Raw genomic sequence first — 138313 nt, forward strand, 5'->3', positions numbered from 1 at the left:
ATGAGAGATGACATGTCATCTCTTGTATTTGATCCTTTTGGTCGTGGAATGGTTTATGTCTAATAAAGTTAATTCATTCCCCTATAAAAAAAAAATTAAATTGATATTTCGTGATATGTAACTAACACGGAAACTACGTTAACTTCCGTGGCAATTCCTAAGGAAAGGTGAATTGCACAACGAGGTTCCACACATGCACGCGGTGGAGCACGACCAATGTTCTAAATATCCCGATATATCCTCGATACATTCCCGATATTAAGAAATGATACGTTGTTTATCGGTCTATTATATCGGTCAACCCGAAAAATCAAGTCAAAGGGCGATATATTGGGTCAAACTCGGTTTGACCCGATATATCGCCCTTTGACTTGATTTTTCGGGTTGAAAACTCGGTTTGACCCGATATATCAGTGTTTTTTTTTGTTTTTTTAAACTACGTCGTTTTGAAAAAATAATGTAAAGAAAATGAAAGTTTCGTCGATAGTATTCGATGACAAGAGAGTTTATGATGAATGATCACCTCTATTTTTATTAATTAATACTATTTATGTATTTAATTGTCAAAATAATCAATTTTTTATAAAGTTTATTTAGTACATTTACTTCTATAAGTTTTAATTTTTCAAGTTTATTTGGTATATTTTGATGTATATATTTATAAATATATTAAATTTGATTAAAAATTAGCAAAAACTATAAATCCGATATAATCCGATATATCTCGATAGATCCCCGTTATATCTTTATTTTACAAAACCGATACGATACCGATAATCACTATTTAGACTATTGAGCCCGACTGATCTCATGTCGATCAGCTGGACCACTGGGGTGTCTACTATATATGACGATTTGCCCTAGTTGTACAGAAATAAGAAACAGTATTATGATGAACTTAAACGGGTTATTTAACTAAATTCTAAGAGGCCATTTAGGTTGGGTGGAATTTCCTGCCGCGTCAACAACACGCTATTATTTGCATTATTTTTGTTGTTTGTATCTTACCTTCCAACTCGTAGTATCTCTTCTTCTTCTTCTTCAGTTAAGATTCGAAATATGAATTAGACGTGAAAACGAGCAAACTAATATTATGATGAATTCCTTGACCGTTGTTGCTTAATTCTCCCTGCGAAGCGGACAATGACCCATCATTCCAGGTCAAACCACGTGATCGTATCACGCATTCAACTCTCTAATACTAAAATTGCATGCTATTCTCGATCATCAATCTTCTTTATAATTCCTATTAGTGAATTGTTGGTCATCTCTTTCAAGATTCAAAAGTTAATCCAGTGCTGGGCTAGCAGGTTATGCGACGTGTAAGTATACTTATATTACGTTTAACGTTATTTTTCAGTTAAATTCTCCTTGACTAACAATGGCAATGACTTTAGTTGCTTATTTAGCAGTTGGAGTGAAGGTTAGGCATTTTGTGTCTCGAGTTAGCTCTGAACTTCATTGGATTTTGTAAGAGCTTGCATATGATGAAGCAAGAAGCCAAGAACCATAATCCCTTGATTCATTTGAAATCAACCAGGCTCGAAGAAGAATATCGTGACATTATATTAGTTCATGTAAATATGCAAGAGTGTAATATGCAAAGTATGAATTACACCTTGTATTAAACATACACAGATATGTACCTACCTGCATTCTTTCTTCTAGAACACATAATTTTCAGAATTATTGTAGGAACTACCTTTCAAACTTCACAAATCCAGTACTACAAGTGAGTATCACAGTCACAAAAATAGTGACGATCCATAGAATCAAACAATCGGTGAATAGATGTTAAGAAATTCAAAAACTCAAAACCAGATCGAAGAGAACTGATGGACGGAAGAAATTGAATATTGAATGGGTCAAAAGTAAGCTTTACAACTCTTTAATTTAGGAATGTGATTGTTGTTCATCAAATCAAAGAAGATTCTTTTCATGCTTATTTCTTTCTGTTTTGGATGTAATACTAAATTATATTTGGCCAAATCATACACCCAACTAGGGCAACAGGTATTGTTTGGAAGCTCTCGACCAATAATGAGATACATCACTACTAGTTGAGCCGCTAGGATGTAAATTAGTGATAGTGGAACTACTAGAAGTCTATAAGTTGCTTTTGTTGACCACATAATCAGTACCCACCAATTCCCATTGGTCCTACTATACCCTGTGTGCCACATAACTCCTCGCATTGGTTGATATCGCGCTCAAAGTCTTCCTCAATCGTACTCGTTTGAGTAGATAAGGAACTCGATCTTTTTTTTGGTCAAAATAAGGAACTCGATCTGTTATTTACTCCAGTGTGTTGTTTGCCCTAGCTAGCTGGCTTACCCACATTTCCACCAAATGGGTGTCTCTCATAGCTAGGGTTTCATAATAGTACACTACTAGGGTTTTAAGTATTATGCTCCTTCTAGACAGTGTACATCAAGTATGTTGAACTTGACCCACTTATTGAATTTGTGTAATATGTATGGGGTCTCGTTAATTTGACTTGATCGATCAGATAATTGAGTGTCTTCTACTCTATCAATTTTCTCTCTTCAAAAGCTGGCCTCTTTGGTGCGCAACTACGTACTAAATGTTGCATGCTTTGTTTCACGTCATATGGTTTACTTTGACTCTTCAAAATCTTCATCACATATATATCAGATCCAAGACTTGAGAGATGAAATCCGGGTATACATTTATTTTGAACCGTTTTAATTTGTATGGAAACTGTAGCAATATATTCGATCTGCATCCCGAAAAATGCAATTTAGTTCAGGAAAAATCGGAACCACATGCATGGAATCCAAAAATGATACTAACAAGCGGGTGCTTATGATTGAAGAAAGGAATTGTAAACTAGATTTTCATGTTTTTGGAAAATTGTTCGTGTTAATAACTATGAAGTTATGTTGCCGACATGGCACGCATATCATATATATGCCACTTGGGTGTTCTAGTTGGCTAGCATTTCCAAATAGGACCTAACTTAGAATGTCCCAATGAATTGATTTGTGAATTTGTTTGCTTATGTTGCAGATAAGCATTTAGCTATCTAACTCAAAACCCACGTCATTCCCCATGCCATTGCCAACTAGCTACCTTCACCAGTTAATTAGCAAAATTAACAAATTCACACTTAGTAAATTATGTGGTCGAGGTCATATTAGTGAAAAATAGTCCATCATGCAAGAATAACAGAACACGAGGTCAACCAGGTCAACAATAATATTTATGTGAATACTTAGTTTAGCAACTTAGTAACAATTCAAGCATGCATCAACTAATTAGAGGAGACTAATAAACTATCAGCACGTTAGTTAGGGGGGAATAATCAACTATGTTGCATGAGGTATTAGCTATGTGCATGGTGACAACTGGTATTAGATTATGGGTTTAATTTTCAATTACATGATTAATTAACAATATGTATGAGCTTTAATAGTCAACATGCAAGTAACACAGCTTTTGATTATAAAATAATTAGAGGAGGAGGAGGCTTATGAGCGTCTGAGGGGTCAATAACTGGGAAGTGGAGACGGGTAATATATGTATGACAGTATGAGTAAGTTGGAAAATAACACTAATCTAATATACTACACTAACCCAGGGGTTTCAGTTGTGTTTTCTTACCTCGTGGTACATAAAATTTCGCGGTCATTTCATGGTGTTTTCATTTTAGAATCCTATGATAAAACGTTAACCAATGAAACGGGGAATGCAGCAAACCTAATCACCCGATAAAGAAGAGCGGGGCTGGATTCAAATGGTGATCGAGATACTTAGTCGAACGGAAAGAACTCTGTGACTATTTGCCCTTATAATTTGTTAGATTAAAGTCAGACTCGACCGCTTCATTACTAGACCTTCAAATTCCCAACAAGAAGCTAGTCTGTAGGGCTTGATTGATTTCAGATTCTAGATCGCAATCTATTAAAAGTTTAAAACGGGTTGAAGTTTCTCTCATTCATAACAATTTGGTATTCGGTAGTACCTACGTAAATTGAAAGAACACACGTACAATACATGAAACTTAGATGGACGTCTAACTTAGATGCTTCATTTTCGTTGGATTAGTGGTACATATCCTTCATCAGGGTGCGTTTACTTTTGTTTTCTTATGTAAATGAATCCAAAGTCCAAATTCATAGTCAGAAATCAAAAGAGCATATTGATCCAGAGAGTCTGACTCTTCTGCAGAATAGTGGTTGGATGTGGAAATATCACTCCCTAACGATCTTATTAAAGTTTAGAGGAGCAAAGTCTTATCAGTACAATTTGTTGTTTGTATTAAGCAAATTGTCAACTAGGGTTTCACGTCTCATTCCTAGTCCAAAATCTAAAGCCTCGATGTTATTATACTCACTTGTGACCTGTGAGCCACACATATCGGCAATGTTAGGTTTAATTCATCCTTCCAGTTGACGAAGTCAGAAGGTGGAGAACTACATGCAGTTTGTTCATATCAAGTGTAATCAAGAAGCTAATCACAATGAAATGTACTAATTTGATCTCCAATGCCACGAATGATCAGAAACAGAGAATCCTCAGAAAGCTAAAGAGACTGACTGAAAGTCTGAAAGAGACAGGTGCTGTACGATGGTTATTCGTATATGCATGACAACGTGAGATTAATTTGTCACTAATATTGACCTAATTAGCAGACTGCGAGCGTTTTTTTTTTGCTAATTATTTAATCATAGTCGTAATCATGGATCTCATTCAAAGAATTAAAGGGTCACAGACTCACAAGAGATTATGCAGTTAACTAATATAGTTTTTGACAATTAGTCACAAGTCATGTGGGAAACCATGAGAGATTCCTTTCGTTCAAAATTATCGATCATTGCTGATTAGGAATTGCTGCAGAAAATCGTAAAATATCGCTGCAATTTGCAACGTGATAGGGAAGGTGAGCTGTAGAGATGAGATCGTGTGGTTTGCTAGACAAGGAATTTGGAATTATTAATGGTCTTCCTAATTGTTTCACAGCGACCGGGTCTGGTTTTCTTATGATTCAAACAAATAGTATGATCACTGTTATGTGCTCCCTTTTCACACCGACTTTTGCAATTTTGTCAAAGTTCTTAACTATTGCAGTAAGCATGGCAGCTAATCTCAAACCTTGGGAACTCATTCTGTTTTTCTATGACTTCTATCTGAGCTGTCACTAATTATACAATACAACTGTGGGTTATGACGGGGGTTTAGTCGGATTGTCCTCTAATTTTTTTACCGTCAGAACGAAAAATCTCTACCACATTAAGCAAACAATGGAAGGGCAGAAGTTTCTTCACGTAATACGAAGAGATATTTGTCGACAAATAAAGTTTCTTCCCACAAGTGGGGTTCTACAAACTAAAATTCGGAGTATATGTTGAGATAAAGTCACGATAGCTCTACTTTAGATGGCCAAAATATTGTGGAGGTAAATGTATCTTAAAATTTTTTATGACGTTCATAATGTCTCAGTTTTCTTATTTTTAATGATTTTGCCAGCATAAAATCTGGAAGTTTTGTGTTCGTAAACCTCACAATGTTCAGAATTAGACTTTGTTCAGGTGATATAAAATATCAGGTGACAATTTTTAGTACAGCTAAATGTTGTTCATAAAACATTGTTCACAAAACATTGTTCATGTTTTACTGTTTTACTAAACATTGTTCCAATGTATTGTTTTACTGAAACACTGGTCACAGTTACTGTTTTATTGAATACTGTTTACCATAACTATTCATGTGGCGCCACTATTCACCAACAGCCACCAATGACCACCACAATCTAAATGACATTCCTAACAACTTCCTAGTTCACCACAAAGTCTAATTCAGTGTCGTGAAAGTTGCACGCATGAAATAAGGTGAGTAAACCTCACAATGATCATCATGATCGAAGTAATATTATAAATGTATTTGGGTAAACAGAGGGGTTTTCCGATTTCATGAGCACGCATATTTTTAGATATTATTGGACAACCAAATGGGTCGTCCAATGACTCATGAGTACATTTATAATTAAATGTTTTAAGTATTTTCTTCTTTGGGTAACATATGAGTTACCGGCTTATGAGTACCCATATTTGTTGATATTGGGTAGCAAGTAGTTGCCCAATGTCTCGCGGCGTACTACATGAGGGGTAACAGATGACTCATTAGTGCTCATGAGTACATGTATTATAAATGTATTTGGGTAAACAGAGGGTTGCCTGATTTCTCATGAGCACACATATTTTCAGATATTATTAGACAACCAGATTGGTCGTCCAATGACTCATGAGTACATTTATAATTAAATGTTTTCAGTATTTTCGTCTGTGTTTATATACGAGTTGTATTATTGATTTACTCATACGAGCTGCAAAGCTTATCGAGTTTGTGTTTACAATCCCAGTGCACCTATTCGATGGTGTGGATTAGCAGAATTAGAGGGCTTTCGCTAAAGATTTCATTCTGTTGTTTTTGGTGAGGATAAAATGAATTTTACATTTCCATTGGTTGTGTATTATTCGAGTTGACTAAATCATGATGTGGACTCAGCTTCGATACACTGTTATGATAAGATGATTTCAATATATTTAAGATTTTTTTTTTGAGTTTTCATGGATTCGAATTCGAATTTTTATCATTAGAAAATCGAGGTCTTGACATACGGTTTTACTCCTGCGATTCTAGAAAGTAGAAACTAATCGATGCTCAGGAGGTTTTTTATCAATTGTGCATGGGTTAAGAGTTCCTAACACTTCTCTGTTGAGAAAAATCTGTAAGAAAATTGCTCAACAAAGAGATTGGATGCTGAAATATATAACCAAACAAGAAGGTTTCTTATAATTCGTTGGCGCTTACGTTGGCTGCGTATGCTTTCTCTCTTGAGGAGGAGGAGTTTCCTTTTCAGTTCCTTCTATCAGTTCTATCTATACTTCAAGCTTCAACTACTGCCTATGTAATTTGATTCTTTTAGTAAAAGTTTACGCTGTTGTTCTGTTTCAAAGAAAAAAATATACAATGCTGGAAGAACAATCCCCCTACACGAAGTTCATTCAAGTGAGACATATACATAGTTAGGAATACAATTCGTTTCATGAAAGGAATTTTGAACGTAATCCGTGGACAATATGCTTCCATTCATATACATTTTATCTTGTGGCTCATTGGGTTAGTGGCTGTAGCAAGCTAGGCATGATCGTTGGGACTTTGAAGTCATGCATGATGTATTCCATGAGACCAGTAGTGAACTTCCTCAATTTGGATGTCAATTCGGCCTCGAATCCTGTTTGCAGGTCGTCTTTGCTCTTTTAGTTCCAACCTTGCAAGACTTTGATTGCAATCAAGCTCTCCTTTGTATCACTCTTTTGCATAAGGTTTCTGCTTTAATTGCTTAGTGCCTTAGTTTGCACAGGTTGCTCCTGTTTTTATTGCACTATGAGCTTTGCCCCAGCAGTCCAGCACCCGGAATTAACTTCATTCTTTTACTGGAAAAAAATAGAAAGAACCAAATAACCACGAGACGGTCATTGCATATAGGCTGGAATATAGTAACTTGTAAATCGTAATAGCACGGTATACCAAATGTTAGTAAAGAAAACAAATAAGATTCTCTACATATTCTGTAGAAATATAGAATGTTAGGTTTAAAACAAAGCCAAGAAAAATGGACTACAAGAAGACAGATTTCAGGCGAATACCAATCCAGGATCAAGATCGATCAAATGAATAATGTGGAGGAAAATTTTGGACAATGATTCATTGAAACAATGCTGGTATCAACAATTCGACTATAAATTTACATCAGTATATGCATCACAGCCTGCAAAACTACTGGTATAATATGACTGGAGCCTTATGCATTTCTTTTGTCAGTATAAAAGAATTCAGCGCCATTGTCTTATGCAGATTACATCCTTCAGAGGACCTCGTACTTGAACACATTGTTTAAAAACTGCAAAAACCACGAGTCCAACAAGTTCAGGAGCTCAAGGTGTCGTCGTTTATCTTGATTGACAGATTTGTACAAAGACAATCAAGCTCGCCATTGTATGTATTCTTGGTATGTGGAATGAATGTGAACATACTCGATCACTAGCCTCGGGGAGTTCGTAAAGGTTGTAGATCAGCCTTGGCATGTTGGCTCTCCATTTCAAGAACAGCTATGGACTTCTGTCTGTGATACCTGTTTGTCTTGGCACCAAGTGCTGCAACAAGAGCAGAAGAACCATTATTTCAAAAGCAAAAAAATATCTGTTATTTGGAAAAGAAGTACATAATATCCATATAATTACACAAATAAAATGCCATGACAATTATCTGATTAGCTCACTTCTCTAATAAGCTACTGCCTACTGATATGGGTTAAAGTCCATAACAACTAGAACTTTGAAGAAAACTGATTGTCCCCGTGTCTCTTTTTGGAAATGACTATGGGAAAAAGTTCAACCAAAATGAATAGGCACATAAATTCACATTTCAATTAATCATCCCGGAATTCATAAAATACTAATTACAAAGATGGCTAGAACATAAAAACTGTTTCTGCTGATGTGTGAAGAACTTTACAGAAACTAGAATTATAACTAGTGACAAAAATTTAACCAAATTGATCAGGCTGCTACAGTGCTATGTTGAGTAGTAAATTCGCAAATATGCAAATATACTAAATATATGCATCAATGAGACATCTTGAGAAATAATTTACAAGGCACTGAATTTTTCTTTTGTCTTTAAGCTGCTTGCAGTTATCATCTGGAAGTCACCAAAAGCAAATAATAGATTCTCAACTTAGAACAAACAAATGGCCAGAAATAGTAATTGAGAAAAATGGAAATGAGCAATGAAAGAGGGAATATAACTTCAGAAAGGTCTTCATTCCGAAAATAATACAGATAATGTCAACAGTAAGATAAGTATATAGGCAAATTTTGCCCACTGCCAGATATTACTTACGTATTAAGTCATGAGGAAAACCGAAGTCATAATCATTCCTACGCCTTCGGACATAGATTATGTACAACACCAACAGCATCAAACAGAGGATAACACCACAAGATATGCCTATTCCAATTTTGCCCTTCACAGATAAGCCTCCATTTTCCCAAAACAAAGGACAATCCGGCAACGATGGAACACCACATAAACCTTTGTTTCCATAGAGACTGTCAAAGAGAGAGTTAAACAAGATATATATCTCTAGCAAGGGACAGGCAATATATAACTAGCAAGGGAAAGACATGCAATCATCTTGTAACTTCTACACCAAGGGTTGCAGACTTGCAGACCAGTGGTCACACCAAAGTGACCAAACCTCTTTCAACGAAGAGTGAGGTGTTCATCTCCTACAGTGTAGGCCTCCCAAAGCCATAGAGAACATCACCATATACAACCAAGTTGCAACAACCCACAGCTTAATCAAGATTACAACAAGTTCTAGTGCAACAAAGAAGATAAAAAATGAATTATGACATACTCAATTGCACCGCCGTGCACTCCAATTGAATACAGCTGCTCTGGCACTCGGCCTTCCAATAAGTTGTTGTTCAATAACCTGATACAAATAAAATCAACAATAAACCAATGAACCACATGGGAGGCAGAAGGACAATACAGAGAGATTCCTTCACACTGTTTTGAGTATTTTCTATCTCTATGCAGAGGGATAGGGGAAGAAAGCCAGTGTCTCCAAGTCATATGATGCCTGAACAACTAGCTAACAAATAGAAACTTCTTGTATAACATTTGCAATGTGACGAAACCGATAAAAGGAAATACTACAGCATGTAATATAATTTATTTATTTTCAGGGTAAAATGAGCTATACTAAATTCTACAACATGGGAAGATTAGATGAAAACAAGTTTTAAACCAGCTATGAATTGTCAAAAAGTTTCAATGTGTGCCATACAGTAAAGACAGAATGGTGACAGGGCCTCAGTCAAGTGAGTCAACAACAAAATCTATATAAATAGATGCCAAGGAACTTCAGAATACAGATCCGAGGAATTTGACTTACACAAGCTGGAGATTTGAAGAAGTTAAGCTTTCTGGTATTGAACCAGTTAACTGATTGTCAGACAGATCCCTGCAAAAATGATGATGTAGAAACTACGTAATAGAACTAAACTATGAAATCAAGCAGAAGTATGAAAAAGAAATATGTGGACAATTCTTCACAAAAGAAAACAAATCAATAATCCTGATTATTTGACCCATATATTGTAGTTATATAAGACAGACTTACAGCCTTTGTAGAGTTTTTTGGCCCAGCCCTATTGGTATTTTGCCCTCCAGTGAATTAGAACTTAAATTCCTGTGATAATTTGTTTCCATATAAAAAAACAAACAATATAACTTTTCAGAAACACTTCAAATATACAGAGAACAGTAACTAACTACATATAAATTTTGCACTTACAAGCTTAGCAAGTCCAACAATAGGTTGATCTGATCACTGATAAACCCTTTCAAGCCTTGGCTTCCAAGATCACTGGAATACATGATACAATTCATTGAATGTCAGATATTGCACATGAAAAATGACACTAAAGATCTGAAATGCTGAGGGGAGGATTATGCATGAGTACTGCTAAAAGAAGTGGACAACTACTGGGCTAATATAGTTGTCTAACTATTGGATACAAGGCCAAGACTACAAAATCCGTATAAAAGACCACCATAGTTTCAGAAAACTATTGCAAATCACAAACACTGTTCATACATGATTGCTACAATGGTTTTGCCAAACACAGGAATTCGGTCGAGCAGCAGTTTCATCAGATGGATTCATAGAATACTCTACAGATGGTTTTGTAGTAAGGACACACAATTAGATGTATTGTAGTTCTTAAAGAAAACAGAAGGAATTCTTACATTTGAGATATCACAAGAGCAGTTTCATTTTTATTGTGGTGGCACGTAACACCCTCCCAAGCATCCCAATTAGTAGGAGCACAAGGGTCGCCGTTCCACCCCATCCTATCAGGAACACGCAACGAATCCTTCAAAGCTCTCATTGCAACAACTGGAAACAAATAAGCCCCAATTCAGTAACCCCTCACAACAGAAAATCATATACATTGTCAATAAAACAGTTCAACAACACTAATGCTTTTATTGAAAAACAAACACATGCATTCTGAATCAATGAGCAACAAGTAGACACATTACCTTGTTCCGGCAGCGTGGCCACATCCGCCGGAACCATAGCATAGTTCTCTAGCCCACTGATAATCGGAGAACCAGCCGCGGCCTTAAGCGTCACATTTAAGTGCACACTGCTCAAATTCTTCACAGTATAATGCCAAGTATAGGCCCTGAAACTCCCCACCTCCTTGTAAATGTCGACTCGAGTCACATTCTTGTCATTGATGATGATATCAAACACTCTATCCCCTACTTTGTTCATTTTCGGATCGATTTCGGCGAAATGAAACCACAGCAAGTAATCAAGCTTAGCATCCACATTCAAATTGTAAGTCAAGACTCCATCGCCGTCGGCCGTGATCGCCGATTGGTAAAGCTTCATCGGAAAGTAATTGGGGGCGTCTCCGGTGTGTGAAATTGAGTTCGTCGTGGAAATGGTTCTGACCGGCGAGCTCTTCTCGGTGTCAGGTGACCGGAGCTGAGCGTCGGACTGCCACGAGCGGCTGAACTTGTCGGTGTCGTTAGTGAAGCCTGGACCGAACTGACGTGAGCCGCAGCTCAGCCTTCCGTAATTGACGAGAATGTAGTCCTTGCCGACGAAGCCGCCGTCGTACGACGCCGGATCGACCTGCACAATCTGCAGCGATCCGACGACGGGAGAGTCGGTGGCGATACTGTAGAAGCAGACATCGGCCTCGCCGTCGGTGACGAATACAAAGAGATCGGAGTAAGCGCCGGACTGCGTGAGCTCCTCCGGCCACGGCGAGCGCCAGCTGAAGACGAGAGTCCCCTCGACGGAGGCGTCGAACGACGGCGGGTGCGACTTGCCGTCGTAATTGTCATAAACGGTGAATGTGCGCACCAGGTACCTGCCGGAGGGCAAATCGGGAACAACGTAGCAGTTCTTTTTGCCGGCGGAGGGCGGGAAGTAGCGGAGGGTCTTCTCCTGGGGGTGGTCGAAGTGGAGAGGCTCGGAGACGACGGAGGTGGCGCCGCCGGTGAAGAACCTGTCGGAGATCCACGTGGTGTTGAAGGGGTCGACGGAGTCAGTGAGGCTGCCGCAATCTATGTTAAACGAGGCTCCTGCAGTAGTAGTAAACAACACTACACAGTCAGTAAAATAACAGAACCAGAGGGTTAGAGGTCGCAGTAAAAAAAGAGTTACCGTATAAGGGGGAGGAGGAGTGGACGGAGGCGGCGAGGTGGAGGAGGAGGAGGAAGAAGGAGAGGGGCGACATTTGGGTGGGGGTGTCTGAGTTAGGACACAACTGGGGGAGACCTCAATTTTCATGAAGCGAGGAAAATTAGGGGAAGAAGAGAAGGCGAGATTACAGGGGAGGGAAGTAAATGGTGGGGTCAGATTTTGGACTTTGCTTTCTTAATGTGTGTGACTGAATAAATAAACGATAATTGATTTTGGTTAGTTAGTGGGTGACCATGAGTTTAAAAACTATAAATGAAAATGACGTCCGTGACTTAATAGAAGGGGGGGCACGTGAGCTGTGTATCTGTACTCTCGTTAACAGAATTTCAACCGGAAAAGCTCGAACCACACCGGGGAATGAGGAGGGAAGGGCGTCATGGTGACCTGGGGATTGGTGCTTTTTGGCGGTAATGCATGTGTAATGTCTATCAAGAACCTAAGAACGCCCAAAACTACCATTCACTCATGCATACTAGCTCATAGTTACCTAGGTATCAAGCACAATGCAAGTATTACAAATTTACAATTACGTAAATGAACACAGAGCCAACCAGATCGAAATTGAAGATCCACACAAGGAAAGAGTATAGTTCTACAACTCTGATAATACTCTAATAAAGGTTTTAACATCGCATTACCAACCCTGGTAAGTCTCATTCATTTCATATTGGTAACAGTAATTATGACCTTGTTATTTTGTTTTACGTACGTGTGCTCGTTCCTCAAGTAATTGTTCACCTGATGCATGTGCGCATCAGAGGGTTACACTGAGCCACTAAAACATTCAACTTTGGCATGGCCTTGTAGAGTTGTCTTAAAATGCACACAAAACTACTAGAGTTGGCTACTGCATTCTGCCCCCAAACTCAACTAGTATCAAGAGATGATACGATCAAAGTTGCCTAGTTAGTAACATTTATTACCAGAAAATTTGATCTCGTAAATTATGTCTGACCATATATTGCATCATTTTTTGTTCTTGATGATTGATACCTTTTTATATCATCTCCTCTATCATTGGATTATTATTTGGTTCTCAAATTGATCCAGCGTTTGATTTTCAATTTATGTTCAGATAGAGATCTAGTACCCCCCCCCCATACGAGTATTATTATGACTTAAGCCTAAAAAGTGTTAATTTAGGATGGTACTAATTAGGGTTTAAACTTCGTGCGTCATTGTAGTTACTAGCCACGCCCTCTGTTCGAAATATCGGCGATATCGCCGATATATCGCTGATATTTCGAATCCGATACGATAAGAGCATATCAGTCAAAATTTATCGGTCAACGCAAGAATGATGGTCAACGGTCAAATATCAGTCAAACTTTGAATTTTTTTTATTATTCATTTTTTGTTTACTTTTTTTTTAATATTTATTTCCTCTTTTTAAAAAAAACTTATTTTTTTATTTTTTCATATATATTTTTAATTTATATAAATTTTAAATATATATGATGAATTTCAAGTCTAAATAATCATTCTTAAATACCTATTTTTATTATTAGATGTCTTTCGTGTATTTTAATTGTCATTAAATCAAGTATTTATTTTCTTTAGTTTACTTAGTACCGTTTTTTAGTTTATTTGGTACATATTGAAGTATAATTTTATAAATTTTATTGAAAATAAGCAAATCCGATAAAACCGATATATCCCCAATAAAACCGATATATCCCCTAATATATCGTTATACCCCTCGACCGATACGATATCAAAAACGATATTTAAACCATTGGTCACACCTACTATGAGACTACGAGTAATTGAACTTAAAACGTGTTAATTTAGGATGGTTACCCATTAATTATACTTTAAACCTGCCAAACAGTCTGATATGCAGTGAATGTTGCCACCTGCTACCCTAAATTAAGTGTTTATTTATTCCATAAGAAACCATAAGACGCTTGTACGTTTTGGTTGGAGGCTTGTAGGGTATTTGTTCAATTCTCACCCGTGATAGTTAATTGTTTTTATCTACTTTCTTTTAGTTATCTATCTAACGACATGGACGTCACTATTATGTCTGTTAGTGTTAGCTCTAGAGACAATCAAGAAAACGATATAGAGATTCTTAGATTCCAAAATATTCAAGTTTTTTATTAAACAAATCATTAATCGGGGGAAAGTGATAATATTCATCTAGAAAATCATTGCCTATTCAAACTAATTTTGTGATCACAAAACAGTACAATAATTGGTATGAGTGTCTTATTACAGTTCGGTATGAGTAACAGTTGTAATGGAGTTTAAATTTCTCTTAAACTATCAGAACTTTTGTGATTCTTGCCCGACTTGGTTTGATAGAATATGAATGAATCAAAGATGCGCAGCTGCATACTAAAGATAAAAATAATAACAAGATTATGATCCATATTGAATGATATTAAAATTTCCAAATAGCCTACAAAATGAGTCCTGCAATAGAGGTTTCTATCCTCAAACTTGGCTTTGATAATTACTGGATGGTAATGGGTAGGGTAGGGTCAAGGAATCGAAATATCATACTCATATTTAATTTTAATTACATTCTTATACCCACCCCAATTTCTGTTAGAAAGTAATAGGTATTCCCCGTCCATATACCCGCTCGGATCCGTTTCTCATACATGCCCAAATACTCGTTAATGATATTTTGTTATAGTATATAAAAATTCACATGAAGTATAGAAAAACGTAAAAATCTAAAATAAAAACTAAATATTATGATGAAATTAGTTTTTTTTTCTACATTAATCCAACTTAAACCGATACAAGTCTATTTCAAAATAAAATAATAACTATAAAAAAGTTTTTATTTACTTAAATATTAAAACATATATAATATATATTTTATTCTTATTGGGTGGGGATGGGGATGGGGATCAAAATACCATCCCCGCCTGTTAGCCGTTTTCATATTTTGAATATAGGAGATTTTCATACCCGTTCCCCGTTTGTACCCATTACATAGTCCTATTAGGATCAAATACCCGTGAATATCCTACCTAATGGGTAATATTGTCATCCCTGTTGATAATGCTTGCGAGTTGCAACTATTAGTCCAGCAGATGGAGATAACCGGTCCAGATATTTATGAGATTGCTAATAACTTGCAGTTAATTATGGACTCAGAGCATCTCTAACAGCTGATCTAAAACCCAAATAATATATATTATAGAGGAAAAACATTAATTTGTAGCTCCAACAGCTCATATAAACCGTCATCTATAATATAGAAGGTGAGAAGAGAGAGAAACAAAATCTCTAGATTTGTATAATTTTGAAAATCTATATAATTTTCAAAACAATCTCTAAATTTTAGTTCTTACCAAAACAAATTCACTCTTTATCCTAAAAAATAAAATAAAAAAGAATGATTTATCATTCATTTTCTAGTATTGGTATAAATTATGACATCATAAGATTCAATTTGATCTTTATTTAATTATACCCATTTGTATTTAATTTTATATAATAAAATAAAGGATATGTCGGAGTTGAGGTTTTTTTTATAAAAAAATTTAGGTATTTTTATCATTTATAATATAAATTTTTAAGATAAGTTGTTGGAGATATTCTTATAGCTCGTTGCTTCTATGAAGCTAGCTTTAGAAGTCATGACAAAATGTCTACTGAATATGCGGTTTGGTTTTCAGTCCATATCTTGGTATTTGCTTACATAAACAACACTCTTCCACAATATATAGAAAGATTGATAACTTGATTGTGATTAGTTAATAGTGTAACATTGATTGATTTATGAAAATCAATTAAAATGTTTTCCAAATAACTCATAACTGATATGTAAGTTTTCATCTAATACGCCAATGACAGGTATACAGATTACTCCACATACTATTGGAAATAGAATCGTTACCGTACTTGTTGAATTATGGTAATTAAACAAGTTATCATATTGGCCTATTGGGTAAAGATTATAAAGTATACTGTGTAAATTTCCATTTTTAACTAAAGGTAAGAGCCAAGAAGGGAACTATTTAACCACAGTAAAGCATTCTGCACGACTTGTCGTCCGTGATACCTCTCGCGTTTACGTTCACGACGTGGATCACGGTCGTAACCGCCGCGGCGCCGCAACCACCACCGCAAGACATTAACTCGGTCCCAGTCTCCCAAACTCCACTTTTAAAAAGAAAATATCAAAAAATTCTCCACAGACAAAAACGGACGCGTCTTTCCAGCCTGGATTTTGCCCCTCATTCCATTCATACCCGCTAGAAACCAAAGCATCGTCTCCACTGCACTCTACCCCCCCCTCCGGGGTCCCCTCTGAAAAGACGCAACTACCCCCCAATTGAAGAGTGAAAACCCATCGTCTCTCTATTCTCTCCTCTCCACCAGAGTAACAGCAGAGGAACAAATGCCACTGCCAGATCATCACCGCCGCCTCTCCACATTCATCCTCCTCGTCATCGCCGCCGCGTTACAATCCGCCGCCGTAGAGCTCCCAAAGTTCCGAGAAGCTCCGGCATTCCGGAATGGCCGCGGCTGCCCCCGGACGGCGTGGTCCCCACTCGACGCCCGGTCGCACAACCCCTCGATCATCCACATCGCCATGACCTTGGACTCCACCTACCTCCGCGGCTCCATCGCCGGCGTCTTCTCCGTCCTCCAGCACGCCACCTGTCCCGAGAACATCGTCTTCCACTTCATCGCCACGCGCCACCGCCGCGACGACCTCCGCCGCGTCATCACCGCCACCTTCCCCTACCTCCGGTTCCGCCTCTACCACTTCGACTGCAACCTCGTGAGGAACAAGATCTCCTACTCCGTCCGGCGCGCCCTCGACCAGCCGCTCAACTACGCGCGCATCTACCTCGCCGACCTCCTCCCCTCGGGCGTCCGCCGCATCATCTACTTCGACTCCGACCTCATCGTCGTCGACGACGTCGCCAAGCTCTGGCGCATCGACCTCGGCGCGCGAGTCCTCGGAGCGCCGGAGTACTGCCACGCCAACTTCACCAACTACTTCACCCCTAAATTCTGGTCAAACGCGGTGCTGGCGGCGGCGTTCTCGGGGCGGAGCGCGTGCTACTTCAACACGGGAGTGATGGTGATCGATCTGTTGAAGTGGAGGAAGGGGAGGTACACGGAGAAGCTGGAGCACTGGATGAGCGTCCAAAAACGGCACCGTATTTACGAGCTGGGATCGTTGCCGCCGTTTTTGTTGGTATTCGCGGGTGACGTGGAGGGAGTGGAGCACAGGTGGAACCAGCACGGACTGGGCGGTGACAACCTGGAAGGGCTGTGTAGAGACCTCCACCCTGGCCCGGTGAGCCTCCTCCATTGGAGCGGTAAGGGCAAGCCGTGGCTCCGATTGGACTCCAAGAGGCCCTGCCCCTTGGATAGCCTCTGGGCCCCCTATGACCTCTTCCGCCACTCCTCCCTGTTTGCTGATAGCTGATGACGACACTCGGCGGCGGTTAATTCGGAAAAGGGTGAAAACGTTGGGGTGGAAATTTTGATGATCCAGGTCAGTGAAGTAAGAGCAACACATCTTGTTTTTACCGTCTTTTTTGGGTTTTGATTTTAGGGAAGGGTATAGATAGTGGAATGGTTACTAGTCACTACTGGGCTACACTTGATTAACTCGATCAGTCATTAGTCATTGGTTGAAGCTTCATCTCCACCTATGTGTAGCGGTCCTGTATAATGTGTATACAATTTAGTAACGTTGCTTTGATTTATTTTACTGATAAAGGAAATCTTGTATTTTCGAATAGTAAGGATAGAATTGAGTTTCTATATACCATAAACTTGAGGAATTAAAGCAACAATGTACGTTGACAATAATCTCGAGGACAACTCCTGTAGTGTTATTACAGGAGAAAGCACATAAGCTCTGTGAATATGTTGATTATATAAACGTTTGCCCTCAATTATTGCGATAGGTATGGGCTTAGGCAAATTGAAAAATGAAGGTCCGATCGGCCTTGATGGACTGCGCGACCCACTTTTAAGTTTTAACAGAGGAGAAAGGAACTAAAATAAAAATACGAGTTTCCTCTCAATGTTCCTGTGCACAGCTTCAGCGAGCTGAATCTTCAGGTCTATCAGCCACCTGCCTCGCCACGTGTCTCACCAGTGATCGGGACTCGCCGGACCCTGTTGTTTTAGCATCGAAAAGCTTTGCTTAAGCATATCATCAGTTTTCTTTAATCAAGAGTTTAGAAAATTAAGTATTTCGTGGAACAGTGACGAGGAGGAGGAGGAGGATGTGAGGGTGGAGACGTGTCTGAGGGGAAAAGTTGTGCTTCATGAGGACGTGCCACTCAGAAATGCGTCGGTGACTGTCGGACAGGGTAGGGAAAAGACAAGTTTGCCGCTACGTGTTCTTTAAAATATAACAACCTACAGACCTGGTGCCGTGTAGCTAGCAGAGAGGAGATCACCAACTCACAGCTATGGGTAATCAAGCTTCAACCTCTTAAGTTATGATCGTGTTAATCGATTAACATTGTGTATGTGTTTATGAACCTGTGGATTGATTGATTGTGGTTTTGGTTATTAGGATCAGACATGCCGCGGTGGCCGGCGAAGCTCGTCCGTGATCACACTTTTATTAAATTCTTTGAAAGAGAAGAAGCACGTACAACGCACAGTACTGGGAGCATAATGATCTCGAAGATGTCGGGAAAGACACCTACCATCATACCTTCTTCGAGATGCTTGGGCATTGGTCCTTAATTTGGGGACTATTTCAAGAGTGAAGCCATTGAATGAGCTCGAGAGCTTCTCACTCAGGCAAGAAAATTAGAGCTTTGTGGTTATTGGTAATGGTTGCGACGCTGATGGTTTACTGTGATTGTTATGCAGGTTTATAAGCTGCCAGGAGATAGATTTTGGTGGTGATGAGAAGCTGGGTCTTGCTCCTGATACTTTTATGGCCCAAGTTTCTTCCACCTGGACGTGTACTACCTTTTGCCTGCAAGGTTAGTTACTTCAGTTTCACTTGGCAAACATTATCACAACGTACAACATTTTTTTGGTCATTCATTTTATAAATGATGATTACGGATTACCTATTGGGTTTAGGGTTGAAATGGCTCATCGTCTGATCGGTTTTATTGGTGCTTTATTTTTTACTTAAACTAGGATAACTTCTGGGAGATGGGCGATACTGGCCCTTGCAGTGAGATTCATTATGATAGAGTTGGTAAATTCTATCATAATGAATCTGGAACCTTGCATTTATTCGGGTGTGCTCCTAGAGTTTGGTAAATTCTGCTTTGAATTGGCATTTGATTGGGATGGACTATAATATTCTCTACGTACTAAAATTATTTAGGTATTGGTTTGTTTTTCTTTTATGAATTCTGTGGTTATATGTTAATATTGACACTGGGATGGGATTTGCAAGATGACTTCTGTACTTCAGAACAAGATGAGCAATTATGCATGTTCACGCCTATATTTGATGCTATTCAGCTGGTAAGTTGACAATTCCGTTGTGGATCTCTCAAAGCAATATTGCTGGCCTGTTACTTCAATTCAATATCCATCCAAGCTCTTATATTTTGTTTTCCAATCCATCATTCAGATTGCTTTTGCAATCCCATATTCTGGGAAAGTTGGAGAGGATGATGTAAGACAAAGTTGACATGGCCCTGTATTTGCAGATCATATATAAGAACGCTTTCATTTGCCATTGCTGATGCTTGTTATATCCAGGTAAGTACATGGTCACTTTCGCCACCTTTTTCTCTGTTCAAATTGTTGTCAGGTGGTAATGAGAGATGCTTGAATATCTTTACGGAGTCATAACATCCTAAATGGTGTTTGATTTTCTTCACGGATTTGTAACATCCGAAATTGTATCTGTTAGGCAATTAATGATGGTCGTGAATATGTTCTGAGACGTATCCTTGGTCGAGCCGTCCGATATGGAAGAGAATTCCTAAAAGCACAAGGGTCACTACTGGGCTACACCCAATTAACTCGATCAGTCATTAGTCATTGGTTGAAGTCCTGTATAATGTCTATACAATCTAGTATCGCTGCTCTAATTTTTTATTTTACCGATCAGAGAAATCTTGTATTTTCGAATTGTATGGGTAGAATTGAATTTTTGTATACCATCAAGTCAAGCAAGTGAACAACAATGTACGTTGTCCGCGTGATGTGTCCGATATGCACAATAATTTGTCATGGCAAAATTATTGTGTAGAAGCTTTCACATCCGTCTTGTACGGCTACAAGGATCATTCAAATGCGATGACATGAATTACTTTGGAGTTATTTTCCGGCCAGAAGAACTCGTTGAGGTTGTGATGTGTAAGCTGGTGACAATAATCTCGATCAATCGATGGCGACTACTGTAGTTTTGGACGGAAATAGCAGCTAGGAATCTGTGATTATATAGACATGGGCTGAACTTCAAGATCCGATCGGCCTTAACGGACTGCGCGGCCCAATTTTAATAGAGAGGAGAAAAGAACTAAAAAGGTTACGTGTCCTTTGTGGTGAATATTAGCCACCAATCCTATAGAGTCATTTCCCTCCACAAATATACCTGTAATAACTAACCGTCACAACTAAGATACTCTCTCTTGCTTCTGAGTGATGCTTTGCTTTAGATTATCAAACTGTTTACTACTTAGAATTGAGAGATTGGAATTCCCCAAATTCAATATAACCTCTGAACCCGCTCGCGGCCATGGTCGCTACCGTCGCAGCCGGAGGAGTTAGTATCGGAGTCACCAAACTCCACCCTCACCAATCAAAGCCCACCTCCCAGTTTCTCGGGAACAAGCTCAGAATAATCAAGCCCTCTCGTTCAGTCAAAACCAGCTCAAACACTAGAACAGTGGTGGTTTTCGCTTCGGGCGGGGAGCTGATCCACGCGGTTCACGACCTGTTTTTGGGCGTTGGGGTGGGGCTGCCCTGCACCGTGATGGAGTGCGGTGATATGATCTACAGAAGCACTCTCCCCAAATCTAATGCCTTGACGCTTACGGTTCCTGGTGCCATTTTGGCTATGGGGACTCTTTCTTATCTGTGGGCCACTCCCGGTGTCGCTCCCGGGTTCTTTGACATGTTTGTGCTTGCTTTTGTTGAGAGGTTTTTCAGACCCACTTACAAGAAGGTTCCGATTTTAAGGTTTTTTAGGTAACTGTTTTGTAAGGTTTAGTTCCAGTCTGATGGTTTTTTTTTTTGGTGCAGGATGACTTTGTGTTGGGGAAGAAGTTGGGTGAAGGAGCTTTTGGGGTGGTGTACAAAGTTTCATTAGCTAACAAGAAGGCCAAGGTATGAAGTAAATTGTCTGATTTAGGATGTATCACTTTATCTTATTAGCATCATGAGGAGTTGAAATTAAGATTTGGGTTGTGTTTGTGTTGTGGGGAGGATGTGATATGCTGATGTGTGGTTTTTTGGGTTGTCAACAGAAAGAGGAGGCATTGGTGCTGAAAAAGGCTACTGAATATGGTGCGGTGGAGATTTGGATGAACGAGAGGGTGCGAAGGGCGTGTGCGAACAGCTGTGCTGATTTTAAGTACGGCTTCCTTGAGGTGTTGCTCTATGATGCTTGCTAGTACTCTATGATTTAAAGGGTATCATTATCTTGATGGATTCTGGATCATTATCGTTGTTACATTGTAGATGATAAGAAATGTATGTTTGAATGTGGATGCAGAGTTCTTCAAAGCAAGGAGCTGAGTATTGGCTTATATGGCGGTTTGAAGGGGAAGCCACACTTTATGATTTGATGCAAAGCAAAGACTTTCCCTACAATGTTGGTACTCTCTCGTCGGTCTTTAGATGTTTAATAATCAACTTTAATACCCAAATGTATGGATTCTTTCACTGAGTTTTTTTAAAAGCTATGATTATATGATTGCTTCTGATGTCTATTACAGCAAGTCCTGGTTTCATTTAACCATTTAGCTGTCAATTTCACATCACTCATGATCACATAAATTGTCAGGTCGAAACCATGATAATTGGAGAAGTCCAGGACTTGCCAAAGGGTCTGGAAAGGGAAAATAGAATCATTCAAACTATAATGAGACAGCTCTTATTTGCATTGGACGGTCTTCACTCTACAGGGATTGTGCACAGGGATATAAAGCCTCAGAATATTATTTTCTCTGAAGGTAATGGTACTTACAAGTGTCATGATGTACATTTTCAATCAAGAAATCTCCATCCTCCAATTTAACTTGTATCTTCTTAATTCCAATTTTTATATGAGCAGGGTCTCGTACGTTCAAGATCATTGATCTTGGAGCTGCAGCAGATTTGAGAGTTGGCATCAACTACATTCCCAAGGAATTTCTTTTGGATCCAAGGTATCTTCTGTGAAACCACATCCTACATTCCTACCTGATGCAATTTATTAAAAATATCTTCTTCTTTTTCATGTTGTGTAAGTAGTAGATTTTTGTAAATTTCTGTCGAAGGCAAGGTGAACTATTTGGTAATGGCAGGAGGAACAACTAACAAATGATTTTCATTAATCATTTAAGACTACTGGGATCACAAATACGCCCTAACAAGTTTGATTAAATATTCTACTGGTTTTATACCCAGATACTATAGGAATGCACTGATATTGCTAGAACATTACCAGCTTACTGTTAAAATTCATCATCTACTTAAATATGCTGACAGAAGAACTAAATCAAAATTAAATCTCAATCAGGGAAGCCAACAGTTGATTTTTATATGAAATAGTTATCTGGATCTAGGCCATGTCTTGAGCATAAGAAGTTCTAGCAAATGAGCCTGCATTTTGTGTAGTGTATTATACACACCGTACATGAGAAGTAGATGCTGATGAAACATTTATACTTGATTATGAAGGCATGCTTACTGAAATGAACTGTATGAAGAGCATCTTCCTAGTATGTAATTTTATATCTTCCATTCAGTACTTTCTTTCAGTATTCTAAGAGTGTCTGACTTTGGTGTAATCTGTTCATATTAGTAGGCATTGACATTCAATTTTTCCCTATTTCAGATATGCTGCACCAGAGCAATACATCATGAGCACACAAACACCATCTGCACCGTCTGCTCCAGTGGCAACAGCACTTTCTCCAGTTCTATGGCAGGTGGAATAACTGTGAAACTATCTCAGCTTAAATGGAACTAGATTATTTCTCAATTGCTTTAATGGGTTTAATAATGTGATCTTAAACAGATGAACTTGCCCGATAGATTCGATATCTACAGTACCGGGCTCATTTTTCTACAAATGGTAAGTAACAAATTTGTTGGTAAGATGACCAATGTTAACAAGCCGTGATTAACTGTTGATATTCATACAGGCATTCCCAGGATTACGTACTGACAGCGGCCTGATTCAATTCAACCGCCAGCTTAAAAGATGTGATTATGACTTGGTTGCATGGAGGAATACAGTTGAGCCTCGAGCTGGCTCTGACCTACGAAAAGGTTTTGAGTTGTTGGATTTAGATGGTGGAATTGGATGGGAACTTCTGACATCAATGGTTCGATACAAACCAAGACAAAGAATCAGTGCAAAAACGGCTTTAGCATGTCCCTACTTTGACAAGGAAGGCCTGTTGGCACTGTCTGTCATGCAGAGTCTGAGGCTGCAACTCTTCCGGTACACACAACAAGACTATGGGGGGGCTGCCAGATGGGTTACTCGGCTAATGGCAAGATCCGGAACCAAGCAGGATGGTGGCTTCACTGAAGCTCAGCTCCAGGAGCTTATGGTTTGTACCTGAACACCACAAGGCAATTAGTTATCCATGTTTTCCTTCACAGTGATCTAATTATCCTATACTTTGCAGGAAACGGCGCCTAAGAAGAAGTCTAGTCCTCGAAGAAATGTTCTTGCTTCAGCTCTCTGGCTCCAGAGGAAGATTGTGAGAACATTGAATGAGAGCATGAATGAGCTTAACAACCAAAGGAAGAGTCTCTGGTGGAGCAAGTGGATTCCCAAAGAGGAGTGAAGCTTGCAAAGACAAACACATACATATTTTCTTTTTCATCATGTAAATGTTGTGTAGCAATATCAATTGACCAGCTTGGTGACATAGAATTATGTCTAAACTACATATGAAACGAAGTAGCTCGAACCTAAAGAATACATACCTTGAATGTAGTGATCAAGCAATTTGTATATTTTGTGCACACGTGCAATGGCTTCTACTGGATTATATATATATATATATATATATGTACTTATATGGCACGGTAATGGATAATCTGAAGCTACAGTTTCCTTCAACCCTCGACATCTTTTCCCATGAGCTTCTTAAAAATTGAAAAAATGCAAAACCCCAGTTGGCCTTGGTTGGCTCATGCAGTGACAAGTGAACAAAACAATGCCAATTGCAAATGACATAGCTAGCTTCTACATATATATATCTGTAGTCACTGAGCCTCCACGCAATAATCCATTGATTAATGTCGCTAATGTTACGGCAATTAAGAGCTGTAAAGCCTGTTATGAACTCATAATTCAAGAACATGTTAGCTAAATCATATTCAAAGCTTCCCTCTTAAGCAAAAAGCCTGCAGCAAAACTCAGAGATAGTGAACTGGAGCTGCTACTCAAATCCGTACAATCCACCGGGGTTTTCACATGCTTCAAGTTCCATATCTGGTAAGGAAGCATCACCATATATCAAAATACTCAAAGACAACAAGAACAAGTATGCATGCTCTGATTAAACTAATAGAGTTAGAGATGTGTCATCTCTCTAACGGGAGCTTATTCAAGGCACCAACGTCCACTTGCACCGCCCATGTGCAAATCACATGACCTAACAGATCTGGTTAACATCGTTAATGATAAAAACAATTATAAGACGGTAAAAACTACTGGGCCTCCATCTTCCCCGAAGGCCGACACCAACCTTCGAACCCTCCCAGGTCGTTGAAGGTTGCAAGCGCGTCACCGGATGCGAGGTCCCCGCCGACACCGCCGTCGCATAATCCAAACTTTCTCTTTCTTCCTCTCTCACTGATTTCTTCCCCAGTTCCCTCACTTTCAAATCCGATTATTACAATCTAGAAGCCCACATGATCCATGGATCAAAGAAGGTCTAGAAGGAAACGACGCCGAAGGAAAGATTGATGTCTTCAACAACTCGTCAATCAATAACTGGAATTTAAATTTCCAGATTTGCTTTTTGTTTGATTGAGCTTTTTTACTGATCTTCAACATCGTTGGTGGTTTCCAGATACAAGCCCTCAACTCCTCTAAAGCTGCATTGCCAATTACCCAATTGTATAAAGGAAGAAAACGAATCCACCATTTTTGTTTCTGGTTCGTTCGGCCATCAATGATCAATCCATTATCCATGTATGGGGTTTTGATAATTAATCAATAATTCTAGATTTTGTTTATAGGAACCCAGAAATTTTGAAATGATCTTCCTCCTTTTCAACCTTAATTTTCAGTAATGGGGTTTCCAATTGCTTCTCTGATCTTTCATTTTCCGGCTGGAGTGAAATGATGGCCAGGCGGCGCCGCTCAACTTCCAGATTTTACCATGAATTAACGATTCAATTTAATAATTTATTACCATATTAACTGTTTTTTTTAGTTTTACTACTTAACAGTGTTAGTATTCAAGTTAATGCCTTGGAAACAGCAAGATTAAATAGATAGTTGAGATTGCATAATAACAATCGGTTCAAGTTAACCTCGGTGCCTGGAATAAGTTCCGATATCTAATAATTGAGAAGTGTATGAGGGGCAACACCATTGTTAACCACGAGAACTTCACGTGCGACTCTGACCTTCATGTTCAGTACAACCAGACCATTTTTTTTTGTATGAAGTGTATAAATGGGGACATCAATTAACAAACACAGCATGGGACACACGATGAGCTACAATTCTCGACCTGGGATGGAATCAACTCACTGATCACAGCGCTGTTTGAATTCCCGAAGCTTAGTTTAGTATCTCATGCAAGTATAAAACGTAACTGGGTGTTTACAGCTTAGGTTTGAACAAAGATAGAATAGAAAATGGAAGCTGGGTATTGGAAATTGGTCTGTCTTTAGAAAATGGGAGGAGCACAAGATGAGGCAAGTGGTTTTGCTTTGCTTATGCCATCGAGTGTGCTTGAAGTTATATATCTAAGTAAGCACTTGGATTATATACCTAAAGGTAGTGATTATCATAGTTTATATGGAATCTTTGGTCATAGCTTTGAAATGCTGATCTGAGTTTTCAGCCTTTTTTGATCATATGTTGGGAAAATGGCTTCAGCCCTTTTCATATATTCTTAATGTCTCAACTTAGCACAGAGACAATTGTGTCTGTCACATTGTCCCTATAAGGTTTTTAGTGTAAAGAAGCATTTGCAGAGAAAATCTTCTTAGTAGACATTCAGTATTAGTTTTTCTCCATAGATGCAATATTCTAACAAAATCTTAGCTCTGCTCCCCGGTGTAGTTTTGTTCGTTTTATACAACCAAGTGGTTCATCTAGCATTACTCGATCTTTTGTTCCCTTGTAACCTTACCAATTCAATCAACGTACATAACATGTGATATTCTTTGAGGTTTACAAATCTCACTGCCTTCTTATATGACCTGGTGCATACTTCATAGTCCACAAAATGCTATCATCCTGATTCAGCAAATTCAACTTCTACCGAGGAAAAATATCTCTAAAGAGAACAAGCCAAGCAGAAAACGCGTACTCCATTCTGTGAAAGTCAGGTCTCAACAAAGTAATAGCATCATCCTAGATAGTGGAATCATATGCAGCCAAAATGACCATTAAACTTTGATACCCTTATAGTTACTGTCATCATACATCATCTCCATTTTCTTGTATGGGTCAATGACTCATTGGTCACCTAAAATATGCACTAATTACCGGACTGTTGTTGGAAAAGTAAATTTTTAATCATTCTTTAACCCTGGCCAAACCCAGATTTCGCTATCAAGGATCACGTCCCTATAACAATCCAGGTTATATGGTAAAGTCTATATGATGGTGATGAAGTGATGATGGTGATTAAGATGATGAAGTCATTATCGTCTTCAAACAAATGTGATTAAAGTTAATATGCGTTCTTATGTAGAATTCAACTATTCTTCTCCTATTGCATGTGTACACACATCCAACAGAAAAGTTCAAAAACAAACAAAAAATAAAAGAGGAGCTAGTCCTTTTTTCCCCAAAGAGAAGAAGAGGGCAAACTGGTGAGCCCTGCAGATGATGAATTATCACCTCATCATTTGCAGAAATGTCGAATGCAGCTCATGAACTACTAGAACACTTGCTTGCTCCTTGGACCTTTTGGTTAGTAGTGGCCGACCCATTATCCAGGTTGGTAATGACTATACAAACATATGATGTATAGTCCTTACTTGCTTCTCCATTTTCGTTTCTAGATCTTCACTTACATCTAGTGAGTTTATCATGTAATTCAGTCATGAATTTGCTTATCTCTTTAAGTCTCTCAGTAAAAATTATTTTCACTAATAGCTTGCTTAAATTGAGAATTGCTTAACTATATATGTACTATCATTGATTTTCAGTTTTACTTGACATATATACTAGATCTATAAACTTCTCATTCAATGCTGAATTATACAGAAATATATAAGTTTCACGGTAAGTTAATACTTAAAATGACTGTCGTTGCATTCAAAACCAGATATCATATAATATAAACGAATTTTCCTACTATATTATGTCCATAAACATGTTCTACACTTCTATATATCATTATTTTACATGTGAGAGGCATGGCTTGTATGGATTCATTTATCATTTTCCCTCATATATAGGTTGATATGAGTATGGATTCCAAAGCGGGAAATGTAGGTCCCTTATTAGGGTTTTGTCTGGTGGGTTTGGGAGCACTGCACGCCCTTTCCTGCCCCATCCTTGGCTCTTTTGTAGACCAATTGGAACCATGACCATACTCTTCAACTCTCTATATAACCAACCCCATTTCCCTTCTCCATATTCAAACCCAATTCCCACATTCCCAAAGAGCTCAAAGCTTTTTAGTCATCACTCCCAAATCACATAAAGCTCAACTCATACTTTCATCACTACCAGTCAAATCTAAGCTAGATATGAAGATGATGAGCAGCAGTGGCAGTAAGAGAAGGCTATCATCATCATCATCAAGCAGAGGGCTTGGAGGTGTTCTCAAAGAGCAAAGAGCCAGGCTTTACATCATAAGGAGGTGTGTGGTCATGCTTCTATGCTGGCATGATTGATCTCACTTTGAAGAATTTGAAGTCCTAGCTTAGCTTACTAGCTATACCAATTGCAAGGGGCAAATGGCTTAACGAAGATTTTCGGTTTTTTCTGTTTTTTCACTCTTTTCTATCTTCTTGTTGGTGGAGTACTACTGTAAATACTGAAGCTGAGAATGTGATCGGAAAATTAGCTGAAACCAATTTTGTATGGAATGGCCTCTCATGGGCTAGATATGTATATCGGATAGGATTAATATAAGAAACTTTGATAACTAGCTATGTTACTCTTCCTCTTTTCTTTTTCTTTTTCTGGTTTTTTTTTGTTTAATATACACACTTGTTTCAATTGTGAACTCAATTCGGATTCCATCATTAGCATGGCTCATGCACAAGGATAATTTGCATTAATGTAAAGTTTTGATAATCTAAATTCACCAGAAGGAGATTTCCAAATTATAGGGGAAGTAGTTCTGTGAGGGCTCTGCCTCAGAAAGTCAAACCCCAAACCTGGATTTATTTCACTCTTCTTCTCTAGTATTTAATTCCTCCAAACAAGTCATTGTGGAGTCTGGAAATGTCCAACTTGTTTATACAATCAGTTGCGTTACCACTTGGCAAATACATAGATTAAGATATACATATATATACTCCCAAAGATGCTTGTCTTGCTACCTTGAATTATGTCTGGATCTTGGGACTTAGGATCATAAATATCTTGGTAAAGATGAAAGTTAAAGGAATTTATGAAATGGGGTATGAAATAGACCATGAGCGTTCATAAATTTGGAGATCAATCATAATCATGTAGGCCAATTAATCATTTCAACTGGAGATTGGATTTCATGACTGTAGTCTGTTACGTCTGTAGGATAGGATTCAAGACTCTTGTTCCAGTCCAGTCCCTCAAATTATGTGTGCCTTTTTTTAGAGAGAGATATCCAAAAAGTGCTTAATTAGTAGTTTGACTTAAACCTAAGTACATAATGAGTTGTGACAAACTTGAAAAATCTGTCTAATTTTACAAGCCCTTTCCATAATTAGCTTATAATTTTTCAATTAGCACCTATTTATAGTGCTAGTTATAGAAAGTCATGTTGAACTAAAGAAACAACTGTGGTTGGCCCATCACTATTGTCTACCATGATAATAATATTGATAACAAGCTTGTTCTTGATCTCACTGTCTTCAACCTAACAGCACAATCAATTCCACCTAAGCCTTGTCTCCAACTATTTGCATTATTTGAAAGGGAGCATCCAATTATAGGTTTACGGAGAATTTAATCATGAAGATTTTTTTAATTTATTCATTTCGATGAAGTTACACTTATATTTGTTTCGATGAAGTTACACTAAACACGCTCCAACGTTTCAGCTCATATGATAAGTGAGATGGAAATACCCAAAATTCAAACTCACAATAAAACCAAGAACCCCTCTAAGAGGGCCATGCATATTATTGGCTCATGTTCACGTGCGCCACGTATACAGTATATAATGGGCCTTCCCTTTTGTCTCTTGTTTCCTAATAAAGGCAGAAGAAGTAGGAATGGTCAAAAACAGAAAGTACTGCAGGCGCACTATAAGGACCATGCTCAGTCACATCCTGTACAAAACTTCGGGCAATCTTGTAATTAAATAAACAAACAAGGGTGTTTTGTATTGACAAGTACACGTGTCAGGTGGTGGTCAGAGTGTGTTTAGTCAGGTGCACAGAGTCGAGAGATTGCAGTGTCGGCCACACAGGAGAGCGCCACGCCGTCTCTCTGTTTTGGGCTTTTCCATCTTAAGATGGGCCTCCAATCGGGTCAAAACGGCAGCCTTAAATCACGCCCACGTGCGCCTCCCTGATCCAAAACCCCACCACAGAGAGACGTCCGATTCTATTCTAATCAAACCGAGTGGTGGAGGGGACCGCGCGTGGTCCCGACGCGGCACCCATCCTATTCCCCCAAGTCTTGCAATAATGTAGTGCATGATCATAACCGCGCAAGAACTGGGACTTCCGAAAGGAAAAGGGACGAACACTTCCAAATTCCACATCGACATGGAATCTGCTTGAGGTGTGGTTTCACTTTCATGATCCATGGATATTGCATTTGTTTTCGATTTTAGGGTTATCACTTATTTGGATGAATAGATGTGGATATGAATCCGTTGATGTCCGGACGATACTATTATATTTAAACGTAGAAGTATAATTAAACTTCATATTCAAATACCGTCAACTTAAGCGAACTTTGTTTTTGAATTAGGATTATGACTTATTTGATGAATAGATGTGGATATGAATTCAGTGATGTCCGGAGGATATTGTTATACTTACTCGTAGAAGTATAATTGAACTTCATATTCAATTCCGTCAACTTAAGCTAAATTTATAAGATAATTGAGTGTCGTTATTCCTGTATTAAGAAATCACTATTTTTTTATATTCTAGTAATAGCCTCATGGAATGATTTAGAACATTCAAAACAAAAAATAATAGTGGTAATAATTGCTAGCAACAACATAACGGAGACAGAGTCAAACAATATTCGAATTGATTCAAATCCAATAAAGCACCTATGGTTGAATCGACTATTAGGTAGCTGGAGTTTCGTTCTTTCTTTTTCTTTCTATGTGGATGTGTCATGGTTGTCTCCTCATGAGTAAGGTGAGTTTCTGTTCAAAATGTTAAATTAGTATATATGATTAGGTTAGAAGATTATGTTGTGCTAGGTGCCTACAACTCTACAGGGCTGCTGAATCCAATCTCTAAGAAACCCTAACTGCACACATGAAGTGTTAGCAGTTTATGGTCGGGTAATTACAATCATTTGCATCCTTTTAATTATATGATCTATTTTAAGATTGTGATCAACCCATAAACCAATTTAGCTCAACTAAGACCCTTGTGCAATGCATGCCTTGGCAGAAGAGAACAAAATGACCAAGCAAATCATGATTTGCATTAGAGCCAAAAATGCCAGAGTTGCTTTGGGCCTCTATGTCATTTGCATCAAAGAACAACAGTAAGGGCCTGGCACAAGGCGCTTTTTTAGCACAAGTATACATCTTACGGTGCTTTTTAGTTTTTACCTTACCTTAGGAGCCTTTGCTTCATACGGCAAAGGGAGAACGCCCTACTACACGACCAAGGCATAGGCCAGTTGCAAAGACGAGTCTTACTCTGTCTTCCCTACAAGCAAAATGATGTTGCTTATGAACAAGCAACTTCCACAACATCGAACTATCACTGTAGGAGCCAACCAGCATTGTCTATGAATCGCACCAAGTTCATGAATATGGCGATGATCCAACTCGCACTGCTCGCTTGAGTACATGTGAGCTTTTCATTAGCGTCTTCATCTTGAAGTTCACAAGAACGTTCAAATAATACGATGGTCCACAGATTCATTTTTGCCGGACCGGAATCCATTATATGCTCAAAAGTACCTTGAATGGTAGTCCTCAAAGAAAAATTATAAGCAGTGTATGTCATGTCACATCTTTATCATGAAGGCAATGGAATTCAGACAGAACTTCACCAAAAGCATCTATTAAGCCCGATCATTAAGATAAGAATACACATCTGAGTTGCCCAACTTTAGAAAACAACTTGCAAGGAAACCCAACTGAATGTTACTTTGAAGCGCAAAGGGGGCAAAAGAGCAAGTTGGATCGGTGCTTGAACACCAAATATTCGTGCTTTAAGTCTACAAAAAAAGGTGGTGCTTTACCACCAGATTTCAGTTGTTCAAGCTGTACTCAAAAGGGTTAGAGATGGACACTCCGCAGAGAAGATTGTCAGGCATGCTTTGCTCAAAAGACACTCGCTACTAGTGCAACCATAGTCACTCGGGCAGTTTACCACCCCAAGCAAGGATACTGTCCTGTGATTCAAATTCCTACAAAAGCAATTAAGATATGCATCACCACTATAGAAAATGCAAGGAATATATAATTTGGCTAATTCAGTATGATGTAAGAACCATGGGCTGAGAAGACGACATACGATCTGGCTAAGTCGGAAATCAGGAGGTGTTCCAAGTTCCATATTAGGAGGATCAATGATAATATTCTGGCATTCCTCCAGATCCTTCTTTAAGTCCTCTGGTCCCAGTTTGGCATAATCAGCAAGACAGGGTTTGGTCTGTGCTGGTTCACCATTTGCATGAACACCCCCAGTTGGAGATTGGCTCTGAAGGAGATCATCACACAAAGACAAGCCTTCCACAAGTTGTTGTGAATCCAGAAGATTCTGCGACTCACTGTCCCACCACTTTGGATCTTCCTGAGTATGGTTTACATCATTGTTCATTGCTTGGTCATTCAGAATCTCTATGATGTGTTGATCATGACAGGCATGCATTTCGTATTGATGAGGAACTTCATCTTCAAAATAGTCCATATCATGATGATTCAATTGCATCTGAAAGTAAAGCAAGCCAATATCAGTATCTCTTTATGTAAAATCACAAATCAGGGAAATAGTACATTCAGAGTATATGCAATCTGATATCATGCTGAGGGGAGAATATAGTTGCGAGACAGTATTGTTATAAATGAATTTGCTATTTGCAATTTGCTCATGAGAAAGCAATGGACATGTGCTTCTAAAGTAATAGAATAAAGGGCAAAGAGGATCAAGACCTGAAGAAAGGGATCTGTGAAAGAAACATGAGTATCTTCCCCCAAACCAACATTAGAATGTCTCCTTTCCGGGCGCGGAGGTTCAGGAGTTACTGACTTGGGTTCTGTGCAAGCAGCAGGAATATCTACTACCAAATTAAAAGCAGGGCTTACAGGTTCAGGAATCACCGACTTGGGAGTAAATGGATCAGATTGAATTACAGGGTCACTACTTTCAGGAGAATTTTGATCAGTTTTATCAGCTTGCTTGACTTGCTGTTGCTGGTAATATATTTTAGAAACTACATATTCCCCATCCTTCTCATCTTCATCCGTTCCCAGGTGATATTGATGCATGACCCAATTGGTTTTCTCAGCTTTCCCTCCTTTAGCCGTGCTTGTATACAGAACCATAATCTTCTTGCACCCTCTCTGAACCCCATCCAAGATCACTGGTTTAGTCCTTCCAGTCTTGTGCCAGCGGATATCACCATAATCATCATCATGTATTTTTCGACGCTTTCGAGTTCCGGTGTTGTAAGCCTTAATTGCTACATGAAAGAAGTGGGATACACTTCCATCTTGCTTGATACCTAACAATATAATTTTGGAATCAACTAAGGAATATAAGCACCACAGTACTAAACCAAACCATATATTTGTGACTTACCAGGTAGCTTCTTTGGATGGGAACATAAGACTCCGTCCTCAACCTCAAAATCTGTGATAAATGCATCTATGAAGGGATGGGGTCTCATATCCCCTGCACCAGATTTTGCAAGCAAGTGCCATATAATCTCTTGATCAGTTGGATCGAATTTCACACCCTTGGGTAATCCTGGCCACTCTGGAGAAACCTGGAAACAAAAAATGCAAACAATCTCACTTTCCATCTTGTGAAATTTCAGTTCAAATTAGAAGCACTAATACAGAAAGGAACTAAATCAAGGTATCATTAGGCACACGTGTCAGCAGTTTACTATTCAATATGGTTGATACAGGTGACTATATGAAGTGTTATACACGAATCAGAGGTAGTAATTGTAGTCTTGAGGCAGCAACTCAATATTATCATCTGACCTTATTGACATTGCAAAACAAAAGGTTTGAGATTAGAAGGACAGTATATTTGATTGTAGTCTTGAGGGCATGTCAAATGTGTTATCTTGGTTTTTATTTGTATATTGGCTGTGCGAGTGTGTGCTGATACACATCGTCTCTCTTACATATTTCAGGTAAGCGGTTTTAACCCTACTAATGATGAACTTTAAAAAATAACAGTTTGATGAAGAACATCCCTATATCCTGATACAAGTGAGATTTTCAATAAGTCAGATGACTGTATAACAATATTCTTGGCATCAAACCTATATGATTTACAATATCAATTTATATGTATCGAGATCGAGTCCTAACAATTCAATACCGTGAAAGTTAACATAGTAAGACATAAATATTCACAATATAAAAACAGAAAATCTTACATCACTGTTGTCAATCACATATTGGCAGTTAGGGCAAGCTTTAGTTGGATTGGTTTGCCATTTAATTTTTCCAGGATCAGTAGATGGATTCCTGATTTTTGTTGCAATTCTCTTCTTGTCCACCAACCAAGATGTCCTGCATTGATCATACAAATTATTAAAGCTGAAACAGAACTTGCTCTCAAATATGATTACCATATTATATACAATGCCAAACCAATCTGAAGCAGATATTCTAACCTGCAAGAAACTCTGTCAAGAAGATACAGGAATACATAATCAATAGTGTAAGGAGGATGATTCCATCACATTCTGGAATCAAGTACAAAACTGCCTACAATAATCAAATTATCAAGATAATTTGATGTTTCAACAATGCAGATACTACTATCAGTACCTGGTAGTAATTTGAAAAGTCTACATAACCAAATGTAAAAAAAACATTAAATTTTGAGTTCGATCACATCAATAAATACAGTTAATAAAGACATGACTCCTTGCAGACACAAATCTTTTGTGTTGCCGAAACAAGTCTTTCCAGAGAACACAAAATTCAAGCTAAAATTCCACAAGCAAACCATAGTTAAATGTGGCTATAAGCGAGACACAATTCAAGAGAACAGGCACCCAACCAATCTGCCACATTGGAGCATTTTTCACAGTTTCTCACCGCAACAATCGCAAAAAATGAACACAACAGTGACTAAATTACAGCACAGCAAGGTCATAATAGTACTCACAGTCTCTCTCATCATTTGCAAAAATAAATAAACAGCCATATACTTAAACAGAAATACAAAAACCCTCCCAAGTTTCAATCTTTCATCCAAACTCTAAACTGGGTCATCGTTTTAACAAAAACCCACGACCCACATCAAGTTATAAACAAAAACTAAAGCAAAATCATACCAAAGCTTCGAGCTTTATAGTTAACTATTTCAAGAACTGATTTTTACGGAAGCTAAAACCCTAAAACGATCAGAATCAGATAGAGAGGGAGTTACCCAGCCATGGGTAGACGGCGATGACGAAGATCGAAGACCCCCACCGACTCAGTTCAGTGGCTACTTGAGGTTTCTGGGTTGGGTTGACCTATATGACTGGGATTACAGACCCAACTGGAATTGCTTTAAAGCATTTTTAGTTTAATAGTAGGTGGAAAAAAATGAAATTAGGGTTTGAATTTCGAAAGCGTGTTTCTCCCGGTAATAGAGAAATAAAGAATTGAAATTGGAGTAGAGGAGGGAGTGGCGGCAACTCATTTCTATGTGAAGCCTTTATCGTCTGGTTGGTGTTTCCTCTCATCGACGGTCCATGTTGGGCTGGGCCATTACACTTCTCCCTTTCCCTTCTTTTTTTCCAAACGAGGCAAAAAGCCCAACCAATTTCCCTTAACCAATTTGACTAAAGTTGTGAACTCCTTTTCCTTCTATTTGTCAATTATTGATGGAATGATGGTCATTTTTAAGATAGTGAGTTCTTTAATGAGGAGTACTGAGTGGATGTTCTTTCCATCTCATATTTAAATCTCAAAAACTATTGTAATTTCTCCTTCCATACCTTATAAACGTTTTCTTCCCCCACCTTTCCAAGCAAGATACTGCAGTTCATTTTTGGAAAATTTGTGCAATAATTAAAGCTACGAGGTCACCTTTTACTGTTTTTGGGGATTTAGGTGAGGGCATTTTAGTCGAAGATTGGTGACAGACTCTCTTTTACACGTGTTTTGTTGTGTTTTTTTTTTTATACTGAAGATGATCTTATTCTCGCTTGTACGAGTCGTTATGGTTCGACTGATGCTTTATGGTATCATTTTAACAAAGTCATCACCTTCATTTGTGAAGCAGTCAAACAAAGTAGGTGGTCGTAGATTGCTAACAAACAATGCCCTGCCTAAACTATAAACTTGTAAAGCTTCCTTTCAAAAAATAAAAATAAAGCTTCTCACCCGGAAACTCAATTTTACATGTCTAACTTGTGCTCCAAGATCATTCATTAGTAAACGCACCAAACATTACCTGCCAATCGTTCGCTCTCGCAACACTAAGCTACTACTATATATGTCCTTATAATTTGTTGTGCATGATTGGCTAGTGGGATTTCCTTCTAGTATATATGTAGACAAAGAACACGAGTTAGTCTACTTAATCCAGATTCTAGTCGGATGAAATGAATTTGCATTGTAAGTTTTCTGGGTGCATAATGTAGTTTGTGGTCGTAGCCGAACGCTTCATCCTCCGGGCCACGAAGTCATCCTCTAGCTCACAAATATTCTTTGAAACCAACTCGAATTAGTGTCGAGGGATTCGAACCTGGGTGTGAATATTTTAAGACTTTGTGACTCTAAACAACTCGACATGTTTGTTGGTTATTGATAACATGCGATTATGCGAAGGTTGTGATTGTTGATTATTTGAGACGTTGAATACTGAGTAGTAATAAACAAACTTTTTATGGAACATTGGTTGACTGGTTGGTATTTGTAAATTCTCCGTGCTACTTAAACAGCATCTTTACATATGCTAGTAAGAGAGTAATACTACGACTTTGGTTCTTCTATTTTGCAGTAGGGGTGGATTCGGTTCCATCGGTTCGGTTTAAGAGCACTAACTGAAAACCGAAATTGAGGTCTCGGTTTTATATTTCTCAAAACCGAAACTGAAAAAAATATCTATTAACCACGGTTTCGGTTCATCTATAATTCGATTCGGTTCGGTTCGGTTTCGGTTAATAACCTATCATTTGTAATAATTTTTCACACTTGACTTAAAACAAAAATTAAAATCAAAATAAAGTAGTAAGCTACAAGTTTAGTACTTCAAATTAGTAAATAAGTAAACTAGATTGCAATAAGTTAGAAACAACAAATAAAATCAACAAAGTTACGGTAGAGTATTAACCAAACGTAATATTTAATGAGTTAAAGACTGTGAGCAATTAAGTTAGACATTTCGAGGCCATTATCATGTAAAATCATGTATATCGTATGTAACTCTTAGTAAATAAAAACATGATATACACCTATTACTATATTAAATATTAATGATTAAATACATATATGTCGATTCAATTCGGTTCGGTTTGATCGGTTTTTTATACGGACGAAATCGCAAACTGAAACCGAACTATTCAATTTGATGTAAAACCGGAACTGATAGATCGATTTTGTTCAGTTTCAGTTTTTCAGTATCGATTCAGTACGATTTTGGTCGATTTTTGGTTTTTCGGTGTCTAAAAGTCCACCCCTATATTGCAGGCTAGGTTACAACTGATGAGATCAGGTTTTCATAATGACTTGCTATCAGCACAATTTTTATAATCGTCATTAGTTCGAGATCGACACCTGTAGTAAACAAACTTCTATTGGCAATAGTTTAAGAAGACTGAAAAACAATCATAATAATTGCAGTCGCACTATACACATCGTTACACTCGCAATCTGCAGAAGGAAAAAAAAACTACTAATAGAAAAATGAAAACGCTTCGTAGGTGTTACAACAATACAACATGCTTAATCAAGTTGATAACAGGATTGCCGCCACTGCTTCGTCATCTTCTAACTATTTCTGTTTGTCTCATCATAATCCTTGTCGTGACTCGCGAAGACTATAACCTAATTACGTTGCCCTATTATCTTAGCATAACCGGCCGGCTGGTGACGGTACGTGACACTTAACATCACGTCAAGTCGTTTATCCGTCATTTTTTTGGTCAAGTCATACGGAACATGAATTGTAAACTGTTGGTGATGGAGCTGGTGCACAATATATACGCATACGAGTGCGATTAAGATACCAAGGCATTGTTGCTGTTGAATAATTAAGGTGCGATTATGAGGCTTACACGTAATTTATATCTACAACCTGGAAGAAAAGCTTCCTACTCATACGTAATCTTTCCTAAGCGCTTGTTGGCATGACTATAGCTACCCTCCTGAAGAGATTTTAGCAAAAGATTCAGTGAATCAAACGTGGTCCATATCACCATATGCATTCAGCACGCACCGTTTTTAAACCTTAAAGTAGTCAGCAGTTAGGTTGATATTCATACCAAACCCTTATTCATTGCCTCATTGGTTACAATTGGTATGAATATGGTTTGTAAATTGTGGACTACATTATAATTTACCCTGTTGGAACCCCTATTAGTACAAAACTAGTATGGCATGACACCGAGCATAAGCATCACTCTCTAGGCGAATCTACAACTCACTATGTGGCTCAACCATGATATTCATACCGTACCTCGTCATACAAATTTTTCAATGATAGTCGGAACTCACCAAGACACCACCGGGAAGTCACATTTCCGACCTCATCAAGATGACTCCATAGTAAGTCTAGAGGGGCACTTGTCCCACATTGAAGAATATGTAAATGAGAGGGGTTCCTTCACCTATAAAAAGAACCCCTCATCCCACTTAGAAAGGGGATCACTACTTGTATAACTCAAGGCTATTTGCTTATACTAGTGGATTCAAGTGGACGTAGCCTACCCCAAGAGAGGGAGGTGAACCACTATACTTCTTGTGTCAAACTAACACTCACTAATAGCTAACCGTGTGATCAAACACCCATCTAGTAATCACTATGTTAACATTGGCGCCGTCTGTGGTAAGCTGACAATTAGCTTCGTCGCTCCCCACCAACAGACCTCCCACGGTCCCCCAACCCCACAGTGCATGAGCTCACTACGGCGCAGTCATATTTAAAAAATAAATAAATTTGACCCTCTCGTGATCCATGCCTTCCACAGTGGACGTTCTTCCACGCTCCTGCTAGCGTAGTACATGACTGTTAGCGTAGTACATGACTGCTAGCGAAGTACACGACTGCTAGCAAGATGCACGGCTAGTCCCGTAGTCCCACGACTGCAAGCGTAGTACATGACTGCTAGCGTAGTACGCGACTGCTAGCACGGTGCACGGCTAGTCTCGTAGTCCCACGACTACGCGACTGCTAGCACGGTGCATGACTGTTATCGTGGTCCCTTGACTGCTAGCGTAGTACGCGACTGCTAGCACGATGCACGGTTGCTCTCGTAGTCCCATGACTGATGCTCCTATAGTTCCACGATGGAACTCAACGGTCCCACTCCACGGTTGACTTTGCAGCCTTCCGTAGTCGCCAGAGAAAAGAAATCATTGGCACAACGGGACTTGCTGGCAAAACCAACCAACCCGCAACAAACCACTACCATAACACAGAGAATTGAAAGGAAAATCTCTTCAAACCGGACATCTCCTCACTCAAATCCAAAGCGGCTACTTGCAATCATTCCCCGCGCAAAGGAGCGTCATGCTTGGACACCTCCAACATGATATTGGTACTTGCATAAAGCGCAACTCCACTCCACATCGGCATAAGATAAGTAAAATGTTATGCCTCCCTACTCCTACTATAGAGTTAATTATTAACATGTCTTAGCATGATTTTATTATACTATAAAGCATGCCTACAACATAATGCACTTGATATGCATGCCCGCATGGTTTTCACGCATTGCCTACAACACTTTGTAGAGTTAGCTAGCAATGACATTTAGCCATATCTTATATGCTTAGAGAATGTGTGACGCACACATTTGAATGTCCAACTTGATTGTGCTAATGAAACTATGAATTTTTCTAACCATTGTTCAGGAGAACAATTAAATTTCTTATGCAGACTGTTTCATCACACAACACTCAGATATCACAGAATCAGAAATTCTTTCCTCACCAAAAAGTGAGAGACTACACCCAAGAGGGTTCAAGACGTCCTACGCGTAACGATTATTTACGCTATGATGGATGCACTACGCCCAAGAGGGCTCAAGCCGCCTAAATACGCGCACTACGCCCAAGACGGCTCAAGACGTCCTACGTGTAACGCTTATCTACGCTATGATGGATGCACTACGTCCAAGAGGGCTCAAGCCGCGTAAATACGTGCACTACGCCCAAGAGGGTTCAAGCCGCGTAAATACGCGCATTACACCCAAGCGGGCTCAAAGACGTCCTACGCGTAACGATTATTTACGCTATGATGGATACACTACGCCCAAGAGGGCTCAAGCCGCCTAAATACGCGCACTACGCCCAAGACGGCTCAAGACGTCCTACGTGTAACGCTTATCTACGCTATGATGGATGCACTACGTCCAAGAGGGCTCAAGCCACGTAAATACGTGGACTACATCCAAGAGGGTTCAAGCCGCGTAAATACGCGCATTACACCCAAGAGGGCTCAAAGACGTCATACGCGTAACGCTTATCTACGCTATGATGGATGCACTACGCCCAAGAGGGCTCAAGCCGCGTAAATACGCTCACTACGCCCAAGAGGGCTCAAGACGTCCTTCGCGTAACGCTTATCTATGCTACGATGGATGCACTACACCCAAGAGGGCTCAAGCCGCGTAAATACGCGCACTACGCCCAAGAGGACTCAAGCCGTCCTACGCGCAAAGCACACTGCGCTCAGAGGACACACTACACCCAAGAGGGATCGACATCTTACGCGTAAAGCTCACTACGCTACGATAGTAGCTTTACGCTCAAATGTCAACGCCAAAAAGACGTCATACACGTAGCCTATTATGCTATGATTGACGCACCACGCTCTAATTCAACGTCCAAAAGACGTCCTACACGTAGTGGCTCAACGCCGTCCTACGCACACTGCAATATAGGACGCACCAGCCTATAGAGGTCTCACTAGCCTTCAAAGGCCATATTGACATATAAAAGCCACACTCACCCGTAGCGGCCATATTAGTCCAAAGCGCCATCACACAAGACTACTTCGCCTAAGCACACCGCACACATAGGCCATATCACTCAAAACCGCCTCGCTGACTAGGGGTTACGGGGACTTACGCACACTCGAGTACGATATCATATTCGGGACCATACATACACGCGCATCATCATGTGTCAAACACACATCGCGCATGTACATTGTTATGCTATCCATGAAAACAGACATACTTCGGGCACATATGCTTTTATCTTTATTTTGCAGGTTTGAGAGTCCCTATTTGCTTAAAGATTTCGGGGACTGGTAGGGGTATGTCACCGCCCGGACACTTATGCTCGGTGACATGTTGATTGATAAACTCCCCAAGCAAGAAGTTACTCTTACTTAGGGACTGCGGGGGGACATGTTGGCACCCCTACTAGCACAGAGCTAGTATGACATGCCACCGAGCATACGCATCACTCTCTAGGCGGATCTACAAGTCACTATGTGGCTCAACCATGATATTCATAGCGTACCTCGTCATACAAACTTTCAAATGATAGTCGGAACTCACCAAGACACCACTGGGAAGTCACCTTTCCGACCTCATCAAGATGACTTCATAGTAAGCCTAGAGGGGCACTTGTCCCACATTGAATAATATGTAAATGTGAGAGGTTCCTTCACCTATAAAAGGGACCCTTCATCCCACTTAGAAATGGGATCACTACTTGTATAACTCAAGGCTATTTGCTTATACTAGTGGATTCAAGTGGACGTAGCCTACCCCAAGAGAGGGAGGTGAACCACTATACTTCTTGTGTCAAACTAACACTCACTAATAACTAACTGTGTGATCAGCCACCCATCTGGTAATCACTACGTTAACATACCCAATGATCGATAACGCTGTTTTTTTTTATAATGGCAGTCATGGTTAGCTTCTGGAAATACTATCTATCTTCAAGTTCACAAACGACATATATATATATATATATAGCTTCTCAGCTCCGGATGTCCTGATGAATTTTCCGTCAGGATTTCCTTCGTTTCTCCATGATCCGGCCACCGTTTCTTCTCGCCGGAGTGACACCACACATTTTTAGATGTTGCTGCGATGAAGAAGTAGGCGAATGAGATCGGGATCAGAGGTCTATGCAGCAACCTCACTCATAACTTCACCACCGATTATGGTGGACATCGATCTCGATCTCTTTCGTCTTCTTCTTCCTCACAACATTATCTAGGAGGGTGTGGTGTCATTCCAATGAGAAAAAACAACAACCGGCGTCCAGATCGTGGAGAAACGGCGAAAATCCAAACGAAAAAGCTGTCCAAACCTGAGAAATTATCTGTATATATGAACTTAGTACATGTAGAATATATATACTTAAATACTAAATGGTGTAGATATATAAATGTGACCGGAAAGTAAATCAAATAAAGAAATCCGTTTTTTTATATTTCAGAATGGAGCTCCGTTTTGTATATATCGGCCGGAGTGATGAACAAGGTTTTGATACCAGTGCATATTTATAGCAAGTACTAACCAAGCTAGACGATTCAAGATGGGATTAGTCTGTAATAGGGATCATTTAGACTGCCGTGTACACACACATTACTTTTTTTTTCTTTTTCTTTTCTGAGAAGGACTCACATTACACATTTGTTTGTGTTTGTATATTCAATGTTCGAATATTGTACATGCAGCATACTATATTATTGACCCAAATTCACGTATGGCCTGGAACAAGGGGATGACTGGGACATATTGAAGCTAGGATTTTTTAATCCAACAAAATTTGTTGGAGGATAAATTCTTTCTATACTATCTAACCTATGACTAGTTTGATAATTTGACACTTCATGTTTTAAAGAGAACAGTTTGTTATATGAAGTTAGATTTTTTATGACACTGATACTTGTGTTGACTAATAAGAGGATAAAATAGACATCAAAGTATATATTTATAAAAATACAATAAAAACATGAGTTTTATGTGTTTATTATCTTCAAATCTTAATCGTTTTATGCATCTAATTTAATATTTTTGGATCATGTTGATAGCATAAGTCAATTTTATGTTTATGAAATTCAATCGTCTCACAAAACTACGATGCGAGACTATATTTTAATTAACCAAAAACATTCTCGTGGATATTTTAAATCACAAAATTTAGATTTTCTAAATATAAATTCAAATTTTCACCTTCAATTAAAGCTTAAAAAAGGGTTTCTTATAAAAAAAGTCATGTTTTACACTTGAAATTAGAAAAAAAATCAAATAAGATTTCAAAATTAGAAAAAAAATCACATTTCAAAAATCCTTAACCGTTGCCCAAAAAGTTGGCTAAAATTACATGATGCCACTACTACTTTTCTTTTACAACTTCTGCTTGAAGAGAGGGTTAGAAGTAGTGGTCTCCCGACGCCTACCGCGACGAGGCGTGACACCACCGTAAAAGTAGCGTAGCAAGAGCGTAACTGACGAAGACCTTGATGAGTTGAAAGCGTGTATCGAGTTGGCATTCGGATTTGACCCGCCGGAGGAGGAGGAGAGTGCCGACCAGCGACTCTCCAATACTCTTCCCGCTTTGGGACTTTACTACGCCGTCAACAGAAGCTACAAGTCTTCCACAACTCCGACGTCTTCGTTTTCGCCTACACCGCCAGAGTGCGACTCTCACTCCCCCATCGGCAGCCCCTACATGAAATATGGTCTCGGGGATAATCCACATACGGTGAAGGCAAGGTTGAAGCAATGGGCGCAGGTGGTTGCTTGCACGGTGAGGCAGAGTTCGAGCTGATGATATCAGGGGCCAAAATCGTCCGTGGTTAAGTCTGAACCAAACAAGGATATCAATGTAACCAAACACATCACCATCAAAGCTCAATGATATGATTCTAATTTCCTACTCCCACCGACTCTTGTCGATAAAAAATATAACCGGGGGGAACTTAAAGAATGTAGTAGTAGAAGTAATGGTAAACCAACTTGTACTACTGGGATTGACCTTTTGCTTTTGTTTTTGCTTTAATTGGTAACTGGCAATTGGCAAAAAAAAAAGTTTCATTACCTATCACACTACCTGTTACACAAATTTTCTATTGTGATAGATAGTGTGATAGGTAATGTGATAGGCAATGTGATAGCTAATGTGATAACAAGTGTCATATGTAGTGTGAGTGTGATAGGTAGTGTGACTTGTAGGGATTGGTTATTCCGAAGAGAATGTTCTTCTTCAGGAACCCAAAGCAGGAGTAAATCTTGTTTCAATACCAAAACAGTAGGTGTGACAGTGTTTGTGACAGGAGCTGTGACATACCGAGAGGAAATGTGGAAATATGTGAAATTTTGTTAAAATTCAAATGAGATTAGTATGACAGTGGGTGTGACCGTTAGTGTAAATAGATAGTGTGACAGCTTCTGTGACAGTGGGTGTGATAGGAGGTGTGACAGTTAATGTAATAGGTAGTGTGATAGTGGTTGTGACAAGTAGTGTGACAGAGGTTGTGACATTGGGTGTAAATAGATAGTGTGATAGCGATTGTGACAGTAGGTGTGACATTGTCTGTGATAGAAGCTGTGACAGTGTCTATGACAGGAGCTGTGACATGCCGAGAGGAAATGTGGAAATGTGGAAATATGTGAAATTTTGTTAAAATTCAAATGATATTGGTATAAGTATGCTCAGAATGAAGAGAATAGCAGGAATTAGGGAACCTTGAGCTTTGGTTTCGCCGGAATTGCTTGAAGCACCGCTATTGATGGCGGCAACCCTTTGTGATGGTTGTTGCGCCTTGTAAGGTTGGTCGATTTGGAGTGTGTAGTATATCAAATGAAAGAGAGGAACGAGATCTTTCTAACGGTACAAATTTCATCAAAATCTATCGCCGGACGAGAAAGTTATGGCCGAAATTAGAAAAAGAAGAAAAAAAAGAAGAAAAAAAGTAAGAAATGGCAAAATAATCCATAAAATATTTTTAAAGTGACTTTTTTCTAATTTATTGACCTTTTTATAATTTCCACTTAAATATAATAATTTTTTTATAATTAATTCATAAGTAATGACTTTTTTCTAATATAAATTAAGAAATGATACCTTTTTATAATTTGCCCTAAAATTATTTTCTCGCAAAAGATATAAAAATAATGAATACAAAGGTGATAGAAAATAGCCTTAAACCCATTATATATTAATAGTATTTTTATTTTGATAAATAATATGTAAATGTCAATTTTACCCTCTGTATTTAACAAAGAAGTCAACATAAGTACTAAAATGTCATATAAAATATAACTTTAAGTACTAATGTGTCATCTTTAAAACATTATATATATTATAATATCTAATTGATCATACCTCAAGAACCATAGAATCTCTCCAGCCCCTTCTATATTAGTACGTATATCTTTGTTTCTAGCTCAACTTAAGTTGAAACTTGAAACTGGAACTCTAAATACAGTCCTACAAGGGTAGTAGATGGATGCCGTATGTATGTGTAATCCTTCTCTCGTTTAAATTGATGCATATGGCTTGTCTATGTTTGGTCACCGAAGATGAAAACGCGAGGATGTACGTTGGTATAGTCGCGATCATAACATTTAATTAGATCTGGCTATACATATGTAGCGTATGTAAATTATTGAGGTGAACGTACGTAACTTGGTGTAGGATCACCGATCACGTAAATTTATATGCATGATCAGTGTACGTACTTAAATGCTTCTGGGTACTTAGGTACTACGTATAAAATCTTTTAAGTATTGATGGGAAGCTGAATTGCTAGAACAAGTCGAAAGGGAAGTGCGTAGGTAGGACAGTGCTGTACTGTTTGCAGATAACTCAAACATTAGTGCGTGTTAATGTATGTTTGAATTTTCGCAAGAAGATGGAAAAGAAGTTTCCAAACGTAACCCAGATCAAGAAGGTTAGCAGCTGATACATGAGATGGGCAGATAAGGACTTGTAGATATAAAATGATCAGTACAATATGCATGAATCATGACATATATGTGACATGAATTATTGATCGAGCTGCCCGGCTACTTCTTTTTGTGGGTCATCCACGGCTCAAATAGTCTAGAGCAGGACACAATTTGTTTAAGGCTTTGAGCTAGCTAAGTCGTTTTCTTTGTGTGCTTCAATCTGACCATCTAGTGGTTAATATTGTGATTGATTAACACGAGCCAATTGCAACTGCAAATTGGGCTCTACCTGTAGTAATTAATATCTATGTTTTTTTTATATATTAGACAGTGGCATCTCTATTACAAGCTAGCAAATAAAAGATATGCAATGATAGAATACTCGATCTTGATAGAATCTTTCTATCAATTGCAATGATATGCATTAACTAAATCCTACAAAAGACAAAATATTATTTCATTGTACATAAGGTTGTAATTTGCAAATCCAACTATTTGTATGTACAGTAGGTTGCAAATCTAGAATCGGTGTCTCACACACAGTCTCACACTTCCTTGTTCAGCATCATCAAACTTCGTAACACATGCAAATTACTTAAAATTACAAAAAAAAATTGACTTAAAAGTGATATTTTGTCATTTCCATTTAGTCTCAAGCATACATTCAACATACCTCGCATGTGTGTATAACTTACAGGAGGTGTACCATGTACGTAACACTATATTTGTACGCAGTGGCGAATCCATGATTAAAAGTATATTTACGCTAGTTGAAATTTTTACTTTTTTTCTTAAGATGATTGAAGTCAAAGCTTAGGCTCACTAGAATAATAGTTTTCAAAGGAAGTGTAGAAATATGAGTAAAATCAGTAAATATGCTTAAGATATATATGTTCTTTACACATATTAGAATTGTAATATAATAGTGCAAAATTAATTGTTTATGAACAAAATTTAAATTAAAGAAAGAGAACGAAGAAAATGGGAACAAAATAATAACATTAGAAGTAATTTAGCTAAAGAAAGAATGTTGTGAAGGAGGAATAAAATAGAGAAAGATTAAAACACGCGAAAAACATGCCTTGGGAGATTCGAACATCTGTCCTCAGTGTAGAAAAAAAAAATTGGCCAACTTGCCAACCGAACCAACCTTGAATTTGATACATTGCCATACTTGGTTTTTATATATTCCTTAATGCTTGTCTAGGTTGCAGCCATAGACCCTGCTACATCTATCCGCCTATGTTTGTACGTACTACAGCTAGAATGGGTTTGCAACTCATTGCTGGCTTCATTTATTTGCTGCTACAGCTTTGTATATGCATGGATGTGTACGTTTGAATATCCGCGCGCAGCAGATGGAGTGAGTTTCAAAACCCAGATCGAGAGGGGGTTAGCAGCTGATATGATATAGGCAGATTCACTTGTGTAGTAGATATGAACATGCATCGCCATGCTTCGGAAAGTTGTATATGACACATTATTACAATAATTGATTTGATTGATGCAGCAGTCAACTTCTAGTTGTGGATCGATCGTACGTATGTTAGTATGTAGTGATTTTTTGGTTTAAGCGTATAGTTTGTTCATCTCGTGATTAACCTGTGCTAGCTTCTTCCTTGGCAACTTGTTGGTAATTGGCTTAGTACGTTGTTTGAGCCTTTGAGGTACATATCATATATGACTTTTCAATCTTCTCATATTTCTCGTGAAGGGAAGAAAGTTGCAGATGTATTAGCTAATCACGAGTCACGACCCAACATTATATCGATAAACTGGTTTAGTGGTGATTTTATGGGTTTTCCCCAATTTCAGTTTTTTGAGTTTTGTTACTTTGCTAACCTCGAGATTTTGGCTTTATCTCTCTCTCTCTCGTTAATCATTTCTTAATTTAATTAATTGATTAGGGTGTTAGGGAGGTTTTTTTTCTTTCTCTAACTCATCTTTTAGCCGAAAATAAAATTAGATGATTATTTTAAAACACCGGAGCTTATTGGTTGGTTTCTTTATCGGTATGAGAATAAGTTTTTATCATCCATAATTTTACCAAAATATTGTCATAGAGTAGAAGTTCAATTCAGACATAAGCCAGCCGAATCCAACATACATTCGATCATCAATCACTAGAAGCTGCAGATGCCCTAGCACATACTTAACTTGCACGCGTACGTAAGATTAAAGTAACTAATTAGCAAACTCTAGTTGCGGCAAACAATTTCACTATATATCTCTCATCATTTCCATTTCCAGTCCCCAATACAACATTCCCAACATCCCCATAATTATATTTCTTCAAGTTGAAGAGACCTCCAGCCATTTGGGAATTGGGATAATCTATTTTCAAACAAGTAGACTTCTAACCTCATATAAAACTACAGCCTCCTCTCTCTCATTAGTCATTACAATAACTAAAACACAATATGCCTATAATTTGAGCACCAATATCATGGAGAGAGATGGCTGAGAGAAAAAATTAAGGTAAAGTTACATGCCAACAAGCATAGAGATGAAACCTTTCATAAGGTAAAGCAAGCAAGCAAATTAAGCTAGCTATCAGTCAATGCATGAATAGCTACACGTCCAAACTGGGTAGCTGATCGATCTCTCTAATCATTTTAATCAAAGCAAACAAGACTTTCAGTTTCGTTATATATATTTTCCTTCCTAGCTATTATAGTAATTTGGAGAGCGTATGTATATCTACCTCTTCCTTATATAAACCCCCCAACACTTAATCCTGGCGACACAACTGCAAAAGTTCAAAACATCTATAGTACTGTTCTAGCTACCCCCTTGGGAGAAAAAACTTCCAAACTTTCCTATTAAAAAGGAAACACTTGTGAGTTGCGACTCAACAAAGGGCCTCGATCATCAGCAGCAGTCATGACGGTGTCACCTTCTGTTGCCTCTGCTAACAAGAGTGGTCGAGTCCTCATTATCGGCGCCACCGGCTTCATTGGAAAGTTCGTCGCCGAAGCTAGCCTCGACGCCGGCCTGCCCACTTATGTCCTCGTCCGACCCGGCCCCTCTCCCCCTTCCAAGTCCGACACCATCAAGTCCCTCAAAGATCGAGGCGCCATCATCTTACATGTACGTAACACATTCTTAAGCCGAAACATCTTCGCAAAACTGACCGAGTTCGAATCATAAACCAACACTATCTAGGACTATAGGGTTATGGACCTGTAAAACATTTTCAACTTTCTAATTGCATTTATTTTGATTAAATTTTCAGGGAGTGATGAGTGATAAGCCATTGATGGAGAAGATACTGAAAGAGCATGAGATTGAGATAGTCATATCAGCCGTGGGTGGTGCTACAATTTTAGACCAGATTACCCTAATCGAAGCCATTACTTCTGTCGGAACGATCAAGGTAAATCTGATTTGGTAAATCAAATGTGTTTCTCTTTCTTAAAGGTGAAACATAAACTGACCATTCCGTTACTTGCTTCAGAGGTTTCTGCCGTCGGAGTTCGGTCACGACGTTGACCGGGCCGACCCGGTGGAACCGGGTCTGAGAATGTACTTGGAGAAGCGCGAGGTGAGGCGTGCGATTGAGAAGAGTGGGGTTCCATACACGTATATTTGTTGCAATTCTATTGCTTCGTGGCCCTACTACGACAACAAGCATCCTTCCGAGGTTGTTCCACCGTTGGATAAGTTCCAGATCTACGGTGATGGCACAGTCAAAGGTATGGTATCATCTTTTCCCGTATATAATAATTCCTTAACCAAAGCCTACGCAAAGATATTGGTTCTCATAGAGGTGCTACAAAATCATGAAATGATATTGATAAATGATAAGGTTTTTTAAGACCAGATTCCAGCGGGTGATAATGTGAAAGCCTCGAATATCGTAGCCGACATTCTAACAAGATATATAATTTGATTTTTAAAATAACTGAATTCGTAAAATTAAAATGCTGTAAAATTATACTGTATGTATGTTTATAAATTCATAAACATACATAAGAGAACATCAGAATCAAACACATGCACTCTCACTGACGCTCATCTTAAGTTATCATAAAGGTTAGCACTTTTAGTAAACCTTATGACAACCCACCTCTATGTAATTTTGCAGTTAATATGACTAAACTCTAAAAACAACAAATCCCATATATGAGAGTACAGTTTTTTTCTGTTTTTTTTTGGGTGATAGAGACTATCCTCATTCACAAATTATAAGACTAAGTGAATGAACCAGCACTTCGCCCGCACTAGTTGGCCCAACAGTTTGTTTGATCATTAATTCTCTTTGATGCAAACAAACTGACAGTGACAATGCACAATGTTGTCCTTGAATTTAAGAATTTAGGGTGAAATTGGTGGCATTTCAATTAAGTATCTCTCATTTCTCTGACATTATTTGGCGCACAGCCTACTTCGTAGACGGCCCTGATATCGGGAAATTCACAATGAAGACGGTGGACGACATCCGAACTATGAACAAAAATGTTCACTTCCGACCACCAAGCAATTTATATGATATCAACGGACTTGCTTCACTGTGGGAGAAGAAAATTGGCCGGACTCTCCCAAGAGTCACCGTAACTGAGAACGACTTACTGGCTATGGCTGCAGGTCCATTCCATCTCATTCTATATCTTAGTCTATCCTAGGCGTAATGTTACAAAACTTACACACAATCTTATTTTGTAAATTGCAGAGAATCGTATTCCACAAAGTATTGTTGCCTCATTCACTCATGATATCTTTATCAAAGGTTGTCAAACTAACTTCCCCATTGAAGGACCTAATGATGTTGATATTGGTACTCTCTACCCTGAAGAGTCTTTTAGGGCCTTGGATGAGTGCTTCAATGACTTTCTCGTCAAACTTGGGGGGAGGCTAGAGACTGATAAAATTGCCACCAAGAACGCAGCGGTGATCGGAGTTGAACCCAGGGCAATTACGCTTACTTGTGCCTGAAGAATATTGCAAAATTTTATCATCAAGACATTTCCGCTTGTTCTTCAGTAGAATTCGTTCCACAATTTGTTTGGCATTCCCACGTTTACTTCAAAAATGTGATAATTTCATTATTTGGTAATAGCAAGGAAACTGGATGTTCATTTGCATATGAAAATGATCCAGCGATTATTATGGGTTGTTTGGTTACTTAATGTAATGCCCAAGTATGTGAAAATAAATGATGATGTTATGATTGTTTTTTCGTATGAATTGTACAAGCTTCAGACTCCAACTAAACTACCAAAATTGGCATAGATCAATAAGCTAGTGCAATAATAAGCAATCTGCTATGGTAATATATCCAGCTAATTGATCTTTGACAGGCATCTTAGTGGCATTCCTTCACTATGATCACCATTCACCAAACTTTTGGAAACGTACATCTTGTAGTGAAGAAGTTATATACAGTGAAAGCAAGAATATGTGATGTCTCCTTGACAATGGGTCCAAATGAAAAGACATTAAATAAAAAATAAACATAACTTTTGAAATTACAAAGAGTCCAATCCACAGTTCCCGACTTGACAATGCTAGACTGGTGGATGACTATACCGACGACAATAACAGTGACACTGAGCAAGAAAACTTCAAATGCAGGACAGCTGATGTTGACCGTAAGGCTATACATTTAACAGTTGTTCAGTATGAAACTACAACACTCTAGCATGAACAAAAGGAAGCAGACTTGCCAGACTCCGATTGCTGGATTTAACCAAAATTCACAACCAACAACTTGGGAGTTCTGGAGCTGCTGCACTTCCTGCTTTACTTGTTTGAAATTATACATGATATATTGGAAGTCGCTGTTCAATACAGACCCGACAAATGGGGCACTTTTTACACTTCTCACAGCAAGAGCTGAAATGCAGTCAGAATTAAGATTAGCAACGATTAGAACAATTCTCCGTAAGTCCTTGAGCATACAGCCATGGTAAAAAAAATGAAGACGGAAGGTTAGATGGTGTTACCTGCAAAGAACATGATGCCTGCATGGGAGGAGTACTATATTAATCTGTTCTTCAAAGCATACTCTGCATAGAATCTTTTCCTGTTGGATCCATTGAACCATTCAAATAATTGTTATGCAAGATGGGTAATATCGGAAATTCAAAATATTAATATACATTATCTGGTTATCAGAACAAACAACTAAATAGGCTATTTCAAAGATTCATCAACTTCACCGGCTGATTTTAGTTGAATGGCATTTCCCTCCTAACGTCAGCATAATGATTCTTGAAAAACAAATTAATAGGTAGAGAAAAGATGCTACAAGATAATTGAAGATGTAAACAAAGAAGAATAGCTCTTGACAGGAAAAGTGGCTAAAATGGATTTATGCTCAGGACAAAAGAAAACTCATGCAACTAATTTAATTACTGTCGGCATACGAAGGGCTTATATTAGTTGAAATCAGTTGTCAAGGAAACTTTAGAAACCATTATTGAAAAAAACAGAAGTCAATTGAAGTTACATTCTGAAGTCTTTCGTACTCCTGCTGGCTAAATTTCGTGATTTCTGTTTGCTCACTAAGTGCAGCTTGCAGTTTCCAAATCTGACAAAGGAAGAAAAAAAATTAAAAAATTAAAAATGCCATTACACTATCAAATATCAACACTGCTGTAATGAAGAGAAACGGTTCAATTTAGAGGCAAAAATATTCTTAAGAAATTATTTAGTGTTCACCTCCTCAACAAGGTCAGACCTAGGCATCTTCTTCACCACATCAGGTGAAAAAGTGTTATACCTGAACAAAAGATGAAAGTAATGATGACAATGATGTAAATGTTATTACTTTGCAAGATACTTCTATATCCACACAAGGCAGCAGCTAGTACTAGAAAAGTAAGAAAACAGTGCATCTACGAATAATCAATCACACATTAGAAAAGTGATAAAACCAATACATATAGCAAAAATAAACAGAAAAGGACTAAAAATTCTGACGCTCTGCCCATTGGCAGATCACTGCCTCACAAAGTAAACTTCCACATTCTTCAAACACATATAAGATGGAATCATCCATAGCTGGATATATGTTTGAGTGCATACGCGCATTAAGAGATCCACATGCAAGAAGTCAAACAGTTCAACAAATTAGAGACAAACATTTTTTATATCCTGCAATCAAGTGCGCCATACTGCCATGCATTGTATGAATTACTCATCAAGCATTGGAATTTTCCCAGCCTAGAATGAAGTCCGGTGCAGTGTCTAAAAGGTAATTTCCATAGTTCTTCAATCAACATAATTCATTGATGAGGACTAGTCTTAAAAAGACACGAGGACATATAAGAAGATTGCCTAAACTTTGCAGAAATAAATGAAAGTATGGAGTAAAGGAAGCACGGACCCTGAAGCTCCAGCAGAGAAAAGTCTAGCTTGTTCCTCTCTACTTCCTTCATCTATTGACCACCAACCCAGAAGCCTATCAAAAGGATGCATCATACAAATAAGAATGGCTACACAGTAACATCTAGTTCATTTGGAGTTTGCAACATAAATCTCTAAAGATATAGTTGAATATTGAATACCCCTAAAGTAACGAGTTACCTAGAACCATGGCGCAGGAAGCCAAAATAATCACGGACTTTTGATGTTATGACCAAGTATCTTTCAGATACAACTCCACTACGTACTAAAAGTACAATTTTCTCTATCAATCTATATGCAGCATATAAAACACCAGCTCCTTGGAGTAAAAGAAGAGGAGCAAAAAGAAGTGGAATTGAGATTTGAGTGGCACCAGAGAGTGTTCCCTGAAAGATAGGTCTTCTTTAGAAGATGACATGTTGAGAAAATTACAAAGTGTTAAAACAATAGTGCTTTGCAAACACCTATTACCTCTAACCGCATAAACAATAGAATCTGGAACGTAATTAAAGGAATTTTCATAATATGTCCACCAATATCTTGCAGGCTACATATTCCACTTTCTTCTTGGTCTTCTTCTGAAGAAACTACAAAGCCTCTATTCCAATCAAGATATCTTATGGTTACTGAAGACGAACATGCTTCCCCAGAGTGAGCATGTCTGTGAATTGCTGGATTATACCACTTCGTGCAAACAAGAAAGGCAAACATCTGTGCAATGCTGTTAAAGGATAAACAAACTTCAACAGGTTAAGAAGGACAATAGCAAAGATTGATATGATCAACTATTTGTAAGCATAAAATGAACTGTACCCAAAGTTTATAAACAAGTCCCACCAGCCAAGAGCAGATATATCACCTGCATGTCAGATGAAGTTACTAAAGCCCGAGAATAGCTGATCTAATGAATATTATTTGTTAACTACAGGCTGCAAAGCATGAAGAAAGTATATGCATACTTGCAATTTGATCATCATTCACATAAGCTTACTATGGTCCCTTTTTCGAAAACTTTTGTGGACTGTATAACTTGTAAGCATCATAAGTAAACTACATTACTAGAAAACACTTCTGAGAGATGAAAGAATGTCATTACAATACAATAACAGATGTCATCAAATATAAGTGAGCAGAAAACCAAAACTTACCATTTATCTTTAGAAGAGTGAATGTGGTGGCGGCAATAAGGAAGACCATAGATATAGAAATCCAGAAGTGCTGGAAGTAAAAGTTTGGTAATTCAGCATGGACAGTAAAAAGGAGTGTAACTTCCAATCCATACAATTCGAGTAGATATAGTCAAATAATATCAAGAGAAGGAACATATTTCCAGAACAGTTTCCATTTTCGCAACTAACTGGTAAAAATAAATATATAAATAACAGAGCTATATATTTTTTTTAAAGATCTGAAGGTCTTAGGGTTTAGAGTACCAAACTGGGTTGGATATATTCCAAACAGAGCTATATTCCAGTTTCCAAATTCGAGTAGATATGTTAAGATATGAAGGTCTTGACTGCCATTACTTTTTTTTCGTTTTCAAAACAGAGCTACAATTTTGTTTTTTTTTTCTTACAGAAAATAACAGATTCATGTCTTGACCACGCCTAATAATTTTATATTTAATTTAACAATATTGTTAGGCCTTTAGATTCAGTCCATAATCTATATAAACAAAATACTTACTGAATTCTCTTATCATAAAAACCAAGGTGAGCAGAATAGATAGATGCGCTAAACTACAAATCATAGTAGTCACTAGCACCCACTTAAGCCAATTGTTAATTCAATTCTACAATAGATAGTGTCAAACTTACAGGAAGTGTTTCCCATATCACATCGTCACTCATGGTGTCATCATCACTAGGCATTAGAGCTTTACACATCCTATACAACAGAAACAATAATTATAAATCCAATACATAAGTCAAGCATTAATAAGAGCAATGGTAACTACATTGCCCTCAAACTTTTCAGCTTAATTGGAGGTTAAGAATTACTAATAGAGAAAGTAATGGATAAACGTCTTGCCAAATCTTTTATAGGAAGATGAAGCTTCTAGCTAGTTCATTATTCTCAATAGTGCAATTAACTACAATTTAGAAGTCTCCGAGAAGTTTAATGAAAATGTGAAAGTAGGTTAATTTACAATTACAGAACAGCATAAATAAATGGTTACCCAAAAACAATAAGAAATGGAAAATGCCTAATTGATGGAAGTACCATAATACCTGACATTGTCAAATAAAATTGCTAGTTCAAAAGCCAACAATGGCACAAAGACAATCTTCAAGCTTAGAACTGCAGACATATAAAGTTGCGATAAGTGATAGTGCAAGATAATCATTTATCAACTTATCAAAAAGTTAGAAGATTGCCTGCATACCGTATCTGTTCTCTAGATATATACAAAGCAGTAATTCAAACGCTACGAGCAACGGGGTCGCCATGACAGCATGAAGTGGTGCCCACTGTCAATGGAAGGTAAATCTTTACTTTTCTGTCTATTGGTTAAAAAACAAGTAAAGACACTGAATTGCCTACCGCAGCAGTAAAAACAGGTTTTCACATAACAAATATGACAAACCCCAGAGAAGTTGGAATTTCATACGTGGCGGTCATTAGGGGGCACAGGAGCTGGTAATGAGAATCTGCCTCTTGCTACAACTGCATGGAAAAGCCAGAGAGGGGAAAATATGATCCTGCATTATTCAGACAGCAAACAATCAGAGATGTATGCAACTCTTAACACGCTCTCACGCAGCAACAAGAAGTTACAATGCGGCTTTCTTGCACGAGATGACCTTACATATTTCTCCTACAATCCCCACTCCTCACATGTAAACCTAAGTTACTTGTCTATACAACTAATTTCCTACATCTTGATAAGTTCCTGAGGAAATAATCTGTTTGCAACTCCGGTTCTACGAAGTTCCAATCGTAAAAAAATCATCCGAACTCCTTTAAAAGGAAAAAAAACACAGCAAGCAACACAATATCTACTTGAAAACATCGAAAATCGGAGCCAGAGCTCATTTAAGCAGTCTATGCTCAATCAAGCTAGCACTGGAAAATGCACTTCCTAGTTCTTATCTAGTAAAAACTACCAGATAAACAACAATACACCATATATCACTAACCGCACACCACAAAATTTTACTAATTCCAGCTGTAATTCTCGGCAAACAAATCCAGAAATTACAAAATTACAGAGGAGTTTAAACGCATGAAGGTAAATAGACTTGACCAATTCACATATAAAAAAATCCGTAACAATGTAATTAACAAAGAGAAAAGCCTATATTATTACAGTCTCGCCGGAAATTGAAAAAAAACAGAACCAAGAAAAAGAGAAGAGGTGAATGAAATTACGGACCACCAGTGGTAGCGGGCGGCGTGGTGGAGGCGGAGGACGAGGAGAAGGGTGAATGTGAAAAGCAAGGCATGCGCCAAAAGAGCTTGCAGAGACTTGGCCACGGAGCGCCACGTCATCACTCTCCGCTGCACCAGCATTTATCCGGTGACCGGGAATCGAGTCCACAGTGAAGAAGGAGCGTAGAAGACGAACAGGGTGTCGGAGGTTTTGAAGAGGAGGAGGAGGAGGAAGAAGAAGAAGAAGAAGAAGAGAGGGATTGATTGATTTATTTAATTTTTTAATCTGGGACTTCATTTTCACGCTATCAGCCAAGTCACCTGCTTCTTTTGCTATACGCAATCGAGTGTAGTTTGTTGACATAAATACCCTCGGGTTTGGAATAATGATCGAGGGGGAGCTGGGTTATATTTGTCCACGTAACAATTTTGTAACAAACCCTCTTTGATTGTTGCTCCTTTTTAATCCAATTCCATTTCTAGGGATTGAGAAATGAGAAGGTTAGCAAGGAGAAAGTTTTTATGATAATTTTGATGATCTAATATTTGTACAATTTAGGCAACAATTCATGATCACTTTGAATTTGGAAATTTGAGTGCGTGACACACCTCCTCAGTTCTCTCCAAGGAGGCTAGAGAAATATTACAGTATTTATATAAAAACATTACATTTTGAATTTTGAATTTGGAATTTATATTAAAGTTTTGAACGACCAATATCTTGCCATCGATCGAGAAAATATTTGATCATTGCACTATTTGTAAACCTGTATTGACAATCTTTTCATCTCCATCTCACAAATTTCTATTTTCATATATATCATTGTCAGTGAACAGTGATCTGCTTCATTAGCTGCTTAATCGCAACATACGATCGCGACTCTATATTATCGACTGTTTGATTTTTCCCCTGTAAGATTATTAAGATTGTAAGGATAAGCTGTTAAGCTACCTATATCCAAATCCAAGGAAAAAAAAAAGGAAAAGCTATCTATATCCCCAAAGTATAAATGCATTTTCATTACCAAAAAAAAAACGTATAAATGCATTTTCGAAAAGGACATCGATCCAAGGAGTATATTATTGATGCTGGTTTGGTGTTTGTGCCCTCAGCCCATTGTTTTCTCTAACATCACCATCATCATTTCCTGCAAGGTGCAACTGTCTTAAATTTTATTCAAGAGGAAGAGAACAAAAGGGATGAGGTCTTACACACTCTTACATGGTCGAGCTCTAATACAAACTCCATGACTCCATGTCACCTCGTAACACTTGGTGACTAGCTACATAGAGATGGGATATGCAGTAAAACGATACGTACTGGTTGGGTGATATCAATCCTTTAAGATGAAGGAACCTTCGTCGGTGATATATATACGGGCAGAGAGAGACAGATTCGGAGACAGAGAGAGAGCAGAGGCCACCAATCATTGTCATTAGCTTTCTATTTGTACAAATGACACTGATCTTATATTGTTATCCATTGCTTCCTACATGGAGCCCAACTTTAGGGACTTCTGCAGCCCAACCCAGTGACCCAACAAGCTTCAAGAACACTGTTGGAGCCCAGATTAGACGAATCCAGTGGGGGATAAGTGATGAGGAAGGCAAAAGACCTTATCAAAGTACGTAAATGTAAAATTTGATGGAAAAAGATACCTAAAAACTCGGAAGTCATGATAGAAGATCGAGTTTTAATAGCCAACAACAAAACACAAAATTGTATAGTCTTCTGCAGTCTGCACTATATCACAAAACCTTCCGCCTCTGTTTGAGATATAATTAAGTTGGCAATCAATCACAGACAGACAGACATACAAATAAAAAAGTGGTTTAATTTAGGACGACTAAATTCAATACATATTTGAGACGGGTCAAGAAATCCTAAACCGTGATGAACTGATGATATAACGAAAAAAAAAAATTCCGATCCTCTGAGACTCAGAGAGTATTTGATACGTGCACCAATGCACACCTGCACCACTATATATGGACGATTGTGATATGTGTTGAATTTGTTGGTTCACGTACTTGCATCCACCTTCGAGTACATAGAGGATTTTTCGACATCCTAACCAGTGTTCTAAATATCGGGATATATCGGTGATATTTAGAAATCGATAGGATAAATGTCATATCGTCTCAATATATCGGTCAACATGCGATATATCGGGTCAAACTCGGTTTGACCCGATATTTCGGTGGACTTTTTTTGTTTGACTTTTTTTTCGGTTGACTTTTTTTTTATGTGACTTTTGTTTTTGATGATTTGTTTTCGTTGACCTTTTTGTGTTGACTTTTTTTTCTTGTTACTTTTTTTTTCAGTGATTTTTTTTAATGAAATGATGTCGTTTTGAGGAATTTCAACGTAAATAGGCAGAAGGTGATTTATGAAGATGATTTTATCTCATAAGATGAGGATGAAGATAATAAAGAATATGAGTTTGACTTTGATTCTGATGATGAGAGAGTTTATAATGCATGAATGCATAATCAATATCTCAATCTATCTTTTGTGCACATATTTTTGTTTAATTAGTACTTAGTAGTTAATATTATTTGGTATATTTTGAAGTATATATTTATAAATATATTAAATTTAAATTAAAAATTAACAAAAACGATAAATCCGATATATCTCGATATATCCCCGTTATATCATTATTTTACAAAACCGATACGATGCCGATAACCGCTATTTAAACCATTGATCCTAACAAAAGGAATAAAGGCATGGGGGCCTTTGTTAGTTCTTACTACTAAAAAAAGGGAAATTGCAGGGGTTAAAACAATTCATCTCGATCTCTAGTACTTCTAGCTACTCCAAAACATTATGATCATGATCCAGTATTTTTGTTGCATTTTTATTTACCATTGAAGGTGAGCTTTAATCATACGTAACTGTAATCTATGCTAAGCTAGTTACACAATGAGTCGACAAACGATGAGAGTATGTACTATTAAATAATGGGAACATGATTGTCACACCCCGAGACCATTTCCGGGACCGGAATGCAACAGTATTCGCCGTAGCTCCGAATTAATAAGAAAACAACACGTCAAATACGATGTGTAGACTACCTATCAATCAAAACTATAAGGCTATGAATAGAAATAAAAATAAACTGACAGTACGGTATGAGGAGCAAACGAAATATAAATGCAAACAAACAAACGTGGAAGGTAGCGATGTAAGACTCAAACATTAAACAAAGAACATGTCTGAGTCTCAATTGTCAACTCGGTCCAACAAGAAGGTAAATAAACAGGTCGGAAGACGAGGAATACTAGAGTACGCTAATTGCGTCAATTGGATCCAACTCGGAGATCGGAAAGCTGGACATTGTGAAATAAGATCCTTAGGACTGGACAACAACCAACGAGCCTCGAACGCTATCAAACTACTAGCCTCCAGACCAACGCCACTAGATACCTTCGGGTGAACTATGCGTCTAGTACTATCCATTCACGAGTCATGGTACCGAAAATCAGGACAACATTACCATTTACGATAAAGTATACGGTGCCGGATATCAGGACAACAGAATCACCGTTAATACAGTATGGTGCCGAACATCACGACAACGGGATCACCAATACTAAATTAGACACGGTGCCGGATATCAGGACGACGGAATCACCGATAATACAGTATGGTGCCAGACATCAGGACAACGAAATCACTGATACTAAATAAGACACCGTGCTGGATATCAGGACGACAGAATCACCAATAATACAGTATGGTGCCGGACATCAGGACAACGGGATCACCAATAATAAATAAGATGCGGTGCCGGATATCAGGACGACGAAATCACCGATAATGAAAAGATTGAAATTATTTTTCTGTCATTTAAATCTCTCATGCTTAAGTGTTCATCGATTTCTGATCCGGACGAAAATCGAGTTTGACGTTTAACTGAAAAACTAAAAGTACGCTTTAGCAGAATATACTAAAGTCCCTTAATCTAATTTTAAATCGGAAATCTTAAAGTTAAAAAGGTTTAAATGAGAAAATAAATTAATTACTGTTTAAGTAAAATAATAACTTTTCGACTTTTACTGCCAGGAGTAAGATTGTAATTATTGAAAGTCAACATGTCTGCATAGCCCTCTCTTTAATCAACATTGCTCCAATCTCAGTGTTTTATCCCACACTGAGATTGAGGGAGGCTGTTAGAAGAAGAGAATGATGATGTGTTGACGTGTTCAAAAGAAGTAATATCGATTCCAACTGTCATTAGATATTTTTATAGAAATAGATATTTTCATGTCATGCTTTCTGTGTGTTTTCTCACGTTTTTCAGTATTGTAATAGTTAGTTGGGTATATCGGTCCTAACTATAAATTGCTCATGTTGTATTAAACTTTGGACTGGTTGATCATAATTCTTAATTCTGAAAAGCTTCAGAGCTCTGCTCTGCTTTGATTTCTTTATCTTCAACATCAAGCCATTGCAGGTTAGTTATGAGCACTATGTTATCATGGTACTAGAGCCATGGTGCTTGATTCTGTGACTCTGTGTGGTTAGATCGCTTCATGTTTATGCTTCCGCATCTTAATCTTTGTTGAGAATGATGTTCGAACACCCTATATTGTTCTCCTTATGCTATTTTCTCATAGATTTAACTAAGATGTGCTTGTGAGGTTGAAATTTGGACTCGATTATATTATGTGAGTCTTTGTGAGCTTGTTTGTGTTCATCGGAGTAGTGGATTTTTTTTTAGATATGTGATTCTAGTGTGATAAAGTGTCATCGAAGCTTTGGATTTACTCATAGATGATGATTATCATGTTGATTTGTGAGGTTTATGCCTAGAAGATGAAATTTGTTCAGTTTGGTCAGTTTGATAATAGAAGATAACAAAGCAGCGGTTGATTGTGAACAAGGAGATAATAGATCATAAGAGATGATAATGGATACTAACTTGCAGTGATAATAGATTAAAATGAGCTTGGAGATAATCAAGTCTTGTATGACTGATGTGGTTGATGATTTATGAGAATTTGTCATAATAAAGAGCAATTAAGTGTTGGAAAGCTGTGAATTTTGTTCATTTATTGCAGAATGGGGATCACACAGAATGAGATCAACTCAGAGTAATTTTGTAAAATGGAGTTATCAGTTTGAATATATTCTTGGAGGAAATGATTTGTTTGGACTTTTTGATGGAAGCAATGTGTGTCCTCCAAAGTTTGCTATCACAGTGGATGGAGAGGTCATAAATGAGGTTAATGCAGCTTATCTTGCATGGAAAAAGACTGATAGAGCTTTAATTGGTCTGTTAATGGCAACTTTGGATGATGACATTATGGATGTTATTGTCGGAAGTGAGTGTGCTAAGGATGCTTGGACTGCTTTGCTTGAGAAATTCTCTATTATGTCAAGAGCAAGCATTATGCAGCTCAAAACTGACATTCAAACTATCAAGAAAGGAGTTGATAGTGTTGACATGTATTTGCTGCGAATTAAACATTCAAGAGATCAGTTACAGTCTGTTGGTATAGCAATTGATGATGAAGATATTATTGTGGTGGCACTAAATGGTCTACCTGATGAGTTTTCAACAATTAAGAGATATAATGAATAGGTTTGAACCTAATGGTGAGATGGCTGCTATGGCTGCAAGAGGATATTTCAGGTCTAATGGTGAGTCTAGTAACTCAGATGGCAAATGGAGGTCTGGCTATAACAACAGTGACAAAGGAAAAGGATTTTGGATTAGAAATGATTCTAAACAAGGAAGCTAGGGAGATTCCAAGACCATTCAAGGTGAAAGTTCAGATGGTTCTGGAAATTATAGACCTCAAAATGGTTCAAAATGTCAGATTTGTGGGAGAAAATGACACAGTGCTAATACCAATTACAAGAATGTTGAGTGTCAAATCTGTCACAAGAAGGGTTATATTGCAAGCAAGTGTTATCAAAACCCTGCTAATACTTCCAATGTTGGTGGAGAGTATAGAAACAATGTTGGTGCTCCTCCTAAGTATCAGATATGCAGCAAGAAAGGACACACTGCTGTTAATTGCTATTACAAAACAGATGTTCCTACTAATCATCCTTCTAACAATGTCATTGTGTGTCAGATTTGTGGATTGAAAGGTCATGCCGCAATGGATTGCAATCAGAGAAGCAATTATGCTTATCAAGGTTCTAGTGCTCCTGCTTCTCTCACTGCTTTGAGTGCAACACAAACTGGTAATTATGGTGCAAGTTCTTCTGGATCTACCTCAGCTTTACATGATATATGGATTGGAGATAGTAGTGCTACTTATCACATGACTTTTGACCTGAGAAATCTGACCATTGCTAAGCCATATGACTCTCAGAATATCATTACTATTGGTAATGGAGCAGGTTTGCAAATTAAACATGTTGGAGCATCATCTATTACACTATCAGATCATACGTTTCAGCTAAAGAATGTTTTACATGTTCCTAAGCTAGTAGTGAATCTTCTTTCATTCAATAAGCTTTGTAAGGATAACAAATGCTATATTACTATGGATGATACTGATATAATTGTGCAGGACAAGGCTTCAAGGGCTCTGCTATAACAAGGAAAGAATAATGAGGAAGGTCTTTTCTTGTTCAAAACTCCAACATGTACTCCCTCCATTACAGCTTTTGTAGGAACAGTGAAGTCAACTCTTTGGCATCACAGACTTGGTCATCCAACTGATGATGTTGTGTCTAAAATGTTGTCTTTGTCTAGTGTTAAGTCTAGCTCAAACAATGACAAGGGTCATGTTTGTATTCCTTGTCTTACTGGCAAAATGCATAGATTGCCATTTTCTGAGTCTGTATCCAAATCCTCTATTCCCTTTCAGAAAATTCATTCTGATGTATGGGGACAAGCTTCTTGTTTGTCTATAGAAAAATACAAGTACTATATCACCTTTATTGATGATTGTACTAGATTTATGTGGTTATATCCACTTATCAATAAATCTTATGCTTTTCCAACATTTGTTAGATTTTATCAGTTTGTTGCCACTCAGTTTCATGGTGTTATTCAATCTATACAAACTGATGGGGGTGGTGAATACAATAGCAAATCTTTTTAAGCAATTGCTTCAAAGTAAATGGATTTTACACCTGATTACTTGTCCTTATACACCTCAGCAAAATAGGATTGCTGAGAGGAAAAATAGACATGTTGTTGAGACAACTGTTACTCTTATGAGTGCTGCTCACATTCCAAAACCCTTTTCGTATCATGTAGTATCACATGTTGCTTTCTTGATCAATAGAATGCCATGTAGGTCTCTGGATATGAACTCTCCATAAATTAAACTCTTTGGTCTTCCTCCTGTTATTCACAATCTTAGGATATTTGGATCTGCATGCTATCCTTTTCTCAGACCATATTCTAAAGATAAACTTGATCATAGGACTCTCCAATGTGTTTTTCTGGGATATGTCTTAGGTTTCAAGGGGGTTTTCTGCTACTGTATTACAAAGAATAAACTTTTCATGTGCAGACATGTTGTTCATGATGAAGCTACATTCCCTTTTCTTTCTTCTACTTCCACTGCTTCCACTTCTTCTATTCCTAGATCATTGTTTTCTGGATCCTCCTCTCCTCTTACTTTTTCAGAGCCCGAGCATGTCTCTGCTACTGGTGGCCATGTTGTTGAAGTGGGGAATGGTGAGATAGTTGATGTCGTTGGGAATGCAGGTGATAATACAATTAATGGTGATGCAGTTGGGTCTGAAAATACAATTAGTAGTGCAAACAGTGAAAATGCATATGTTGATAATAACAATGGCAGTGCTGGTAGTACCATAAGTGATAGTACTCTTGTCTCACATGATTCTCTAAGTTCATATGATAATAGTTATATTTTTGGCAATGATGATAATGGTAATTCAGTACTTCCTCAAGAGATGCAGTTTGTGAATGATCCAAATGCAGCCTACAATAATCATTCTATGATTACTAGAGCTAAAAATGGAATTTTTAAGCTAAGACCTTTGACGAATTTTATGCTTACTCTTGTACTTTGCACCAACAACAGTTACAAGACATTGTATATTTTAGTGGTTTATCTGCTGTTATTGATATACATGATCCAGTTGAACCCAAGCATTACAAGGCAGCTGCAGGTATACCACAGTGGGAAAAAGCAATGGATAAAGAAATAAAGGCATTAAACAATCAAGGGACTTGGATTTTGGTTCTCTTACCTACTAGAAAGAATGTTGTTGGTAGTAAATGGGTCTATAAAGTCAAGAAGAATCCAGATGGAAGTGTTTCTAGGTATAAAGCTAGATTGCTTGCTCAAGGTTACAGTCAAGAGAAAGGATTGGACTATGATGAAACATTTAGTCCAGTTGTGAGGCACATCACAGTAAGAATGATTTTGGCTCTGGCAGCTATGTACAAGTGGGATCTGAGACAACAAGATGTCAAGAATGCCTTTTTATATGGTGATTTGAAGGAAGAAGTGTTTATGCAACAACCACATGGATATATTGATCCTAAATACCCAAATCATGTCTGTTTGCTTAAGAAATCTTTATATGGCTTGAAACAAGCTCCAAGGGCATGGAATGAGAAGTTTACTAACTTTCTTCCAGGTTTGGGATTTTCTTTCTCTCATTCTGATCCAAGTCTGTTCATTAAACACACTAATATTGGTATGGTTTGCTTGCTACTCTATGTTGATGATATTGTTATTACTGGATCTGATTATGAGGAAATTTCTCATGTCATACATGAATTGAGTGATGTTTTTGATATGAAAGATTTGGGAAAGTTGTCATATTTTTTGGGAATTGAAATTCAGCACAAGGAAAGAGGTATGTTTTTATCTCAAGAAAAGTATGCAAAGGATTTGTTGGTCAAAGCTGGTATGGACTCATGTACTCAGTGTAATATTCATTGCATTCCTCACATGCAATTGTTAAAGAATGAAGGTACACCTCTGTCTAATCCAACTCAATATAGAAGTATTGTTGGTGCTTTGCAGTATCTCACATTTACTAGACCCGATATTGCTTTCTCTGTCAATACTGTATGTCAGTTTATGGTTGAACCAACATATGTTCATTATAATGATGTGAAGAGAATCTTAAGATATTTGCAAGGTACTCTTAGTAAAGGATTGTTTTACAAATTTGGACATAATTGTGCTTCATATATTTCTGTTTATTGTGATGCTGATTGGGCTGGTAAAATAGTGTATCTTGATAGTTGTCCAGTTTCTTGGCAATCAAAGAAATAAGGTTCTGTTTCTAGAAGCTCTACTGAGGCAGAATACAGGTCATTAGCTAATAATGCTGGTGAAATATCTTGGATGAGGCATATTTTGTGTGACTTGAAGATAAAGATTCTTGCTCCTCATTTGCTCAAGTGTGATAATCTTTCAGCCCTTGCTCTCTGCTACAATCCTGTGTTTCACTCAAGGATTAAACAATTGGATGACGATTTAAATTTCGTAAGGGAAAGGGTTTAGAAACAAGATTTACTGCTGCTGTATGTTCCAACATAAACACAAACTGTTGACATCTTCACCAAGGGTCTGCATAGCCCTCTCTTTAATCAACATTGCTCCAATCTCAGTGTTTTATCCCACACTGAGAATGAGGGAGGCTGTTAGAAGAAGAGAATGATGATGTGTTGACGTGTTCAGAAGAAGTAATATGGATTCCAGCTGTCATTAGATATTTTTATAGAAATAGATATTTTCATGTCATGCTTTATGTGTGTTTTCTCACGTTTTTCAGTATTGTAATAGTTAGTTGGGTATATCGGTCCTAACTATAAATTGCTCCTGCTGTATTAAATTTTGGACTGGTTGATCATAATTCTTAATTCTGAAAAGCTTCAGAGCTATGCTTTGCTTTGATTTCTTTGTCTTCAACCTCAAGCCATTGCATGTTAGTTATGAGCACTATGTTATCAGAGGAGAGAAAAGGCACGGGTCCGGAGGGGGAGGAGAGAGAGGAGAGAAAATGAATAGAGAGAATTGTGTGTGGGAGAGCCTAGGGTGGGCTCTCCTTCCAAAACAAACATCAACGGCCCAAATTGATTCGTTCAATTGGACGGTTGAGATTAAAAAATAGGAAATATGAATTTCTAAAAATACCTTTTAAAAGAGTTAAATTTGTAAATGCGTAGAAAATTAACCGGGCTTCAGAAACATATTCCGTAAGTACTCCGCGCTCGTGAAATATTACTAAATTTTGACACTTCAGAAAAATATCGATTAGCATGATAACTATGCGGGAAAGATATAGAGAAAATTCATGGGCTCACAATGACTATCTCGCAGCAATTCTCTTTCTAAATATATATATATATTGTTTATATATATATATATATATATATATTATTCTTGTGCTATTTTGATCACCTCTTCACTGGAGTTTCTATCGATGTCTCACAAAAATGAAAGAAAAAGAAAATTAATGATCCCATTATTCTTATATGATCGATTATAGAAGGTGGAGAATTATGGAATTAATGGTTCCCAAACCTAACTAATTCCATGCATGGTTCTGTACTTCTGTATGAATATAACAAGATTAATTAACTTAAATACATGCATGCATGGCACGCTACTATACATAATTAATTTTAGCAATCAATGCATGCGTTATCCATGCCTATTGTAAGTGGACGAACATCACAAGGTGAAATGATTAATTTGATTAAATTAGTTTAATTGCGATACAATCAATTCTATCATATGATCATAGACATCTATAACTAATTAATAGACTCATGCTTCTCATCAAAAGTTCCCTAGAATATAGGACGAGCTTGATCTAGCTAGCATGAACAGCTAATTAAAGTCGTATAATTTGAACCTCAAGGTCGCCAGGTCTTCCAAAACAGAAATATGCATGCATTTCAATCCAACATACATGATCTTTAAATTTTATACACACATTCTTATTACACGCATCAAAACCCATTTGCAACTAACTAATTGCATTCGATCCACTTCAAGCTATATTTGCAACTCGATCTTTTCTGGAACTACGATCGGATTCATCGGAAACGGAAACAATTAACGTACATATTATACTCCATATGTTATGCTTTAATTCATGCAATCAACTGAATCAAGTGATGCAACCTCACATTCCCAAGAAATTGCGCGCAAGATCTCAAAAACTAAACTTAAATGAAGAGTGATAAAAGAAATTAAGACAATAGATAACGACAATACATAGTTAATATATATTAATGTGTATATACGTACAGATTCTAGTTGATCTCAAAATCAGTCAATCATATCACACGACACTACGAAGCTCTGATGCTTCTGAAGCAACTGAAACTCAGATTGATAACGCAAGTGCCTGGATCACTTATTTAGGGTTCTGCCATTTTTCTAATCCCTTGATTACTGAAAAACCCAGAGAGCCTGAAAAATACAGCCCGTACGAATCGGGAAGACAAGAGAAGTAAGTAAGTGGTACCTGGTCCCGGTGGTGATTGTGGGGACGACAACGCAGCACATGACGCAAAACAGATCGTCACCTTCATCATGACCATGACCATAACCCACATTGTCATCTAGTTCCAGTTCCTACCAGAACTCCCCAGACTTAAACTACTCTGAACTCTGAACCAGTTCAGTGAAAATGAAGATCGATACAACAGAAACAACAAAACACCACACTACGACGTACTACAGAACTTGCTCACTTAGAATATATAGAAACAAAGTCTGCAACTTTGAGTTCAAGCCGGATCAAACCGCACTCAACACTTGCCATTTTCTATGTTGGGATTTTCTACAAGGTTTCTCTCCCCCCACGAAAAATATCATCCACTGTTTTTTTTTGGTTGCTACACACACCAAAACACGCCACACCAAAAAAAGAAAAGAAAAAAAAAAGATAACGACAATTGATCAGAGGATATTGATGTTGGTATTATTATTGGTCCTTTGCCGTTTAACACTGCCTGAAGAAGTAGACTCGTCGCCTCCACCACTCTTCTCCATTACCGCTTTGAGCGCTTCCTGTATCGAGCTTATACAGTACTGCGGTTGCTGCTGCTCTTCGCTACTACTCGAATCTTCTTCTCCGGTGATGAACAAAACGTTCTTCACGCGACCACCTAACGTCGTTATTTCAGCTTTCAACGTTCTCAAACGTAACTCCTTCAGTGTTTTGATGAGATCAGGCAACAAATCAGACCGGTCCTCGCAACACAGCGAGGCTTTGATTACGAACTTACCCTCCTCGTCTGACGCGTCGTCAACTATCAGCTCGTCAGTTTCAGTCGGCACTGGACTGGTCTCCGCTATTACGGAAGTCTGCCGCTTCAGCTCCTTGACATGCTGTATCACTTCCGCCAGCAATGAAGCCTTGTCCGTCTATCATCACAAACGTAAAAAAAATCAAAACTTTTTCGATTAATTAAGAGAGATAATTAGAATTAAGAAGAATGGGCGTGGTTTTTGAAAGAATAAGGAGAATGTGTGCAGACTGACAAGAGTGCTAAGTTGTCTGTGGCTTTATTAATTTTTTCTTTGTGGAAACATGGTTTGACTGATGGGTGATACATCTGTATTTATCCGGCAAGAAATTTCCATGGGAAGCTTTTTAACTGCTTCATGGTTCCTCTTTTTCATATCACCCCAGCGACATTACCATTATTCCCTTTTTCTCTTTATCGTTTTTTTTCTTCTTCTTCCTCTCCTCGGAAATACCACGCAGCTGATCAGAAAGAAGAAACCAAAAGAGAAGATGGACCAAAAAGCTAGCTAAATATTGAGAAAATTGTGATGTATTTGTTAGGTCTTGAACAACCAACCAGGTAATGGATCCTATACTAATAGAACGGAAGAGAATCTTAGGGAGAGATCCACAGAGATCTTTGATGTGTAAAATAAAGAAGGGTGGCAATCAGCCGCAATCTTAATACTAAGCAAGCACAACATGATTAAATACTAATTATTATGTGGGTGAGTTGCTTACTTTGGTGGTGCTGGGTAATAGGCTACGCAGCTTAGCAAGGTGGTTATTGATTCTCTCTCTTCTTCTTCTTTCGGCCTCGCTGTGACTTTTGGAAGCTGCGAGTGCCTTGGCGTCCATGATTTCTTGAGCAGTCAGCTTCCCCAGCTCGGCTTGAAGACCGAAAGGAGCCGAACCGGACTGGACCATCGGTCCCAGAGTCTCCGACAAGATTCTAAGGTGGTGGTGATCGGATGCTGAACCATCATACGTGAACTGTAGAGATGGAGCTCCTCTTCTGTTGAAGAAACTGGCATAGGTTGATGAAGGAGCTGGAGGAGGGGCTAGAAATGGGTCGATGTTGTTGTCTCCTCGGACCGGAAAGTGGCCCGGGTTGAAGGTGTGGATCGGAGGGAGGGTCCATGGCTGCAGAATTGGAGGTGGAGCTTGATCATGAGGGAAAATCAAACCTCGACCGTACAAATCGTTGTGGTTTTGCTGTTGTTGCATCATCTGCTGCTGTTGTTGTTGGAGAAGCAACTGCTCATGAAAGTTTTGGACTTGTTGATGATGATGACTCTGTGAACACTCACCTTGATCTTCTTTCTTTCCGCACATCATCTTTATATCGATGACAAATTTGTCAGTTTGTTTGTGTATCTAATTAACTAGCGAGCTAGGGCTTGCGTGCTTACTTCATAGGATCATCATCATGATATATCACTGGTCTAGCTCTGAAGATCTGAGCGCATACATATGGTGGATGATGATGATGATGAAGATGAAAAGGAAATTTGAAGAGAAAAGGATGCTGGATGTGGGAACTGAGAAGGGAATCGAAGGAAGAAATGGATGGTAATAAAAAAGATTATAAGACAAAAAAAAAACCTTACCTTTGCTTGATATATGAAAGATGGTTTTGGTTTGTGGCAAAACAAAAGAGCAATACAAAGAGGCAAAGGCTTCTCTCTTTCTCTCTTTCTCTTTCAGTGTCCCCAAATGAAAATTTGCCACGCCCTTGATGAGTGAAGAAGGCCCTTTTTATCCCTTGAATTGGTTTTCAACTGAGCTTCCCCTTTCCTTTGTGCTTTGTTGGTATCTTTCTGGTTCCTTTGTTTTCTCTCCCTCTTTCTCTGAATATGAATGTGATGGTGTCTGAGAGGCTCTATCACTCTGCATCCTTTCCACCACTCTAAATATTTATAGGGTTAAGTCTGTTGGTGTTTGAGTACTGCTAGTCTCCTTTACTGTCTTCTTACGGCATTCTCTCTCTCTATCCCATTCTTCCCTGTAGCTTTCAGGGTGCGGATCTTTTTTCTTCTTGCTATTATATATTTCCAAAAATTCATATATATTAGCAGAAAATATTATCTTTCTCTAATTTTGTTTGTTGCTTTTAGTGATTGGTTCAAAGCAAATAGTTACACTGTGTGAGTAGTGGGAAGGAGCTAGGCGAGGCTAGTTAGGAATGGGAAACACAGGCACATACTACAATTAAACAGAGTGAACAACACAACACACAGATTGTCGACCGACCAAAGACCAAAAAAAGCTGAGTCTATCATTATCATGCATTATATATAAAACAAAGGCCTCCTATTAGGCAAGGGTAAACAAATTAATTTTCATGATCATTAATTAACTTATATATACTTAGGCCTTTTGTTGCCCTTTTCCCTTACCTCAGTCAATTCCACGTTCTTCCATATACACTTTGGCTATTTCCATGCCAACCCTTTCTGCTTCCCCAAGACGACTATGTAATCATTGTGTCTTGGAACACACTCCACCCGCCTTACTATACCCCCTTTCAATTTTCATCATCATCTCTATCCCTCTCTAGGCTACCATTTCCTCGTAAATTTGTATATTCCTTGGTTTCAGCAGTGCTTATATGTATTTGTATGTGTATTCATTATTTATGCTTCCTAGATATTAATTACAAAGGATTTAGCAGTAACTACTTTCCACTCGGGGTGATTTCGTTTGTATAGACCGGGTTTACCTTTAACAAACCCGGTTAAACAAAACCTCGAGGAACTTCCCTTTCTTCCTACCTGATCCACATGTAATATATACTGCGGACATAACTAGCTAGGGAAAACAGTTAAACTATGCTGAAGCAACAGGATGAGAATGAACAAAGGCAGCAGATCTCCACAAATAAATTAGCTTCATGATACGCATGTTGGAATATGATAGAGTTGAATTGTAAAGCGGTTATGTAAAATTTATGTTGATGGTACGTATGTAAGAATAAGAAAACGTACTATAAACACAAGAAAATATAACACGACCTCATTTGAGAACAGTACGGTGGTGTATTTTAATGATTATAACTCAAAATCAGTATATTTTGTTCCGTTTCTATACATCTTCCTCTTGTTGTGGGGAAGAGATACTTCATACACAGTTACATATCAGGTCGGGTGATCAGGTCGATCATGTAGTTTAGACACACACATATGCATATATATGAAGACTGATAGTCATGTAATTCATTGTCACATTGCAACGAGGACAAAATGATGAATGGCTGGGAAAAAAAATCAAAAAGTGCAGATGATTTTGGTAGTTGGTAAGATTGTCCATTCGATTCCATTCCATTCCATTCCATTCCATTAACTTGAAAGGCCTAGGCCACAACACAAAACACCAAGGAAATGGAATAATTGATGTTTACAAGCACTTTTTTGATGTGGTGGCACACTTTTCCAAGAGTCCCCCCCCCCCTTCATTGTCGTCTTTGTGCTCCTCATCTCTCACCAGGAGCCCTGGGATTTCCTGCCTCTACTGGTTCCTGGTTGGCCCTAAAGAAGTTTACTCCTCCTTTTTACTCATCATGTCTTTGTGGTAAAAACCAAACACTCCACATCAATATATATACATTATCATGCATGCTGCTTAAAGATCTGGGTAATCACACAGCTTCGTATAATTATCAGTGCCGCGCCTTCTATTATTTATAATATCTTTGGCCGGTAACCCTAACCTTTTGACACGTTGATTACTTAGCTTCTGCAGATTAAGGAAAACACATGCACTAGCTGACTAGCCAAGTTCATTCCCAATGTTTCCCTCTTGTGCTTCAGCTTTGCCCACATTTTGGTACGGCACTCCTCTGTCTTACCATGTTTAGGTCAAGTCACAGGCTCACAAGGGCAATGTACTTCTCCCTTGCCCTTTGCTTAAATCCGCAGCAACCTCCTCTAGCTTTATACAGGTTCATGATCATACCCTACTTTAATTTGCTGTATTATTTGTTTATAGCTAGGGCTTGGAGATGATCGATTCTGGCTACAAGTATAGAGGGAAAGAGGGTTGTCTTTGGAGATATAGCCTTTGTGGTCACACGCATGGTTTGGTTTGGTCCCAATTATTTTCAATTTGTTTTTCATCTTTTTGAAGCTTGAATTGTTTTTATATATACCCGATCTAACTACATGGTCTGTTTATATATATAAATTACAGATGCATGCTGCTTCAAACATTTGATGATAGCTGCAGCACCAGTAGCCTAACGCACGAGAGAAGAGCCTTTACATGTATGTGTTTGTGGGGTGTATCATGACATCATCCCACCCTGTCATGACGTTTGTCCCCCCAAGTTCTAATTTGGTTCTTAGCTCGATCTCCATGCATTATATATCCTATTTAGTTCTGGACTTCTGGCATGGTGAAGCTTGCAGCTTACGATCTAAGCTGTTGGGTTTGTAATGATGGTTGGTCTCTGAATTCTCCTTCATCACATTTGTTTCTAAAAGTACTTCATTCTCTTTCTAGCATTTCTTCAACACAAAGTTTCGTATATGTAATGGTGAAGACGACCCTAAATAACACATTGACAAGTAGAAACTATAGTAGATCACTGAGGTTTTGTGGAGAACTACTAGAAGAATTGCAAATCTACTTGTGAGTGTACGTTTATATAATGCGATTTTTCGTTCACGTAATCCTGATACATTACAAATCTGTATTATTGATGATTCATCTTAAACATTCATTTATAACAAGAAGTGTTATGAATTATATATAATATAGTTTGTATACCTTCATAAACATTAACTTGTCCAAATTAGTACATAACAATGATTCGTAGCGTGCGTACGTAGGTATATATGTATTAACCGCGAACTGGAGATAAGACTAATCAACACCAGACGCTCCAATCTTTGCCAAACAAGTTGAAACAAGAAACATTTACCAACTTCTTTCCATCTCGGGTACAAAAATAGTCGTTCCATTGTTTGATTGTTACATACTTGAAATTCCACTGGAAAGTTTGTACCTAGTTTAGGTCTGCGCTCCAAACATGGAATAACCTGCTCAGTACTTTGAAGTTTGAACAATGATGAAACATGGGGTTATGTACACGCATGATCGATGAATCACTCCATGTCTGCCTCAGTGCCTTGCGTAAAATGCTAAAAGCCTTCGATCAGTTACCACAAGCAAACTTTAATTCTCAGTGGACCAAACTAAATATTTTCTTGTACACTGGCATACATGTAATTCTATGATCGATCTTACAGCTAGAGTTAATTACATGAGTTATCGGTGGATTTGAAACGTTATTTCAAGGTAATTAACTGGATTTTGTAACCTTGACTCACTTAATTTAATAATCCATGATCATAATTAACGATCGAGTTACGAGAGTTACCAGTGGATTTGTTAATTGCCTTGACGCAAGGTAGTTAGTTAGGTTCAGAAACCCTGCCTGACCTCATGCACTCATGTAGTCATGTAGACGATGGAAGTGTCAACTATCGAAGTGAACAAAGGCGAGTTCCACTTTGAGTTTGACATATATAGTAATTGAGACTTGGTACCCTGCCAATATTATTAATTCCCTTACCATATTTCACTCATTCGGCCGTTCCCTTTACATATAGTGATTTCTAGCTACCCACTTACAACGTCCAGCTAGCTAGTGCTTTGTATGAATTGTATCTGTCACTCAAATTAAGATATATCTGTGTCCCTTAATCCAAATAAATCCTTCATTAGTCACTTAGGATTGCGTCTCACATACGATGCATGTGTGGAAAACGCTAATGTCTTTACTAGATCCGTCTGATACATTAGTAGTATTGCGTTAGAAACTAGCCAGCTAGCTATATATATGTCCATCGAAAGGGCTTGTAAAATTGAAAATGACCGAAGCTTCGTATGAATTATCAAACACTCTGGATATATACAACATTAGGTTGTCACAACTAATTAGTGAAAATCCGAATATAAATCTTCAAAAGCATTATGTGTCGCCAACGAGGTTTGACTCAGTTGTCAATGGCGGACTTGAGGTGTATCACCCACACAATTTCGATCTCTGCTACCAGCAGGTCTCGTTGACTCGTGATCTGTAAATTTTCTTGCGGAAATTCATACATGTGGGTTGTGTGACAGGTACATACCCGTCGTAAGTCATTCAGGGTTAAGATTATGAGTATGTCCTAACGATAGTGATGTAGCGTAAACAAACTCTCACCAAACATGTTTTGTACAAAAAAAAAACATTATGTGTCTATACCGACATTAATTAACCAAGATAACCAACAGGAACTAACCCTACTATGATTCTCAAGATCGACGTGGTCCATGCCATCTGGCTAGATGTTTGCAAATAGCTAGTAAGATAATGTTATATCGTACAAAAGTATAGTTGTTTTATATTGGAAGTGCTTGTAATTAAAAACGGATTAGTGATCGTCTTCGCCAGTGTGGTTGCAAGTACTTATTAAGTTAAAATTAGTCCACATATAAGAGAGGGGAAGGGGGGGGGGGGGGGTGTCTACGTTTAAGACTTTAAGTCTTCTGCATATACATCGGTCTGTATTATAAACCCTATCTTAAACACAGATTAGGCACTCATTTTACTTTAACTCACTCGGAGGTCCGCACCAAGATTTTGGTGCGGATTTCCATATTTTTACCACTTTTTGATCAAATTTTTCATCCTCACCGTCTAGTATCTAGATAATATTGTGTAGATCATTTCTGCAAAATTTCAGCCAATTTGGTAATCTTTAAGGCCCTCAAAATTGTGTTTTTCTGTTAAAAATATGAACGGTTCATGTTCGACAGAACTCGGTCCGTCATTTGTTATTCGATTTTGAGGGTTTTAACGATTACCAAATTGGCTGAAATTTTTCAGAGATGATCTACACAATATTATCTAGATACTAGACGGTAGAGATCATAAAATTCGATCAAAAAGTGGTAAAAAGATGGAAATCTGCACCAAAATCATTGGTGCGGACCTCCGCATTTGAGAAAATCCGTATATATATAAAGTCTTGCAAACTTTTGCAGCATATATGTACGTTATATATATTCCCATTATCAAATATATAATGATATAAAAAAATAATTCCAGCCAAATGTTGAACCCTAGCTATCCATTCGGATACTACTTTTTGAGGATTAATTAATATTATTCAAACAAGTATACCTAATAATTCTAGTTTCATATGAGACATCACCTTCCTGATGAATTTCAAAGTAAAACTGCTTTTGGAACTGCAGAGTCGACTGACCAGCCTGAATTTATTGAAAATTGTTGGACCAAGATTGGCAATGGTACATAAAATGAGATTCCCGGCATCCTGCATATATTGATATATATATATATATATATATATATATATATATATATATATATATTATGCTGTAGTATATATCTAAAGCTCTCATAACTTAGACTACGTACAGAGAAATGGAGTTGTATTCAGATTCTGATATTGTTGAAGACGATATCTCTGAGTGGGCCAAGACAAATTCTCAGTGCTAAAGCTCTACAAACCTTCAAATTCCTAATAAAGTAGCCGTAGCTAGGGTTCTTGACTATCAGTATAAATGGTCTCTACCCTTTAGCCCTAAGCTAAGCCAGCATGAGTAGTAGGACGTGTAGGAGTAGCTGTCCCGGTCAATATGGATTCTGGATGAACAAGGATATCCCGGTTTGTAATTTTGTAGGACTACTGCACCCAATTGTCCAAGGGGTGTGTCCCTGCGGTGGGACACTGCCATTGTGCATATAATGATGATGATACCCTCCACCACCAGGCCAATTTTCAGTTTTTCACTCGATCTTTATATTTGAGCATGTAGATGTCTTTGTCAATGATACCAGAGTAGAATTCTCCGTGATACTTGAAATCACCTCCAGCCGAAAGTTGAGTCCTTTGTATATGGTTTCTGTCTGTGAATCTGAGATATCAGAGAAGGAGGAGCTCATGAAAATGGCAGGGTCGTCTTAGAAAGTGCAACATGAACCTGCTAAAGCTTAAGTACTTTGCGTGCCCTAATCAACTGGCTTTAATCTTAAGCAAAGCTCGTGTTTTTTGGGGCATGAGAAAGACACTTTTATTAACGATCCAGTTTAGGCGTGGCAATGGTATATAAAACCATCCCAACCAATTTGTATACCAACCGTACTAAATATGTTAGTATACCAAATATTTGGTACACGGTATATGGTACAGTATACCGTACCAACATTAAAAATATGGTAGGTAGGTAGTATAAATTTTCCGTATAACATGGTATATAATACATACCAACTTATATTATATTAAATTAATTAATTAATATATATATCTTTAAATTTCAACCGTAGATTTATTGAAAAATAAATCCAAACCGTATAAATCTACTAACCTTAATCTAATCTTTCTGAGTTTCTTTCTCAAGTACACTATTTTCTCGTCTTCAATTTCTTTATTTAATTATGAATGAATCGATTCAATATAATTCCCAAGTACAAATGCTTAGACCTATCAGTAGCATTATCACTGCTTAGAACATGTCAACATATATCGTATTTAAAACTATCATTTATTTGTTCAATTGTTTTGAGAATTCATAAGTACTTTAACAGCTTGACTATTTAGACTTTGACTTTCTATTTATGACTTTGTATTTGGTAATTTGGTTGAAGTTATATAAGACTTTAGAATTCTATTACTATTTCACTTATTTGTTATTACTTATTTGGATTTGGCCTTTAAATTTTTGGGTCTGAAATATGTTGGTACAAGCCCATTACCAACCGTACCACTTAATTGGTATACCAACGTTATTGGTTAGTATAAATTGTGGATTTTTCATATCAAATATATATTGGTTGGTATATGGTATTGAAAAATTAAGACTGGTATACCAACCAATCCAGCGCTAATCCAGTTTACTTCATGGGAAATGCATTAAGAAAAAAAAAACAGAAATAGTCTTTGCAGTGGTTCAAGGCTTTGATACACACTGGGCTCATATATGCCTACAGAGGCCCATACCTGATGAGGGTCACAAATGTAATCATCCAGCAGGACAGCCCCTTAATTTAAAGTTTTAACAACCCAGTGATACATTTTTCCAATTTTCCACTTGTTATTGAACTTGGCATAAACTCCCATACTGCGATTAAAACACTCAATGTCTCAATAAACGTACATTCACGTCAAATTTAATATGAAATGAAGCAAAACCCATATAATTTGTAATAACATTCTCTGCAATTGAGTAGCAATTCCAATACATTTGAACTTACATGTATTCAATAATTTTTGAGGAGTGAATTTGATAGCTAGCTTCAAAGTTCAGAATAGATGATGCCCTTGGGCCCAGGGCAAATTAAGGGTGATAAAGGATGGGGACCAATTGCCCCACTGCCTCTGTAGCGGACTCAAGAAGTTAGAAATTTGGGAGTACTTATTGCATACGTATTGTATACTAGTAGTAGTATCTTCTATTAATAAAACAAGAATGATATTTTAATGGTTAAAATTTTGGGTTACAAAAAAAAACCCGAAGTTTATTAACTTTCATAAAACTGAATCTAATGTATAAAAGATATTATCGTAATTTTAATATAAAACTAAAATAAAATCATTCAAAAATATCGTGGGAGTATAAAATAAATTGGGAATTTTTACACGCCCATATGTATGATAGGAGCACTTTGTGCGACGTTCTTAACATGTTTTTACCTCAATTTGTACTTTGCTTAGCCCTTATTGTTGTACTATTGAGTTATTAAGTCGTAGTAAGAGTCTTTGGCGGTATTGAATGCATTTTTGTGCTTATATGATTTAAAAGCGCATAATTGGTCTAGAGTCATAGTTTGACTAGGAATCCTTGTTAGGTTTTGAAACTAATTATCTCTTACTTATGATTTTATTTTCTTATTTTCAGATTGGATTGAAGAGATAATTAAAGAAAAAAAAGATGGAGCCAAGTCATGCAACAATTAAATAGAAGATTATCATTAAAGGCATAAAACATGACATGTTTTAGGGAATAAAACATGACATGTTTTAGAGATTAAAGCATGACATGTTTTAGGGAATAAAACTCTCCATGTTTTATGGATTAAAGCATGACATGTTTATAGGAAGAAAGAAGCAATTTCAAACCCTCCATCTTTCCTCTATATATACATGGCTTCACCTCTCAAATATGATGACTTCTCATTAGCATTCAAGAGCCAAAACTCTACCAAAACACCACCATAAACTTCCCTAACAAATTAGCCAAGCCGTCCACCCCAAAACCATCATTATCTCCACCGAATTTCACCATTGAAGACACACCTCCAAGGTTCCTACAACGTGTGATTCTCGCAACTCATCTCCATGGCTTCGTCTATTTGTGTTAATCTACAATTCTTTGTCTATGAAGATTGTAAGTTGTTGTTTATGTGGAAATATTGGTTTTGTATTTGTTTTAAAATTTTCAGATTGTATTTGATATTTTTTTGAGACTATGTCGAATCTATGTTCTTATAATTAATGAGTTTGTATTTCTATTGTTGTGTTCTAATCATCTTTCTCATACTTTTAGATAATTTTCAGATATGTGCATATGAATTTAGTGGTTGGATGCAATCCCTAAGATTGTGTTTGAGTGCTAGATTCATCAACCATATTGACACAAATCGAATCATGCCCTAAGTAGGTTCGGTTTGTGTTGATTAAAAGTGGTAAAAATTCTGGAAATTTACATGTGAAACCATGGTGGGTGACGCCACACATGAAACATGTATGCAACAAAGATTTAGTGCTTAAATGTAATCTTGTTTGATTTCTACTCTAAGTGTTATTGAATTTGATTGCATGCAAATTTAGATTAGGCCATAAGTCAATGTAAATGTTAATTGAAATCTTGCATGATTAGATGATCCCCTAAGGCTCTAATTGTATTGGTGTCTAAAAAATATGTAATTGGTCGAATTAGAATGCATGATAGGTTCGAACTTGTAATTATGTGGTGTAATGATAAATTTGGTTTAAGTTTATTAAAGAGAAGTCGATCATGTAAATAGTAATTTAGGTTTTATTTTAGTAGTTAATAATCAATCTCAAACCCCCATTATTTGTTAACACTAAAAGTTTAGAGTTCTCTTCAATTCCCCGAAAAGAATGATCCCTGCTTATTCTATACTAACAATGATGTTTTACAGGGTTTTATTATAGACGTTTTAATAAAACGCTATATCAATGTACAGATTGAAAAACTAGTAATACATAATACTCGAACTTCATGAAAATATTACTTAGCTCTTGCAACACTATGCATAAGCTACGTACTACTAAAAAGAGTTGAATTGCGAATGCATCTAGTGATCTACCTCTTTGAATTTTGATGTATCAATATGCTGATGTATCGTGAAATTCTAATATGAAAGATAACGCTAGACATGCATGCATGATCAAACTAGTAGGAATATTCATATCCATCCAGTTGTGAATAATTGATGTACAGTAATACTCTGAGCTACTGTCTGAGAACTTTTGGAATCTTCGGAGAGTGGAAGAGCTAGAGCTCAAGATCGACATGTATTACTTTGGAGAAGCTAGCTAGCGAGCAGTAAGCCAGTAAGTTGCAGCCACATATATATCACGTATGTGCATACTCTCTCAGAGAAATATGAACAAGCTTGTTTAAACAGCTAGGTTGTATGATGACATTGGAAGATAGTGACCAGGCCTAAGTATCAATAAATGTAAAGCAGCCCCAGAAAACGAGAGTTAGGGTTTAGGGCTGGGAGCATTCATTCTTTCTTGCACAGACAGCTAGATAGCCTGGTCGTTATAATTGTATGTACATGACTTCCACTAATTTTCTTCACATGTTGTTTTTCCTATTTATGTTTTTCCACATAAATGTGTATATATCGATCCATAGATCATGCTCTTGTACTAGTAATTAGTTAATGCCCATATCAGGTTAATACTCTCCTGGTCTGAGTCTTGAATTGTATAATATGAGACCAGAAACAATATATAGCAACGTACGAACCATATCCACAACCATGTAGACTTGTCCATTTGCTGTCTAACCAAATTTAATGTTGGATCTAGAAAAATTAACACCATGTTGACTAACTGGCTTGCTTTGTATTGAAATTCAAGCCAGTGTATTTTGGCCTTAAAGCACGACAGTAGTTTGCTACCGATGAACATGCATGTGTTAAGGGGTTAGGCTAAAGCTTATATCAGTCAATTTACGATCGATTAACTTCTACATTTGTTCCTAAAAAGCATAACGTTGTAGCTCATCGATCATCTAGCTAAGTGCATTGAGATAGAAGATATATGTAACTGTACATCCTTTTCGATCAGAACAAAACATTCACAGCCGGACAATGCAAACGGGCTGCTTAAAATCATTGATTTTAGTAGGGCATACCAGATCACCGGTCTCGAACCAATCTCATATTGAATTAAAGAGTGGGGGGAGCTTGCAGCAGAAAGCGAGAAGTTTTGTCCGCTACAATTCTTCAAAATCACAATGAACCAAAACACCATAATAATATCTAACCAAAAAAACACACCATAATATCACATGGCGAGTGCTTCCATATCTTCATTCATTATTTTCAAGCTGCTTCTGTACAATACCAACTCTCCATACCCCCACCATCATGTCTTTTATTCGCTTTGGATCAAACAAGGCTACATTTTATTTCTTTCAAACAGAAGAATTGCATTTTATAGATTTATCTAGTAATGGATTTGGACCAACAAGGTCTACATCTGCTACATTTTTCACTTTTTTTCAATGAAGGTTTACTACATTCTCGAAAAATGAGTCTATAGTGTAAAACACAAACATCACCTCACATTGTGCAAAATTAATTTACACATATAGATATAAATTACATTTTTATTAAGTTTATAAATAAAAATGACTACTGAAGTCCGCACCCATGACGTGAAAAACCGAGCCGCGAGCGGTCCTTGTCAAACTCGAACAAAAATCCTTGCTGCATAAGATTCCCTATCACTGAAAAGCCCGACCCGGAATCAACGGGCTGGATCGCCAAGCACTCGACCCGATCCATTGTCTCGATAAAATAGTTCCTCGGCGGCGGCGCCAAAACCGAACCCCCTTCAAGCCCGAACCTCAGCCTCGGCAAACTCCCCTTCGCTAAACTCGTCACGTTCACGCACAGATCAAAACCCGGAGTCGGCTCCACTAGGCTAGCCACCTTCTTCAAGCTCCGCTTAAACGCCGTTAGAATCAAACGGTAAGCTGCCTCGGGCAAGAAACTTAACGTCGTCCCGGAGTCGATCACCGTGCCGCCGTTACCGTCCTTATCGAGGGACCAGACGGAGGGGCGGACCGCGAGCTTGACGCCGTTAACGGAGACGGACTTGATCCCAATGTAGTAAAACGTAGGGGAGAGAGGGTTTAGTATCAGCCGCGTGTAGCTCAGTTTCGAAACGACGTCGGATTCAGAGGCGCCGATCCTGAGGTAGCTCGACGGCGGCGGCGAGAGAGTGTAGTCCATGAGGCAATAGGAGAATGTGCTTCCGAATTGATGACCAAGCTGGGAGATAAACGAGATTGGGCCTCGACCAAGGCCCATGACGCCGTGGGCCCCATTGAAGCTCGGCCCGGTTAAGCTCGGACCGGAAATGTCGAAGCCGCAGCCGAAAGACAAGTGCGGGAGCTTGGCCGGTTTTCCCGCGGTGGTGTTTAAGGCGGTTGTTTCTTTAGAGAAGAACCCGGCGGTGGTGGAGCCGTCGGAGTAGGTGTACTGGTAGCGGCAGGGGCTGTGGAGGCGGGTGTGGTTGCAAGGAGCCGGGTCGGGTCGGGGGACGAGGCGGCAGGCGGAGTCGTAGCAGTGGAAGGGGGAGAATGTGGAGGAGTGGCGAGCGAGGAAGGCGGAGCCGGGGGAGCGGCGGGAGCAGTTTTTGCAGGCGGAGCAGCGGAGCCAGACGAGGTCGGAGCCGGTGTCGGCGACGAGGAGTAGGGGCTGGGGAGGGGAGCCGAGGAGGAGATGGACGAAGTACTGGCCGGAGCCGGTGGAGGCGCCGGAGACGATGGGGGAGGAGGCGGAGCGGGAGTGGAGGAGGGAGAGGCGGCGGGTGTCGGAAGAGAGGGCTTGGGTGGGGGTGGGGGAGGGGTGTCTGTGGAGGAGGGGGAGTTGGAGGTAGGGCTGGGATGAGTTGCAGAGAGTTGTGAAGAGGAAGAAGATCAAGAAGAATGGGAGTTGGGAGAGTGAAACCATTGTTGAGAGAGAGAGAGAGAGAGAGTAGGACAGTGAGGATCGGAGCAGAGTGAGCGATCGAGACTAGCAAGTGACGCGTTTCGGCTTCTAAATTAAGGTCGTACCGTATAAAAATGTGGGTGCTGTTCTTTGTGCACGTATCTGAAGTGTGTGTCTGTACGTTGATAACTTGATAGGTGTTGGGCCTTTGCAAGAGTTATTTGGGGATCTGAAGATGAAATAGTGTTGGGTCAACAACTAGCTAGTGATGTAAAAAATTGGAACTATACAACAAATGTGCATTTTTGCTCAGTAAGTGTACAAATATAACTGAGTTTACTTACATTCCAACCTCCCAAGATTGTATCACAATATGAGTACTCAATGAGTCAATGTCATCTTTAGATAACACGTACATTGCTTCTCAACCAGCGAGAAAATTGCCATTGATCAATGTTTGTACGTAGAACTTAAGGCAATGAATTCATTTTAGTTATGAACAGTCTTATCAAAGAGGTGTAATGCAGTTCTGGGTACTATATGTGTAAATTCGCGGAAGAAGGAATCATAATGATGAAGTATGTGCTTGTGGAGAAAAAAATCTATGAGAACTTGAGAAGGTGGAGCAGCAATGCATGCATGTGAGTCTGTAATAGCGCACGGACAAAGCTCAATTTCTCTGTATTGCATGCATGATTCTACGTTAAAGACAAGGATTGATCATGAGTTGATTTTGGATTTTGATTACTTCATGGACTTAACAACGGGTACCCGAACTGGATCGATCTGCTCTACTTATATATTTTGATTATTGTCTGTACGTGTTTGGCGCCCTTGGCGGTGTCGATGATTGTGTTTTGTGTACGTATTTAATTAATTAACTGGTTGCAGAGATTTATTATTAATTATGTTGTGATAGACTTCATCACCCCACAATAAGCTTAATTAAGCCGGTGGCACATGCCCGTATATATATTTATGAAATCAAGCTTAATGAAACCTTGAGTCCTTGATTACCTTTATACGATCGAGGAAGCTAGACTGCATAATGCATAGTTGCATACAAAGCTACTTCCAGTAGTAATACGTGAGTTTATACGATCGTTGTCTCCAATACATGAGATTATTAATTATTTTTCTGTATACTTGATTAATCGATCCGCTCTTACTGTCTAATAATATCAGATAGAGAACCAACTTATATATCCAAGTCCCCTGTAAGATAACTTATTCCTATACGTATAAGCCTATTAATTTGGAATATATATACTGATATATATATACGTACATGCATGAAGTTGGTTATATAATTAGCTGGTGTTGGGAATGATCAACATGCATCATGGTGTTCATGCCCACCGAGATAGCAATTGTATGTAAGGATGCAAAAAAGATGGAGACAAACGCAAAGTCACAAAGCCATAGCATGAAAACACAACAAGGAGAAATCATGTTTTCTACGAGATTAAATCTGGTACAGTCTATATATGTAAAGAAAAAAGTAGTAATGTATATAACAAATCATTAAGCAAGTAAATTTACACTATCGGTCAGACTTGTTTAATTAAGTATTTCGACGCTGTTCAAATTGTATGATCGTTTATACGTGCAATGATGCAGATTCTAATTCAGCTAGTTGTGAGAATTTCCTTTTGGATTCGATCTCTACGATGGAGAAATTATTATATGATGTACCATCTTAGACTTAAACTCCATGAGATCATGGCATCATGGAACCAAACCACAACCTTGTTTGAGACTTGAATATTTTTCTAGCTGTCCTTCATACGCGCGTATATATTGGCTTATTAAGGTATATTGATGGAGAGCAATCGTAGACGGGGGCATGCAATGTCGAGAGAAATAAAAAAAAAAGTGCTAGCTACCTCTTCCATCTCCTTCAAAGTCCCCTCAAGATCAAGGTGTTCTTACGTACCAAGCTCGTTGCAAACTCCAATGTAGGAAGTGCATACCATAAAGCTGAAGATGCCAAGCTTCCCTGGAGGTCGACCAAGCTTGGGCCTAGTGGAGGCGTCTTGTTGCATCTTGGCCTAGCTAGCACAAGAATCATGCTCCGCTTTTCTTTCTAAACCTATTAGCCCAACTACTTTCGATCTTTGTCCAATTTCTATACTCGTTTTTCATATTTTAGTTAGATACGTGAGCTTCGCTGTCCAATGAGCAGTGCTAGATACCACGTCTAATATATTCATGTGCTAGTTACATGGCAAACATGGCAAGGTATGTATTTGAGTCGATGATATTATTGCTCGAGTTCAAAAGGAGAAGAGGGGGCCGGGTTTTATTTACGTAAATGAATCTATATATATAATTCTTTCAAAAATCAAACTAAAGTTAATATACTTCAAAGTAAAGCTTCAAGTATGATTCTTCAATTAAAACAAGGAGTTCTAGAGAACGCGCCTCACACAACTAAAAGAAAGAGAGAAATTTGCGTTGTGCTCTCTCCTGGCCGAAAGCCGCTAGCGATCCTACTGTTGCGTTCCGGTTCAAGAGGGGATGGATGACCAAGCTAGCGACATGGCTTCATGGCAAAAACGAGGTTAAGGGTTGGTGGATGGCGGCACTGATCCGAGTTGGACATATCATCCTGGATATGACCTTCTCTCTTCACGATCGACCATGGTTATGGTTGGGGATGGAAGAGGGGCTTGCTGGCAGCGGCGTTGGACTTCACTTCGGCTCCTTGGATCGGGTTTATGGTTTTGGGAGATTAGATTTGATTGCTGGTATGAAGCTTGTGTGTTTCTTCTTCAATTTGTGATTGGATCTCGACTATTTTCCAAATGGAGATGTGCCTCGTGGTGGTGAAGTGTTACATTATGGAGGCACAACGGTGAGGTGAGATATTGTGGTATCGCCTGACGGCAGGTATGGTGGTGGGCAGCGCTGAGTGTTGCTTGGGGGTTGGGCTGGGGTTTTGCTTATGGGCTAAGGAGTTGGGCTCTTGGGTTAGTTTGTTTAGTGTTTGTTTATTTTATTTTGATTTTCTTAGTGTTTGGATCTACCTATCACATCTCAAATAAGTCCATACTCTTTTCAAATTAGGGTTGTCATCATGGATTCTGATGAGTGTTTGGATTTGGGTAGCCGAGTCGTTGTTAGAAGAACTCAGTTTTCACCGGCTATTGGCCGTGCATTGTATTATTAGCCTGTGTTGAGGATTCTGGGAGATCTTGGGATGACCTACCCAATGATTTTCCATTGCAGCTTGATTTTGTCCTAGTAATTGCTATATATTTGGGTCAACATAGCTAGTTACCCAGTCTAGCATTTATTGGATCTATTGACATACCAGTTCCTCCTCTTCGGAGTGAGGATTAATAGTTCTTTGAGGTTGGAGTTGATCTCTCGTAGTTGTAATCCCTTGTTAATTGCGTTGGGTTCGTAATTGCTTTGTAATTGCAGTTTCATTAAATGAAAAATCACTTTAATAAAAAAAAAACTAAAGTTAGATTAAACTAAAAGGACATGCATGCACACAACTACCTACATCTCGAGTGTGACAATTGGTCACAATATTGCTGCACCTTTGTATCAGGTGTGTAGAAATTTCTTCTATGGATATGAATATCAACCCTAACGGATCAGATGTCGTCGAACTACATCATAATTCACATGGTATTCAATTTTCTCTTTCGGTTGAATTATACATGTCCAGCTTTTGGGAAACAATTTCACGTGTGACCATATAGTTGATGGAAATTTGATCAATACCAAAGTCTCTCTCATATATAGTTACCTTCAGTCAATATAGAGGAATCTAGGTGCTCAATAAATCACGGACAATCTAAATTCTAAAATGATAGTTTAGCCTCATGCTTTAGAAATATGATTAAGAGACTCTAGCGAGCAACAAGCTCTTCAAATTAGTCGACTTAACTGGCGTTTCGTCGTGCTGATCATAAATACAGCTAGCTTGAATTTTGAAGCTCCAACATAAATACTGTATAGTTGTTCCTATCTTTTATATAATGAAATATATTGATGTAATCCGATGGAAACTGTGATTTTGGAGGAAGACTGGCTAGCTGATCGAATTTTTCATTTTCTCGTAGCTCTATATATATCTCAATGAACTCTATTAGTTTAATTATCCGAACAAATTAAGATTTGACGAATCTGGTCTTTTGCTTCCTCAACTGGCTATTATGCAGAGCCTTCTTTTATGAACCAAAGTTTACTGCATATTTTAAATACGATTGCTTCATTAAATTCTTGTTTTGATTGTTTAGTTTTGAACTTTGAAATGTCTGCTACTTTGTTCATCCCAAATTTTCTGCTTGAAAGAAATAGATAGGGTACGCATCCACATTTGTACTGTTGAAACATTGGGGTTTAAGCTACAAATTAAATTGTGGTGGACGCGTACGTTGTGTTCATCGATAATTTGCATTTCTACAGAAACAGAATTAAAGAGATTATAGGGTTTCCTTTTTCAGACCAGGTTCATATCTCTCATGTTGAGAGAGAAAGAGAATGAAAGGGACATATGGTAGCCAGTCAAAGTTCAAAGCAGGGTAGCGTTGGATTCCATGGCAATAAAGCTTAAGCTATAGCTAGTTCAGCAAGCAATTCAAGCAAGCAAGCTGGCTCATATAAGTTTGTACAAAGGGGCCTCTAGCTTCTCTATAACACCACTGTTACATCCTTATTCATCACATAATTACCTAACTTGCTCTCTCCCTTCTCTTTTCTATCACTTTCTTTTATTTCTAGGGCACTTGTAACCCTGGCTAGCTAGCGAGCTATGCATTATGCATCTGTAATAAGTTCTGTGCAGACTTTGAACACAACCACAACCACTGATAAATTATCTATATAGAATCTGTACGTACGACGTCCCTCTCTCTCTCTCTCTCTCTCTCTCTCTTTCTCTCACTCACTCATACTGGCTAAAGAATGGCTAGCTTTCTTGCTAGGATGGGTCGCTATCCTGCACACACCCATGTGATGTGTCACCACTCCCCACCTATTCACTGTGTACACCTTCAAGAGTACTAGTAGTTCTACTAGTGAACTGAGGAAGATGGAATCGCGTTCATAGCTATATATTCATAATCTGCGTCGTCGACCCTCCACTGTTCAAGTTTTGTCTTGAAACATAGGTATGCCATATTTATGGCGATTTGAAACTAACAAATCAAGAACAAGTTAATACAGGACCACCATCGCACTATCAGGTGGCCTTCTTCCCGCACTTATAGGTTAGTGTCTCTTCCTCACTCTCTGTGTGGTTCATTTTCTATCAGTAGGTATATATGTACAGTGTACCCTAAACACTGTACATCCACTTTCTTTTATTAGTCCTCAGATTACTCTAGCTAGCTTGAGCTCCTTGCATTTCAAAAAGACCGACATATATGTCGCAACAGTAGCCCCTCACCTTACCGGATCGATCCTTCTTTTCTTCGTTTCAATCTCGTCTTTTCTCTGTACGTGTTCTGCTCTCTGTTAGCTGTACAGAATCATAAGGTGCTAGCTCATGCTAGTTGAGACTTGAGAGCGAAAGATCAGCCCGGCCGCATCGATATGCATACTCTTCATGACAGCAACACTAGTACTTACGATGAAAATTCATCATCACAGCCTCATCATCTTCACCACTACGACTCCAGCTTACCTTTTCTTCAAGATCACGACGGAGTAGTCCTGAGCTACTTGCTTTCGCAGCAGCATTTCTTGATGATGGACACTAATTCATCTCAGTCGGCTGAATTCAGCGTCGCGGCTTCAAACCAAGGGCTTATGGAGGAGAAGATCCAGAGCTCGAAGAAAAAGAAAAAGGCGTCAGCTCCGAGAAAGAGAACTAGTGGGAAGAAGGACCGGCACAGCAAGATCTGCACCGCTCAGGGCCCGAGAGACAGGAGGATGAGGTTGTCAGTTCAGATTGCCCGGAAGTTCTTTGATCTTCAAGACTTGCTTGGTTTCGACAAAGCGAGCAAGACCATCGACTGGCTTTTCACAAAATCCAAGTCTGCCATCAAGGAACTGAAGCATCACCTTGTCTTGCCGAGCTGCAGTACTAGCACCATTGGTACAGCAAACTACATCAACTCCCTCTCTACTTCTGCCGGGAGTGATGAAGTTGTATCTCAGACGATGCAGACTCATTGTGCTCAAAAGGATGAATCTTCCATCGGCGGAATGGATAAAGATCCAAAGCAGAACTTGCGTAGATCATGTAAGGTTTGGAAAGGATCAAGGGACGAGGCAAGAGCAAGGGCAAGAGAAAGAACAAGGGAGAAAATGAGGATGAGACTAAGCTGCCAAACTAATCAGGATGAAGAAAACCCTAAAGATTTAGGGTTGAGCTTGAAGAAGGAAGCGGAGAAACTCACCAATCACGAATTGGTTGAACAAGGTGGAACTGTTTCCTTGATGAGGAACAATGCTGATGATCACAGAACTCTCATGCGAAGATCAGTTAGTGCATCGAGAAGCAGGCCCAGTTTCGAGGGGGAATTTCCGGGTTTTACTGGGTCTGGGAATTGGGTTACCAAGATGCAGTCTTTTCAACGCACGACAAACGTGATCAAGACATTAGCAGGTAACAGCGTGCTGCAGGTGGAAAACCCTAGCGCACCAATTATGGGCATGACTACCGAACAACAAGAGCCCAATAATACTACTACTTCATTTCACTCTTTCAGCGGTTCAAATACCCAGGAACAGAATTATTCTGGTACTTCAAAATTCACTACTCCCATACCAAAACCAATCACAACAGAAGTAGTAAACCCTTACTCGATTAATTTCATGCCCAACCAAGACCAAAACCGTAACCGTAATTCATTTTTCATTACCACCTTGATTTCTCAGCACCAAAACTCAAGTCAGTTCCTCAAGTTTAACTGAGACCGGCCAGTTCAGTATATATCAATCTTAGCCAGCTAAGAAGCTTCTTGCACTATTGCCGCAATGCGCGCAGCATTTATCCTATGAAGTACTGCATGAAGGAGAAGAGCTAAATGTTTTCAGTAGTACTGCAGTTTAATTTGCTTCTTTAAATTTTATTTGATTTTGTTGGTAATTGAATTTAAAGATTTGTGGTATATATATATTGCAATATATATCTTGAGTATGAAAATTGAGGGATGTAGATATATTGTCAGGTATCATATACCTATCATTTTTTTTAGGCTTCATGTTTAATCAGAACATGATCTAGTAGCAAAGTGGTACCAAATGACAGTTGAAAATTAAGATAAATACAAGGAACAATATAATATATAATAATTAATTACTAATTAGCAAACAAAACACTAGCTTCTTTACTGTCGATCAGCAACCTGACATTGGAGTTCCTAAAACTTGGATGTTGAACCACAGCTTGGATCTCATACAGCTTGATGAGTGCTTGATCGGCTCGGATGGAGTTCATCACAAATTGATCTTCGTCATGATGAGCTGAAGCAACGCCACCTAGCTGGCAATCTGCTTGTTCCAGGTATAGAGAAAAAAAATTAATTGTTATATATATCGATCTCTTCCTTTATTGTTTCTAAATAATAGCTAGTTCGATTATCAAGTATTTAATAAGTTTTTTCTGGAAAGGCAGTGTGGCTTCATAAACTTCCATCTCAATTCCTGAATTGCTTACTAACATGAGAAAAAACCACGAGTGGTACCTCAACTAATAAATGGAGCTTTTCTAACATGATGAACACTGCAAGATTGTGATTTCAAGGTTTAAATTGTTACCGGATTTTCTGAGCAACCAGAAACATGATAGGTACTTCATATATATGCTTTCGCCCGTTTAATCCAGATGTTTAGGTGCTAAACTTCCTGGATTTATATATGTCATTTTTTTTAGAGAAAAAGGATACTATATATATGGTGCATCTTCTCAAATGTTAATCTAATATTGTCAATCCATATATGCTACTACTTTCAATTCTTTTATTTGTGTGTAAAGTTCTGCATCAGTCAAGAAACAAGATATATAGCTGACATATACATGTGTTATTATGCATCGTGATGTTCTTAGTGATCACACAGACACTCCAGCTCTATCTTAAATAGTCTGCTACTTGCAATTTGCGGCTTTTAGCGTATATTATTTAGGAATATTGCTAATAACTTGTCTGCTTTGTTCGTTGGAGATTTTTCCCGTAGGATAGCCTATATAATTACAACTTATTTATGTGTATGCATGACAGTATGACTACATTTCCATCCAAAACTGTTTGATGAAACAGTTGCATATGTGTGAAAAAAGTTTAGTTCATTAGGGTTCTACTTAGGGTGATAGCTAGTGAAATCGTAATAATTTCTTCTCTGCGACCAGCTAATTAACACCAAGTCTTTTTTGTGGATTCTTCAATTATATATTAATGTTGCTTGCAGCTTTTGCCACTTGATCTATATTAATGTACCTCAACAAGTATCTGCCGTTTAAATTGGAATATGCTTGACATGCTAATTATACTCAAATTATTTCTTGGGATCACGTACTCGATCAAAGATCAATTGCATCTTATTCATACGTAGTTGGAGTGTGTTTTCTCTAGGCTGGCCAGCCTCTTTGATAGGAAAGCCTAAACATTAATTATATGATAGAAGCCATCTGTTTCAAGACAAAAGACACTCAAATTAAAATATATTAAGTATCAGACTGGCAGATGATCAAGAAATATTGTTGGAACAACTATATGCTAGCTACAAATTGAGATTATTTAATTATCATCCTAGAACTAGAAATGTCGCATAAGCCATCCAAAATGAGATTGATGAGTGATTACTGAGGAGGTTGCTCCCTGTGTATCACTTTATGCACCAATTTCGGCTACTTTTCTATTATATGTGGAAAAAATTGTAAGTTTTGGTCCAAGGACTAAACGTTTGTCCTCGTCTGGTCGATTGATCAATTCAATCTTTGACATTATTTTATCACTCACAGCGAGCATTTAACTAAGGGAACGTATTGTATATAGATTTAGTGACAGTTTTAAAGATATTTATGGAATTAAAAGACAGTAGACACTAGACAATTTGTATGGATTTGACAGAAGGCAGAAGCAACATAGAAATAGTTGTAATTAATGTAGAGGTAGAGTTCTGTTTCTGGCAGCCAAAAACAAATACTCGATGACAAATCTGGTTTCAACCTCTCAGGTCATCAGCTGGTAAGGCTGCAGAGCACGTCGTACACGTTCTGATTATCAAACTTAATTATAAATACTGTTACGAACTCTCACTTTTAAAGCTATAATCATTGTAGGAAAAAAAGTGAAGCTCTCTAAGAGCAGGTATATGAGAACTCTCACTTTTAAAGCTATAATCATTGTAGGAAAAAAAGTGAAGCTCTCTAAGAGCAGGTATATGAAAGCTTTCTTCAGAGAAAATACTAACAGAATTAGTATTTTAGTATTTGAAGCTTAATTTCATTATAAAACGTAATTATTCTAGCAGAATTAGTTTGAAGCTATGAAGTTTGAATCACGGATTAACATCAAGAAATGCAAGCAACTGATCGATCTAGTGATCGAGGATTATTGATTAGCTTCTAGCTAGTACGTTAGATAGATCACTTCCCACCCAAAGAGGACAATTTGATCAAATAGAATAGAAAGATAGATCGCTGACCTAGAACTCTTGCAATTGCATTGATCGATATCTCTGTCTCGATCTCCAAGTTTAACTGGGCCGGCGATCAATCTATGCCTCCCCATCGCCCAAAGAAGAAAATTCCAAAACTCAACCGATCGATATCAGCTCAGAAAAATAATGTAAATGGCCGTCATATGAAGTGTTGATCAGTTTCACTACTAGAATTTTTTGTATCATGATCGAGAAGAAGTGTATATTATGCAGCTGCACTACTACTTCTGTGGAGTTTGCACTTTACTGCAAAGTTCGAGAGAGAGGGAGAGAGAGAAGCAGAGAGCAGAGAAGCTTTAGTATACCCTATCTCTTTGCTCTTGTGTAGGTAATTAATTCTTCATAATTTCAGCCATGTATCGAGATCTTTCTCTTCTTTCAGTGTAGGATTTGCTTGTCTGATCGATATCAGTTGCGTGATCTTATGGCAGTGTTAGGTTCGGTTAAGCCAGCCATTTCTATTTATATGTAGCTAGCTAAGCTAGATCAGATGTAGGCTGTACGAATTTCTATTTACCAATTAATGACAGCTGTTGCAGCTGCTTAGATAGAAATATTGAATCACTGTTGCATGAGTTTTTGTTGCAAGTGCAAATAGCGATCACTCCAGGCCCAGAGCCATGCCCTGTCACTAGAATTTGCAATTTTCTTTTTAGTATTCCCTATAAATTGCATTTTGCCTCACACAATGAACTATCCAAAAATTATGTCGACAATTTAGTACTTCATAGCACTATTGAACACCCTAGCTATATAAATAAATATAAATAATCTATTCAAAATAAATATAAATAATTATGCATAATTAAAAAGAAAAAAAGGAATAGTATTCAATGGATTTTTTTGTTTTGTTTTGAAGGTGAAGTTATTCATTAAAATTGCATGTGCATGCCAAGATAGTCATTTCATATCCACATGCTATCATCTATTTGAGGATAGAATAAGGGTTCATGGTACAACCACCATAGTGGTAAGTAAGCCATAGTGATGATATATACGGTAGACCATCTATTAAGAACTACTGCCTGATGCAGAAGAAAAATAAAACCCAAGTCTATGACCAAGCATAGATGATAGGCTAAAGACTGAAAAGAAATAACGAGAAAAATAAATAAAACTCCATGTTCAAAGTAATGGAGTACGAAGGTTCACAATGACGTTAGAATGCAAAATGACAGCATGTCCGCCTAGCAAAAACCGGGACACTTGGTGAGATCGCCTATCCTGGATCTCAAATTCGAAACCAAGTAGATCTCAAGTGACATTTTGCGGTCCACAAGGCAAATTTGAGCATATTCCTCCGAAGAATTGAGAGGCATAATCAAATTGGGCCACCAAAGAGGATTTGGCCCAAAACTGATTTAGGCACCCACACCAATTTGGACTTTTCACCTGAATCGCGATCCAAGCTCTACTCCACCGCTACCGTTGATACGCCCCGAATCTTTTACCCTTACGATTTTACTTTTACATTTATCGGGAGTCGTACTAAGTGTAGAGACTCTAATTATTGACTTTTCACTGCGTAAGTTTTTCGGGAAAACTTCCTGCACATAAATTGTAGGGCTCATCGATACGAATTCGTAGACACGTGGCACGCCTAAATCAGAGTTCGTATGAAAAAGTTACGAATCAAAAATGGGATGGAGTATTTTTAGAAAATAGTATAAATAAAGGGTGAAAAATCAGAAAAAAGAAGAAGGAAGAAATTGAAATTTCAAATTTTTGGCGGCACTATTTTTTCAGATTAGATATTGGTTTGCTTGTTATAATTGGATTTTAACACGTAAATATGTTAGTTTTGGATCGGTCGTTTCAACCGTAGTCGCATCCCAAACCATAGATGTAAAACTCGCCGGTCATCCCCATATTTGATAACACTCATGCCGAGACAACTGGACAAAACAACCTAGCCCCTTCACCGACCCGACACCACAAGCAGCCACCATCCTCACATAGATTTGCGCCTTCCTCCACCATTCAGCCAGATCCAAGAAACTAGTCTGGCGTGGTTGCACAAGCCCGACCTTCTCTTTCCGTTGTTCAGTAGTATTGGACAACCCGAGAGCCTTGTGCCGCGCTCAATGAAAATTTCTTAGGTACCTTAAGGTATATGATACTCCTATTTACTGAATTAATAACAAATTTGTTATCATTGTAGTAAACAAAGTAATGTTTTGGATAAATATAGTTATATTAGTTGTAATTACTTCACCAATAACATTTTACAAGATTATAAACAAATATTTATTAATGTAGTAAATTTATTTAGTTACTTATATATATATATATATAACAGATGTTGTAAGTTTATTTTTTTAATGTTGTAAATTTAGTTTAATAAAATTATAATTTTGATTTAAAAAGTTGTACTTGAAGTTATGCTATACCTCAAAATATCGACCCCGTTTTCGATAATCAAATTATTATTATTATTTTTTGTTAATTAACAAAAACCTAGAAAGGGAATCCAAACTGCGCAGACGATCTGATTCAGCAAGCAAGTAGCAACAATGAAACACACTACACTACACAGAGTGACAGTTATGAATATGTGATACAATGTGACTAGCTAGCTATGTCTTTCTCCATCTCTGTACTCTTTGTGACTGTGATCACTGATCCACCAACCCTACATAACTGTGTCAGTTATGTTCCTGCACCAACCATGATTGTGTATCTTTGTGTTTAGTCAATTACTCAATTTGGTGGCCGGTTTATAGCATAATTGCTTTTGTTCTTGAGGGCCAAGGAGAAGAGCACACAGAAACAGACTTATCTATTATGTCAGCAGCAGCAGTCATTTTTCTTTTTACGACGATGCCGCTGCTACTTACTTGATTATAGATGAGCTGGAGCTCTGATCCCCGCCGGAACGGATATAGGGCTTTGTATTGTCTCATGCATGCACAAAGCTTACTGGCATATTCAAGTTCAGAAAAGCATCACACTTTATTTCCATGCATTTAAGTTATAATAGTAATTACTTGCAATCTGGCATATATATGGACTACTCTGTAAGATGATTAGATTGAATGCACCATTTTAGATTATCTCTGGTGGTTGATTTAATCCGACTGAGATAGAGACGTTATGTACGTCACCCGAAGATTCTACGGTATTAAAATTTTATATTACGCCATCTGTTTTCATTCCAGCGTTTTAATATTTTACTTCTATAAAAAAAATAAAGACAATTATAAATCACTTAAAACTTCTGTCTAAACCTCAGGAAAATGAGATTGGCCGTATACCTTTTTTTTTTAATTTATAAAGAATATTCTAAAATCATGGCTTATACCAGAAAAATTATCGTCTGAAACAGATATTTTTGTGAAGCAACCATCTTGGAACATGTGAATTTCATTAGATGACAATAGAAAGAAATTGTACTTACTGTACCAAATTTTTTGAACTGTACTGGCTTTCCCTTGAGCTTTGTGGTTGAGGCCTTTGCTTTCTTCACGAGCTAACGGGGTTCGAAAGCTGGTATGGTGGTGGAGATGAAGGAGGTGGTGACTGGTTGTGGATCTTGTTTGATCCCAAAACCAAAGAATTTTTTTTGAACTATTCAACAATTTGCATATTCAACAGCTGAAAACCATGAAGCATCTCTTTTAATTTGTTTTCAGGGACTGAGAATCCGTATCCCTGCTAAGAATGCAACCACTTTATCCCGGCTTAGGCAAAGACATGGATTCTCTACTGCTTTTCAGAAATTTAAAACACCAGCAGGTCAATTACGATTAACAAAACTTGAAAACTATCATAAAAGACATAGCAGTAACATTCAATTTTGCCAACCTGCAAGTGAAATTTGACAAATATACAAGAAAAGATAACCGTAATCGCTATTATTAGCGCTTATAGGTAGGTATGTTTAACAGATGATATTTATATCACATTAAGGATATTATTCATTAACGAGTTGAAGCCGCTCACTGCATCAAAGGATCTATCACCCCATCATTTCAATATTTAAACATGATTCTGTACAGCAGACAAATACACTCGTACACTCAACAGCGGGATATACTTATTTTCAAACTATGAAGGAAACGAATGTACTCCGGCAATTCAGAAGTGGAATTCAAATCTGGAGATCTACAAGACAGCTTCAAAGGGAGTAATTTCATGACTTCTTGTGTGTACCCGAAGATCTCTTCTCAGACTTATCCGGAAACAACCATAAAAATTTTGAAAGCTAAAAGCGTCTCACTTTGACCGCAGTGCCATTGTGCCTGCTTGAAGTAACAGAATTCTGAGACCACGATGAAGGCTTGACTCGCCCAGCAAGTAAGCTAGATGCTGCTGCAGCACTTATTTTCCTTCTCTTGGCTTCCAGTTCCAAGGCTTTCTTTGAAGTCCCAGATGACCCAGGAAAGATTGAAGAAGCATTAATCAAAGCTCGCTTGTCCTTCCTATTTCTGTCAAATTTGGCAGCAAACTTCATCCTTGATGCAGTGGCAGAATCCTCTTCTGCCGCTGGAAGAAGTCGTATATGGAGACCCATTCTTCGTGAAGCAGCCTCTTCTTCCGCAACTCTTTTCTTTTGGGACTGAAATAAAACAAAGATTATAATGAGTGAGCAAACCTGATTTCTATGCCAGAGAACACTATGTTCAATTCATTCTCTACAAAACAGCAGAAAAAAACACATGCAAATAGATCCAAGTTCTTTGTGTTTTGGTCCTGGTGATAGATAAGTATCCCAAAAACCTAATGACAAAGAAATGCAGTCCGTGAAGAGTGATAAGTTTAAATTAGCTCTCCACTGTCATCTAATTTCAGCAAAAAACAAAGGATAAATATGGTCTCAGTGACATACTCTAAGTTTGGCCCTGAGAGCCTTGTTTCGGGCATAATCATCTGAATGCCTGTTGTCAGAAATTCTCTGCAAGCGGACGAGCACTGGCTCAGCTTCTTTCTTCTTTTGCAAATCTTCTTCTTGATGTTCAAGACGGTAAAACGGATCAGCGAGCATACCTTTTTCTGTAGAACAAAAAGATAAGTTTAATTAAACTGATGCAAAAGTTGTCCCAAAACCACTGTTTCGTCCCTTTCACCCTCATTAATTCCAATAAATAGGCCAATCTATTTCAACATCACCTATAATCCGGAAATGTAAAACCAACCTTCTTCTGCAGGAAGCGCAAAGGTTTCTGCATCCTCAATATCAAAATCCTCAGTCTTTTGCTGAGCCCCACTAATAATTACATACTGACAATTCTTCGGATCTGTCTGAATAACAATCTCCTGTTTGCAACATGCAGCCTTCATGGAAAAGCTCCATATCTGCAGGGAAAGGTGACACTCATCATTAAAATCCTGAACCTCATTACCAGGGGGCCGAGAATGCAATTTCTATCAGCTTAGTTAGAAACAGAAGGAAAACTCAGATGGATCAGTATTAGTTGAAAAACATACCTTTGTCGAATAATAGTTTCCTACTTGCTTTTTCTCAGCATTGAACCGAACACCCTTTGCAATCATAGAATTGCACCCACCACACCAGATATTATAGGGCATCTCGAATCTGAAATGAAGATAATTATCAGAAGTTTTCTATGTTTATGTACTCAAAAGTTGAACTAATTGTGTTCTCCAAAATGTTAGTAATTTTCCCCCATTTTGTCCAGTTTCCCTAATACTTCAATCCAAATTCGCAACAAAACCACAAAGTGTAGATACTTCAAGTTTGTATCTTGGTATAACACAACATAAAAAGTTGAATGAGAGTATACCCTAGAAGAAAACCTATGAAAGCATACTTCCAGATACAATTGATCCCTCCATAACACAACATATAGCCCATGAAAACTATTAACAGGTAAAATGAATTCCAATTATAGCGATAACTCATCAGTTATACTAAGTTCCCTGTCATGTTGAGAGCTAAATATATACACATGTGGAAAACGATATTTATGCTTCTTTTAGAAAAACCTCAACATCACAAAACACAGACACCATAATATCCCAACGCAAGCTTTTAAAGTTGTAGTAGCAATAAAAGTTAACAATAGTCAGCAGGACTCGACTCCCCTCAGCAATCACTTTAACAAGCCGGTCGATCACAATACAACTTCCCATTACGAAAAACATACGCGAGACATATACGTTACCTTATGATCAAGATTCCCTGATCGAGCTTCCGCGCTCTCTCCCTCAGAGCATGCTGGCCGTTGAACTTGTTCAAAGAGCCCTGCAACACAATACCATCGCGACGATAAGTAAACCAAGCCTGTAACACAATACAGAACCAAACAGAAACTTAAGGTTCTGAGTTTACCTGATTGGGAGTCCATTCCGGCGGATAGTAAAAGTTATCTGCTCTAGCAGCTGCGAGTGTAGACTGCAGAAACCAAACCAACACAAGTTCAGCAGATTGATCAAATTAACATTAACAAATTCCATACACTTTTTCTTAACAAAACCTAAAAGCTTGAATCTTGAGATTATCTTATGTCATAAAATTAAAGAAAAATCAAAACTTGTGGCTCAATTATCCACCTAACATCGAGCAGCATCAAAATCCAGAGTCAGAGGAATAAATTGACGCAAAACCCCAAATCGCAAACCCTAATTTTACGAATTGGGGAAAAAAGTGATCAAATTGAGGAGGAGAAAATCGAAGAGAAAGCGCACCATTGTTCTTCGTGGGTTGAATTAGCCGATCGAGGAGGTCTTCTGATGAATCGATTATGGGGTGTTTGGATTGAATCGTGGCTATTTGAAGTTGGGGATCTTGGTCTCCTTGTTTACGATGGACAACGAAGACGGTGGCGTCTTTGGTCCCGCGATATTCTGGGCTTTAGCCCTTGCCTCTTTATTTATATCAATACTTTAGAGTTGGGCTAGGCTTAATGAAAGCAAGGCCCAGCACGACTTTGTATTTAAGGTGAACAAGGTTTCTCAAGTTTTTGATCTTTCAAAGAAAAAAAGGAAGAAAAATGAGGTCTCTTAGGCCTAAAATTAATCCAAACTGTTTTTAGTGAAATTACAGCAATCAGGTTAAACCATGCATGCGTTTTGTTGTTGTAGCACGATGCATGCACCTTACTACCAGACAGTTAAGGTTTTTTTTGGCTGTGTTATTGTTCATACTGTAACAAGTAGTCCAGTCGAAACCTTAATGTTAGTTGAAAGTTCGACATGCATGCATGCTTTCACAACCGACAGACTCAGAAACCCTTCATAATCCCAAATCTGCAAATCAGAGCAGTCTCCCAATCTAGGAACAGCCATAATAAAACTCGAGCATGCTGCAAGAGAAACCCCAAATTATTATCCAAATATGACAAACAAAACATCGATCGACCAGACACCACTGCACAGCGCACCAGTGCATATCACAGTATACTCTACTCGATCATCGTAGCTAAATTTCTTAATCAGTATTCTACATATTTATACTAGCTCCTTTCTCTATATCTTTGGTGCAAGTTGGTTTGGTGCGTGTTGGCACCGACGTACATCAAGAAAGAAAATCTTTTTCACTAACCCACCCTAAATTTATATATAGACATATAGTATGGCTTTAGCTTAGCTTAGCAATGACAGTATTAATATCTTTTCATCAAATACAATATGTCGTGCCGTCACAGCTACTCATGTTCTTTTCTAGTTATTTATTGATCACTTTAGGGTATAGAAATAGAAATACTTCCGGCAAAGTCGTAAAAGTAATATATCTTATGGTAATAATAATGCATGCACTGAAAATTAACCAAAAGAAAACACAAACAGATCGAGTAGTATCATTTAATTCAACCTTTTCATCATGAAAAAAACAATCATAGTGTCGACCATGTACAAGCTCAATCAATCACAATATTCATACATTTCTTCATTTGCATTATGGTTTTCTGGACAAAACAAAAAAACCTGTAGTAGTAACTAGTGGAAGAAAAAGAAAAATAACATAAACCATAGGTTTCAATGACTGGTCCATATAATCTTTTCTTTTGCTTTGACTTCATGGATCACCTGATCGAGATGGACTCATCGATGGTGCAATGGGTTAGGACCAGTGGGAACTCGCCGCTTTTCGACACCATAACGTGGATCAATCTCCTTGGAACTCTCATCGGAATTAGCAGCAGGCTGCGTGTGATGATCCTGAGAAGGCTTTCTTTGGTGGTGTTGCTGGCGGCGATGTACGAATGGGGTGAAATCAAACTTGCTTGCTAAAACTTTTCTGCTCATGGCCAGATTAGGGTGACGACGATGAAGATGATGATGATGGTGTTGAGAAATTTGGTTGTGGATCTTACTGATTGTCTTGGAGTTATAGCATTCATATTGAAGGAAGAAAAAGATGAGGATGGAGAGGCAGAGAACGGTGACCAGAACTAGAAGGTGATGGTAGCATCGAGGCATTCTGAAGGCCATGGTGGAATATTAGAAGGAGGAGAAAGATGAGAAGGGGAAGCATGGATCGAGGTTAAATGACGACGATGAACCAACCTAATGGGGAAAAAGATCCAAGATTATTTGCCAGCTGATTGAATATAATGGACTAATTTATGATGATATATAGATACAATATGTATATGTAGGAGACAATAAGGATTTGGGTTTTGATCGAGGAGATAGTTGAAGAGATGTATATGTTACATTCATATATGGGAGACTTGCTCGCAACTATCTTTTTATGCTAAATTTAATGTTGGGAGACAGGGAAGAAAGAGAGGGAGGTAGACCCCTCTGCCTTTACCGGTTAAAGTTCCTTGGAAAAAAAGGAAGAAAAATGCAAAGTTAGGGTTATAATAATTTCCAGTGTCAAACCCTTAATGATTTGTGTTTGATTTTGATGCATGGGTAGAATTAGACACAATCTATGTTAATCCATCTCTATTAATTAAGGGGTTGGAAGTGAAAATCCACATGGATTAATTGAGTAATTTGCAACTAATTAAGTAAAGAGTGGGGAAGTTGCAATCTACATTATCTACTCACCAAGCAATCTAGGAAGTACTGTTTCGCTAAAGTGAGGGACAAAGCACATCAATTATATACACGGCTACTGGTACACCCTTGCACCAAGCTAAGCACGCACGGCAATCAAGCAAGGAGCCAAGTATACACAGACCAAGACAATCTTAGAGACCAAGTTGCAAGCAAGGCACGGCGCAGGCAAATACAGGACTGTGCAGGGAGATTAGCCTCATCAGCGGGACAAAATGCAGGCAGATTAGCCTCGCCAGCATGCAGTTGCAGAATGCAGGCAGTTACAGGCGGTTACTGGCAGTTGCAGAGAGGAAGTTGCATAGTAGTTTTGGGATGAGTTGGTAAGGGAAGTTACATCCTTGGTGGTTATCTTAGGCAGTCACCTAAGTAGTGGGGGTTGTCCACTACATACTAGAATAATGGCATGCATGACAAGTGTCCTTGGCAATTGAAGGGAGCATCTTCCATGATTGTAGGTATTTAAGAAAATAGGAATTATGGCATGAGACTTGGAGAAGTTCTAGTGAACATTGTCAAGATCCTTACTAATCTATGTATGTTTGCTTTGTTTAATGAAAATGAAAGCTATTTCTCCAACATACTCGTGCGTGTTCATATACTAGACTTATCTCACGCATATAGATCATTAGGTGAAAATGAAACACTTGAGTGATCGAGAGAAGTATTAACAAACGTACTTAGTGAGTTAGAATTTGGGGTATCTCTCACACCTATCGAGTATGATAGAAGAGCGCAGCCTCACTTACAGTATGGTTGAGGAGAATAGGCTGATCTAGGAGTTTGTGGACGTCCTAGCGCCATCATGGAGCCATTTGACACCGTCGCTGTCAATACCGAAGTAACGAAAAATTCCGCTGCATACTTAAGGCCCATGACAACTACCAATATGAAATAAATGGCAGAAAGTTCTACTGTGTCATCAATTGCCTCAAATGTGAGATGATGAAAACACTTGGTTTTGTGTTTAGAGCACCTAAACTCATGTCTGTATGAAATATATTCACCCATCTTGACATTTTCTTATAATTGAGCTGCAACAAACTAGGTATTTATACACATGCATACTCGATTTTGATTGAATTTGAGCGAATTCGAGAATACTCTTAAAATTATTTGAAAATGTTAATATTTCATCTAATTTTATCCGTTCTTTTTCCCCTACATTTGTAAGATGTCGACTCACTAACTATGGACAGATGGTTAAAGTTTGAATCTCTACTCCTAATTTGTTGAAGAACATCTATATATGGGAGGACAGGCTTCGTGTGAATCTTAAAAACAACAGCAGGATGATTTGAAAGAGTGAGAAATGCAAGAGAAATGTTTCACCTAATAAGCCATACATGATAAAGAGCCGTAAATATGAGTTGTCACACTTCCCCACTTCCCTCATATCCCCGAGAATGCCCTCTACTCTTTCTCTCGCAATCCAAATCTCATAGAAAGTTGGAAACCGAAAAATCCGAGCAGCAGCTTGACGCCTTGACCCATAATGGCTCTGCTTACCTTCTGCCCACTCTTCTCTCCAAACTCTGTTTCTTCTTCCTCTGTCCTAAACCGCACAGCACCCAACTTAGTAGTCAACACGACACGAACACCCACCAGAACACGATCAGGAACCAAAGCTGTGACCTTTGCTGCTTCTTCTTCTTCGTCCGAGGATTCTCACAAATCAACAAAGCTGGTCACTTTCTTGGGGAAAGGTGGGTCCGGCAAGACCACCTCTGCCATTTTCGCTGCCCAGGTATCTCTGTCTCCATCTACATTGTATGTTACATATGACCTGCTAATAATACCATGTATCAGTTTTTTGCTGAGATTTAAACCAAGATAATGTGGTACCCAAATTAAGATATAGCTCTTGTTTGAGATTATGATTATGATTGTGAGGAAGTGTTATTATAGTTACAGAATCAAGAAGAAACCATAGAGTTTGTGAAAGATTAGTAATTTACTCTTTTTTCAAAGCCATTGTGTTTCAATTTCAGTATAGACAGTTGTGCTTGGGCTATATCCTACAGAATCAATAAGAAAAATCCCACTGAGTTGGTGAAAGATTCTTCATTTATGCTTTTTCAATGCCAGTATGTACCAATTTAAGCCTCAAAGTTTGAGTCTTTCATTGGATTGTTATAAGGCAGCTGTTCGTAGTGCAATTTTAGGCTTTAGCTGATTATATGCTTGTGGCATTGTATATAGACTATAGAATGATCTAGTATTCCAGGTGTTCTTTAATCTATGGAACTTGAAGCGCAGAATTGAAGTGTGTGTCTTGTTCAATTTTGAATTTTCACTCTTTACTTATATCTCTAATTGATGAACGTCCAGCATTATGCTATGGCTGGGTTTAGCACATGTTTGGTTATACATACACAAGATCCTACTGCTGAGTTCCTCCTTAACTGCAAAATTGGAACATCTCCAGTTGTATGCAGTGAAAACCTTTCAGCTCTTAGGTTTGAAACCACCAAAGTACGTTTTCCAAATTCCTTTTTTTTATCTCTTTCCCTTTAAAACAAATTATTCTGTGTAAATTTTTTTTTCTGCAAAGGTCACCCTAGACACAGATTGATGTATTTTTTGGTAATGTAGATGCTTCTAGGACCTCTGAAGCAGCTAAAGCAAGCAGATGCTCGTCTGAATATGACACAAGGAGTTCTTGAAGGGGTAGGTAGGTGACATCATTTAAGGGTTTAGCTGCAGTTGGATGTGTCATCGACTGGGGTCCTTTATGATGTATTTCTCTTTTCAATTGAGCAGATTTTTGGGGAAGAGCTTGGTGTGCTTCCGGGGATGGATCCTATTTTCTCCGCATTAGCACTGGAGAGGCTTGTGGGGTTCTTTGGGAATTTGGCTCAAAGAAACCACAATAAAGATAAATTTGACATAATTGTGTATGATGGTATGAGCTCTGATGAAATGCTAAGGATGATAAGTGCAGCCAGTAAAGCAAGGTCAAGCAATTTTAGTCTCTCAAAAAGAATTTTCAAAGATTTTATTATCTATGTGTTGACATTGGGTTGCATGACTATGCACAGGTTGTACTTGAAATATTTACGGAATGTGGCTGACAAAACAGATCTCGGGAGGATGGCTGGTCCTTCGCTTCTCAGGCTTGTGGATGAAGCAATGAGTCTAACCAACAGTGCACATCTTTTCAATGGGAATAGGACTGCAGGTATATGGAACAGTGTTGAACAAATGTTGGAGGTGAGAACCATCCCCCTTTCGTATTACAACATTTTTTGTGTAAATCCATTGAGATCCTACTTATAGGTAACGTGTGGTGCAGAGAGGATCATTTGCTTTCTCAGAACCACATAAATTTGGCTGCTTCCTAATGTTGGACCCTAATAATCCAGCATCTATTAGTTCTGCATTACGATATTGGGGTTGCACGATCCAAGCAGGTGGACAGATTTGTGGAGCATTTGCCATCACATCACCAAAATTAAATACAGAGTCAGAGGAAGAACTGAGGAATATATTTTCACCCTTGCCGTTTGCATTCATTCCACATATCTCCCTGGAACCCCCTCTGGACTGGGTTGCAATCACGCGAAACACTGCTGGTGAAAATGCGAGAAATCTTCTTTCTACGACAGCAAGTGGCAACAGTAGCTTAATGTCCTCAGTAACATTTGATGCAGCCAGAAAGTCAATAATCCTTTTCATGCCAGGTTTTGACAAGTCAGAGATCAAGCTATATCAGGTATGAGGGTATGACTGTACCTAAGCATTTAGTTCTTTCACTAGTTTTCTTTAGCCTAATGTTGTGTTCATCTTTTCTTTTTCTTGTTCAGTTTCATTGATTTATCACATCCTTTTGTCTATCGATAATGCATCATTTAACATAACTTGAGTATGAACTGAAAGTGTAACCATTTGATAAATGCAGTACAGGGGAGGATCAGAGTTATTAATTGAAGCCGGAGATCAAAGACGTGTAATTTATTTGCCTTCAAAAATTCAAGGGAAGGTTGGAGGTGCCAAGTTTGTTGACAGAAGTCTTGTAATCACAATGAGATAGTGTAGTGTAATCAAATTCTGGTAACTACAATTATTCATGACCACTTTTGTATCTCTGAGAGGGATTAGGTGAAATCGACATGACAATGATGACATCATGTATTGAATAAAGGCAGTTCTCACTTTACAGCAAGTTTCAGTTTTCCTATCAAGGTATATGGAAGAAGTCTTGTACAACAAGTACTGAGTAACTATTCGTAATTTACTTTTGGCCTCAATGTACTTGCAACTGCATTACATGTTCAGATATGAACGACTCTGCAGCATGAATAGTAAAGATGGGAAGATACAACAGAAAAAACAAGAGCTGAAGGAGGAGAGAAAAAAAATCCTAGACTCAAATTAAGTTTCTGGCCCATTTTCTTCTCCTCTTTGTGAATTCACACGACCCCTTAGCTCTTCGAATGCCTTCATGCTCTCTGCATCAAAGCCTCCAGCAAACTGAAAACAGTTCGACAGTTGAATTTTAAATTTCTTTTCAAATATGTCGCAACTTGTAAATTCTGTATCTAAAATTACCGAACAACTTCAACAAAAGCAAAGTTCTGATATACCTGATGAACGCGGAAGGCAAAACGCACGCCTTGCAGAAGTATAAACTCTCTGTTTGGTTCCTTCTCAGGTCCACTCAATGCATCAAGTTCTGAAGCTACGCGTTTCATATACTTTCTTGCCAACTGTACAGATGAGAGCTTGATCTGCAAAAGAAAACATCTTGTAAGAGATTATTTTGCCATAAAAGAGATTAGCATAATTAGAGGTAGTAAATGCAAAACAATTTCTCTTTGAAGTTTTAAAACATACCTTGCCAACTACTCCAGAGTCTAATAACCAATCAACTGGAATTCCAAACTCCTTGCATCGTGAAATAGCCATGTCCCTTGTACGCAACAGAGCATATACACTCTGCTCAACCCTGGCAACAAAATAACAGAAAGAATGAGACTGATAGAAAGCGGCACGTCTTATAATCATCATGTCAATTTATAAAGACAAATCCCATACTTTTCGAGCAATGTGTACATCTTTTTCAGAGCAGCTTCACATGAGAGTTTAGGATCATCAACAAAAGTGGAAACTCTCTGTTCCAACTTCACCAGGTCCTGGTATTCAAAAGCTGCTTCTCTTAAAGCATCAACTTTCCCCTCAGGCCAATCAAAGTGCTTGAGGACGGCCCTTTCATCAACCTACAAAAGGTAGCAACATAATAAACCCATATTGAAAACAAGTGTTATCACATTTAAAAAATTCAGCAGCTATTAGTATCTTAACCCGAGTAAATTACTATTCCTTCTACCATGGAAAGTATCTTTTGATATATGTTTGTGAAGGCATACCAAAAAGGAGAGCTCCTCATCAAGCCAGTTCACAAAGGCTACCAAATCTTCAATGTTTGTGAAGGAAGCTGCACGAACTTCAGTTGCCAATGACATGACAAAGTCACCTTGAGCTTCAACATCAGCTTTCACCTGAATCAAGCCCACACATTTTCAGCATTTTTATAATTTAGTACTAATTACCATTGGTCAAAGCAAGCAGATAATTGAAATGAAGAACATAATTCTACTCACAGCTAAAAGGAAAGATGATTTGTTCTCAATTTCCCCAATCATGTTGCTCCTTGCACTAGACACATTAGATGATGTAGATATTAAAGATGATGTATCCTTCTTTGCCTCACGTTTCATAAGCGACTGATAGAACTCAACCAGCTCAGGAGCCCGATGCACTTTATCATCACCTCCTGCACCCCTTGGCAAGCTTCCTGGTGGAGGAGGTGGACGAGGTGGTCCACCGGGTGGTGGAGGAGGTGGCGGTGGACCACCTGGTGGACGAGGTGGTAGTGGTATTCCACTCGAGGGAGTGGGAGTTGGACCAACAGGGGCACCTCCAGATTTAGGAGGTGGCCGAGGCACCCTAGGAGGTCTCTTCTCAATTTGAGCAAGTTTCATCTTGCTTATTTCTTGAGGATCAAATGCCTTACTGCCATCCTCTTGGTTGCTTGAATCACCTGAAATAACTGCCTTCTCCTTTATAAGGGTAAGTTTGGGTGGCAAACTAACTACTCGTTCCTTGTCACTCTTTCTTCTAGGCTCATAGCTAAAACCTACATTTGATTTATCACCAAACTTCTCTGCTCTTGCTTGGTCAGCCCTTTCCTTAATTTGCTTTTCCCTCTCCAAGGCCAACTTATGACGATCCTTATACGCAGGATATTTCTCATCTAGAACACCTTCAACAGATTTGGACATCACATGGAAAGATGATGCAACAGAATTAGGCGAGTCACTAGAAGGCATTTGTGTTCTAATGTTTGGAAGGGTGGGTGTTTGAGGAGAGTCAGGAAGTTCCTGGTCCATCTTCCCAAATGTAGTGATTGCTACACCATCACTTGCATTCCTCAGCATTAATGCTTCCAGCGGTCCCCTTGGTCGAACACTCATACTTGCCCTGCCTGGAGAGCTTCCGGAGAATGATCTGGCTGGAGATGAAAGAGCACTAGAATCATCTTTGCTTTTTCCCCATTTTTTTAGCTTCTGGAGTAAGCTAGGTCTTTTAGTAAGACTACTATATCGACTGGTGGAACTATCAATTGAAGCATTATCAAAATCCTCACTTCCAGGGGAAGATGGTTGAGAATAGTTGCTTTCCATATCTGTATCCCCCTGCCCACGCTCTGATCCTGCATACTCCAACATCAGTTGTTTGGCCTTCTCTTGTGACTTAGGGCTCAGATTCTTGTTGAGATCACGAGCTGATATCTTTCCTTGAGGTGTCTGATAGTTCCGGAGCTCAAACCTCAAGCATGCATTTACCCAACGAAGGTACACTAGCTCTTCAACTTCACTGAACCTGTTCATCTGGAGACCTTCCACTTGCTTCAACAGGTCCTCATTTGCATGCTTTAAATTATTGACCTCGCCTCTTACATTGGCAACCATTTCAGTCTGAAATATTGAGAAAAGGCATTGTAAGGAAATATGCTACAAATATGTTTAGGAGCAGCATTCACAACTTATTTTGCTGATACGCTAGTCCAATACTCTATGCGCTTCCATCGGGTTTTTAAATCATTTTGACTAAATAAAGAAGTTATAAGCTTTTCATATAAGTTTGAATATCAACTTCCAGAGCCAAGAAAGAGAAGTACTAGTCTCAACTCAAAATAGTGAAGGACACTATTGTGTAAACCACAATTAGTACAAAAAAGATCTCAGACTAACCTCTGTCATATTAGAAAGCTCCACTACTCTTGCTTCAGCAGCATTTAATTTAATAGACAGTTCTCTCTTTTCAATTTGAAGTTCCTTGTTCTTTCTCTTAAGCTCCATGACTTCAACTTCCAAGTCTTTCACTGCTTTCAGTTTCTTTTCAATATCAGAATCTTTCCTGACCGCCTCTTCCTCTTTTTCCTGTAGACCTGAAACTTGTTGTTTGAGTAACAGTAACTGGCCTTTTGTCTGGTTAGCTTCAAGCTGAATTTTCCTCTGCAACTCCTTAATCTTATTCCTTGCTGCCTCCAGCTCCTTCTTGGTGGTAGCTCCCTGTGCAATCTCTTCTTGAAGCTTCTTCCTCTCAGCCTGCAGAGAGTTGATAGTGATATTGAGCATGCCAATCTCCACTGTCTTTATCTTGAGCTGCCGTTGTATTTCAGTGATGTCTGATTCCTGTTCCTTCAATCCATAGTACTCGAGTAATTCACCTTCAAGTTTCACTTCTCTTTCCTCTAATTCCTTTACCAAATTGCGCAGCCGTTCCAGCTCACTTGCATTATTAGCCATTTCAGTTTCATATACATCTTTCTCATTACTATCCTTGTTAACAATTATCGGGTAGTCAATCTCCCCAGATAAAAGATCTTCAAATTCCGGTAATATATCTTCAACATCAAAATCACCACCAGGTGGAATATCACGAGCTCGATCAAATACACTGCTGATTAATTTAACCTCTTCTTCATCCTCTTCCTCCTCCTCATCCTTGTCTTCTGCTTCTCCCTGCAATATGTATGATTCCTAGTTAGCTCAAACGCAAAAAATGAAGTAAGAAAAAATGGTACTAAATTATCAAATCTGCAAGCTAGGTTTTTATATTGCAAAAAAGATGGAAATTTGACAGAAGTTTGTTTTGTACTTACATCGTTCTCCTTGAGGCTATCATTAGAATATGTAAGCTGCTCTTCATCTTCCTTCTCGCTTTGAGGTTTAGAGTTTGTCTCTCCATTTTCTAAGTTGCAACATGAAAAGAAGAATGCGACAACAATCAAAAAAATTGAAGAATATGAAAATTACAATGGAAAGGACATTATAAAAAGGCCTCTTCTCCCCCATCCCTATTCGTAGAAATGATATATATACTTTCAATAAACATATAACTGATATAAGGATGTGGTGGATATCATACTTATACAGATGAATACCTGAAGGTCTAGTGGTTGAGGCTGATGAATTCAAGTTTTTGGCGTTGAACTGCCTTGCTGCAAAGGCTGCAATTGAAGCAGCAACCAAGAGTGCTAACCTTATCATGGAGATATTGCAAATACAAAAAGCTTATGCATCCACCCATCTACAAAGATAATCCAACTCCAAAGCATCCCACCACCCTCTTCTTCGTTCCCACCCCATAATTGATAACTCACACCATTATAGCCCTGGAAGTGCGGCAACAGCAACCCAGAATCTGTAATTCCCAAGAGAGCTTAAAAAGCTAATCCTTTGTCTACAGCCATATCCAATCACACACATCCCCAAAACAGTTTGAAGGATTACACATTTATATGTTTATATTAATAGCCAATCTACTAATGAAGTATAACATTTATGCACCATGACCTTTCATACGAGAAAGATTGCTTGTGTCAGAAGTTCTTGATAAATAGAATCCCAGTAGAGCTCTTAATGTTAAGAGCTACAGGAACCACCGATATCTAGTGGTCATTCTTCTCCAAAAGGATTGACATTTCATAAATGGGTGGGTCCAAACAAGTCTGTAGATTATAAGGATGATATGCAGTTAAACAAGCCAAAAACCAAAGCTAAAGAGTGAAATGACCTTACGAACTGTAAATTTGAACCGCATTATTCCTGCTTAATTGTATCTCTCTCTTGTTATGGATATTACCTAATATCTGGCAGTCATGTGAATCTGTAGGTTCCATTTCTAATTCTATAGGGCTGCTGAATTAATATTTCTGTTAGCAGTTCATCCTAATAGTTCGATTTTGTTCACATATATTTTAGCTCAGCTTGATCACAAGTTCACAACTCAAGACAAAATAGGATCAATCATTGCCATCTGATCCGTCTCCCTAACTTTGTACGGTTAAAATCAGATGGCAGAGGATCTACAGAAGTTAACAGTGATAAATGGTTGTTTGGTGTTTGGTTATGCAAGTACTAACCAATTTAGTAGGTCCAGACCAAACGGCTCTTGTATTGAAGACAAGCTTTGTTTGGCTTGTCAAGCAATGAAGATGGGAAGATCAGAAAGTAGGTTGATGACTAAAGATAGGGCTGATGTTAATTCTCAGCCTCTTGCTTGTGGACTAGAGCTACGGAAGCTGCAGCCAACCATCAGCAAAATAAACCAAACTTTCTAGTGAATGACCAAAAAAATCCACTTGTTTGCCTTTTTGGCATTTCTCTAGAAGCTTGTTTCTTTGTTTTTGGTTCTGTATGTTTTGGGTAAACAGAGTGGAATATTATAATTATACCATACATACATGATAAAAACCCAGAATCATCTTACCTTTTAACCCATGTAAAGCTCAAAGATAACATCCAACTGTAAACCTATGACAAAGTTACAAAACTAAACAGCAAATTATAGATAAGATCGAAAACTGAGATGTGGTCGAAGTCAGGCCACCAAAACGACCCATTGATTTTGGACGAGGGACTTTCGACTCAGTGACAATGTCAAAGCTGGAAGAGAGAAAACCCAGAAAAACAACAAGAAACATACATCGCTTTCTGGATTATAAGTTCATGGGGCTCCACCATTACAGCAGAAGCCAAAGCATTATCTAAAAACCTTAGACCCTAGTGGTTTTTGGGGCTCTAAACATTCCATGTTCTCTTGTGGCTAGCTGGCTTTGGGGATTAGACCAAAGTACCAAACAAAACAACAATATGTGCTGACACCGAATGAAACAAGAAACCGTTCCTAAAGAAGTTTCTGTAAATATAACTGATTGAGATGAAAAAGGAAACTATGGAGTTGGGTAGAGCAGAACATACCTTGTGGGATTCACAGAAGCTGAAAGTACAGGTGGTCATGGCCAAAGCTTGAATCTTTGGACAGTTGCAGTGAGCTATAAAAAGAACTAAGCGGGAGGAATCACGTTTTGACCGCTTGTCTTCTGTACTTTAACGGCTGACTGACTAGTCAGGGATGGTTGGGATTTTACCGTTTCACCCCAGCTGGATTCTTGACGGCATTTCACATTTCTGAGTTGTTCGAGGGGCTAATGGGAAGAAATGTTAAGTCTTGACACAAAGTGGTTAAAACTGTTAAGAGAGCCAGTACTGATTTCTTGGTTCCACATAACATACCCCTCGTGGGTTTAACATGCATCAATTTCATATCAAGTATAGGGTGGCTTAAATGAGCGGCGAATTTATCAATCTCATAGCAGATTCAAAATCACATCAGGCGTTTGGAAGTTATACAAGGAAGCCTCAAGGCTCGAGTGCATACACATTATAGCACTAGGAAACTCCATAAGGAGGTTCTCTGGTCATGAATTTAATTTAAACTAGCATGACATCATTGATAAGTCTTCTCTATATGTTTAGGAGCGAGGACTGTCAAGCTTGGTTATCCCATTTCCACCTTCGTCCTACCTCCTCGAGTACCTTGGCACGAGCTTGGCTCTTCTTTGCTTCATCCTCGATCCAAGATCTGCATCATTGCTTAAAATTATGAGGAATTACATTCCACCACGACATTCCATAATATCTTTAAAGTTTGGGTGCAAGTTTAAATATATGTCCACAATTTAGGAAGTGTTGAAAGCATACTTGAGAATTCGGACAGCTTCTATCTCAGCTTCAAGTATTGATTTCTGATCAAGCATACTTTCCCGCTTAGTCTCTAAATCACACAGCACATCACGCATAGCGCACTTCTCAGCCACATATGTAGTCCTCTCCGATGCAAGCTTTTCTGACATCTCATTCACCTCTTCCTTGAGACTAAGAAGTAGTTGCCTTTGACAGTCCATAGCTGCCTTCTCCTTTAGAAGCTCAGCAGAGTACCTTTCTTGAACACTTTTCTCCTCTTCCAAAGCACTAAGGGCAGCATGATACGCCTTCCCTACTTCAAGACCATGAGTTTTCTCTGCATTTAGTTTCTCATCCCAAAACTTTTGTATGTCTTCTCTATCCAGTAACTCGGACCTGATAACCTCCATCTCTGCCTTCCTTGCAGAGCTTTCAGCCTTCAGTCTCAAAAGTTCAGATGAAATTGCTTCTGAGATCCTACCACTTGTTAGTGCCACTGCTGCTTGTGCTTTAGTTGAAGGTTTGTTTGGTTGCAGTCGCTTGCACTGTCCTGCAAGAAAATTATGTCATGGGTTCTTAGCTGAGTAATTTGACAGCATATTTTACATCACAACATGAAGAAATTTGTGACTCCCTTGTAAGAGAGACTTCAAGCGGCGCCCATACCATATAAGGACAAAAATAAGCATTCCTGTTAAACTTGCAGATGTTCTCATTATGTTTCAGTGTCAGCCAAAGAGGTATCATGCATTCATCTAGTATGATAGCTAAATTAAATTCCTTTTAAGTTCAATTTACTCTCTTAATCCCAATACTAACTCTTATCAATATGGACAAAAACAGCTATAATTTCCATATATTTATTCTTCTCATTGAGAACAGACATCAGTAACAAACAGAGCCATAATCTATAGCAGGTAAATTATATCGAGCGTGTGCATTTGTTCAACCATTCACGTATGTGAGTACACATGCTTGTAAGTTCTAAAGCAAATTATAGAAACACAGTCAATGGGAATACCAAAAACTCTTCTGAGTATGCTTTTTTCCCCGGCCAGCAAGTCAGCATATAGTCTCGCTGATGCATCTGGACTGATATCTTTCACATCCATAAAATCTACTACTGTTGATGTCTGGACTGCAAACAAGGCAGTTTTTAAAACCAATGAAACTGAAAAGGTATGACTGTTTATATTTGGGGGAATATAAAGAAAGATTTCCAATTGATGATAATTTTCAAATGATCTTTACCTGATCATTTATTTCTGGCGAAAAGTCATACTCTAAATGGGCTTTCCAGTCAATCAGATCCTGCCGAGATATAAACCTGACGCACCATGTACTTCTTTTAGCATTTGAGGGTAGACAGATATAAAAGAGAAGAGGTTCAGCATAAAACGTACCTCTCAGGGAAGAAATAGTTGTTTCCATGAGAGCTCTTTGGTGATAATTTGCTGGGAATGACACCAGCTTCAGCCAGGGCTTAAGGACAAATTCAGAATACGGATTTAAATTGCCTTCTTTTTCACAGAGTCCGATTAATAACAATAAAACAGGTGAAAGGATCAATCCTTACCCTGGATGGACCTGAAATCAGGGTCCTTGACACTCACATCATCAAATGCAGTAACAAGGGAGCCAGAGAGTGAAACTGATGGGACAAGTCGGTGCTTTACATTCCTAGCAGGCACATTAAAAGTATGTTAGGAAGACTGTAGTAAACATCTCGAAGATGACATATAAGATATTTCAAGTTGTGTCAGTGTATGGATAAATTACCTTTCCAATGATGTGTTCATTCGAACTAACCATTTAGCATATTCCCTTCGAGTACACAGTTCATCAGCCTTGACATCGTGTTCAATGATCTGCATACCTTAGTTACAGTTGAGAAATTCATGCTTAGAGACCCAAAGCTTCAGTTTCCACTACATTACATAGTTCAAAATTCAAGTACATAGCAAATACACATTAAATTTTTTAGGTCATTACACAAAATAATCACAACACTACCATTTATGGATAAGTTGAACCACTGAGCATGCAATAATTTTTTCCAAAGTATCTAGCCCTATCTATTCCTTAAGTTTCATATTTGAGTTATAAGTAAGAAATATCAGCATCCTGGAATCCTGCTTCAAAGACACTGGACATGGAAGCAATAAACTATGCAAATAGATCCTGCATAAATTTGAACAAACTCTAACAAATAAACACACCTTCAGTTTCTTCAAAACTGTCAAAGCTTCCTGTTGAGTAGAATCTAAAGCAACAGGGATCAAAATCCTCTCAAGCTTCTCTGCAGTTATACAAAACAAGAATAAGAAATAATATACCACAAACACATTTACGAATCCACAAATCAAAGAAAGCAATCAATAAGATGTCTCCGGAATATGTTCAAAGAGACAACAAAGCCTAACAATAACACGATGCTCAATTTGATATACCTGATGCAACACTTCTCCTATCGGTAACAGGTATAGCCTCGGTCCCAGTCTCTGAGACCAGTCCATCCTCATCCAATGCTCCACTGTTTTCAGTACTAGTATCAGCCGGACTTAATATCCCGTGAAGAACATGCAATGGACCAGTAATCCGAAACTTAAAACCTACAAAATACAACAATGTGGTATTCACAACAACCAACTCAGCACCCGTATACACAAAACTAACAATCTCATTCATCCTCCACAATCCAGTAATCCAAATGAACCCAACTCAGTAATAAAAACAACAAAAAGGCAGCATAAGTAAAATGCAGACCTTTTCGGGTTAGCGAGAAGTAAGCAATGGCAGCTACAGCAACTGCCACAGAAGCTACAATAGTCCTGATCACAAATGTAGGTAACCCTGCACAGTAAATTTACAACAAGGGTAACTTAAAGACTCAATTTTTACAATCATAGTACATATGGGGTGGTGAAAAGGGTTAAAAAGATGAGATTTTTACCTTGGTTTTTGGGGTGAATGGGAGCTTTGGGGGGTCCCCAGCCGGCGTAGGAATCAGGATCGGGAGGAAGCCAAGAAAGGTCGAGGCTTTGGTGGGAGAGAGAGGCGGAGAGGCGAAGGGGGAGTGTTGGGGATCTGGGTTTGTAGAGAATTGGGGATTGGGGGAGAGAACGACGTCGTAGAAGGAAGGAAGAGAAGGTTGGGAGGAAAAGAGATGAGCACATGATGAGGTTTTAGGGATTTGGAGAGTTGAGTTGGGATTTGAGAAGTGGTGAAGAAGCTGAGAGAGAGAGAGAGAGAGAGAGAGAGAGAGAAGTGGGTGTTGCGAGTTGTGACTGAGAGACTAGTAGGAGGTGGCAGTGTGGCACATCTGTTTGGTCGCCGAATGCTAAACTACAAAGAAATTGATTTTTCCTTTTCTTTTCGGTGTATATTTTTTTTATAGAGAAAATGAAATTACAACCGAAAACATCTAAAACATTTAGGCGATGACGGTTTCTTCATTTTGTTAAAGTTCTATTTAAGAACAATGCTATCACTAGGAACATTCTTAAAGCTCATATATATTCATAATAGGACACCAAAATTGAATGTCATTGATAAGAGAATAAATTCTCTAAGGTAGGGCACTTATTCGATTTATTGAATCTATGATTGGTTTGGAACTTCGGATTCTCCTCGACCTTAAGCGTTCGTTAAAAGCAACTCAATCGATTCCTCTCAAGTCTCAACTATATAAATCTCCATGAACACATTGCATGAGTTGCAGGATCGGATTCGAGTGACGAAGGTTGATATCTTTCATCTCTAGTCAACTTTAAGAATTACAAGATTAATATTCCACAAAAGTATTGAAGAGAAAACTGCTTTGTTTCTAAAAAGGCATTGTTTAGAATAATTTAAGGATTTTCTAAACCACGTTTTTTAAAATGAGTTTTCACCTCACATAGTGTAGTTGGTTAGAATGTCAAACTATTAATGAGAAATTAGAGAATCATTTTTGCTTTTTTTTTGGTGTCACAAATTAAAAATTAATTTCATGGCCATTTACATAAAGAAATGATCATTTCACTAACAAAAATGTTTTAACAAGAGGGACATTTCTTGGTATCTGAATAAATGAGCTTAGTTTGAGTGGTTTGGTACTTGGCTGATATTGCAGCCAATATTACAATGCCACTAAGCAAGGCCAAACCAAGCCCTAAACTATTAACAACCATGGATTATGTGCAGTGTTTAGACACATTCCTCCTTGTTTGCAAGAATGTCAACTTCTCCAAAAGCCCAGTTTCTGCTGTAGCCACTGCCAGACCATAAGTGTAGAGCCCAAGGAAGATGTGCCAAGGCAACACCATTTGCCTAACTGTGCGCCCTTCTCCTCTATGCCAAAAGCTCAAGAATCCCATCAACCACTGCAACAATCACCAAAATCCACTATCAGCCATAGTTCTTCTTCTCAGTTATGTCAATCTGGAACACATACAGTATTAGGATGCTCATTGTGGGTCTCCTTCCAATTGAACCCACACATTGAAATATTAACTATGCAAGTGATTGAACAACCATCATTAGTTTTGTCCCCATTTGATGAATTATTTTCATTAAAATAGTTGATGGAGTATTCAATATACAGATAACATGACCTTCATGCTTTTCCAACATCTAAAAGCGTCCTAAGCATGTTTGCTCATTGACAATGTTGAGATTGCCAGATAAACTTTGTCATGAAGTTCTTAAAGATAAAAGCTGAACTCTGAAAATGAGAGCAACATCAATGTACTTGTGTTTATTTTAGATCGACCACAAATGGCATCACTACCTCTTAAGGATCAACCATGATCATATATAACAATGCAGTTTTCCAGGAAACGAAAATAGCTTTGTGAACTCAACCCCAAATATCAAACTTCATATAGAAGACTTGAAGAAGAGAAGTAAGTACCTGAGCTCCAAACAAGCTAATGCAGACCAAACCCATCCAAGAATGCAGACTATAGAAATTAGCCACAACACCCTTCTGGCCCTGAAACTTGGTCCAAATCCCAAAGATCCCAGAACACAAAGCCACACCTTGAAGACACAAATGCACTGATTTCTTCAAACTTCTTGAACCGGGCAACCACCTATGTATCAAAATTGCTGTGCAAAAAAAAAAACACTCAATCCCAAGTAATAAAAACACATGCTTTACATCAATTTAAGGGTCTGCTTCAAACTTTTAAATCAACTTCTTGGTTTGGTTCTTTCACTACCTTCTCCACTGATGAGAAGAAAGCCAATGACCATGAACAAAGGATGAAGAGCCTGTAAAACCAAATCAAACCCACCACATTCAGCTTCAAGAAAGAATCTTTATGGGTTTTTCAATACAAATCAAGCAATGCAAAGAAAAAAAGGAGTTGGGTAGTTCGGCACAAACAGAATAGGTGATGCCCTGGTCTTGTTGGGGAAAAGACTCATCAGTAGAGAGATGATGGAAGCTGGACCTGAATGAAAAGGTCCAAATCAAGACCAGCACTGCCACCAAGAGCCCAAAGATTCTAGCAAGGAAGAGCAGAGGGACTACTGAACCAGTGGCCATGGCAAAACTCAGAGCTTAACAGTGGTAAAGAAGTAGAAGAAGCTAAAAAGTAGCAACCGACAGCTGAGCTTTAGATCCAGAACAGTAGTACTTCATACTATTATTCAATTTGAGACAGCCATTTTCTCTTTTGGAATTCTTTATGTAGAAAAAAGTTGATCAATTAACTCAAGTACTCATGAGTCTCAGTGTCTCAGTTATTCTGTGTCCCATTAGCCTTGTTTTTATTATCATCCCATTAAACTACTAGTTGTTAATTCTTTACATTAGAACTATTAAAAACTTCATGGAATTGAGTGAGGCTAATTAAATTCCTCCCGGAATAGATGGCAGAGATGTGGATTCCTGTGGACCATTGTTGATTTGTAGTCACTGTGTCTCTTAAATTTTGACCTGCTTGCATTAATTTTTCAGTAACACTGAATTGGTGCACATGGAATTCGTCAATGGTGAAATGGATGCCAATAATAGATTTTCTAAATGGGGTTTATTGGTTAATAATTCAGATGTGTTAGGTTTACGCTGTTTAGTTTACAGAAAAAAGTGACAGATTGGTCATTGGTGTGTCTATCTATTTGACTTATAAGAGTTTCAAATTCAATACTCCGGAACATCAAAGAAGTGTTACATTGATGTTCACCTTTGATTGGATTTGGAAGGAATCAGTAGTTCAGTACATTGATTGTGTCGAAGTGACTAGTCACTTTTCGCATTCTTTGGGGGTATAGTAGAATGTGAAGGGAGCTTTCTGCACTCTTGACATGCAACTTTGGAGAGCAATGGGGAAGAGGTCACTGTTTGATGATCATATGGCCATTAAGTCATTAACTAGCTAGCATTTCTTATGAGTCAATCGGCAAGCATATTCAGAACTCAAAGAATTAGAGACAGTAGAAATGCAATGCCTGCTACCTGCATAAATGACTTCAACATGGTTCTTCCAATTACGAAAGACCTTTCTAATTTAAGCGTATCAAATTGCCAAATAGAGTTATATATAAATAGGACAGAAGTGGTAATGGAGAATCTTATATAAACGAAGTGTATTAGCATACATGAAACTAGAAACACATAACTAAATGATAATGTTATCATAATCCTGGTAATTGAAATTATTTTCTTAATGGTGCTGAATGGTTAATCATTATTATTTTGATGTGTTTGACTTAATTTAGTTTTAAACATTTGTTTTAGTCCTAATCCTTCAGAATTCGCATCTCGCTTTTCTTTTATAACCTGTGCGGCTGTGCCCTTTGGTGCGTTTCTGTTGGGGCAGTCTGTTCTTTGCAAGCTTACCAAATCTTGAAACTGCTTAGTATTATTTGACCAGATTGATTAGGCATGGAAGCAAAGCAATCTCCAAATCTTTATTTAGAGGAAATTGATTAGATGAAATGCTTCAGTCGTTGTATGATGATCGATCATGATCATCATCCTGAAGTAGCACTTGTTAGTCAAAGACTTGGAAAATATAGAATCGCATTGCCTGCCAGATTTTGGCATGTATGATTTTTCCAATTAGTACAAAAGGAGGTATATTTCTGATCTTAGGCTAATATTTGCCAAGTGGATTCTATTTGCATAGGCTGAAAATGCATAGGACATGCAGGAGCTGGTCATATGAGTCTGATAAATTAAGCATAATGATTGGAAATACATGGAGTTGGAAACATGTATATGAATAAGAGTGAAGAGAGTAGTATAACTGCACTTAAGATGTATCTTATGTTCGTAATCAAGTTGATCATGTTGACCAGAATCCTGATATGTACAAGCAAGGCCGGCGTAGATTACTTCTAGACAGATCATTTGTCAACTTGTTTCTGTATTAGACAGTTTGCTTAGTCCTTAACGTAATTATCTAATCAAAATTACTAATTAACCTTAACATTTATCTCAAGGAGTACATCCACGACAAACAACATTCTAACCAAAGAAAAGATAGATACAGAAGCGTTGATCTTAAAGTTAGGACAAGGAATTAACATTTTGAAAATCTGGCTAGCTGTGAGATCTTTGTCTGTGACAGCAGAAAGAGCTTCACATTGTTGTTTTTCGAAGATCCCAAACCAAAATTGTTAGTGAATGCAGCCTAATATTACGGCGAGAAGAATCAAGAAGTAACCATCCTCCTTGTGCTTTTGTAGTTCGATTTTGTTTATGCAGCCATTTTGTTTTTTACATATGGCTGTAAGCGAGGGATGACAACTTGGGCGGCCAATGCAAGACAATGCAGCTTGAGTTTTAGTAATATACAATTCCATCTAATTTAAACTGTTAAATACTAATCTGCAATATTGATCTGTACGTGTGCTAAATCAACAACATACAGCTTTATTTGATGTAATTCATCCAGTAAATTGGCTTGTATGGCTGACTTTTATAAATCAGTCACCAACTGTTCTAAGCACAAGTCTCAAATTTGAGTCCTAAATAAACTAATAAAGAAAAACAAAGGGGCATGGCAGCATATACAAAAGGACATAGAATAAAAACAATGGCTGTACCAATTTAAGATCTTGCGAACCACTATATATAGAAGTCTTGAAAAGTTGAAGGTCACTCCTCATAAGTCATAAACACAGAGTTAGATACACAGAAAGAGGAAATGGAACACTTCAGCAAGGACTTCAGCATAGGCGCATGCGATGGCCAGAAGGTTGTAGATGGAGAGACCATGCCACTGGTGCTGCAACCTCCAGAGCCAACCAGGAATGATGTAGAGTCGCTTGTGTCGACTCTCAAGAAGAAGAAGGACTGGTTTGAACAGATGCTTATCAAGAACAGCGCAATCCTGCTTAGAGGTTTCAATGTACAGAATGCAGTGGAGTTCAATGATATTGTTGAAGCTCTCGGGTGGGATGATATTCGTTACGTTGGGCCTGCTCCTCGTACACATATACACAAGCGTGTCTGGACTGCCAATGAAGGGCCTTTATCTGAGTTCATATACTATCATCATGAGATGGTGCTGGTAAGTACAGAAAGCCTCTCTTGTTCATTATTCAAGTGCTACATACAACTTTGCGTCAAGTAACCATATATTCATTGGTGTCTTCCTTTTTTTCTCTAACCCTAAACCCTAAACTTCTCTTTTTCAGCAAAATTCTCACATTAAAACCTACCTGTGTCTTGCTTTCTTCTGTTACTTGCAACAAACCTACCTGTGTCTTGCTCAAGTGTTTCCTCCCTTAAAGAGAAAGCAATTAACAATATTAAGTTATTAACTTGCACGTATATAAGGGTGGACATGGTCTACAACAAATATTTGACCGAGTTACTTAAGCCAAGTCAAACATAAACCCAGTCCAACCTCAGTATAAAACAAGCATATAACGACTAAACATAACAACATGATTGATGCTTGCATCATAACATCCTTACTTCATTATCAGACTGTGGTTTCATGATGTAATGAACTCGTACTTCCAATCCTCTGGCATGTCCAAGTATTCTAATCTGAAAATTGAAGCCATATTGGCATTTCTACATACGTTAGATATCTGTTAACTACCTTTACTGGTCTCTGACTAACTAACTTACTAATCAGATTAAGGAGTACCCCAAACAAGTCATCCTATTCTGTGAGACACCACCACCAGAAGGAGGACAAACACCGTTTGTTCCAAGCTTCCGAGTAACAGAAAGGATGCTCGAGGAGTTCCCAGAAGCTGTAGAAGAAATGGAGACAAATGGCTTGAAGTACACCTTCACAGCTCCTAGCAAAAACAGCACAGGTTCAATGAGAGGTAGGGGCTGGGAGGATGCTTTTGCCTCATCAGATCGTGCCATAGCTGAGCAAAGGTATACAAAATCATAATGTAACATGATAATGTGCAACACTAGTTGGTTAAAAGCCATATGTCAACCATTTCTTTTGTGGCAGGGCTAATGCTCTAGGCATGGATGTCGAGTGGCTAGCAGATGGTTCGATGAAGACGATACTCGGTCCAAGATCACTGACAAAGGTGTTTGAAGGAAGAAAAGGAAGGCGAATGTGGTTCAACACGGTTGTGGGGATGCATGGAAAGGAACACAGTTCTGCTTCAATGGCCGACGGTACAGAGATTCCAGACAATGTGGTGAATAGATGCCAAGAGATAATTGAAGAAGAAAGTATCCAATTCAAGTGGGAGAAGGGTGATGTGCTATTCTTTGATAACTATGCTTTGCTCCATGGAAGGAGGCCTTCTGCTGCTCCTAGGAGAGTCTTGGTTGCTACCTGCAAGTAGTGATCTCTTGCGCTCTTAACGGTTGCCTACTGACTTGATGATCATCAAGTTCTATACTATTTCATCATTTATGTGAACCTGTTTGTGATACTTGGTAGTCTCACTTAAAGAAGACAATAATGGACTAGTCTCAAATATACCTGCTTGATGTTTTTGTTTAGCTATCCATATGTTGGATCAAGAGTGTATTTTTAGTCTTTGTTACATTTTCCATCTCTTGTACTGGTCAAGAAATAAGTGAATCAAATGCCATCGTTTTCTGCAGTAAATGGATGTTGATGAGATTAAAATCATTAAATGGTATGCAAGAACTGGAAGAACTTCAATTCTAGACTATGTAGCTGCGAAGCGTATCTTCGTATCTGACATTTCCCTAAATGGCTTAATCAGAGTAACTTCACATTGCAAATCGTTAGCAACAGCACAAAATGAAACATGCATGTACAGATTTAGCAGCTTCAGAACTCAAGGAGGTCTTCCCAGACATTATACGGTCATATCAGTTGGCCATCAATTTCCAATTGCAAGAGTTCTATCTTCAACTTCTAAGCACACAGATTTCATCGAAATTTAACACTTTTTGATTAGGTCACTAAAATGGACTCTTGAATCAGGGGAAACAGGGTTACAATTTAATAAAAGGAAAAAAGTACTGGTGTTTATTTTCTGGACAAGCACAGATAAACCTCATAAAAGAGTAAAACGACATTAGCATGCCCTGCTAAATCAGCATATTGGTCTGCTGGACTGATGGGAAAGTTTATACCCAACGTAAACTACTTTCATAAGACCAAGTGCCTACTGTGGACCTTGACTAGACATCCCTCGGCCACGACCCCTTCCTACATAGCCATATCCCCCCCTTCCATAATCCCTACCATAGTAGCCCCCACGGCCACGGCCACCACGTCCAGGACCACGGCCACCTCGACCGCCCCGATATCTTGAGAAAGTTCCAAAAGTCTGTAGCAGCAAATAAGCAACCATGTTGATGAAAAGCTCCAAATTCAGATCCACCAAAGATGGTAAGAAAAGGGAATATTACCTCTGTATCTATCTTTACTTGCTCAGAGTACCGAGTCCTTCCATTCTGTTCATTATTGAAAGAATTGGAGGAGATGGTGTCAAAAAAATCATCCTTATTGTAGACGGGCTGTTGCACAAAGACAAAATTAAAGATAATGAGATCACAGAAATAATAATAACTTAAGTTGTTAGAAGAACACATGCAGCTTCACAATATGAAACATATAAAATTAGCAATTATCACCTTGGCATCAAACTTTGGCAACTCCACATCATCCTCATCTTCGATATATTCTTCTTCACTGTCATTTCCATCCTCTCTATCCTTGGAAGGTTTGCTTGTCTTACCAAGATGGCCCCAAACCTCATCCTTATTGAATTTCTCATTCATTGCCGTGAAGTCAAATTCTTCAGTGAATTTTGTCACGGGCCGGGAACTCTGCACACCAAACTTTAATTGTTTGGCACCATCAGAGTTGTCAAAAATCATTCCAAAACTAAATTTTATGGTGCACAGAATCTATAACATAAGTTTGTTGTGATGGACTGCAAGTTGCCGGAAAAGCTCAAAGCTACTTCTCTATCCCAACCAGAAACCTCTGATCAGGAAGTCTGAATTTCAATCACATATATGTGCTTGACCACACTGGGTTAGGGAAAATAAGAACTCATCTAATGGTACACTGAGAAAAAAGATAGCACATTACCCCAGTTCCTCTGCCTCGCTCACGTCCCCTATAAGTATATCCCTGGCGAGCTTGGTATGGAGGTCCATTTGGCTGGGAACAAAGCAAAAGTCAGAGACCTCATTCAATCCAGTTCATGATTGGATTATAAAATGGAACTAAAGTATTAAACTAAGTCCAGCACTGTTAAAAAATTTATATGCAAGGGACCTAACAAAATAATGCACATATCTATGTCTTAATCGCTCATCCAGAGAAATATAGATAATGGGAAATAATGAGGACCCACCTATTCCAAAATTATTTTAAACCCCAACTTGAAATTAAAAATGAGAAATTATGCATACTTCTAGTTAGCAAAACCGGAGTTAGGCATACAAATGAAACAAAGATAAAAGAAAAACAGTTCGCTGACAATTGAGGTTCATGGTGTAGGCTTTTTTTTTTTTGGTAATTCAAAGTGTAGGCTTAGTTAGGTGGAAAACCTGCCCCTAAATTTCTGAACATATAATCTAGACATATAAACCCTCCCCATTAATTCAAGTTAAGCAGAAAAATCCCACATATCAACAGACATACAGGCAGGATACATAACAAGACATGCAAGTGCACACGTATGTGACAAAAAAAACACCTTTTGAACTGCCCGTGCAGGTGGTGGTAATGGCAATATTGGTGGCTGAGGTTCTGCTGATACTGAAACGGGCTGCTCTGCTGAGGTTGATGATGAAACTTGAACAACCTCAACATCCTTATGAGCTGCTTGCAATGATGGAGCTGAGGGGCCTGTAGTAGAACCAGACTGCAACAGCTGCCCTGGGGTTACCAAAGAAGGTACCACTGTTTCCGTGCGTACAGAATTAGTTGGCCCAACTGCCGGAGTAGTAGTTTGAGATACACTTTGATAGGGCAAGGTTGAACCAGAAACTGCAGAAGGCTTGTTAGAGATAGGTGGTGCAACAGTACTTATATCTGAGCTTGAACTGCTCATAGAAGAAAGTAGTGGCAAGCTTGCACTAATAGTGGCTACAGGAGGGGAACCACTTGGTGCCTTGTTTGATATTTCAGAAGTTAATATGGTGGAAGGTGCTGAAGGCAGACTGGTTGGCAAAATTGGGCCAATTGGTGGTGCTAAAGGCGCAGATGTCGAACTAGGAGAACTACCACTAGCAGCTGAAAGTAAGGGCGATGGACCTTCAGAAAAGTTAGGAGCTCCAGAGGGCAAGGAGGCACTAAAATTGGGATACTGCATTGGAGGAGGCATTGATAGCCCAGGTGGTGGACGAAGCAAAGATTGCTGGTGTAATTGAGGGAGGCCATTTGGAGGGCCATAATATCCTTGCCAGTACATGGGCATAAGCGGACTGCCATTTGCAGTTGGAGGAGGAGGTGGAATCCCCCATGACCCTAAATTCCCTCCAGGTTGATATAAAGGTAAATTGCCTTGGAAATTTGATCCAGGTAGTCCCATCTGTGCACTATGGGAATTAATATCTGGCAAAGGCCCAGTAGCAGGAGAAGGCAAGCTCGTAGTTGACAGAGCCGGGCGGGAATAGTGAGACTGCAAAAGAAACAGAGTACTTCAAACGATGTTTCCTTGCTAGATACATCACACAAACATTAAATTCCTTGCTTTACCTGAATAATAGCTGGGTCATTGTTTATAGGTGGTGTAGGCTGAACTGCTGGAGAAGACTTAACCTGTAAATCCTGTAAGATAAAAGCAGTAATAAACAATTATGGTCTGTGAGTCCGTATCTTTGCACCGAATCGAAAACAGAAAATAAAGAAAGTCTTCATAAACCGTCCTTCCAAACTAATGCCCTTAAGGCATCTCCGCATACCATACCTTGATGTCACTGCCTCGGAAGAGTATATACTCGTAAACTTTATCCCCCGGCGGGATTTGCGGCCCATCCTTTTTCCTTCCTTCGGTTCCAAAAGACCGCACTGCCATTTAAATCATAAACATCAGCACCAATTCAACTACCGAAAACTACATCTACACGAAAACTATGCATAAACTACTTCCTGCTTTATAATATTCCAACCCTGCCATGACATTCACTTCTACAATCCACAATCCCACAACATTTCGACAATAAACCAAAATTCAAAGCATCTCAACCTCGAAACTCCGAGATTGAACCACGAATCTCAAAAACAAAACAGCAAACACTCTACTCAGCTACAGCTTTTCTATTGTCAAACTCACATCTCCAAAATTGCTAACAAAATTACTAACAGTTGAAAAAAAATTCCAACAGCAAGTTCACAATTACCGCAACTATGAATCCAAATCAATTTTATTTAATCTAGCCCAGCATAAACAAAGTCAAGAATCAAAAGCTATATACCGTTGCGGAGTCCAATACTGGACTCTTCGGTGTTGATGTTGTAGAGTACGCCTTCGTATCTGATCTCACTCTTGGAAGTCAGACTAATCAAGCTGCCTATGTAGGAATCGGCCGCCGAGCTCGATCTGGCAGCGGTGTCGGAAGCCATGGCCATGAGAGCGCAGTAGGGTTTTGGTTTTGGGGGTCTGAGACCACTTTGAGATTATCGGGTTCGTTTTTGTGGAGAAGATGGAGATCTATAAATATATAATAACGGGAGTCAAATGCATTTTTGGCAATAATGGTGGGATGGGCCAATGAGAGCACGACATGTGGTCGGGTGTAGGACTCGTTGGTCTTTTTGTTGGAACATTGGGAGAAAGAGGGTCCAAAAGTGTTAACTAAAACTAGTAAACGATGAAGAGCAGGACACTAGGACTTGGAGTAGTTTAATAGCTCCTATACCCTACTATACTTTTAACTTGTCTAATTACGATGAATTTCCCTAGTATCAAATGATAATATGGAGCCTTTATATATAATGAGGACATACGGATTGATGAATCGTTGAAAGATTCTTTATTTAATGGCTGATGAGACTCACTTTTCCCTCATACTTCACCATTTTAGCATATCAACAATTTAGTTAATTCAGTATAATATTTATGCATATACTCAGTTTATGTAACATGTGAAACTTGAACCGCATAAGTTTTAATTAATAAATCATATTTACTTAAGAGATTTTCTAGTTTGCTAAAACATTTACAAAGCTAATACACTCATGCACACTCAAAAGTTGAGTGAACGAGATGTAGCCATGCATGTGATCGAAAAGTGGGCGATACTATTTCCAACCAAAACATAAATATTATCATCTAATGAGTCTCTTCCTCTATGCATGTAGATTTCTTTTATTATGCATGTTTATTGTTAGCTAATTTTATTTATGGAAGTAAACTAAATACACACAAAAAATCAAAATTGTGTAAAGTAGAGATTAAATCAAGATTGGTTGATACTACAATATTTATGCACCAAATCATATACGAATTGTTTACAAGATAAAATCACGTTAATATTTTCACGTGAATCATTAAAACCGCAAGATTGGATAAAGTAAAACATGCATTTTAAACAAATAAAGAATTGACAAAATAAATAAACATGCGAGCATGCCATGTGCACAAGCTTAATATGTGTAGTAAGATTAGTCACAAAATGTTATATGTATCTCTTGCTTGGTTGGTGAATTCTTGATACAATTTTCTGTTTGTTATATGCCCACAAACAAACGGGGCCTTCAAATGCAAAGAACTAAATGTAGGAATTAGGGTCATTTGGTCCCCAAAATAGTCACGTAGCATAAACGCACCGTTTCACTCTCACTCGCGTCACCATCACGCCCAATCAACTACTTAAACCCCAAACCCGAAAATCAAACCAAAAAATAAAACCATTACATTCTCAGAACCACACCACTGAAAAATTCCCAAACTCTCATCGGAATTAGGGTTTCCCTACTATAAATTTCAAATCTTCCCACTCTCAAACCTCAATTCTCATAATCTCATCTACATTCTGGTAACCCATTTCGGCAATAGCAAGTTCCGATGTTCTCGCCTCTCAGGAAGGCGCCGGCGGCCCTATCGCTGACGCCGAGGAACACCGACAAGGGCAAAGCCGTGGCCTACGTCGACGGTCCTCCTCCGCCATTGGGCTCGCTGAATGAAGTCAGAAGCGGCGGGGCCAAAACCTCGCCGGATTTGCAGAATGCCGATTGGAGGAGGTTTAAGGAGGTTGGGCTGCTCGATGAGGCGGCGATGGAGCGCCGTGACCGCCAAGAACTCGCCAATAAGGTCGCCAGGCTTGAGTCTGAGGTAAAGCCGCCACCTTTTTCGGAATTCCATTATATTGTTTGGTTACTGCAGAAACCCTAATTTTGATTTGAATTGGTTAATGATGTGTTATTGTTACGCAGCTTTATGATTACCAGCATAACATGGGGCTTCTCCTAATTGAGAAGGAAGAATGGGCCTTGGAGCATGAGGAGATGAGTCAAGCATTGGCCGAAACTCAGGAGATTCTCCACAGGGAGCAGAGGGCTCATTTAATTGCAATGTCAGAGGTCGAAAGCCGAGAGGAGAATTTGAGGAGGGTCTTGGTGGAGGAAAAGAGGACTGTTTCCGAGGTACCTGTGGCGTTTAATGTTTATTAATCGGTAGTTGAGTAATGTGGAATGTGTCTGAGGGTTGATGTATTTGATTTTTTTTTGCAGCTAGAGAAGTGTCTGAGAGAAATGCACGAGGATTATAGTCGAGTAAAGCTTGCATCGGAGGCGAAGCTGGCTGATGCCAATTCGTTGATCAATAGCATTGAAGATAAGTCTCTGGTGACAGATGAGAAGTTCCTTGCCGCGGAAGCCAAGCTTGCTGAGGCCAACAAAAAGAGTCTAGAGGTGGAGAGGAGGTTGCAAGAGGTGGAGACGCGTGAGAGTGTGCTTCGAAGGGAGCAAACATCGTTAAGTACAGAGTATGCTCTATATACCATGAATACTTTGCGTTTTGTAGCTGTTTTTTCCTTCTTTTACAATGAATGTGATAGATTTATAGTTTGTTAAATCTGACTTGTCGTTGCCTGTTTTTGTTATTAGGAGAGAGGCACACAAGGAGACTTTTTACAGACAAAGAGAAGACTTGAATGATTGGGAGAAGAAGCTGAAAGAAGGGGAAACGAGGTTGGGCAATATTCGGAAAATTTTGAATGAGAAAGAGGAAAAAACGAATGAAAGCGAGATAATGCTTAAGCAAAAAGAAAAGGACCTTTATGAGGCTGAGAGGAAGATTGAGTCCTCAAATGCTCTGTTGAAAGAGAAGGAAGATGATGTCAATAAACGACTAGCTGATTTAGTCTCAAAGGAAAAGGTGTGTATTCTTGTTTAGAAGCGTCATTTTGTTTTTCAGCCAATTTCAGTTCCAAGTCTGCTCAAATTGTCTGTTTCGTTCCAGGAGGTTAATTCAGGTGCGTACATCTTAGAGATGAAGGAGAAAGAATTACATGCGTTGGAGGAAAAGCTAAGCTCAAGAGAAAATGTGAGTCTCAAGTTAGCTCATTAAATTTTATTTGAAACTTGCTTTCTGTTAAGAACGTATTGCATGTATCTAAGTATCTGTTGCTCTGCTATGTTCAGTTTTTAATGAACATCCATTTGCTAGCAGTTATAACGGAATATTTGAAGTGGTTGAATTTCTTATGTCATCCCTGGTCTTTACTGTAAGCCTGACACTTGGCTTATCTATGAGCTTTAATAGGTGGAGATTAAAGAGCATCTTGACCAGCACAGGGCCATTCTTGATAAGAAGACGCAAGCTTTTGAGTTGGAAATTGAGGAAAGGAGGAAGAATTTTGACAAAGAACTCAGTAGCAGGATAGATACGGTTGAGCAAAAGGAAGCTGAAATAAGTCACAAGGAAGAAATGTTGAAAAAGCTAGAGAAAGTGTTGGATGAGAAATCTGAGAGGCTGAAGGAGAAAAATAAGGAAGTTGAAACGAATTTGAAAAATTTGAAGGAGAAAGAGAAGACCTTCAAGGCTGATAAGAAAAAGTTAGAGCTGGAAAGGCAGCACATACTTGTTGATATTGAACACCTTCAGAGGCTTAAAGATGAAATTCAGAAAACAAAAGATGAAAATTTTCAACTGGAGCAGCAAATTTGTGAAGAGAGAGAGAAGAAGGCAATCACTGAGAAAGAGAGGTCGGACCATCTACGCTTGCAGTCAGAATTACAACAGGAAATAACCAATTATAGACATCAGAACGAGTTACTTTTAAAGGAAGCTGAAAGTCTGAAGCAGGAGAGAGAGAAGTTCGAAAAAGAGTGGGAAGATTTGGATGAGAAAAGAGGTACAGTCGATGGAGAGCTTAGAAAAGTTATTGAAGAAAAAGAAAAATTGGAAAGGTTACAATCTATTGAAGCAGAGAGGTTGAAAGAAGAGAGAAAAGAAGTGCAGGATTACAGACGGAGGGAGATGGAAAATCTTAAGCAGGAGAAAGAATCATTTGCAGCTAGGATGAGTAATGAGCAGATAGCCTTATCTGAGAAGGCCCGATCTGAGCATGCTCAAATGGTCCAAGATTATGAATCACAAAGGAGAGATCTTGAAACATATATGCAGGATAGGGAGGATAAGATGGTGAAACAACTGCAGGAAATGGAGAGAGCATTTGAGGAAGAGAAGGATAGAGAATACACTAATATTAATTTCTTGAAGGGAGTTGCTGATAAACAAAAAGAAGAGCTACTATCTGAAAGGAATACAAATGAAAAGGAAAGGGAAGCACTTGCACAGCAGAAGAAGGAGCTAGAAGCAAAACAACTTGAAATGGGAGAAGACATAGATCATCTTGACAAGCTTAGCAAGAAGATCAAGTGCCAGAGGGAACAGCTGTTGGAGGAAAGAGGTCGATTTCTAGCCTTTGTCGAGAAACTTAAGAGCTGCAAGGACTGTGGAGAGATAACACGGGACTTTGTGCTCTCTGATCTTCAAGTACCTGGAATGTACCATGTTGAGGCTGTTCGTGATTCTGAATATAATGAGTCAGGATGGGGGAAAAGACTGCAACAGAAATGCAAGCTAGTGGTTTCTAAAGTAACTTCTAATAAAAAACTTGATGTATCTACCAAGGTACCACCACTATCGCCTATGCAGAAAGGAAAGGAGCCTACGTTGCTTGCTAATGAGGAGCCAAGAGGTCACAGCAGTCACGAAAATGAGCCTCAGCCATCTCTTAGGAGATGCAACGACGCTGCCAATGCTGAACCAGTTGTAACGGATGGCAGCTCTAAGGAGGTGGATGATGGGTATACTCCATCAATTGACAATAACAGTTTCATTATCAGCCAGGAGCAAGACATTCCAGAAGATTCTGAGCAATCAGAGCTGAAGAGTGGCCGACGAAAACCAGCCAGGGGACGCAAGTCTAGATTGTCTAGAACACACTCAGTGAAGGCGGTTGTTGAAGATGCAAATAAGTTTTTGGGTGAAACTCCAGAACCATCAAATGCAAGTTTGCTTAATGAGAGTAGTTACATAAATGAGGGTGATTCCAGTTTTACAAGCATCGGTCGGAAACGAGCACGCCCTCAGAGCTCCAGGATAGAGAGTGAGCAGGATGATTATGATAGTGGAGGACATTCTGGTAGTGTCACAGCTGGTGGCCGTAGGAAGAGGCGGCAACCTGTTGCTCCAGCAGTGCAAACCCCGGGTGGACAGCGGTATAATCTCAGAAACCGCAAGACGTAAGTTCCTTAATGTTCTGTATGAAATCATATGGTGCAATGGCAGCTAATATGGAAGTTTAATCTAGAATATAGTGTTTGCAGTCTGACGTGATGGAACATGACACCAGTTGAAATACCAAATATTATCAAGACCAGCATCTTATGTGTCTATGTAGATGTACTGCGAGTTTTTGCTATGCTAGATACTTTTTGGGTTTTATTAGCTAAGTTCTTCGTATTATGGGATTCCCAACTGTCAATTTCATAAATTATACTTATTTTGAACTTTTTTTAATTATGTTTATACAGTTTGTTGGTTCCCTTTAAATGCTCATACTGAGATGAAACTTGAGAAATTAAACCTGTGCCAGGATAATCTATTTCAAGCTCCTACAACGGCCCATACTAGCCTAAATGAAGTGAGCCTTGAAGTGCCTTGTTCACTAACTGTATCTTTTCTCAAATGATTGGTCCAAAAGCAGTCATATTGGTTCCTCTTTTTTTTTTCCTCTAAAGAAGAATTTATTATTGATAAATAAGTTGTCTGTTACGGAGTTGATATTGGTATGGAGAAAATTTTGATTTTCTTTCTTATTTTATGAATACAGACATCATTTAGATAGTTCCACGTCTGGTGTTTACATGTCCTGGTTGACAGATTAAAGAACAAGTTGATTCTACGTTTAAGTATCGTAAAGTTTTGTATGAACAATGTTCAGTGCAGGCACATTGGTAGCAGCATCTGCAGCACCTCACATGAAAAGTAAAAGGAATGAAGAATCAAATACTGAATCCATTGGCGCAGAGCTGATTCAGGTCACAACATCAAAAAATGTGGAGTCAACAGAAGAGCGAGTTGTGAGGGTAGAATTCTCACTTTGTTTGGTTTTGTTTCTTAAAATGTGTGGTGGTTTTTAGCTTTCTAAGCTTCTCTTGTGAAGGTGTTCATAAGTTCTGTTTGTTTTGGTACAGTTTGCAACACCAGAACCACAAGATATTGTTAATGGCAAAGCTGATGAAAGGAAGTCGGTTGAAGAGACAGAATTGAGTGTGGAAGTAAATGCCACAGAATCTAGTCATGGCAACAGCTCAGGTGGTGAGAGTGGCAACAGCTCAGGTGATGAGAGTGGCGACGACTATGATGATGAGGATCATCCTGGTCCAGCGTCAATAGGGAAGAAAATCTGGACCTTCTTCAGTACATGATGAAACAAATTTAGCCTCTTGAACAATCATTGAACATCTTTGTAATGGCAGTGAAATAGCTTCAGCATCTTTAGCCTGTATTGAGTTACTTCATTTAGTAGGTTCTCTTAGCTTTTTCGTTTCTTTTCTCATTCGCCTTGTAGCTCCATTACCATCTGTAGCATCCGCAAATTGAGATCTAAACAGTCTGCGATTGGTTGAAGTGTATAAAACAGCTCCTTGTTTGTTGATGAAGCAAGTCTTCGCAACCAAGTTTTCAGATAATCTGTATCAGTTGAAAGTTACTACTGAGATGTCTTTAATTTTTCTGTCGACAAAATGATTAACCCCTTTTTTAGGGTGTTTGGGGAAATGCTGGTTTGTTTACAGGGTTCAAATAGACATCAACTGACTAAACGATAAGAGATTAGTCATGCAAAGCCAACTGGGGAGCTGTTCACTAGTTTAAAACCCATGCTATTTCCTTCGTTTTTAACTCTTTCTCCTTCCCTCACTCATGCACAAACACAAAAGAGTAAAAAGGGGGACCTCTACAGGAAGAGAAGCTTGTGAGGAAAATGACTTATCAGTATTACTCATAGGCCTGCCAAAGCCAATTAAGTAGAGCTCCGGCTATGCCTTCTTAGCCTTGCTCCATCTTTCCCCATCCCCACTACTGAAACACTGTGGTCCTTTTTCCGTTCTTTGCATGATGACTATTGAAAAGCTCCATACCAAGTACCTTATTAACTTCTCCACACAGCCACACTGGCTTTCTTCTTTTCTGCTATTATTAAGGGTTACTGATAGTTCATTTTCTGGAGAAGAACAGTGGATCTGAATTGTTTCTGTCATCTTCTTTGTTATGAATTTTCATACTTATTAGTTGATTATAGTTTCAGACTTTCAGTCCATAACAATGGCCTCGGTGAACAATGAGAAAACCAGTTTCAATGTATTACTCTTGTTTCATTCTTATGGAGGAAATGAGAAGGTGAGGTCAGAAGATCTAGTTTGATTGATGTGTGTGCACTCAACTTCCCAGAGCAGGGGTGTGTGTCATTGTTACTTATATACATGACCTATTGTGTAAGGAAAGAATTTGTTATCATCATCTTGTGGTCATGTAGTGATGTTGATAACTCTTTATTTTTTTCTTTTATTTTCTTTTCACGAAATAATGAATGAAAGACCTTATATTGATCTAATAATATAGAACATCATCAACATAAAACGTCTCGTGATTATGGTGTCTTAGAGTTGTAGCGTTTTCTAGTGTTATAGAACACTTGAAGGGATACGGGCTATTACAGATCCTATATTAATCTAACTACAATGTACTATTACTAATTATTCAAACTGAAATAATTATGTACCTCTATTACTTTGATCGTCAATTAAACTCTCGACGTATGCGATAAATCCTAATAAGCTTTCTTCAACAAACACTTTTGTAAGTCTTAAGCGATAGTTGTATGACTGATCATAAGTTTAAACTTCACTCACATTAGTCACATATGTAAGGATTTAAATATGCAAATAGTTAATGCATCATTAAGTTCATACCGCCGGAAAATAAATTTGTTGCATGTGACCCTAAAACTCCAATTAAATTAGTGTTTTTTTTTTCACCGTAGTTCTCACCTCATCGATTCATGACATCTAAAAAAGGTGTTAGTGTTACAGACAGCTCCGGCATACCATATGGGGGCCATTGAATTTGCTCACAAGCAATTGAAGGCCTCCAATACTCTCTTGTCATTTCCCTCTTCTCGTTTCAGTAAATCAGAACCCAGAACCCAGAACACACCAAAAGACCCAAAAGCCTAAACCTACAGAACAAGCAAGCAGAACCCAGAGACATAAAACCCCATCTTTTTGTCCTTCATACAATTCACAGACTTCTCCTTTGCATGCATCCACTGGTCCCCCTAAAACCCTAAATCCTTAACTAATCTCCAATTCCCAACTACCATCTCCTTCTAACTATCCAATAAATCATCCAATATTAATGTTCATAATTTCAAAACGATATCTTAATCAATGTAAAAGCATAGCAATGTATAAAGGCTAATCTAACCTCTCACTTTCAGCCTCCCCCCATAACAATTATTGTTTCCAGTTTTCAATACCATTACTCTTCGAGAAATGCGCTGTGGATTTGCTAGCTCTCTCCCCTGCTTCACCTATATTTCTTGGCTTTAACATTAACACAGAGGAGTGAGGTGAAAGGAAGAGAAAGAGATCAAAAGAGTGAGCTAGCTTCTGTTTCCTTTAGCTTCTGCTTCTCTCTCTGTTTTCTTTGCTTCTGTTTCTCTCACTTTTACTTTCTCCTTTGACATCTTTGGATAGTTTCTTCGTTCTCTTTGGGTCCCCAAAGCACTTGTGTTTTTCCCTCATAGAGACCCCATGTTGATGAAATCTCTATCCACGACTCCAATCCGTGTTTCCTAATTCCTTGCTCTTTTGGGGGTTTGCTCGTTCTCCCTAAAACGAAACTAAGTCTCCTCTGTTCTACTCTGTTACCAGATTGTTTCTACATTTACGATTTGAAAGCGTTCCATCATGAAAAGCTACACTTCCACCAATGTTTTCATTTTTGCTATCTTCGTTCTCTTCTCGGCTGCTTCGTGCTCTGATGAAGAAATCGAACAAGTTTTAGCTCCAATGGAGCAAACAGAGCAAGAAGCTCTCTACTCTGCTGTTCAGGGCTTTGTCGGGAAATTGTGGAATGGTTCAGACCTCTATCCTGATCCTTGTGGGTGGACTCCTATTCAGGTATTATTACTTTTACGTCTCAACCCCATCATTCTGTACTGGCTTTGTTTCAACTCTACCAAATGCCAAAGTGACAATCTTTCTCTTCCTTTTTCATGCATCACTCTCGTACTTGTGATTATACTTCTCCATGATCTCCAGTTCGTCTTTCATAATTATAGAAAAAGATAAAGAAGGGCTAGAGTTACCAGATACTACAATGAACTCAAACAGTTTTAGTGATTGTGATCAATGATGAAAACTATGCTTTACACTGTTACATTGGACTGTGGTTCATAACTGTCAGTGATTTTATTTTTTGTCAATGCTTCACAAATTGTTAGCCTTTTGAGGTTGAATTTGATATAGGATTGTGATATCTTTTTCAGGGGGTGTCTTGTGATCTCTTCAATGGTCTTTGGTATGTGACAGTACTGAACATTGGACCTGTTCATGACAACTCACTTAGTTGTTCTCCAAATGCAAAATTCAGACCACAACTGTTTGATTTGAAGCGCCTAAAAACCCTGTCCTTTTCCAACTGTTTCATGTCACCACACGATCACCCCATTCAAATCCCCACTGAGAATTGGTGGAAGCTCTCTGAGAGCTTAGAGTCATTGCAGTTTCGATCGAATCCCGGTCTTACTGGGAAAATTCCCAGCAGCTTTGGTGGCCTCAAAAAGCTCCAATCTTTGGTGCTAGTAGAGAACGGGTTACATGGTGGGTTACCAAGTAACATAGGTGACTTGGTGCAGTTACAGAGGCTAGTTCTCTCTGGAAACTGGTTTACAGGTTCAATTCCTGCTAGTTTTGGTAGGTTAAATCAGCTGTTAATCTTTGATTTGAGCCAGAACTCATTATCTGGGCCTTTACCAAACACTTTTGGAAGCTTAACTTCACTCTTGAAGCTTGACTTGAGCAACAATCATTTAGGAGGGTCAATATCTCAAGTTGGTGATCTGAAGAACCTGACCCTTCTGGACCTAAGGAGTAACAATTTCTCTGGTGGGTTGACCAAGTCAATGCAAGAGATGCATGCCTTGGAAGAGATGGCTTTGTCCAACAACCCAATTGGTGGAGATCTCAACACCCTAGAGTGGCAAAACATGGACAAGTTGGTCATTTTAGATCTCTCCAAAACAGGGTTAACAGGGGAGATTCCAGAGTCCATATCAGAGTTAAAGAGGTTGAGGTTTTTGGGTCTAAGTGACAACAAGCTTAGAGGTGACCTCTCACCAAAGCTTGCAACTTTGCCTTGCATTAGTGCACTATACCTACATGGGAACAACCTGACAGGGAAGCTTGAATTCTCCGAGTCGTTTTACGCAAAAATGGGGAGTCGTTTTGGTGCTTGGAACAACCCTAATCTCTGTTACCCTGATGCATTGGTCACCAAGAGCAATGTACCATTTGGGGTCAAGCCATGCCAGGCTGAGGTCACATTGCTTGAATCCAATTCAATAACAAAGCTGGAAAATGCTGGTTTGAATCAAAAATTTTACTTCACTACGTCTTTGGGATTCTCAAATTGTGGTGGCATTGATGGGATCTGGTGGCTTGGTGGGTTGCTGCAATTAATAATAGTTCTGCTGTTGAATTGGTTCATTTAGGTTGTTGCTAGCTTGTTCAGTCCAGATCAGAACTAACCCTTTTAGCTTGTTATAGTAACTTGATTTGTAGTCTGCCCTTGCTTTGCTAACAAGAACTCGAATATATAGCAACAGCTAATTTAATGTTCATCTTTCTATCGATATAGTTCCATTGCCACAAGTGTCTGTTGTCTGTTCCTATCCACAATTTGTCAAGCAACTCTTTTACCCATCTCTACATTTGACATTTACTACAGTTATTTTCAATTTATCTGGTAACTTTAAAGAGTGGTATGGACTATTCAAGGACCAAAATTGCAAAGTTGATCTAACAATAAGAACCAAAGGGGATCTTTAATAAAAAAACAAATCCATACTTGCAGACGAAAATTGTTCTGCAAAATCTTGTACAAGGATAGATTGCCCTTGAATAAGATGTGACATGAAATCTTGAATGATAATTGCAGGACAGAGAAGAAGAGTACATGTTGACCTATTGCTCTGGAACCAAAATTTTTACAGCTATCAAAATTCATTTTGATTTGTTACCAAACAGAGCAACCCCAGCCAAATTTAAATGCTGAGAATTTTGCCAGCAGAAGAAAGAAACTCCATGGAATATGGGTGAATGTGAAATTATAACACCAATAATAATGGCAAAGGTACTGTGAA

At 38.5% G+C, this 138313-nt stretch overlaps 19 protein-coding genes across 27 annotated transcripts; 9 read left to right on the forward strand and 10 right to left on the reverse strand.

The window, feature by feature from the left end:
• Positions 1 to 7934: 7934 nt before the first annotated feature.
• On the reverse strand, positions 7935 to 12439 carry LOC126792654 (receptor-like protein 4). Its single transcript, XM_050519104.1, has 9 exons — positions 12287 to 12439; positions 11146 to 12204; positions 10849 to 10999; positions 10394 to 10465; positions 10220 to 10288; positions 9992 to 10060; positions 9449 to 9526; positions 8929 to 9137; positions 7935 to 8180 (listed from the first exon to the last, which is right to left on the reverse strand). Exons 1-9 carry the CDS (start codon positions 12357 to 12359, stop codon positions 8068 to 8070), a joined length of 1893 nt encoding a protein of 630 aa, XP_050375061.1. The 5' UTR covers positions 12360 to 12439; the 3' UTR covers positions 7935 to 8067.
• A 3829-nt stretch (positions 12440 to 16268) lies between these two features.
• LOC126792656 (probable galacturonosyltransferase-like 3) lies at positions 16269 to 19072 on the forward strand. Of its 3 annotated transcripts, XR_007671936.1 has the most exons (3): positions 16269 to 17801; positions 18524 to 18736; positions 18840 to 19072. XR_007671936.1 is itself a non-coding variant. In XM_050519108.1 (1 exon), exon 1 carries the CDS (start codon positions 16689 to 16691, stop codon positions 17730 to 17732), a length of 1044 nt encoding a protein of 347 aa, XP_050375065.1. In that variant the 5' UTR covers positions 16270 to 16688; the 3' UTR covers positions 17733 to 18020. The 3 variants fall into 3 exon arrangements, 1 of the variants encoding a protein (XP_050375065.1); XR_007671937.1 differs by lacking the exons at positions 18524 to 18736; positions 18840 to 19072 and adding an exon at positions 18220 to 18517; XM_050519108.1 differs by lacking the exons at positions 18524 to 18736; positions 18840 to 19072 and having other exon boundaries at positions 16270 to 18020.
• A 74-nt stretch (positions 19073 to 19146) lies between these two features.
• On the forward strand, positions 19147 to 24427 carry LOC126792655 (serine/threonine-protein kinase STN7, chloroplastic). 3 transcript variants are annotated; one of them, XM_050519107.1, is made up of 14 exons: positions 19147 to 19260; positions 19424 to 19545; positions 19689 to 19759; positions 19869 to 19999; positions 20154 to 21413; positions 21491 to 21574; positions 21715 to 21837; positions 21963 to 22061; positions 22254 to 22422; positions 22524 to 22617; positions 23289 to 23382; positions 23472 to 23528; positions 23599 to 24012; positions 24091 to 24427. In XM_050519107.1, the coding sequence occupies exons 5-14, from the start codon at positions 20985 to 20987 to the stop codon at positions 24250 to 24252; spliced, it is 1725 nt and encodes a 574-aa protein (XP_050375064.1). In that variant the 5' UTR covers positions 19147 to 19260; positions 19424 to 19545; positions 19689 to 19759; positions 19869 to 19999; positions 20154 to 20984; the 3' UTR covers positions 24253 to 24427. The 3 variants fall into 3 exon arrangements, with proteins under 3 accessions (XP_050375064.1, XP_050375063.1, XP_050375062.1); XM_050519106.1 differs by having other exon boundaries at positions 19424 to 19527; XM_050519105.1 differs by having other exon boundaries at positions 19424 to 19759.
• A 3741-nt stretch (positions 24428 to 28168) lies between these two features.
• Positions 28169 to 28761, forward strand: LOC126791659 (small polypeptide DEVIL 4-like). Its single transcript, XM_050518134.1, has one exon. The coding sequence runs from the start codon at positions 28358 to 28360 to the stop codon at positions 28502 to 28504; it is 147 nt and encodes a 48-aa protein (XP_050374091.1). The 5' UTR covers positions 28169 to 28357; the 3' UTR covers positions 28505 to 28761.
• Positions 28762 to 32009: 3248 nt separating this feature from the next.
• Positions 32010 to 35768, reverse strand: LOC126790487 (SUPPRESSOR OF GAMMA RESPONSE 1). The gene is made up of 6 exons (XM_050516732.1): positions 35588 to 35768; positions 34584 to 34719; positions 33770 to 33956; positions 33121 to 33692; positions 32483 to 32899; positions 32010 to 32375 (listed from the first exon to the last, which is right to left on the reverse strand). The coding sequence occupies exons 1-6, from the start codon at positions 35593 to 35595 to the stop codon at positions 32322 to 32324; spliced, it is 1374 nt and encodes a 457-aa protein (XP_050372689.1). The 5' UTR covers positions 35596 to 35768; the 3' UTR covers positions 32010 to 32321.
• A 13202-nt stretch (positions 35769 to 48970) lies between these two features.
• On the forward strand, positions 48971 to 51418 carry LOC126790297 (leucoanthocyanidin reductase-like). Its single transcript, XM_050516486.1, has 5 exons — positions 48971 to 49325; positions 49471 to 49611; positions 49693 to 49930; positions 50619 to 50822; positions 50908 to 51418. The coding sequence occupies exons 1-5, from the start codon at positions 49119 to 49121 to the stop codon at positions 51168 to 51170; spliced, it is 1053 nt and encodes a 350-aa protein (XP_050372443.1). The 5' UTR covers positions 48971 to 49118; the 3' UTR covers positions 51171 to 51418.
• Positions 51419 to 51550: 132 nt separating this feature from the next.
• Positions 51551 to 57200, reverse strand: LOC126790296 (uncharacterized). The gene is made up of 14 exons (XM_050516485.1): positions 56962 to 57200; positions 56197 to 56287; positions 55972 to 56056; positions 55817 to 55886; positions 55403 to 55472; positions 54734 to 54803; positions 54399 to 54444; positions 54057 to 54306; positions 53766 to 53971; positions 53566 to 53640; positions 52899 to 52959; positions 52687 to 52767; positions 52181 to 52260; positions 51551 to 52070 (listed from the first exon to the last, which is right to left on the reverse strand). The coding sequence occupies exons 1-14, from the start codon at positions 57096 to 57098 to the stop codon at positions 51992 to 51994; spliced, it is 1401 nt and encodes a 466-aa protein (XP_050372442.1). The 5' UTR covers positions 57099 to 57200; the 3' UTR covers positions 51551 to 51991.
• Positions 57201 to 68148: 10948 nt separating this feature from the next.
• On the reverse strand, positions 68149 to 71035 carry LOC126791085 (transcription factor bHLH30). Of its 2 annotated transcripts, XM_050517490.1 has the most exons (3): positions 70779 to 71035; positions 69910 to 70506; positions 68149 to 69305 (listed from the first exon to the last, which is right to left on the reverse strand). In XM_050517490.1, the coding sequence occupies exons 2-3, from the start codon at positions 70504 to 70506 to the stop codon at positions 68838 to 68840; spliced, it is 1065 nt and encodes a 354-aa protein (XP_050373447.1). In that variant the 5' UTR covers positions 70779 to 71035; the 3' UTR covers positions 68149 to 68837. The 2 variants fall into 2 exon arrangements, with proteins under 2 accessions (XP_050373447.1, XP_050373446.1); XM_050517489.1 differs by having other exon boundaries at positions 69910 to 71035.
• Positions 71036 to 81857: 10822 nt separating this feature from the next.
• On the reverse strand, positions 81858 to 83434 carry LOC126791165 (aspartyl protease family protein 2). The gene has a single exon (XM_050517575.1). It carries the CDS (start codon positions 83399 to 83401, stop codon positions 82076 to 82078), a length of 1326 nt encoding a protein of 441 aa, XP_050373532.1. The 5' UTR covers positions 83402 to 83434; the 3' UTR covers positions 81858 to 82075.
• A 2179-nt stretch (positions 83435 to 85613) lies between these two features.
• Positions 85614 to 90259, forward strand: LOC126792421 (uncharacterized). Its single transcript, XM_050518843.1, has 3 exons — positions 85614 to 85621; positions 88585 to 88614; positions 89203 to 90259. The coding sequence occupies exons 1-3, from the start codon at positions 85614 to 85616 to the stop codon at positions 90257 to 90259; spliced, it is 1095 nt and encodes a 364-aa protein (XP_050374800.1).
• Positions 90260 to 96949: 6690 nt separating this feature from the next.
• LOC126791115 (uncharacterized) lies at positions 96950 to 99806 on the reverse strand. Its single transcript, XM_050517520.1, has 7 exons — positions 99656 to 99806; positions 99300 to 99362; positions 99133 to 99212; positions 98435 to 98543; positions 98143 to 98302; positions 97836 to 97999; positions 96950 to 97565 (listed from the first exon to the last, which is right to left on the reverse strand). The coding sequence occupies exons 1-7, from the start codon at positions 99656 to 99658 to the stop codon at positions 97212 to 97214; spliced, it is 933 nt and encodes a 310-aa protein (XP_050373477.1). The 5' UTR covers positions 99659 to 99806; the 3' UTR covers positions 96950 to 97211.
• Positions 99807 to 103467: 3661 nt separating this feature from the next.
• Positions 103468 to 106081, forward strand: LOC126790894 (uncharacterized protein At1g26090, chloroplastic). The gene is made up of 7 exons (XM_050517262.1): positions 103468 to 103724; positions 104309 to 104452; positions 104573 to 104647; positions 104741 to 104934; positions 105019 to 105190; positions 105273 to 105692; positions 105879 to 106081. The coding sequence occupies exons 1-7, from the start codon at positions 103473 to 103475 to the stop codon at positions 106008 to 106010; spliced, it is 1389 nt and encodes a 462-aa protein (XP_050373219.1). The 5' UTR covers positions 103468 to 103472; the 3' UTR covers positions 106011 to 106081.
• Positions 106082 to 106086: 5 nt separating this feature from the next.
• On the reverse strand, positions 106087 to 112359 carry LOC126790893 (protein CHUP1, chloroplastic). Of its 2 annotated transcripts, XM_050517261.1 has the most exons (10): positions 112249 to 112359; positions 110430 to 110689; positions 110148 to 110236; positions 109234 to 110007; positions 107581 to 108957; positions 107347 to 107478; positions 107015 to 107196; positions 106814 to 106925; positions 106564 to 106707; positions 106087 to 106450 (listed from the first exon to the last, which is right to left on the reverse strand). In XM_050517261.1, the coding sequence occupies exons 2-10, from the start codon at positions 110533 to 110535 to the stop codon at positions 106352 to 106354; spliced, it is 3015 nt and encodes a 1004-aa protein (XP_050373218.1). In that variant the 5' UTR covers positions 110536 to 110689; positions 112249 to 112359; the 3' UTR covers positions 106087 to 106351. The 2 variants fall into 2 exon arrangements, with proteins under 2 accessions (XP_050373218.1, XP_050373217.1); XM_050517260.1 differs by lacking the exon at positions 112249 to 112359 and having other exon boundaries at positions 110430 to 110914.
• Positions 112360 to 112616: 257 nt separating this feature from the next.
• On the reverse strand, positions 112617 to 116269 carry LOC126790816 (uncharacterized). Its single transcript, XM_050517165.1, has 11 exons — positions 115967 to 116269; positions 115780 to 115866; positions 115464 to 115625; positions 115233 to 115312; positions 114793 to 114881; positions 114590 to 114693; positions 114417 to 114495; positions 114265 to 114340; positions 114035 to 114146; positions 113032 to 113563; positions 112617 to 112912 (listed from the first exon to the last, which is right to left on the reverse strand). Exons 1-11 carry the CDS (start codon positions 116187 to 116189, stop codon positions 112819 to 112821), a joined length of 1638 nt encoding a protein of 545 aa, XP_050373122.1. The 5' UTR covers positions 116190 to 116269; the 3' UTR covers positions 112617 to 112818.
• Positions 116270 to 117017: 748 nt separating this feature from the next.
• LOC126790455 (probable transmembrane ascorbate ferrireductase 4) lies at positions 117018 to 118551 on the reverse strand. The gene is given in 4 exon segments (XM_050516691.1): positions 117018 to 117377; positions 117908 to 118104; positions 118218 to 118269; positions 118385 to 118551. Coding segments are annotated over 4 exon segments (738 nt in total). The 5' UTR covers positions 118547 to 118551; the 3' UTR covers positions 117018 to 117050.
• Positions 118552 to 121128: 2577 nt separating this feature from the next.
• On the forward strand, positions 121129 to 123041 carry LOC126790450 (clavaminate synthase-like protein At3g21360). The gene is made up of 3 exons (XM_050516686.1): positions 121129 to 121520; positions 122097 to 122350; positions 122433 to 123041. The coding sequence occupies exons 1-3, from the start codon at positions 121155 to 121157 to the stop codon at positions 122776 to 122778; spliced, it is 966 nt and encodes a 321-aa protein (XP_050372643.1). The 5' UTR covers positions 121129 to 121154; the 3' UTR covers positions 122779 to 123041.
• Positions 123042 to 123388: 347 nt separating this feature from the next.
• On the reverse strand, positions 123389 to 127078 carry LOC126790447 (protein decapping 5). 2 transcript variants are annotated; one of them, XM_050516683.1, is made up of 8 exons: positions 126848 to 127078; positions 126340 to 126440; positions 126129 to 126200; positions 125125 to 126051; positions 124512 to 124583; positions 124049 to 124243; positions 123824 to 123931; positions 123389 to 123741 (listed from the first exon to the last, which is right to left on the reverse strand). In XM_050516683.1, exons 1-8 carry the CDS (start codon positions 126999 to 127001, stop codon positions 123577 to 123579), a joined length of 1794 nt encoding a protein of 597 aa, XP_050372640.1. In that variant the 5' UTR covers positions 127002 to 127078; the 3' UTR covers positions 123389 to 123576. The 2 variants fall into 2 exon arrangements, with proteins under 2 accessions (XP_050372640.1, XP_050372639.1); XM_050516682.1 differs by having other exon boundaries at positions 124049 to 124255.
• A 1220-nt stretch (positions 127079 to 128298) lies between these two features.
• Positions 128299 to 133600, forward strand: LOC126790442 (protein CROWDED NUCLEI 3). 2 transcript variants are annotated; one of them, XR_007671727.1, is made up of 8 exons: positions 128299 to 128706; positions 128808 to 129017; positions 129105 to 129358; positions 129480 to 129750; positions 129835 to 129918; positions 130138 to 132125; positions 132832 to 132971; positions 133080 to 133227. XR_007671727.1 is itself a non-coding variant. In XM_050516675.1 (8 exons), exons 1-8 carry the CDS (start codon positions 128440 to 128442, stop codon positions 133311 to 133313), a joined length of 3453 nt encoding a protein of 1150 aa, XP_050372632.1. In that variant the 5' UTR covers positions 128299 to 128439; the 3' UTR covers positions 133314 to 133600. The 2 variants fall into 2 exon arrangements, 1 of the variants encoding a protein (XP_050372632.1); XM_050516675.1 differs by having other exon boundaries at positions 132827 to 132971; positions 133080 to 133600.
• A 1988-nt stretch (positions 133601 to 135588) lies between these two features.
• On the forward strand, positions 135589 to 137722 carry LOC126790449 (piriformospora indica-insensitive protein 2-like). Its single transcript, XM_050516685.1, has 2 exons — positions 135589 to 136070; positions 136439 to 137722. Exons 1-2 carry the CDS (start codon positions 135858 to 135860, stop codon positions 137660 to 137662), a joined length of 1437 nt encoding a protein of 478 aa, XP_050372642.1. The 5' UTR covers positions 135589 to 135857; the 3' UTR covers positions 137663 to 137722.
• The last annotated feature ends 591 nt before the right edge of the window (positions 137723 to 138313 follow it).

The sequence above is a fragment of the Argentina anserina genome, chromosome 4, assembly GCF_933775445.1.
Source record: "Argentina anserina chromosome 4, drPotAnse1.1, whole genome shotgun sequence".
NCBI classification, from domain to species: domain Eukaryota; kingdom Viridiplantae; phylum Streptophyta; class Magnoliopsida; order Rosales; family Rosaceae; genus Argentina; species Argentina anserina.

What these genes read in the sequence shown, in the direction of transcription:
- LOC126792655 (XM_050519105.1), top strand. Translation starts at nt 20,985, where the DNA reads ATGGTCGCTACCGTCGCAGCCGGAGGAGTTAGTATCGGAGTCACCAAA. An exon ending in TCAGACCCACTTACAAGAAG is followed by an intron (nt 21,414 to 21,490) that starts GTTCCGATTTTA and finishes TTTTTGGTGCAG; the next exon opens with GATGACTTTGTGTTGGGGAA. An exon ending in TTTCTCCAGTTCTATGGCAG is followed by an intron (nt 23,383 to 23,471) that starts GTGGAATAACTG and finishes GATCTTAAACAG; the next exon opens with ATGAACTTGCCCGATAGATT.
- LOC126790893 (XM_050517261.1), bottom strand. Translation starts at nt 110,535, where the DNA reads ATGATAAGGTTAGCACTCTTGGTTGCTGCTTCAATTGCAGCCTTTGCA. An exon ending in ATAGCCTCAAGGAGAACGAT is followed by an intron (nt 110,008 to 110,147) that starts GTAAGTACAAAA and finishes TACATATTGCAG; the next exon opens with GGAGAAGCAGAAGACAAGGA. An exon ending in AATCATCTTTCCTTTTAGCT is followed by an intron (nt 107,479 to 107,580) that starts GTGAGTAGAATT and finishes GGCTTGATTCAG; the next exon opens with GTGAAAGCTGATGTTGAAGC.
- LOC126790449 (XM_050516685.1), top strand. Translation starts at nt 135,858, where the DNA reads ATGAAAAGCTACACTTCCACCAATGTTTTCATTTTTGCTATCTTCGTT. An exon ending in GTGGGTGGACTCCTATTCAG is followed by an intron (nt 136,071 to 136,438) that starts GTATTATTACTT and finishes TATCTTTTTCAG; the next exon opens with GGGGTGTCTTGTGATCTCTT.
- LOC126790297 (XM_050516486.1), top strand. Translation starts at nt 49,119, where the DNA reads ATGACGGTGTCACCTTCTGTTGCCTCTGCTAACAAGAGTGGTCGAGTC. An exon ending in CGGTGATGGCACAGTCAAAG is followed by an intron (nt 49,931 to 50,618) that starts GTATGGTATCAT and finishes TTTGGCGCACAG; the next exon opens with CCTACTTCGTAGACGGCCCT. An exon ending in CTTACTGGCTATGGCTGCAG is followed by an intron (nt 50,823 to 50,907) that starts GTCCATTCCATC and finishes TGTAAATTGCAG; the next exon opens with AGAATCGTATTCCACAAAGT.
- LOC126791165 (XM_050517575.1), bottom strand. Translation starts at nt 83,401, where the DNA reads ATGGTTTCACTCTCCCAACTCCCATTCTTCTTGATCTTCTTCCTCTTC.
- LOC126792656 (XM_050519108.1), top strand. Translation starts at nt 16,689, where the DNA reads ATGCCACTGCCAGATCATCACCGCCGCCTCTCCACATTCATCCTCCTC.
- LOC126790296 (XM_050516485.1), bottom strand. Translation starts at nt 57,098, where the DNA reads ATGCTGGTGCAGCGGAGAGTGATGACGTGGCGCTCCGTGGCCAAGTCT. An exon ending in TGCCCCCTAATGACCGCCAC is followed by an intron (nt 56,057 to 56,196) that starts GTATGAAATTCC and finishes TTCCATTGACAG; the next exon opens with TGGGCACCACTTCATGCTGT. An exon ending in TATTGTTTATGCGGTTAGAG is followed by an intron (nt 53,972 to 54,056) that starts GTAATAGGTGTT and finishes CCTATCTTTCAG; the next exon opens with GGAACACTCTCTGGTGCCAC.
- LOC126792654 (XM_050519104.1), bottom strand. Translation starts at nt 12,359, where the DNA reads ATGTCGCCCCTCTCCTTCTTCCTCCTCCTCCTCCACCTCGCCGCCTCC. An exon ending in GCTCTTGTGATATCTCAAAT is followed by an intron (nt 10,466 to 10,848) that starts GTAAGAATTCCT and finishes CATGTATTCCAG; the next exon opens with TGATCTTGGAAGCCAAGGCT. An exon ending in TCTTCAAATCTCCAGCTTGT is followed by an intron (nt 9,527 to 9,991) that starts GTAAGTCAAATT and finishes TATTTGTATCAG; the next exon opens with GTTATTGAACAACAACTTAT.
- LOC126792421 (XM_050518843.1), top strand. An exon ending in TCCCGCACTTATAGGTTAGT is followed by an intron (nt 88,615 to 89,202) that starts GTCTCTTCCTCA and finishes GTCAGCTCCGAG; the next exon opens with AAAGAGAACTAGTGGGAAGA.
- LOC126790442 (XM_050516675.1), top strand. Translation starts at nt 128,440, where the DNA reads ATGTTCTCGCCTCTCAGGAAGGCGCCGGCGGCCCTATCGCTGACGCCG. An exon ending in AAAAGAGGACTGTTTCCGAG is followed by an intron (nt 129,018 to 129,104) that starts GTACCTGTGGCG and finishes TTTTTTTTGCAG; the next exon opens with CTAGAGAAGTGTCTGAGAGA. An exon ending in AATCTCAGAAACCGCAAGAC is followed by an intron (nt 132,126 to 132,826) that starts GTAAGTTCCTTA and finishes AACAATGTTCAG; the next exon opens with TGCAGGCACATTGGTAGCAG.
- LOC126790816 (XM_050517165.1), bottom strand. Translation starts at nt 116,189, where the DNA reads ATGTGCTCATCTCTTTTCCTCCCAACCTTCTCTTCCTTCCTTCTACGA. An exon ending in TAGGAGAAGTGTTGCATCAG is followed by an intron (nt 115,313 to 115,463) that starts GTATATCAAATT and finishes GTATAACTGCAG; the next exon opens with AGAAGCTTGAGAGGATTTTG. An exon ending in ATGAACACATCATTGGAAAG is followed by an intron (nt 114,694 to 114,792) that starts GTAATTTATCCA and finishes TGTGCCTGCTAG; the next exon opens with GAATGTAAAGCACCGACTTG.
- LOC126791085 (XM_050517490.1), bottom strand. Translation starts at nt 70,506, where the DNA reads ATGATGTGCGGAAAGAAAGAAGATCAAGGTGAGTGTTCACAGAGTCAT. An exon ending in TATTACCCAGCACCACCAAA is followed by an intron (nt 69,306 to 69,909) that starts GTAAGCAACTCA and finishes TTGTGATGATAG; the next exon opens with ACGGACAAGGCTTCATTGCT.
- LOC126790450 (XM_050516686.1), top strand. Translation starts at nt 121,155, where the DNA reads ATGGAACACTTCAGCAAGGACTTCAGCATAGGCGCATGCGATGGCCAG. An exon ending in ATCATCATGAGATGGTGCTG is followed by an intron (nt 121,521 to 122,096) that starts GTAAGTACAGAA and finishes CTTACTAATCAG; the next exon opens with ATTAAGGAGTACCCCAAACA. An exon ending in CGTGCCATAGCTGAGCAAAG is followed by an intron (nt 122,351 to 122,432) that starts GTATACAAAATC and finishes CTTTTGTGGCAG; the next exon opens with GGCTAATGCTCTAGGCATGG.
- LOC126791659 (XM_050518134.1), top strand. Translation starts at nt 28,358, where the DNA reads ATGAAGATGATGAGCAGCAGTGGCAGTAAGAGAAGGCTATCATCATCA.
- LOC126790447 (XM_050516682.1), bottom strand. Translation starts at nt 127,001, where the DNA reads ATGGCCATGGCTTCCGACACCGCTGCCAGATCGAGCTCGGCGGCCGAT. An exon ending in TCCGAGGCAGTGACATCAAG is followed by an intron (nt 126,201 to 126,339) that starts GTATGGTATGCG and finishes TTTATCTTACAG; the next exon opens with GATTTACAGGTTAAGTCTTC. An exon ending in AAGTAAAGATAGATACAGAG is followed by an intron (nt 123,742 to 123,823) that starts GTAATATTCCCT and finishes TTGCTGCTACAG; the next exon opens with ACTTTTGGAACTTTCTCAAG.
- LOC126791115 (XM_050517520.1), bottom strand. An exon ending in CGGAATGGACTCCCAATCAG is followed by an intron (nt 99,213 to 99,299) that starts GTAAACTCAGAA and finishes ATTGTGTTGCAG; the next exon opens with GGCTCTTTGAACAAGTTCAA. An exon ending in GAAACTATTATTCGACAAAG is followed by an intron (nt 98,303 to 98,434) that starts GTATGTTTTTCA and finishes CTTTCCCTGCAG; the next exon opens with ATATGGAGCTTTTCCATGAA.
- LOC126790894 (XM_050517262.1), top strand. Translation starts at nt 103,473, where the DNA reads ATGGCTCTGCTTACCTTCTGCCCACTCTTCTCTCCAAACTCTGTTTCT. An exon ending in AGTGCAGCCAGTAAAGCAAG is followed by an intron (nt 104,935 to 105,018) that starts GTCAAGCAATTT and finishes GACTATGCACAG; the next exon opens with GTTGTACTTGAAATATTTAC. An exon ending in CAGAGATCAAGCTATATCAG is followed by an intron (nt 105,693 to 105,878) that starts GTATGAGGGTAT and finishes TGATAAATGCAG; the next exon opens with TACAGGGGAGGATCAGAGTT.
- LOC126790487 (XM_050516732.1), bottom strand. An exon ending in ATGTGATTGACAACAGTGAT is followed by an intron (nt 33,957 to 34,583) that starts GTAAGATTTTCT and finishes TTTTGTTTCCAG; the next exon opens with GTTTCTCCAGAGTGGCCAGG. An exon ending in ATTTCCGACTTAGCCAGATC is followed by an intron (nt 32,376 to 32,482) that starts GTATGTCGTCTT and finishes TTGCTTTTGTAG; the next exon opens with GAATTTGAATCACAGGACAG.